This window comes from Miscanthus floridulus, chromosome 14 (assembly GCF_019320115.1).
Source record: "Miscanthus floridulus cultivar M001 chromosome 14, ASM1932011v1, whole genome shotgun sequence".
Classification (NCBI taxonomy): Eukaryota; Viridiplantae; Streptophyta; class Magnoliopsida; order Poales; family Poaceae; genus Miscanthus; species Miscanthus floridulus.
This window is the reverse complement of record NC_089593.1, coordinates 24,029,875-24,171,081: the sequence shown is the minus strand read 5'-3', so window position 1 is coordinate 24,171,081 and position 141,207 is coordinate 24,029,875. Positions and strand designations below refer to the sequence as shown.

General features: G+C 45.4%; 6 protein-coding genes, 3 long non-coding RNA genes and 3 pseudogenes across 14 annotated transcripts; 3 read left to right on the top strand and 9 right to left on the bottom strand.

Annotated features, from left to right (window-relative positions):
* Nucleotides 1-2,028: 2,028 nt before the first annotated feature.
* On the top strand, nucleotides 2,029-4,240 carry LOC136504501 (GATA-type transcription factor sreA-like). Of its 3 annotated transcripts, XR_010770895.1 has the most exons (3): nucleotides 2,030-2,277; nucleotides 2,394-3,854; nucleotides 3,930-4,230. XR_010770895.1 is itself a non-coding variant. In XM_066499441.1 (2 exons), exon 2 carries the CDS (start codon nucleotides 2,457-2,459, stop codon nucleotides 3,768-3,770), a length of 1,314 nt encoding a protein of 437 aa, XP_066355538.1. In that variant the 5' UTR covers nucleotides 2,029-2,277; nucleotides 2,386-2,456; the 3' UTR covers nucleotides 3,771-4,240. The 3 variants fall into 3 exon arrangements, 2 of the variants coding, with proteins under 2 accessions (XP_066355538.1, XP_066355536.1); XM_066499441.1 differs by having other exon boundaries at nucleotides 2,029-2,277; nucleotides 2,386-4,240; XM_066499439.1 differs by having other exon boundaries at nucleotides 2,394-4,232.
* A 22,634-nt stretch (nucleotides 4,241-26,874) lies between these two features.
* LOC136504362 (V-type proton ATPase 16 kDa proteolipid subunit-like) lies at nucleotides 26,875-29,292 on the bottom strand. Its single transcript, XM_066499271.1, has 3 exons — nucleotides 29,020-29,292; nucleotides 28,437-28,722; nucleotides 26,875-27,251 (listed from the first exon to the last, which is right to left on the bottom strand). Exons 1-3 carry the CDS (start codon nucleotides 29,096-29,098, stop codon nucleotides 27,119-27,121), a joined length of 498 nt encoding a protein of 165 aa, XP_066355368.1. The 5' UTR covers nucleotides 29,099-29,292; the 3' UTR covers nucleotides 26,875-27,118.
* A 3,131-nt stretch (nucleotides 29,293-32,423) lies between these two features.
* Nucleotides 32,424-40,596, bottom strand: LOC136502752 (fatty acid amide hydrolase-like). 2 transcript variants are annotated; one of them, XM_066498002.1, is made up of 16 exons: nucleotides 40,113-40,582; nucleotides 39,829-39,938; nucleotides 39,441-39,501; nucleotides 39,122-39,321; nucleotides 38,854-38,983; nucleotides 36,649-36,874; nucleotides 36,453-36,565; nucleotides 36,209-36,356; nucleotides 36,006-36,048; nucleotides 35,854-35,925; nucleotides 35,681-35,761; nucleotides 35,460-35,563; nucleotides 35,252-35,344; nucleotides 33,383-33,451; nucleotides 33,219-33,283; nucleotides 32,424-33,079 (listed from the first exon to the last, which is right to left on the bottom strand). In XM_066498002.1, the coding sequence occupies exons 1-16, from the start codon at nucleotides 40,210-40,212 to the stop codon at nucleotides 32,853-32,855; spliced, it is 1,842 nt and encodes a 613-aa protein (XP_066354099.1). In that variant the 5' UTR covers nucleotides 40,213-40,582; the 3' UTR covers nucleotides 32,424-32,852. The 2 variants fall into 2 exon arrangements, with proteins under 2 accessions (XP_066354099.1, XP_066354100.1); XM_066498003.1 differs by lacking the exons at nucleotides 32,424-33,079; nucleotides 33,219-33,283; nucleotides 33,383-33,451 and adding an exon at nucleotides 33,458-34,955 and having other exon boundaries at nucleotides 40,113-40,596.
* Nucleotides 40,597-55,887: 15,291 nt separating this feature from the next.
* LOC136505928 (uncharacterized) lies at nucleotides 55,888-58,152 on the bottom strand. Of its 3 annotated transcripts, none has more exons than XR_010771349.1 (3): nucleotides 57,809-58,152; nucleotides 56,689-57,119; nucleotides 55,888-56,591 (listed from the first exon to the last, which is right to left on the bottom strand). It is a non-coding gene; the product is annotated as an uncharacterized lncRNA (long non-coding RNA). The 3 variants fall into 3 exon arrangements; XR_010771350.1 differs by having other exon boundaries at nucleotides 55,888-56,483; XR_010771351.1 differs by having other exon boundaries at nucleotides 55,888-57,119; nucleotides 57,809-57,908; nucleotides 58,054-58,146.
* A 1,919-nt stretch (nucleotides 58,153-60,071) lies between these two features.
* On the bottom strand, nucleotides 60,072-60,710 carry LOC136503199 (uncharacterized mitochondrial protein AtMg00860-like). Its single transcript, XM_066498350.1, has 2 exons — nucleotides 60,334-60,710; nucleotides 60,072-60,240 (listed from the first exon to the last, which is right to left on the bottom strand). Exons 1-2 carry the CDS (start codon nucleotides 60,708-60,710, stop codon nucleotides 60,072-60,074), a joined length of 546 nt encoding a protein of 181 aa, XP_066354447.1.
* A 2,737-nt stretch (nucleotides 60,711-63,447) lies between these two features.
* LOC136506046 (uncharacterized) lies at nucleotides 63,448-65,568 on the bottom strand. The gene is made up of 7 exons (XR_010771391.1): nucleotides 65,517-65,568; nucleotides 65,026-65,169; nucleotides 64,805-64,872; nucleotides 64,614-64,706; nucleotides 64,422-64,505; nucleotides 63,963-64,327; nucleotides 63,448-63,626 (listed from the first exon to the last, which is right to left on the bottom strand). It is a non-coding gene; the product is annotated as an uncharacterized lncRNA (long non-coding RNA).
* A 94-nt stretch (nucleotides 65,569-65,662) lies between these two features.
* On the bottom strand, nucleotides 65,663-67,253 carry LOC136506047 (uncharacterized). The gene is made up of 4 exons (XR_010771392.1): nucleotides 67,158-67,253; nucleotides 66,496-66,668; nucleotides 65,845-65,929; nucleotides 65,663-65,710 (listed from the first exon to the last, which is right to left on the bottom strand). It is a non-coding gene; the product is annotated as an uncharacterized lncRNA (long non-coding RNA).
* A 20,176-nt stretch (nucleotides 67,254-87,429) lies between these two features.
* LOC136503198 (serine/threonine-protein phosphatase 7 long form homolog) lies at nucleotides 87,430-89,349 on the top strand (annotated as a pseudogene).
* A 1,089-nt stretch (nucleotides 89,350-90,438) lies between these two features.
* Nucleotides 90,439-91,757, bottom strand: LOC136502792 (uncharacterized). The gene is made up of 3 exons (XM_066498036.1): nucleotides 91,568-91,757; nucleotides 91,078-91,392; nucleotides 90,439-90,988 (listed from the first exon to the last, which is right to left on the bottom strand). The coding sequence occupies exons 2-3, from the start codon at nucleotides 91,250-91,252 to the stop codon at nucleotides 90,576-90,578; spliced, it is 588 nt and encodes a 195-aa protein (XP_066354133.1). The 5' UTR covers nucleotides 91,253-91,392; nucleotides 91,568-91,757; the 3' UTR covers nucleotides 90,439-90,575.
* A 395-nt stretch (nucleotides 91,758-92,152) lies between these two features.
* Nucleotides 92,153-92,820, top strand: LOC136503196 (uncharacterized). The gene is made up of 2 exons (XM_066498348.1): nucleotides 92,153-92,211; nucleotides 92,502-92,820. The coding sequence occupies exons 1-2, from the start codon at nucleotides 92,153-92,155 to the stop codon at nucleotides 92,818-92,820; spliced, it is 378 nt and encodes a 125-aa protein (XP_066354445.1).
* Nucleotides 92,821-93,104: 284 nt separating this feature from the next.
* Nucleotides 93,105-112,256, bottom strand: LOC136506143 (beta-galactosidase 15-like; annotated as a pseudogene).
* A 16,653-nt stretch (nucleotides 112,257-128,909) lies between these two features.
* LOC136503195 (ankyrin repeat-containing protein ITN1-like) lies at nucleotides 128,910-136,423 on the bottom strand (annotated as a pseudogene).
* Nucleotides 136,424-141,207: the final 4,784 nt, after the last annotated feature.

The window sequence follows — 141,207 nt, the reverse complement described above, 5'->3', positions numbered from 1 at the left end:
GTGCGGCGCAGGTGAGTTTGCCTGGCCGTGAGGCGACATGGTATGGGTGGCTAGCCAAGTCTGGCTTCCTAGAAACGACCCCCCTCCCACTCGTTTTTAGCTAGCCATTTCCCTGGAGCTGGCTTAGCACTTAGGTAGTGTCAAAACACGAAGAGGCTGCATTGTGGTAGCCTTGTCCTAAGCCACTTATCCAAATAACCCATATATCTCTTTGTTTTGCACACGGTCTGTTTTTATACAATAATTTTCTTTTGCTTCTTGTTAATACACCGTTCTACTCCAACTTTGTTAACTTCTGCCGCTAGATCCACATTGGTCAGGACACCATTCCTAATAATTGGTTAGGACACGCCTCTCTGTCAAGAAGTCCCAAATTCCTCAAAATTTCCCAATCCATTCCCGTCTTGTTACACTAAGGGCCTGTTCAGTTCCTGGGGATCTATCCCTGAAACAATTCCTATTTGAATTGTTAGCCTAATTTACATAACCTTTTGATCAGCTGGTGCAATCCAGGAGAACCAAACGGCCTCTAACTATAAATCTCGTTGGAGTCCAGGAAGTTTTTGTTGCTTGTTGGCTAAGATTGAGCTGAAGGAGTTTGGCACAATCTCAGATGCTTTGTGGGGGTGAGTAATTCGAATTATGTCCTCTCACCACACACACAAAAAAATCTACCATCGGATATCTAGCAAAATTTATAAAAGATATTCTTAAGCATATATATAATAATTACTTCTTTGTGTTTGAAAGCTAAAATATCGTGTGAAACCTACTAAGGGCATCACCAATGGAGGCTAACACTACTAATGGTTCTAGTATAAATAAAGTGATACACATAGACTAGAAAATATTGATATTACTATTCACATAATGCAAACTATCACTACTTCTGGTTTGCAAAGAAACTTTTTTCTTTCATTGTGCTTCACCTTTATTTCCTCTCCCTCTCCTTTTTTAGCATGGACCACATTTTCTCTCTCCCAAGCATATGTAGCTTCTGCATGACACAACGACAAGTGTAAGTCACCTATTTTTTATCCAATCCTATATGGCACTTGGGGCTACTAGTAAAAAAGCAGCATTGGGGAAACCCTAATAATAAAAGTATTGAAAGCCCAATTGATTCCTTGTTTAAATGTTTGCTACCAATTCCATGATGGTTATATGCTTGTATCATCAGATGTATTTCTTTAGTTGAATCGTGTCTTTAATGTGTACTAGCAAATGTACCCACAGGTTGTAACGGGGCGTATATCTTATTGCATAGTCACCTGAATGACTAACATGTCGGAGATTTATATAATTGTCTCATTATCTATGTTAATATGTATTGAAATCAAACTTCTTAGTGTCACTAGATGCATAAGCACAACCACACGTGATTCTGATTGTGAGCACTGGTCATGAGTCGGGTCCCAAACGAGATAAGGAAAGACGCAAGAACATTACACGAAGTAAAAAAAGACATACTATTAAATGTAGTTGTGCACTGCAACGAAACCTAAATACGTTTTGTAATTGAACTCTGTATTATTTGCACGAACCATGAGTTTGAGTCATATACGAGACACAGAGAGTGAGGATACACTTTAGGAAGTAAGAAAGACGGTTGGGATAATCCCTTTCGCTTTTTAATATTAGATATAGATATAGATTTATATATAGATACGAATATACTCCCTCTGTTCTAAAAAGATGAAATTCTCGCTTCTCATGGAGTCAACAATTCCAAACTCAATTAAATAAATATATAAAAAACCATTAATACTTATGATGCATTAAATTAATTATAAAATATTTTCTAATAAATCTACTTATTCAAAAGTATAATTGGTGATAATATTTTCTATAAAATTAGCTAAATTTAAGATTATTGAACTCATCGAAAGTGGTATTAATTTTCTTGGAACGCATGAAAATTTAATCCATATTCATCGTATGTGTGTTATTACCATTTAAATTTTGTATCTTTAGGGAAGAAAATACAAGTCAGGGCACGCAAAGGATCGCGTTCTCACCTCCGACAAAGCTCGCCGGAATTCGTGAAAAGATTTGCCGGTTTTCGTGACCCTCTATGCGACCCAAAACAACACGGAGAAAAAAAAAAACCCGAGAGAGAGGGCATCCGGGCATGAGCATGACTCGTCATCCTTCCCAACTCTCTTTCTTGCCCCCCTTGCTCTGCTGACGCGCCGGTCCGTCGGTCGCCGCCTATCTGCTCGCTCTCCCCGGCGGCCGCCGTCCATGGCGATGGCGGATGAAGGCGACAAAGGAGAGGTGCGGATCCATTAGTCTCTCTCTTTACTTTGGGTGGTTGGGAAGATAAAGCTCGCATCCTGTGTAATACGGCTCGGGAGCTTGCTAAAGATAGCATTTTTTGTCAAGCTGCGCAGGGCCAGCCGCCTGGATTAGACCCAAGAATCCGGCGATCTGCGGCGACCAGGGCGACCGGCGACATGGCCGGCGGTGGCGGGGAGGAGGACTCGGAGGGGGGCCCCGGCTACGTGCTCTCGCTCCCGGCGGCGTGGCTCCCCCTGCCCGTCGCCGTCTCCTGCCTGGACGCCACCGTCCGGCGCAAGGGGCGCAGCCGTCTCCGCCTCCGTGCCCCGCCGTCGGGCTGGTGGGCCTTCAAGCTCCCCGTCGTCCCCGAGCCGGAGGAGGCAAAGAGGCCGGTTCCCCCAGCGGCGGCGGTTAATAATCGGCCCGAGGAGGCCCGTCCCCTTCCCCGTCCCCAGCGCCTGCTCGTGCGCCAGGCCCCGCTCCCCGACCCACACCACACCGCCTTGGCAGCGGAGGAGAGGCCGCCGAAGAGGGCTAGGATGTGCCTGCAGTGCGGCGCGGCGGTGACGCCGCAGTGGAGGTCGGGGCCGATGGGGCAGGGCACGCTCTGCAACGCCTGCGGGGTCCGGCTCAAGGCGGCCGGGGCGCTGCGGGGGCAGGTGCAGCGCCACCCCACGCCGGCGACCGCGAGGACGTCCGCCCGGCCGCCCCCGCCGGACAGCCCGGTCTCGGAGTCGTCGCCCGACAGCCCGATCTGGGAGCCCGGGTCAGTTCCCGATGTTTACCTGGTGAGGAAGAAGCCTCTGAAGCGGGGGAGACCTCCGCCACGTCCGAGGACGGAACCCGCGCTGGCGCCCGCGCCAGCGGTGTACCTTGTCAAGAAGAAGAAGAAAAAGGCGGCGGCTTCGGCGAGGAAGCCGTGGCGGCCCACGAAGTCGGCGAAGCAGTGCCTGCACTGCGGGTCGTCGTCGACGCCGCAGTGGCGGGAGGGGCCGCTGGGCCGCAGCACGCTGTGCAACGCGTGCGGCGTGCGGTACAGGCAGGGGCGGCTGCTGCCGGAGTACCGGCCGATAGCGAGCCCCACCTTCGAGCCGTCGGAGCACGCCAACAGGCACAGCCAGGTGCTGCAGCTCCATCGGGAGCGGAAGAGGCAGAGGCAGAGCCACCACCACCAGCACCCTCTGCCCGCGGAGCAGCACCCTCCGCGAGCCATGGACGTGCTCCAGTTTTCCCCCCAGCGGTGGCACGTGAAGGAGGAGTACCCGCCGACGCCGCTCCACCAGCCTCTGCACCACCCGGTGGTGGACGGCAGCCTTGCCGGCGGCGTTGGGGGCGGCATGGTCGACGCGGCCGCAGATGCAGATGCAGGACACTGCGGCGGCGGCAAGGGAAGTGACCTGAACAACGCGCCGAGCTCGCTGGACTCACTGCTGCTCGAGGGCCCGTCGGCGCCGCTGCTTGTCGACGGCGACGAGCCCCTGATCGACTAGCTAGCCAGAGCCTACTAGGGGCAATCCAGCTGATTTGAGAGAATAGTAATCTTCTTGGACCTTCTCCTTTCCTGAGATCACTCGGTAACTTTATCGACTTTGGTTGTGTATTTGTTCGTCTTTCGGCAAATTTTCGTGTAACTTTATCATGAATGACAGGATTTGTAGCAATTGCTCCGGCCAAATCTTAGGTGTTGTTGCAACAGAGATGATGATGACAATGGCATGATCGACCTGCAACTGTGGTTTCATGACTTCAATCACCAACCGTACTACGGTCTAGTCTGGTCCATGTAAAGTGAAGCTGTGTTGCCCTTCGCTCGAGTGATAAGCCATGGCTGGGAGTACTATAGGTTGATTTGTTGTGAGAGAAAAATATTGTTTATTCGCTGGAAAAGTATGGTTTATAAGCAAGCCAACGTGACAGAGAGCCAAATTGGGCAAGATGAACTGCAGGTGTTGTACTCGTTCCTCAGCCCCAACTAACTAGTAGGTACCTAGAGATGCTGATGAGATCACCATGGTGATCTGATGTTTCTCCTGCCTTTTCACACAAAAGCAAGAGAGAAGAAGAATGTCAGTTGTCAGCTGCTGCCTTGCCTAGAATGACCTATTCCTCAATCTTTGCCTTGTTTCATTGAATTGGGAAACTGCCTCCCTCTTTTGAGCTCCAGCAGCTAGTGTTGTCCACCTCCTGCCAATCTGCCATACTTGGCCAGCACAATCCTTGGCCCCTCACGTCATTGTCACTTTGATCTTGTTTTTTTTACTATGTTGTTTGTGCTGTTCTGCATTTGGGGCAAACTTGGTAGAGTTCGTCATTACTGCAATCTTTGCAGGATAAAAAAAGCGGTTGTGCTTCATAAGGACGTCTCCAACAGTGTGTAGCCAGTTAGCTATGCTCTGGTTTGGCATAGTCGAAACTTGTGCAGAAGCAAAGCGTCTTGTTGTCTGCACCTGATAGCTGAGTGTTTGTTGTTTGTTTATTTTATATTTTATGTATTATACAAAAGACTCGCTGGGGCATCTTATACTTGATTGATATTAAGGACAATAATAACCGGTACATAAAAGGCCATGCCAAGAAAGAAAATCACATCAAATTTGACGAACTCTTCTCTGTGGAAACAATTATGGCAGCACTGTGTTTTCTCCAATCACCATTGTGCCACCGGATGCAAACGGGGATAAACAGAGAGCCAAGCAAGATCTGGAGGAACTTCAATCCCATGTAGGCCTTTGAAGGCCGCAATAGGGACGCTCCAAGCAAGATCTGGAGGAACATCAATCCCACCTAGGCTTTTGAAGACCGCAATATGCATCTGTCCCGAAGAACATATCCATAGAAAGACCGCAATAGGTGTCCGTCCCGAAGAACACATCCATAGAACCGCTGAAAGAACATCAACAAGGTCGCACCTCGAAACTAATCTAGATCTCTCATGCACCACCATCCCTTGACACATTCACAAACCTCATAAAAAGCTTTCACTAGTGCTGGATGGATCAACAGCGAGGCGGATAGCAAACCGAAAGACCAATATTCCAAAGAATGTCGCCATCAGCTCCACCTAGATAGGAATGCTATGGACAGTCCATAACTAATCGTACCTTCATGGAAAAAAAACATTGAAACAAGATGCATAAGGGACCAACACAATAAAATCCACCACCACCACCACCCTTTGTTGATGAAGGCGAGAAGAGACTCCTAGATCTTACTAGAGAGATGGATACCTGCTGCCCTCTCTATCGGCAACTCACTAGAGAGGAGGGAGGGGATGACAGCTGGTGGTGATTGTACACCAACTATAACAATAACATATCGGGTTTTTGTATAATACAAAAATACATACTTTTAAAAAATTTCCTTGAATGCTTCCATATAAATCGAGACCAAACTAAGTCAAATACCCCTTCTCCTCTAGTTCCAAAATCCTGACCAAGTTCTGTTTCCTAAAGAATTTCGAAAGTGTGTTGGCAAAACCAAAACTTGGAAGGCTGTGTTTAAACAAGTTTCAACCTATGTTTCATATGAAATAAATTAGTATCTATCCCTCTATCGCTAATAATAAAGAGGTAAAATTTCTAGCTATTTTTTTCGTCCATTCATTTTTTTCGTCCACCTCTCTCTAACTACCGAACAATGGAGAGTTTCTTCCGTCCGCATTTATATATATAACTCATGTTCATACGAGTTAGAATAGCTCTTGTTTAGCGTGATATGGAATCCGATTTCAAAACGTATTGGGTTCTACTACTTTTTTGGGATCCAGATACATGGATAATTACTGTTAGCGAGTTCAAATAGGAGTGTGCATGCGGTGCTATTTGTTTTCCTATTCCTTCTTTACCTGCGAGTATAAATATATATCCTACTCGTCCAATTGAGCCCTCTTGCCCATTTGTTCAGCTGAGAAACACCTTTGGAGTGCAAGAGAGAGCAAGAGTCTAGTGGGGTAATTAAGATTTGATAATCCAAGATGAAAGGATTAAGATGCCCAAGAGGGGGGTGAATTGAGCTAATTACAAATTTCTTTGCAATAAACAAATCATATGGTTAGCCCAATTAACCCCTTGTGCCTAGAAAGTGTTTCTATTGATCTAACGCACAAAAGTTTAGCACCCTAAGTTCCAATCCTACTCTAGCATGATAATTCTAGGAATGTAAATGGCAAGTAATGAATTGCTCAAAGTAAATGCTTAAAGTAAAGAGAAGAGAAGGAACGCGGTGATGTTTTGCCGAGGTATCGGAGAGTCGCCACTCCCCACTAGTCCTCGTTGAAGCACCCACGCAAGGGTGTAGCTCCCCCTTGATCCATGCAAGGATCAAGTGCTCTCTACGGGTTGATTCTTTGACACTCCGTCGCGATGAATCACCCACAACCGCTCACAACTTGAGTTGGATCACCCACAAGCACCGCCGGATAATCACCAAACTCCCAATCACCACCAAGCCGTTTAGGTGATGGCGATCACCAAGAGTAACAAGCACGGACTCTCACTTGACCACGACAAGCCTAATGAGAAGGATGGATGCAGACTTTGCTACTCTTGCTTCACTAATGAGGGCTCTCTTTGGGATTCTCAAATCTCAATCACCTCACTAGGACCTTGCTCTTCTTGGCACTCTCAAACGTGTTTCTCAGCTGTTGGAATGAGCAAAAGTACCCCCACACATGAGTGGAGGTGATATTTATAACATGGGCTGAAAATGAACCGTTATGTGCCTCTGCGGGGTGACCGAACGCTCCGGTCATATTGACCGGACGCTCCGGTCAGTACACCCCGAACTCCAGTGGTTAAGTGTTGACCGGACACGTCCGGTCACGTTTTCCCCTCACTAGAACCTTACTGATGTCGACCGGACGCTGGACCCCCAGCGTCCGGTCACTTGCTGAGCAGCGTCCGGTCAGTAGCTGGAACCTGATCAACGTCCGGTCAGCATTGACCGGACGCGTCCGATCAGGATTCTCCCTCTCTAGGACCTTACTGGTGTCGACTGAACGCTGGCCCTCAGCGTCTGGTCACTTGACCTCTCAGCGTCCGGTCACTTCCAGACGCTTTCACCTTGGTCAAATGAACTGACCGGACCGTGAGCCAGCATCCAGTCACATCGAAGCCAGCGTCCGATCAGTATTTGACCCTCCATTCACTTCCAACTCTCGATCATATGTGAATAAAGTTTGCTCCATTAGATCAAAGGGCTGTTAAGGAGTTACCTAGTGCTAGATTTAGCAAGTGTGCATCACACCTAACTCACTAGACTCGCCTAGGTCAAGCTACCCATTCATACCCCCCTTAATAGTATGGGCAAAGGAAAAACAAAGTCCTAAACTACTCTAAGTGTCTCTCCAACTCCAATCGACACTTAGAACTAGTCCATCCTTAACCTTATCGTCCAACCTTTGAAAACCGAAACGATTTCCATCGTAGGGGCATGACAACCATAATTGCCCAATCGATCTCTATTACCGTGACCTAACTTAATTGCCTCTGCAAAACACACGTTAGTCACAGTAATCGTGTATTATCATTAATCACCGAAACCCAACTAGGGGCCTAGATGCTTTCAATCTCCCCCTTTTTGGTGATTGATGACAATACTACCTCGAGTATGTGAAAGAGATGAGGTTTTTAACATACTTGGTTCATATAAGCTTTTGGCAATAAGAACAAAAGTGTTAGGCAAGCTTATATGACCCAAGCCAACATGATATACTCAAAAGATATGAAATAATCATGAGTACAAGTAATGAAGCTCATTTGCATCAGAGTAAAACACAGAAGCAAAAGCAAATGAGCATAGCACAAGTGATATGACATATAAATGATTCAAAGTAGAGAGCACACATGTCACATATCACAATCACATAGATATCACTATCACATAGATATAGTAGTAAACATGAATGCATAAAGTATCACACATAAAACTCCAAATGTAATAGATAAGCATATAATAACTAAGCTCCCCCTAGATATGCCGCTCCCCCTAAGTCTAACATACTCGATCCCTCTCCCCCTTTGGCGTCAAACACCAAAACCTAAGGGTCAGTCGGTAGGGCTATAGCGGATGAGCCGGGCGCTGAGGTATTAGGAGCGAGGTGGAACTGGGTGCCATCATCATCTGATCCTGAGCTCTGAACTGTCTGACCCTCTGTAGCCGGAAGCGATGCTAAAGCAGTCTAGGTCGGATCAGAAACTAAAGCTACTGTAGGTTGTGCTGGTATGACTGAAGTAGCTGGCTCAGATGATGCCACTGAGGAAGAGAGCGTCTCTGTAGTCCCGGCGATAGGTGCAACTATAGAAGGACCTGGGACATGTAAGTATGGAGTAGTAGGCTACCCTGTCAACTCACTAAAGGAAGCACCAAGACTCCTGGACATTGTAGTCTCTGGCACTAGTAGCGAGGACGTCATTACCGATGTGAAACCCGTCTGAAAAGGTATGAACTGCGAGGCTATCACTGGCAAAGCAAAATACTGGGACACCTGCTCTATAGGTGAAGCATACTGTGCTGGTGGCTATCCCTGACTTTGAAGCCCACTAGGCTGTAATGTTGGAGTCATCAAAGTGGTGGCAGGCTAACCAAGCTAGGGCGAAGGCTGTGGCGGTGGGGCCCCAATCGCTGTCACTATATGCTGCATGAATCTGAGAAGCTATTGCTGCATGAGAAGCTGCTGCTGATGCATGGCCTGCTGCTACTACTGTATGGCCTGCTGCTGCTGGATGGCCTGCTGCTGTCTCTGGAACTCGTCCTACTGAGTCTGAAACTATATGAACGTAGCAGCGGTCTCATGAGCCTGACGATCCTGGTCCTACCTCATCCGCTCAAGTATAACAAGAAGAGCGGAGTCTATCTACGGTGTAGGTGGAGCTGAACTAGAGCTACCGGCCTCATGATCATGTCGATGTGCAGGCATCTGAGAAATGTCTTGGTAGTCCTCGTCTGAGCTATCACTGGGGTTGCTCTCGACCATCCCCTCCTGCTGAGCAAGCCGCTCCTCCTCAGTAGCTGCAATACCCTTGATAATAGCATCCTGCTGGCCTGCAGTCTCTGGTACATCTGGACGATGGCGCGGCTAACTAGGTGCCTGTGGTGTACTATGGCGGATCATCTGAGTCAGGTTGTATGTAGGAAACTCTGTAGTAGCACCACTATACCCAGCTAACATCTTAGGCGACCTCACTATAACTGCCCTATGAATAAGAAATGTGATCCAATGGGCATAGGGCAACTGTCGATGACCTCTGAACCCCTCAGCAATAGTATCCTCCATCTCTGAAAGAAGGAGATCCCAAATGTCAAATAAAGTATGCTGCATTAGGGACTTGAGAAGCCATAGCTGCAAGCGAGTCAAGCCCTCGTGATACCCCATCCTCAGAATCAAGGTCCTCCTCATAATGGCATCCATCACTCTAGCTGTACGAGTGAGATCATTGGGAGTCCTGCTTGACCCCTCGCCAAAAGGCTCCTTGAAGCAGTGATGAACCAAATCTGTGGGAGGCACCATACCGCCATGAGGGTGTCTAGGAGGCGTTGTCTGTCCATAGCAAACATCATGTAACCTGATAGGCTGCTCCTGAAGCCTGAGTATCTCCTTGACTCTAGTGCTCGTCAGCCTGTAATCCCTACCTCTAAATGTAAAGTGAATGTATCTGTGCTGTGGGTCAATCCATAGAGTAGCATAGAATTGACGAACCCAAGATGGAACTTGATGGATCTGAAATGTCCATCATCGTCAATGCTTACAGACTTCGTAGTGCCATCTAGATTGTACCAGTCACAGCGCAAAAGAACCACCGTCCTATGGTTTTGTATGCTGGAGTTATACATCAACTAAATAACTTCTCTAAGGACACCATAAAATTCTACTGATTGGCCTTCGTATGTGACAGCGGTCATGACACCACTGTTCTATGTACGCAGAGATTTCTCGTGGTCAACAGTGCTATACCTAACTCCATTAATACTACAAGCTACATAGACCCAGGCTCAGGTATCAAGACCACATAACAGTGCATACAAACCTTGACTGACCTCTATTGGTTTCTCTCTACATAGCTCCTCGATCTGCACACAAACATGAAACCACCATCACCACTAGTTGTCGTATAATTCTACCAATGATCAGCCTAACAGAACTAAAATATGCTAATCACATACATGAGACTTAAACCATGCTGGAAACTCTACTGCTAGCCAACTATCAACATCATCACTTTCCTCTTGTTCCTCTAAAATTTGTCTATATATTCTATAGCACATATAAGCATTATTATTGCTAACATTTCGTACGTAATATAGGAAACAACCTTGGTATTGGGTACATCCATCCGTACTATATGGACCCTCTAAGAAGTGCATTGTTAGGTAGATGGACAACCAAGTGCACCATAACATCGAAAAAGGCCAATGGAACTTCTCAAGCTTGCATAAGATGAGTGGGATGTCCCGTTTTAGCTATTCCACGACTTCTTTCCTCAGAGTTCTACTGCACAGTTGCGTAAAGAAGCTCCCAAGTTCTGAAACAGCTCCGTATACATCTTTGGGAACAAAACCTCTTAAGCCTGCAGGCATGATCCTCTGGAGAAGGACATGGAAAGTATGCATTTTTTGCTTGCCAACTACCTTGGTACCATCTGCACTTATGGATTTTGCTAGGTTGGCTGCATAACCATCTATAAACTTGACACCTTTAAAGAACTTGCAAAATTATACTCTGTATTTTTCCATCATGACATAGTGAGCTTTTAGGAATTTAAGCGAGGTGCCTTACTACACGCCGTAATATTGAGGTCTTATGTTCATATCATGCAAATCTAGCCTAGCATTCATTGTGACCTTTGTCTTGCCCTCCATTACTAGCAATGTCCAAATAATGTTTTTATATATGTTCTTCTCAATGTGCAAGACATCAACATTGTGTGGCAACAACAGGTTGAAAGGTCCTAATATAGCTAGAGGGGGGTGAATAGCCTATTTAAAAATCTATAAATTAACTAGAGCAATTTGATTAGTATGACAAATAGCGTAATGCAAACTTGCTCTAGCTCTACAAGGGTTGCAAGCCACCTATCCAACAATTCTAGTTGCAATGATTACTTAGGCACACAAACTTGCTATGAAATTACTCACTAAGAGCTCTCAACCTTGCTACTCTAAAGAGCTCAACTAGATGAATGTAAATAACAAAGCAAGCTCTCAATTCTAATTACACTAAAGAGATTGTATCAACTAGTTTGCAAGAATGTAAATAAGTGAGTAGGGTGATTATACCGACGTGTAGAGGATGAACCAATCACAAGATGAATATATAGTCAATCACCGAGAGAATGCCAAAGACACGAGACAATCGATTTTCTCCCGAGGTTCACGTGCTTGCCAACACGCTACGTCCCCGTTGTGTCGACCAACACTTGGTGGTTCGGCGGCTAAGAGGTGTTTCACAAACCTCGTTCACATGATAGGACACCGCAAGAACCGACCCACAAGTGAGGTAACTCAATGACATGAGTAATTTACTAGAGTTACCTTTCGGCGCTCCACCGGGGAAGGTACAACTCCCCTCACAATCACCGGAGATGGCCATGAACAATCACCAACTCATGCCAATCCTCCATCGCTGCTCCAACCATCTAGGTGGTGGCAACCACCAAGAGTAACAAGCGAAATCCGCAGCGCAACATGAATACCAAGTGCCTCTAGATGCAATCACTCAAGCAATGCACTTGGATTCTCTCCCAATCTCACAAAGATGATGAATCAATGATGGAGATAGGTGGGAAGACTTTGGCTAAGCTCACAAGGTTGCTATGTCAATGAAAATATGCAAGGGTTGTGGCTTGAGCCAGCCAAGGGGCTATATATAGAGCCCCCATCAAATAGAGCCGTTATACCCTTCACTGGGCAAAACGCGCTCTGACCGGACGCTCCGGTCATATTGACCGGACCCTAGACTCAGCGTCCGGTCCACTGATTCATGCCATGTGTCACTAGCTTCAAATGCTATTTGTCAGATTTCAATGGCTACATAGTTGACCGGACGCTCCGGCTAAACTGACCGGACGCAGAAGCCTCAGCGTCCGGTCGTTTCCAGTAAGCTCCCCGAGGCATATTTCTTCGACCGGACGCGTCTGGTCCACCTTGACTAGACCCAGACCAGCGTCCGATGTAGTACCCTAGGTACTGTGCTGACCGACCAGCTCGACCGGATGCATGCTACTAGCGTCCGGTGCTTTCAGACCCAGCGCCCGGTCAGTTGACCGATGCCAGTGTCTTCATGACCAACTCATTTTCACTTCTAACTTCTTCACCCTTGTTCCAATGTGCCAACCACCAAGTGTATCACCATGTGCACATGTGTTAGCATATTTTCACAAACATTTTCAAGGGTGTTAGCAGTTCACTAGATCCTAAATGCATATGCAATTAATTAGAGCATCTAGTGGCACTTTGATAACTGTATTTCGATACGAGTTTCACCCCTCTTAATAGTACAGCTATCAATCCTAAATGTGATCATACTCACTAAGTGTTTTGATCACTAAAACAAAATGGCTCCTATATTTTATACCTTTGCCTTGAGCCTTTTGTTTTCCTCTTTCTTCTTTTCCAAGTTTAAGCATTTGACCATCACCATGCCATCACCATTGTCATGATCTTCACCATTGCTTCATCACTTGGAGTAGTGCTACCTATCTCATAATTATCTTGATAAACTAGGTTATCACTTAGGGTTTCATCAATTAACCAAAACCAAACTAGAGCTTTCAATCTCTCCCTTTTTGGTAATTGATGACAACCCTTATACAAAGATATGAATTAAAGTTCATTTGAATCCATGTTGCTTGCCCAAGCATATTTACCATGTGTAAAGGATATGGACAAGTTTTATGAACTCCAAATGATAGCAATTGCTCCCCCTACATATGTGCTAAGAGTTTGGATTGTAGCTTGCACATATGCTTAGATAGGAAATATAGGAGACAATTTCTACCAAATGATGCTAAGGTGTAAGAGATGGACCTTTGAAGTGTGATACCAATCGGAGTGCACCAATATATCATCCTTAGCACCATTAATAACTAGACATATATTAGAACTAGAATACCCCATGAGATCAATCATTACATGCAAGGGTCTAGTTTCCATAGAATGAACATAAGTCTAGTTACTTAGCCTATGCATGCTAGTTTTTCATTTCAACATTCAAACCTACAATTAGCATACACCACACAAGCATGGATATTTAACATTAAACTTATGCCATGCAAGCAAACATATGTAATGCTCATTCAAATGCACCATACAAGTTTATGAGCTTGCTCCCCCTATTTGTATGCTCAAAATTTTAATTGATCCCCTTCTTTTGTCATATATTATCTCTCCCCCTTTGTTTCACTATCTTTGTACACTATTTCTCCCCCTTTGTCATCAATGACCACAAAGGCTTAAAGTATAGATAGTGGTGACCTCAAATTATAGATATGTTGGGGTGAAACCATGTGAAATGAGGATCATTTTCTCAATTTGTTCAATCTAGAGTACTTGCAAAAGTTATTTAACTCGGTTTGATCCAAGGACAAGCTTCTTCACACCTCCAAATAAGGGTTATCTTATACCATGTTGAGTTAAAAACTTATAGCTCATTTTCTAAATCAAACACTAGGTTTACAAGCCCACAAACATGTCATATGCTACCACTAGATCATTTCAAACATACAAGCAATAGTAGTACTATACAAGCATAAAGTTCATTTAATCTTCATGAATGAGCCTATTCAAATGTGAAATATGCCTAGATGCACTACTCATGTCCTTAGCAAGGATGTATGTCATACCAATCATCTTTTACCTTGGATTGCTCAAAGGAGAGGCATGTCAAATAATGGGGGTGCATCAACACATATTGGAGAAGTCAAGTATATTCAATTCATTCCTTAGCTTGCAAAACCTCTTCTCATCAAGTGGCTTGGTGAATATGTCGGCAAGTTGATCTTCGGTGCCCACACTCTCTATGCAAATGTCCCCCTTTTGTTGATGATCTCTTATGAAATGATGACGGACATCTATATGCTTTGTTCTTGAGTGTTGAACCGGGTTGTTAGTGAGCTTTACAGCACTTTCATTGTCACATAGCAATGGCACTTGCTTGAACTTGATTCCAAAATCACTCAAAGTGGCCTTCATCCAAAGTAATTGTGCACAACAACTACCGGCCGAAATGTATTCCGCTTCAGCGGTTGAAAGTGCTATACTATTTTACTTCTTTGATGACCAAGATACAAGTGATCTTCCCAATAGTTGACATGTGCCCGATGTGCTCTTTCTCTCAACCTTGCATCCCGCATAATTGGAGTCCGAATATCCAATCAACTCAAATCTTGCTCCTTTGGGATACCATAATCTCACATGTTGTGTATGCTTCAAATACCTCAATATTCTCTTAGTTGCCTTCAAATAACTTTCTCTTGGTGAGGCTTGAAATCTAGCACACATGCATACACTAAACATCACATCTGGCCTTGATACGGTCACATAGAGTAGGCTTCCAATCATAGACCGATATATCTTTTGATCCACCATGTTGCCACTAGCATTACTATCCAAGCTTCCACTTGTCCCCATTGGTGTACTAATAGCTTTACTCTCATCCATTTCAAACTTCTTGAGCATGTCCTTAATATACTTGCCTTGACTTACAAATGTGACATTCTTCATTTGCTTGATTTGAAGACCAAGGAAGTAACTAAGTTCTCCAATCATAGACATCTCAAACTCACTTGCCATCATCTTGCCAAACTCCTCACAAAATTCTTGATTTGTTGACCCAAAGATGATATCATCAACATAGATTTGCATTATAAACAAGTTATTCCCAAGCTTCTTGGTGAAGAGAGTGGTGTCAACCTTTCCCATCTTAAATCCCTTAGAGAGTAGAAAATCCCTCAATCTCTCATACCATGCTCTAGGTGCTTGTTTCAATCCATACAAAGCTTTTCTCAACTTGTAGACATGGTTGGGTTTCATCTCATCTTCAAATCCGGGAGATTGCTCAACATACACAAGCTCATTGATATACCCATTTAGAAATGCACTTTTCACATCCATTTGGTATAACTTGATGTTGTAGGCACAAGCATAAGCTAGCAAGATCCTAATTGCTTCCAATCTTGCAACCGGGGCATATGTTTCTCCAAAGTCAAGACCTTCAACTTGAGTGTAACCTTGAGCCACCAATCTTGCTTTGTTCCTTATTACTATCCCATCTTGATCTTACTTGTTCCGAAAGACCCACTTAGTTCCAATCACATTATGATCCTTAGGCCTCTCAGCTAAATCCCATACTTAGTTTCTTGTGAAGTTGTTTATCTCTTCATGCATAGCATTGATTCAATCAACATCCCTCAAAGCTTCATCTATCTTCTTAGGTTCAATGGATGACACAAATGAGAAATGCTCATAAAATGAAGCCAATCTTGATCTTGTTTGCACATCTCTTGAAATATCACCAATGATAGTGTCCAATAGATGATCTCTTACAACATTGGTTGGTTGAAGCACTTGCACTTGATTGCTAGCATTTGATTGATCACTTAGTTGAGATGATGAACTAGCCATTTGTTGATCTTGCACATTGCCATTACTAGTGCTTGTTTGGATTTGATCATGAGAACCGCTAGCTTGCACATTTGAGTTAGAGAGCACTTGATTCTTGTCATCTTCAACATCAATCACCTCTCTAGGCCTTAACTCATCAATGTCCATGTTCTTTATTGCATTGACCAATTGAATGCCTTTTACATCATCTAGGTTCTCATCTTCCTCTTGGGAACCATTTGTTTCATCAAATTCTACATCATGAACCTCCTCAAGAGTACCACTAGCCAAATTCCAAACTCTATAAGCCTTGCTAGTAGTGGAGTAACTAAGCAAGAAACCTTCATCACATTTCTTTTCAAACTTGCTTAATCTAGTGCCTTAATTCAATATATAGCATTTATAACCAAAAACCTGGAAGTATGCTATGTTGGGCTTTTTTCCATTCAATAGCTCATAAGGTGTCTTTTCCATCATGGGGTGACAATAGAGTCGGTTGCTATAGTAGCAAGCCATGTTGATTGCTTTGGCCCAAAATGAATGACTCACATTGTACTCACTCAACATTGATCTTGCCATGTCAATCAAAGTTCTATTCTTCCTTTTAACTATGCTATTTGATTGAGGAGTGTACTTGGCCGAGAATTGATGTCTAATTCCAAATTCATTACACAACTCATTAATTCTAGTGTTCTTGAATTCACTACCATTGTCACTTCTAACTTTCTTGATGGTTGTTTCAAACTCATTGTGAATGCCCTTGACAAATGATTTGAATATTGCAAACACATCACTCTTGTCACCAAGAAAGAACACCCATGTGTATCTAGTGAAATCATCCACAATCACAAATCTATATTTGTTTCCACCAATGCTAGTGTATGTGGTTGGTCCAAATAAGTCCATGTGCATCAACTCAAATGCCTTAGATGTGCTCATTATGCTCTTCTTAGGATGTGTATTACCAACTTGCTTTCTGGCTTGACATGCACTACATAGCTTATCCTTCTCAAATGTGACATCTTTCAAGCCTCTAACTAGGTCATGCCTAATCAATTTGTTCAATTGTTTTATTCCAACATGACCAAGCCTTCTATGACATAACCAACCCATGCTAGACTTAGTGATCAAACATGTTGACAATTGAGCTTCTCTAGCATTGAAATCAACTAAGTATAGATTCTCATATCTAAATCCTTTGAATATCAAGTTAGAGCCATCTACACTTATGATCTCTACATCATCCACACCAAATATGCACTTAAAACCAAGATCACACAATTGAGCTACCGATAATAGGTTGAAGTTCAAGCTCTCTACAAGTAACACATTAGAAATGCTCAAATCATTGGATATTGCAATCTTACCATGCCCTTTGACCTTGCCTTTGCCATTGTCACCAAATGTGATGCTATCAATCCCATTGCTCTTGCTTTCATTGATTGAATTGAACATTCTTGGATCACTGGTCATGTGTTGTGTGCACCCACTATCAAGCACCCAATGCCTTTCTCTGGCTTTATAATTTACCTACAAAAGAAGATCAATTCCTTTTAGATACCCAAACTTGCCTGGGTCCTTATAGGTTAGTCACCAAGGTCTTTGGTACCCAAATGGCCTTCTTCTTTGGGCCCACAATTGGTATACCAATAAACTTAGCCTTCACACTATTGGTACCCTTATAAAGCATATAACAAGAATCAAATTTAATTGAGGATACATTAGGTAGCTTGTTCTTGTTAGTTTTGTAATTTTGCTCTATATGCCCAACTTGCTTGCATCTATTGTAAAACCGACCATTGCCCTTTATAAAGCTAGCTTTGGGAGTGACAAAGGCCGCCTTGCCTTTCTTGGGGGTATAGCCTAATCCCTCTTTGTTGAGAAAAAACCTTTGGCTACTCAAGCACTTTAGCAAGTGGGCTTCTCCACCATAGGTATTGCCTAAGGCACGAGTAAGCTCATTCACCTCCTTCTTGAGGTTCTCATTTTCCATCATAAGTGATGCATCATTTATAGATGGAGTGGAAGTGGTAGTGCTACAAGAGGTGTTAGTAGGAGCAACAATAATGGGTTCATGAAAAGATTCATCAATAAGATCACATGTTAGTCTCACATCACATGTTATGATCACTTGCTCCTTCTTGGCTTCCTCCACTTTGACTTGCTCAATGAGAGAGGAGTGAGCCTTTTCAAGCTTAGAGTGAGCTTTGCCAAGCTTCTCATGGGCTTCCATTAGCCTCTCATGAGTGGCATTGAGCTCATCAAGGGATTGCTCAAGAAATTTGACTTTCTTGTTCAATTCCTTGCACTCCTTTCTCTTCATCTCAAAGCAAGTATGCACTTGCTCACACATGTTCATGAGCTCCTCCTTGGAGTACTCCTCATTATCATCATCACTCCTACAAGCATCACTTTCACATTCATCATCATCACTCACATCATATTTTACCTTGGTAGGTTTTGCCATGAGGCACGTCGATGGAGTGTCGAAGATGGAGGGCTTGTTGTTGATGGTGATTCTTGCTAGTGCTCTCTTGATAGATTTCTTGTCATCATCACTAGAGCTATCACTATCCGAAGAGCCATCACTATCCCATGTGACTACATAGCCTCCACCCTTCTTCTTTTGGAAGGTCATTATCTTCTCCTTCTTTTCTTTCTTATCCTCCTTGTGCTTCTTCTTCTCATCCTCATCATTATCACTATTATATGGACAATTTGCTACTACATGATCGGGGCTTTTGCAATTGTAGCATCTTCTCATATACTCTTTCTTCTTGGTGTGATCTCTTCTCTTTCTTGCACCATAGCCTTTCTTCTTTATGAATTTTCCCATCTTGTGCACAAAGAGAGCCATAGCTTCATCATCAATATCACTAAGATCATCATCATCACTTGATTCTTTCTTGGACTTGCCCTTGTTCTTTGATGATGATGAGCTAGCCTTGAATGCTATGCTTTTCTTCTTCTTGTCTTCTTCTTCCTTCTTGTCATCCTTGTCATCCCCCTCCCTATCCACACGGTATGTCTCTTGTGTCATGACATCACCTAGTACTTGGTTGGGGATAATATCCTTTAATCCTCCTCTTATGATGAGCAATCTCAACATCTCAAATCTTAGAGGTAGGCACATTAAGAACCGATGAGAGACATCATCATCCTTGAACTTTTCTCCCAAAGCCTTCAAGTCATTGACAATTACTTGTAATCGATGGAACATCTCCAGAATGCTCTCATCTTCCTTCATCTTGAAGCTTGTCAACTTGTCCTTGAGGATGTACAACTTGGCACTCTTCACCGCCGGTGTGCCCTCATATGTTTCCTCCAATCTCTTCCACACCTCATTTGCTCTTTCACAATCCTTGATTTGCTCAAACACCTTGGAATCAATGTCATTGTATATGGTGTTGAGAGCCATTGTATTGCATTGCTTGTTGATCCTATCTTGGTTAGTTAGATCATCGGGATCAATGATAGCATAGTCATTCTCGGTCACTTCCCATACTTGATCATTGATTGAACCAAGATACATCCTTATCTTTCTCTTCCAATAATCATAGCATGTGCCATCAAAGAATGGTGGTTTGCCTCCCACATGGTTGAACATAACTTGAGCCATAATTTGACACCGAGGTTGTTAAGCCTTCAATCAAACGGTGACCACGGCTCCGATACCACTTGAAAGGTCCTAATATGGCTAGAGGGGAGGGTGAATAGCCTATTTAAAAATCTACAAATTAACTAGAGCAATTTGATTAGTATGACAAATAGCGTAATGCAAACTTGCTCTAGCTCTACAAGGGTTGCAAGCCACCTATCCAACAATTCTAGTTGCAATGATTACTTAGGCACACAAACTTGCTATGAAATTACTCACTAAGAGCTCTCAACCTTGCTACTCTAAAGAGCTCAACTAGATGAATGTAAATAACAAAGCAAGCTCTCAATTCTAATTACACTAAAGAGCTTGTATCAACTAGTTTGCAAGAATGTAAATAAGTGAGTAGGGTGATTATACCAACGTGTAGAGGATGAACCAATCACAAGATGAATATATAGCCAATCACCGAGAGAATGCCAAAGACACGAGACAATCGATTTTCTCCTGAGGTTCACGTGCTTGCCAACACGCTACGTCCCTATTGTGTCAACCAACACTTGGTGGTTCGGTGGCTAAGAGGTGTTTCACAAACCTCATCCACACGATAGGACACCGCAAGAACCGACCCACAAGTGAGGTAACTCAATGACACAAGCAATTTACTAGAGTTACCTTTTGGCGCTCCATCGGGGAAGGTACAACTCCCCTCACAATCACCGGAGATGGCCACGAACAATCACCAACTCGTGCCAATCCTCCACCGCTGCTTCAACCATCTAAGTGGTGGCAACCACCAAGAGTAACAAGCGAAATCTGTAGCGCAACACGAATACCAAGTGCTTCTAGATGCAATCACTCAAGCAATGCACTTGGATTCCCTCCCAATCTCACAAAGATGATGAATCAATGATGGAGATGAGTGGGAGGACTTTGGCTAAGCTCACAAGGTTTCTATGTCAATGAAAATGTGCAAGGGTTGTGGCTTGAGCCGGCCATGGGGCTATATATAGAGCCCCCATCAAATAGAGCCGTTATACCCTTCACTGGGCAAAACGCGCTCTGATCGGACGCTCCGGTCATATTGACCGGACCCTGGACTTAGCATCCAGTCCACTAATTCATGCCATGTGTCACTGGCTTTAAACGCTATTCGTCAGATTTCAACAGCTACATAGTTGACCAGACGCTCCGGCTAAACTGACCGGACGCAGAAGCCTCAGCGTCCGGTCATTTCCAGTAAGCTCCCCGAGGCATATTTCTTTGACCAGACACGTCCGGTCCACCTTGATGGAACCCAGACCAGCGTCCGGTGCAGTACCCTAGGTACTATGCTGACCGACCAGCTCGACCGGATGCATGCTACCAGCGTCTGGTGCTTTTAGACCCAGCGTCCGGTCAGTTGACCGACGCCAGCGTCTTCGCGACCAACTCGTTTTCACTTCTAACTTCTTTACCCTTGTTCCAATGTGCCAACCACCAAGTGTATCACCATGTGCACATGTGTTAGCATATTTTCACAAACATTTTCAAGGGTGTTAGCACTTCACTAGATCCTAAATGCATATGCAATAAATTAGAGCATCTAGTGGCACTTTGATAACCGTATATCGATACGAGTTTCACCCCTCTTAATAGTACGGCTATCAATCCTAAATGTGATCACACTCGCTAAGTGTTTTGATCACCAAAACAAAATGGCTCCTACATTTTATACCTTTGCCTTGAGCCTTTTGTTTTTCTCTTTCTTCTTTTCCAAGTTTAAGCATTTGACCATCACCATGCCATCACCATTGTCATGATCTTCACCATTGCTTCATCACTTGGAGTAGTGCTACCTATCTCATACTCATCTTGATAAACTAGGTTAGCACTTAGGGTTTCATCAATTAACCAAAACCAAACTAGAGCTTTCACAGGTCCTTCCAATACGGTAGCCCCCACCAAGCAGATTTTCGGTTATAAATCACTGGCTCTTCTCCACGATTTTATTTCCTTTTTCCACTGTGCTTACCTAGGCAGACATCTTTCACCTTCTCGAGTTTCTCAAGGACCTCCTGTAAGGTGAACTTTTCCGACGCATCTCGGTCCTTAGTTTCTCCATCAAAATCCAAGCTCTTCCTCCAAGGGTGATCCCTAGGAAGGTAACGATGGTGTCCAAGGTAGCCTAGCTTCTTTCTTAGGCTCCTTGACAATGGATTTTTGTCACAATAAATACAAGCATACTAACCTTTTGTAGTTTGGCCTGACAAGGTGCTTAATACTAGAAAATCGTGTATGCACCAAAGCAGGACAGCGTGCAGAGTGAAGCCTTTCTTATTATTACGATGTAGTACATGAAAAGTGTCGACACCCTTCCATAGTTCTTTTAGTTCTTCTATAAGCGGCTCCAAGAATACATCAAAATACTTTCCTAGAGAGGTTGGGCCCATGATCAGTAGAGACATAAAGCAATTCGATGGGTTCACACATTCCCATGGTGGCAGGTTTAGACACGTTACAAGAATAGGCCACATACTATATGTCGAGCTAAAGTTGCCAAATGGATTGAAACCATCTATGGCCACGGCAAGCCTCAAGTTCCTTGTATCATTTGCAAAAGTTGGGTGTTTTCTATCAAAGTCCTGGCATGCCTCCTCGTCTGCTGGATGGCTCATTTCATCGGTATTCTTCTCTCGCTTAGTCTCATGCCATTCGGCGTTCGCTGTTGTTCCTCGAGCAGCAAAGATCCTTTGCAACCTTGGTATTAGAGGAAAATGCCTCGAAACCTTATGAGGAACCCACCTACTACCATCTGCATCCTCCCATCTAGACTCTTTGCATTTTGGGCACGCTTGCAATTCTTCACGATCACCCCAAAACAACACACAGTTGTTCTTGCACATATGGATACTTTCATAACCTTGTCCCAATTCTCAAATATATTTGTGTGCCTCCTCACATGATTTGGTACATTGCTACTAGGGAATCCATCTGACAGCAACGCCATTAGCGCATCAAAATAGCTCTTGCTAACTCGAGAGTGGGACTTGATATAGAGCAACCTAACAAAGAAGGAGAATCTTGAGAAGGTAGATCTAGAAGAAACTGATTGCTTCAACTCACCCAACACTCTTTCAAACCTTGGGACTCTTCCAACCCGCTCTTCAGATATCAATAGGTTTTTAACTAAATCATCAAAATCTAGTAATATGTTATCGATGCAGCCCTCCTGCTCCTCCTCCACAATCCACAATCCAACCATCATGATGAGATCCATGCAAATCTGATGGCTCTATAATGTCAATACCTCCTCCCTCTTCCCCATGATGAATCCATGTGGTGTATGTGGGTGACATTCTATGTATAAGTAAGTCATCCTTCACCTCCTGCTAAGTTTTAACCATCTGGTTAAGACAATGTGTACACGGGTAAGGGATCTTTTGCTCTAGGTATTTTTGTTTAACCATATCTATGAATTCTTCAACTACTACGATGAACGTCGGTGAGAATGGTCTCCCATTAGGAATCTAGGATTTGTCCATCTGTTGCAGCAAAAGTATGCAAAGTCTATTAGAGTTTCGACCATTGGGTGGAAAATAGCAAAACTAGCATTAGAACAAAGCATACAGTGTTTGAGAGCACTAATCTATGCATGTTTTTCATATCATACTATGGGACAGATTGGTTTTTCTATTTTTTGTGTGAAAAAACATTGATTTCAATTGAAATCCATACAGAATAGCCATTCTTTATGTGTTCTTTACTTTATTGTGTATAGGAAATGGAGTTCTATAATCACAGAAGAAGGTACTCATACCTTTGTTCTATGAACTAGAATAGCTCGGCTGCAAGCCACCTTTGCCACGGCACACACCTGATCATGTGGACGCTAATGCCGCCACGCTCCATCAGGAGAGCCCCACCACGCCACCAAAAGGATGCCTAAGCCACCACAGCAGACCGGGGATCCTCCGCCTCCGTCGTCGCCGTCGCAAGTCCAGCGGGCACAAATTTGTTTCCACTTGTAGGGGATATATCCAATTTAGGTCAACCTGTAGAGCCAATAGGATACTATAGCGACTCCAAAGAGATGTCAGCACAGCCAGGCGTTTAGCACAATGGTAAAGACACTCCAATCCTTGGTATCAGACCTTTTCTTGAGAAATTAAACCTCAACGGCACACATGGTACAAGTGACATGTAAGCCGTCGAGTCCCATAGGTTGGATGTAGAAGGACCGAGCGAAGATTTTATGATGAATTGCAAGCGTCAAGTGACACACAAGCCATCAGGTCCCACAGGTCGGATGGAGATGGGCCATCAGGTCCCATAGGTCGGATAGAGATGGAGAATGGTCCTATAGGTACACGTGACATGTAAGCCATTGGGTCCCATAGGTTGGATGCTAAAGGGTCTCGTAGGTACACGTCGGATGGAGAAAGGACTGAGTGGAGACTTTTATGATGAATTGCAAGCATCATGGATGAGTAACTACAGGTCCCACAGGTACATGTCAGATAGAGAAGGGTCCCATAGGTATACGTCGCATGGAGAAAGGATCGAGTGGAGACTTTTATGATGAATTGCAAGCGTCACGGATGAGTAACTACAAGTCCCACAGGTACACGTCGGATGGAGAAAGTACCGTGTGGATCTATAATGAAGCACCATTCGTTACAGATCGAATATTGTTTGTCACATATGTGTAATTAGTTCAATGACGAAGCCCTGTTCGTCATAGTATTAAAGGAGATCATCACAGATGAGTCGTGCGAGTGATCTATTACGAAACCATGTGCTCTTCTATGACGTTTTTTTGTGACGACGCCTAATTTCATCATAGATAGGGAGGGTTGAAGGATCGTCACCACTGATCTATGACAAAACAAAAAAATGGTCATAAAAAGCGATCTTCTATGACGGTTTCAAAATCGTCATTAAGATTTTCGTCATAAAAGTGGATATTTCTAGTAGTGAACCCTTATGTGCTCCTCATCCCCTACCGCAGCTCACCAACCCCCGACATCCTCCCCCACCGGGAGCCCCAACGCTCGTAGATCTGGCGGCCCTTTCCTCCACCCCGGAGAGATCCATGGAGCACGAGCAAAATCCACTCACCTCCGATGAGATCCATGGAGGTGGCACGGCGGTGTTGCAGGAGAGTGGGCGGCTCACCTCTACCTCGGCGTGGTGCCCTCCCCACCCCCGGTGGCGCCCTCTCTCATCCAGTGACCAAGCTCCCCCCACCCCGGCGGCCATGGCGCTCCTCGCCCCCCATCCCCCACCATCACCGCTGAGCTAAGCCCGGTACTGGGGGAGCTGGTGGCAGTGGTGCTCGTGCGCTGCTGCTCGCAGTTGGCTCCCGACCCCAACGGCTAGAATCGACCGGCCCAGGCTTCTCTTTCCCTATGTTGTAAATGTATGTTTTCAGGTGTTTAAGTCGTTTCAAAGGTACATTGCAGTTGTTTCTTATGGATGTTGCAAAAGTAGATCGGGGTATGTTGCATATGTTGCAAGTGTTTCAGAAGCATGTTGTAAGCATTTGTTCAAAATATTTCATCTGTTTTCAGACGTATGTTGCAATCGTTTTTTATCTAGATGTTGCATATGTTTTCACACATATGTTGTAACAGGATGTTCTAAATGTTTCAGTTGTTTCAGTTTGCAGTAAGTGTTTTTTCATGTTGCAATTGTTTTATCTGGATAGTTGCATATGTTTTACACACATGTTGCAAGCGTATGTCCCAAATGTTTCACTGTTTCAAATGTATGTTGTATTCGAGTGTTTTATGTTGCAAGTGCAGACCACCGGCATTGGTGTCCATGAGGGCGGGTGGGCCCAAGCCGCGGCCACCGACGCGTGGAGGAGGCACAGGTCGCCGCCGACGGTGTGGGGAGTAGTCACAGACCGTGCGATGTTGTTGTGGAAGAGGCGGGGGGCAAGTCTTCCGGGCGGCCTGAAAGGGATGTGCACCACGCCGATGTAGAAGAGGCGGGGGCGAGTCATCCAAGCAGTGTGGGCAGCGAATATGAAGCGGGCGGTTCGGATGTGAGTGCGGAAAACGGAGCTGGCATTGGCGGCGCGCTAATCAAAGCAGACGGGGCGGAGTAGCCGCGGACGTGGGGATGTCCAGGCGCTAGTCAATCTCTAATTTATTTAGAATTATTCAGAATTTCTATCGGCGAAGCCATATATTCGGACAGACACCTACCATACGGACCTACACAGCATAGGGAGGTCGGTGAGGCGGAGTCATGATCTCACTGAGATGGAGAAGAAAACTCAATGAACATGAATAGTCGTGCGACCGGAAACAGCTTCTGCTTTTGGGCTGGCAATGGCATTGTGTTGCTAAAGTACAAATTATGCCAAGAAATAGAGACCACACCTATTTGTTATTGGGCTGTAGCGCTGGAGAATGAGGGGCCTTGGAAATTGGGGCCCTGTGCCATAACCCACCGGGACAGGCCTGTTTCTGCAACAACATTCTCTAGTAATTGTGGATGCTCTTACGGATTATCCGGATTAATAGTGCTGATGTGGATGCTGCGAACTGAGATGGAGGCTTGGACTGCTCATTTCCCCAGCCGTTGACATGCCCTAAGGAAGATGCCTAATATACTACTACGACAATATAATCCCTTTGCTTATGCAGGAGAAATAGTTGTAGACATGAAATTCAGAATTTGGTTCTGAAATAGTGAAATTCAGAATTTGTTTCTGAACCCGGATGGTGCTCAGCCTGTGATCTGTAGACTCTAGTCCAGCATCTGACATGGTTCTAGCCTAACATAATCGGCATAGACAGCGTTATCGGGTACTCATATCTGCTAAAGATATCCCTCCACCCCAACCTCCACTCTTAAACTATACTGTAAGAGTAATAAAGTCAGGCTATTATTACCACCGAAGACCTGCCATTCTCTAGTAATGCTAATGTCTCGTCTTATGAGCCATACTATTTCAGTGAACAAACAGTGTTTTTCTCTCACAGCAAATCAACGAACAGTACTTTCAACCATAGCTTTTCAAACCATAGCTTTTCAGCAAAGCGAACAGGACCAAAGCCCATCTCTTGATTAGGTAGTTTGGCTCCAGCTCCAGGTCACCTACGGACATGGTTGTTTCTCCAGACAACAGTGGAGTTCCCATTCAGCTTTGAAGTTTTGAACCATGAAATTTCGTCACAAACACTATGACCACTACAAAAACTCGTACCAGCAGCGAGAGGCAAGCACTAGTTCATGAGCCAAGCATATATTTCCCACACAAAAATATCCATAGAACACAGAACAAACCAACGACGAAACAAGAGCATTTTTTTAACAAAAGAGTCTTGAGCTCCCATTGCATTGTATGCACTCGCTTATTCACCAGATTACAGCCCCAGACCCCCAAGCAAAAAACTGTGCAGAAATAAGCATCAACCACAGCCCACCACCACAGACGGGGAAAAGAATGGCACCACAAGGGAGAAGTTCTCCCTTGGCTACACAGGTTCTCTTGTTTTCTCGACTCAACAGAAGAATGAAAACTAGACAGCATAAAAATAAGCCTCTAAAAGTGCGCTCCAGCTTGTTGTCTCATGGATATAGAACATGACCCAGCTACGACCAGGTAATGGTAACGGTCGGCACGGCGTTGACAAATGAAATGTGTGCCTAATCTGCACGGGATTGGCCGGCACGGGATGAAAGGATGATGCCGACGATGAGACCGTAGAGGGCAAGCGCTTCGGCGAAAATAAGGATGAGGATCATGCCCACAAACAACTTTGGCTGCTGAGCGTTCGCCCTGCACAAAAGAACAAGTATTAGGAAGGGGAGATGTTGTGGTTGAAGCAGGTTCCAGTTGATAATCCAATTTTCGAAGTAGGACAACTGTTAGAATGGCATATGTGCAACACTGAAATAACTTCGACATTTCAAGCCACACAAGAAAAGGTAAGAAGCAATACTCTGTTGATGTACACGAGACAATTTGACCTGAAGTAACATTGCCAGCACTCAATCCCACAAACAACCTATTCCAATACAATCCTTGAAAACAATCTACTGCATGCAGGTATAAAATTAGTTCCAAATTCCTTTCAAACACCACCAGATCAACTGAGTGAATTATGTCATCAACTATAAGCATTGAAAGCAACTAGGTACCAAGTACCAACCTTCCCTTGGGTTCAAACATGCTATACAGGGAATTAGCATAGAGTTAACACAAGTGGTCTCAGATATGAATGAATGTGCAGACAGGAAATCCTACCGAATATGAAACATGAGGTCCAAGACAAACAAAGTTGAAAGTACAGGATAGATCAACAAATGTGTCCCTTTCCCTCTTTTTTCCCCTCTCTCTATTTTTTCCACTAAGATGTGTTTTGTAAGTTAAAATAGATATCAACATAAAGCCATATATAATTATGCCTCACTATAAACTGAATTTCTAGAGAAAACAATGGTTACCAAGAAGAAACAGGATAGCTTCCTGATTCGGATGCTATGATAGTCATGACATTAATAGTGAACCCTTATGAATAGCAGAGACAAGCTAGAATAGGTTCAACTTCAGCTTATCAATGAACTAGCTATAAATACCTCAAATAAGCTTTGTTTGTCAACGGTGTGACAGTCATTTACTACTCGATGAAATATGGTGTTTGCCTTTAAAAGCCAAGTCTAATTTTAACATTATCAAAGTTATTAACTAGAAAGTCGTCAAGTTACAAATATGCAAAAGGTCAAGTGAGATTTGAGGCATATCAAATAATTCGTATTTAGTCCAGACAACATTTCAGATGTAAATGTAGTATTCACTTCAGCTTTTTCAAACTAAGTATTTCAATAGTAGAGAAACTCATCTACAAACAGGTATTGACAACATGGAGTTTTAGAAGTGCCTGCCATTACTACTGCATTGACCAACATATTATCAGCCAAACCATCAAAGCACAGCACAATATGATAGAGCAAGCATCTTTACCTGACACCAGCATCACCAACGATGCCAATGGCCATGCCTGCAGCAAGCCCAGCAAGACCACAGGCAAGGCCAGACGACAGGTGGGCGTAGCCGTCAAAGAGGTAGTACGGCTTGGCCTTGGGGTTGATCCCAGTGCTGATGATGACGGCGATGATGAGGCCGTAGATACCGAGCACACCAGCCATGACCACGGGCACGATGGACTTCATGACGAGCTCGGGGCGCATGACACCCATGGACGCCACGCCGACGCCACTCTTGGCCGTCCCGTACGCCGCCCCCATGCCTGCGTGCCACACACACAGAGAGATCCTGTCATTCACCACCAGAAAATTCGCCCCGTCCCAACCACATGGATGCACCCCAAATTCTCTCTATTGATCTTCCACTTATTGCTCGAATCATATCAAATAAATAAAGCAATCGACTGGCGCGCTTTAAGTATCATACAACCAATCTCTGAATCGCGGCAGATCGGAGCAAAGGAACGGATCGGCTCCAACTTTTTCCCCACTCAAATTGCGAAACAAACAATGCAACAGAAAGTATAGCAGGGAAGGACGAGGAGGTGTGGGGCACGTACATGAGAAGACGAGCGCGGCGGCGGCGCCAAGGAAGCCGAAGAAGGGGGCGGTCTCATCGCCGCTGAACGCCGACGACATCTTCTCCTTACTGCTGCCGCTACCGGTGCTGCTACTGCTGCGACGAGAGCGGGAACCTGGGGCGCTCTCGTGCCGCGGCCTCCTCTTCGTTGCGTGGTCGCCGGCGCGAGCGCTCGAGATTTCGCTCCTCCGCTCGGGATTGGCCTTGCCGATCTGATCTGAGGAGCGCGTGGGTGTTTGGGTTGGGGTGGGGAAGAAGACGAGAGGGCCACGGCGCTGCGAGGTGGGGTGGAGGACATGGACAGTTTTACCCCTGTGACCGGGGAGGGGCAGGACACGTACTCCCTCCGTACATCGTATTCCAAAGAGCCAATTAATTTCAAGAATGACTGATTTTTTTTCTATTAAAATAATATTTATTTTTATCTTTAAATCATTTTATTATATTACCATTATAAATATATTGAGTGATTAGTCTAAGCTTGTTTAGCATCATAATAAATAAAAATTACATATCTGGTTAAATTTGAAATTGGTTGACCCTCGAAATGCAAGATGCACACCTATATTAGAAGGAAGTATACGACGAGAATGTATGAAAATTGAAAAACAGAGGTAATTTAGTTAAAAATGTTCTGGGACCTCCTAGATTTCAGCCAAATTACAGAACCGCTTTTTGTTGTTAGATTGGGGTAGGTGTTCGATATTGGTTGTGTCCATTCGTGCAATCCATCACCATAGTTTGCATCACACCGATCGGGTGATTATACGGTGAGAAGTTAGGGCCTTAGTAAGAACATGTCATGTCTAACAGTACCTCCTTCTAAATGATAAATTAACTCAGTACCAACAAGCTATGGTGATGGCCTGATGGGTATTCTTCTAGTTTTAAAGACATCAATAAATCTCCCTCTACGGATATGTAGATGTTATTCTACTCTACATGAAGTAATTGGTCAATCGAGTACAACTAATTTTGACCACAACGTTCTCTCCTTTTTGAAGATATGATTGAAATGAAATACAGGCATGATCCAAAAGTGGAAGCGTGAAATGCACTATGCTCCTCTTAGTCCTACCACGGGACATTCACGACTCACCCCGTTCGGCTGACCCAGAAATCGGCTTGTTCGGCTTATTTTTTCAGCCAGAAACAATATTTTTCTCTCACAACAATTCAGTCAGAATAGTGTTTTCAGCCAGTTTCAGCCAAAATTCAGCAAACCAAACGGGGCCATGGCATCAATGCTCATATCCACTAGAGGGATTAAACGTTAAGATAAAAATGATTAGAACATGGACCTTTCAAGTTGTAGGCATGAACACCACACATTCACCCTCCAATTCTATTGCTCGTCCTCTGCATCGTTGCAAATAGTAGCATTGCATCTTTTTTTAAGATTCATTCAGGAGAGGGTGATCCCCTACTACTTTAAAACAAGGAGAGCTTTACAGAGAAAACAAGAAAATAAAGAAGAATACAATTAGAGGGAAGTATTTACTTTTCGCTCTATGGATAACCCTTGCTTTATAAGCAAGGGTTTCTAATATCTCTCCATCAAAAGAAGCCTTTTCCAATATGGATGGGCAATTTTTCCATTGGAATAATGTTTCTCCAACACCATTGAAATACAGGGGATGCCTTCCTTGTTGTAGAGCTTATGGAGATTTCTCATAAACAAAGCCTCATCTTGGATTCTCAAATTTAAGCGTCCTGTTCGCTTAGGCTTGTTTGGCCTATAAACCGTACTTTTTCAGTCAACAAATAATATTTTTCTCTCACATCAAATCAGTAACGCTACTTTCAGCCATGCACCTTCCGCTTTTGTGCAGGCCCGGCCCTGGGGCAGGGCGAGAGGGACAACCGTCCCAGGCCTAGGGAGCCGCATGGGTCCCACCCCAGGTACGCAGACACTAGTAGTATTCGGCGTATGTGAGCCTAGTAACAAATATACGTACGCAGAGTCGCAGACGTAGGCATGCCGCAGCAGCGACTCCTCGGTCCTCATGACGACGCGAGACGCTTTGAGCCTTCGACAGCGAGTCGCGGAGTCGGTGACTGTTCATTCTATTTCCTCTACATACGACCGCGACTCTGCCGCTCTGCGAGTCGCCAGCGGACGGCGGGTAGCCAAGTAGGCTGCAGGCAGGCATGGCCGCACGTGAACGAGTGAGACTGAACGTGAATACATGATCCGCATAGGTACGAATATCTGATTCTCTGTCCTATCTCCTATACGATCCCTAATTCCTGCTCCCTCCGTCCCTAAATATCTGTCGTTCTCGCTTTGCGAAAAATAACTATGATTAAATTTATATAAAAAATATTAATATTTATGATACATAATTGATATCATTAGATAGATCTTTTAATCTAGTTTTTAATAAATTTATTTGGAGATACAAATGTTGCACGTATTTTCTATAAATCTAGTCAAACTTGTGGCACGAAAACCGAAAATGATAGATAATAAGGGACAGAGGGAGTATTCCCTAACCATGTACTGCCGACCGCTAAGGTAAAGGTTAATCATTGATTCAGATTTCACAGACCCGGACGGACATCATTTGGAATTTCATATTTGCAAATTGTTTAATCTTTGACTAATTGTTTCTCTAAATGTTAACGGTACCATGTCATCAAGAAAGTATGCTTCTGACAATGACAAAAGAAAGAAGAAAACATGAATAGATGTTTTGATACAGTAACAGAGAGGGGCTCTTCATAAATTTCTTAACAGATGATTTGAGATATGGAGGAACCAGCTAACGCTAATCCAGAAGATCCAAAGGTTAAATGGATTGGAAACATTAATCATTGAGAAGCGATTGTTGGAGATTGATATTTACATCATCATCGAGGTTTTCGCATCGAGGAATGTTAGAAGAAAATTTTGAGGTAATTCAATATGTATATAAATTATTTCACATGAATATTGCTTTTGCATTCAGTTAACTGCTTATTAGTAATATTTTGTATATTTGTGTATATATACTGGCCATGAATGGTACTAGTATTATCGTGTTTATATAAAAAGGCCCAAAATTTTAGTTTCGTTCTAGGTAAAAAAAAAAAAATCTCAGGACCGGCCCTGCTTTTGTGGTATGCAAGCAAAGCCAAGCTGCTCAACGGCGCAGGCCGGTATGCCATGTCATCACACGCGCGGATCGGAGGGTAGTACCGTCCAGGTTCTAGGAGCAAAAACTGGAGGTGCTGGTCGCCACGTCTGTGGCTCGCCGCCTGCGCCCACGTGTACCGCGCGCCCAAGCCGCTGACAACAGCACGATTGGTCGCGACCGGCGACCCCCCGCCCCGCGGGACCCGCACGTCGGAATAGGCGGCCCCATATGCACCTCTATTGTTCTTCTTTTGGACAGAGAAAAATTTCAGGGAACACTGGAAAAGCTTTTCTCCTCTCCATGGAAAATTACATAATAATACTACTGCGTTACTGTTACAGAGTTTGTTCCCTGGGCAACTAATGTTACAGTCTTACAGCCTTATATATAATATAACAGCAATATATATCCGGACTGAATTTTGTGCCGCCGCGTCTGATTTAATTACCGCTACTACTGACTGAACTTCAACTCTCTCTCTCTCTCTCTTCCTTCTCAGATCCTGTATGCTATAGATATATATTTATATATATGTATGTAATAAAAATAACAAGTTTCCTGCTACGTACGGTTCTTCTTCTCCGATGGATCCATCATCCGGCCGGCCGGCAACCAAACGTCCTACACCGGCCCTGATCAAAATAAACACGACGACGTCCTCGCTCGCCGCCGCCCGGCGGTGGCTGTACGTGTCTCAGTCCTGTTGTTTGTTGAGGAGGTCGTAGAAGACCGCCGGCTTCTTGTACCCGTTGGCGCACGCCTGCTGCGTGGCGAAGGCCACGTGGAGCAGGGTGGCCTCGGACCATGGCCTGCCGATGAACTGGAGCCCGATCGGGAGGCCGCCCCTGTCGTACCCGACATTGACGGTGATGGCCGGCAGGCCCAGGAAGTTCCCGGCTATGGAGTACCGGACCAGCGCCGCTGGATGTTGCATTGGTGGATCGTCAACGGCGGCGACGACGACGGCATGAGCAGAGAGTCAGGACGGACAGGACAGGATGCAGTACATGGGTGCAAGATCGATGTGGAAGAATTAATTCACTGAAAATGCATATTATACCTCCGTTTATGTAGTCCAGCTCCCCGGTGTTGAGTGCGTCGTCTTGCAGCGTGTAGGCAGTCACACTTCAGAGAACCAAATTAAAGGAGTTTATATGTGAATTGTGGAGTGAGCAAGTGAAATAAGCAGGAGACGTTCGACAGCTGAAGAGGTAGTGTAGGTACCCAGTCATCGGCGAGACGATGACGTCTGCGGTCTTGAAGATCTGCTTGTGGAAGAACATCTGACGGTTCCTGAATAATGCACAGCACATTTTGTGTTTTTGTTCAGTTGCAAGAAGAAACAGTGAGTGCTCCGGGAGGCCTAGAAAAAATATCTCACACCCCCGAGGCGACTCGGGGGCGACACGCCGCCCACCGTGAGAACCCCCCTCCCGGCATCCCCTCCGGCCGCGCTGCTGCTGCTCGCCGACGAGCGGTGGCCGCGCTGGGCCTGTTCGGCTGGTATTAAAGCCGGTTAATAAGCCGGTCTTGGCAGATTTGTTGTGAGAGAAAAATACTGTAGATTCTAGCTGATAAGCCGGCTGATAAGTTCAAGCGAACAGGCCAGACGGCAGCCTGCTGCAACTTCCTCTCCCATCCACTGTCCCTCCTCCCCGCTCCTCTCCCCCCCCATCCCCGACACCTTGCTCCTCTGGTGAACTGCTCGGCCGGCGGGGCGGATCCGGGCCTCGCATGGCCTGACCTGCCGTCCTCCGCCCCCGGATCTACGGCCTTGCGGCTGGTGGCGCGACGCTTCTCCTCCATCTCCGGCGCCTACCTCCTCCGTCGAACCGGTCGGCCGCCGGGGCAGATCCGGGCCACCCATGGCCGGATCTCCCCTCTCCGCCCCGGATCTACCGTTTTGCAGTGGCTAGGGGCACGACGTCTACTCCAACTCCGGTGTATGGCGCGTCGTGCAGGCGGGGGAGCCTGGCGTGGGGGGTTGCGTGAGCGGAAGTGGTGCCTAGCGCACGGAGGTGGTGTCTAGCCGTTGGTGTCGCGGCCGGCCCCTTCCTGCAACTGTCCACCCTCCTCAGGTCTGCGCCGTGGCACCCATCGGTTCTTGCGCCTCGTGGGGGTGGTGCCTCCGGATGCATGGAGCTCCGGGCGAAAGCTCAGTCCGGTGGTGGCGGGGCGGACGACGGTGACACCTTTGGCGCCACATACCTCCCTGGAGGCGTCGTTTACCGAGCCCCATGCTCCTATGCCACCGGTTTCTAGGCGAAAGCCCTGCCTTAGACGTCTCTAAGGCCAGCGGCGACAGCGTCCATGCCACTGCCATGGGCTTCCTCCCCTTCCTGAAGGTGTCACTAAAGAATCGGTCTAGTTCCTGCCGCTGGTTCCTTGAGGAGTCCCTCACTGTGCCTCTTGCGCTTCATTTCCACTTGCTTTGGTCTATCCTGCAACTATTGACCTTGCCTAGTTTGTTGTCGTGAATATCGTAGCGGATGCTTTCCAGCTACTGCTTATCCCCCGGCGGATGCTTGGCCTTTGGTTGGTTCGTTGGCGGATGCTTTGTCGTCATTTGGTTTGTTGACGGATGCTTTGACGCCGTTGTCGTTGGCCTCCTCTCTGGGAGATGCTTTGTTGCTGAGAGTGACCTGGCCCTTCCACCGCTATGGATGCTTTTGTCGTAGTGGGTGTCTTCGTTTCTTCCCAGACGGATGCTTGGCCACTGGTTGGTTCGTTGGCGGATGCTTTGCCACCGTTGGGTTTGTTGGCTGATGCTTTGCCGCCGTTGCTGTTGGACGGTCTCCTGTGTAGGCGATCATTGCGATGTTATATCATTTTTTCTTACAAGCTCAGTTTGTAGGATTTAGGTGTCATGGGTTGTCGCCATCTTTGGTATCTTTTTTCTTTTTCTTAGTTTCTACTCCAGGTCACTCACCACTAGCTTGGTGGTTTGTAATCTGTGCTATGAGAGTTCTCTCGTAGCTGTGTCGTGTAATTCTCTATGCTTAATAAAAAAAACGGGATATATTCCGAAAAAAAAGAAGAAACGGTCGATGATCACTGAGTGCAATTGCAGAATCAGTGTCCTAGCTAGCTCACCGGAGTCGCTGCGAGTTGAGGTACGCCCTGCTGCTGAAGGAGCCGTAGACGCTCAGCGCCACCCTGGCGTCCCAGCCGATCTCAGACCTCTTCCTGCCGCCACAGATCACACACACGACACCGTCAGCACAGCTCATCGGAGGTCAGCGCTGGTCAGTTCGCATAGTAAGATCGACCGGTTGTGAAGAGCATGAGCTCCGATCCTTACAGGTTGTCGAGGTATTTGGCGAGCGACGTGGTGCACTCGGAGCCGATGGTGACGTAGTGCGCCAGCCGCATCTCCTCGATCTCCGGGATGGTCACGTCCACCGTCTATACATACATGTGCAGTGCAGGCACCAAATTCCATGCATGAGATCTCCATCGTGAGAGTTTCAGGCGATCAATGAATCCATCACAGGCAAGCAAAACCCCCGTCACTGGGCGTACCTGCCAGCCGTAGTGCGCGTGCAGCGCCTGCAGAGCCTTGTCGCAGCAGCTCCTGATTTCCTCAGCGCTGTCATTGAACCACTGCATTTTTTTGGTTTTTTTGCCGCAGCATGCAGCGTCAGAACAATTTGTTCATGGTAGACGATCACATCCTTGGTCTCATAGTAGCTAACCTTTCCGTATTTGGCGAGCTTGATGTTGCCAATGGAGGGTGTGGAGCTGAGCTGAGGAAGATTCAGTTCCGGCTGCAGGTAGCACTCTCCGGTCAGTCGGATGATGCAAACAGTGAGATCAGGTTCAGAGAAAGAACAGAATTGGGATTTACCCGCAAGTAGGACGGCTGGGACTGGTCGACAATTGCGGAGTAGCTGAAATGAAACAAGACAAGGATGCATCACAAGGTTATGTTTTTTTCCCCTCTTCGGACTTCAGATGGTGAGCAGTGGATGAATGCGAATAATGATGAGATTCAGTAATAACAATTGAAGAAACAAAGAAACAAGCTAGGCGTGGTGAATGATGACTGACGCGATAAAGGCGTCCTCGACTGTCCCCGCCAGGATCCCCGGCATCCCGACGGTCCAGTTGAGCGGGAGGACACCAGCGTTGGAGAGGCGCCCGGCGGTGGGCTTGAACCCGACCACGCCGCACAGCGCCGCCGGCATCCGGACGGAGCCTGGAACGAATTGACGTACGGCATGCATGGTTAGCTTCGATGTTCAGTGTCAGTTAGTTGTTGCAGCAGCAGAGGAGATGGTCTGACGACACGCACCGCCTCCGTCGACGCCGAGCGCGACGGGGCAGAGGCCGGCGCAGACGACGGCGGCGGAGCCGCTGGAAGAGCCCCCCGCGACCTTGCTGGCGTTGTACGGGTTCCTCGTCGACCTGCACAAAATGAAAAAGGTTGTCGTGCCCCTGGCCCGGAACGTCTGATTGTTACAGTAGTGCAGCACAGCACGAGCACGTACCCGTGGTGCGGGTTGATGCCGCTGGTGCCGGCGCCGAGCTCGTGCATGTTGGCCTTGCCGGCGAGGATGGCGCCGCAGGCCCGCAGCTGCGCCACGCACGCCGCGTCGGCCTCGCAGCGCCGCGCCGCGCCCAGCCACCGGGTGCCGCCGGTGGTCGGGTACGGCAGGCAGTCGATCTCGTCCTTCACGCCCACCAGCACGCCATCCAGCGCTGACAGAGGCGCCCCTGCCAAAATTTTTAAAAAAATGATAAATAACGCCTCGTACTAAAAAATATATATTCTAATTTACAATAGTAAAAAAATTAAATTTAACAAAATATATTTAAAATATTATGGTACCTAATAAATACCATTAAATTAAGCGTAAAATATACCCATAGTCCCTAAACTTACAAGCCATAAAGTTTCAAAAAATTTTTAAAAAAAAATTCTAGATCCCTAAACTTGCCTGCCATTGGTCCAAATGGGTTTCAACTACATGGCATGGTAACTCAACATTGTTCTAATTAAACTTACACGACCGTGGAGTCTCAAGCTTCCAACATTGCATGTCTAGGTCAAATATTTGCTAAACGAGCCAAGGAGGTACCTAAAACTTGTACCTTGTATGACCGTTTAATAAGATTGGGGATCCAAATCTCCAGTTCTGAAAGTTAGGGACCAGATGGTAGTAACATACAAGTTTAGGTATGTTGTATGGCCTGTTTAGCAAGTTTGGGACCTAGATATGCAATGTTGAAAGTTTAGGATCTATATGGAACCACGGTACAAGTTTTACCTAATGAACCCAACATCTTAGATTCATATCAGCACTGTGTTACTATGCCATTGGTGTATATGAAACGGTCGAAATTTTTTTTAAAAAAAATTGAGAGATAGATAACACGACCTTCTAAGTTTAGAGACCGCCAATATGCAGTTAACTCTTAAATTAATATGAAATATTGAAATATGTTTTCATAATAAATTTACGGGACATAGATGTTGATAGTAATATTTGCATAAAATTGGTCAATTGTCTCGAAATCTAAAGTTTTTTTTTCTTCAAAGACGGAAGGAGTACATACGTGTCCATGGCAGCTGAACGAACGATTTCAACGCCACAACCACAACCACAGCGAATTTTAATCAATCAATTATTATCACAGCCTGGGGCTGGCCGACCCTGACTGACCTACAACTGCAATCGACTTCGATAGACGTTGCTGTACCAGTACTAGCAATCTGCTCCGACTTGAGGCTACTAGCGTCCGTCCAGTAACCGGCCGGCAGGTGGTGGCGGCGGCGCAGTGAATGCGCGAGACTTGAGAGCCGTGGATACGGATGGAGCAGGCGAGCTCGGATTCAGTACTGCTTACGCCTGGCAGCGTCAGGAATTCAGGATCAGGCACCAGCAAACTGCAAACGTCAAGGCAACCAACCGTCTACAACTCTCCCTCTCTCTCTCTCTCTCTCTCTCGTGTCTCTTGCATTGTCAGCGTCCCGTTTCCTTCTCTCCTGGTATCCTACACCTATCATCATCGCCCTGTTCGTCCGGGCTGGTTTGGCTTATAAGTCATGGCTGAAAGTACCGTTGACTAGTTTGGTGTGAGAGAAAAATACTGTTCGTTGGCTGATAAGCCATGGCTTATAAGCCAAATACGACCCAGCGAACATGCTGCATCCCGTTTCTTCTCGTGGAATCAATCAAGTGCCTCTTTCAAAAGCCAATTCAGAGAATTCAGCGACTCCGTTCCTTGTACTACACCCCTCATTATGGCTGCTAGTTACTGCTTGCTACCGGCAATGGAGGCTGGCGCCGGTTGCAAGCCAAGAACTACAGACAAACTAGTGTACTACAGTACATCAGTACCTATGTATACGTACAGAGTTTGGTGGGTACGGCTAGCTAGGTAGGTGTCAAAATTGAAAACTCAATCCATCCATCTTCATAGCAGAGCCAGCCACCAAGAAAAAGCTAGCTGACCGACGAACCGCCCTGTTACTTTGAACTTATTAGCCTCGCTTTATCAGTGATGTGTAATATTTTTCTCTCATAACAAAACAGCATTAGCCTTATCAACCGTAGAAACCATCCGCCAAATAACTTTTTGTTTTGTTTTGTTGTCGACAGACGACAGCAACAGAAATGCTATACTTTTTTGTAGTACTATTCTTTTTCACCCATAAGGAGAAAATAAATATAGCTGTGAGTATACGTTACCTCTCTGGTACCTGAGGGTGGACTCCTTGGCCTGCCTCATCACGTCCTCGGGGTCGCAGCTGAGGAAGAAGGCCATGTTCAGCTCAGGGCCCGAGCTCTGCCTCACTGCCTCAAGGAACCTCGTCGCCACCTGCAAAGATCATAGCCATCGCTGCATCAGGACAGGGACCGAGGAAGGAAGGAAGGAATCGATCACCTGGCTGCACGTACAGCTCGTCGCTGTGGACGAAGAATGAACAAGAACGCATGACATGCGCGTGATGATCACCTGGACGGGCGTCGTCTCGCCGGACCTGTACGCGTCGGAGAAGTCCCGGACGGTCCAGCGCCTGAGTCCCGGCCCCGCGTCGGCGGCCAGCGTGGCTTCCAGCCGCGCCGGGAGCTGCGGGAGGCAGCCGACGGCCTCCTGCACCCGCTCCGCGGCCGACAGGTCCGGCTTCGTCAGCCGCACGTTCTGCTCCGGGATGTCTGAAACAACCACAGTGCGTTTGGTCGGTCAGTCAGACGCTCAGACAGGGGCGGCAGACACACAGAATGGCAACAGAAGCAAGCGCGGCTGACAGACAAGGTCAGAGGCAGAGCAGAACCTTCCCAGCTGTGCGTCGCCGTGAACAGCGGCGGCTCCGGGATGTCGGCGTCAGAGACCAGCTGCCAACAGTGGATACATTCGGTCAGAGAAAGACGGTGAACTCTGCAAAACTCTCTTCTTGCTCTGACAGACTCTACAAAAACAGTGCAAGGGAGGGGAATTCGAAACGGAACCACGGTGCCGTTTCTTGTTATGACGATGGCTGCTGTCTGCTGCTGCGTTCACACTTCACAGGCAGGCAGAGGCAGGTTGCATCTTGGTCAGACTTCGGCCAAACTTTGAGTTCGTTTGACGGAAGCGTTGGCAGAAAAGATGTTTGATCGATGCTTGAATTCAGGGGAGCAACGAAAAAAAAATCAAGGAGGGAGAGAGAGATGAATTCGCACCTTGTTGATGAGGTTGTCTTTCTTCAGGATGTAGAGCACGATCGGCCCGACGATGGGCATCTCCAGGATCCACACGAAGATCTTCACCAGGAGCCCGGCGACCCGAGGAGCTGAAAGATCGAGGACGAGGGGAAAAAAAAAACTCTGAATTCTCTTCTACTCCAAGAACTGAACTGAATTCAGATCAGCAGAATTATGAACTTTCTTCTACTAGTAGAATAGAACGACTGAATTCAGAACACCAAAGTTCTTCGGAGCAGGAAGGCAGGAGCGAGCAGACAGACCTTTGACATTGGGGCTGATGTAAAACTCGTCGCTGCCGGGGCCGAGGTCCACGTCGGCGGCCCGCTTGTACACCTTGGGCGGCGAGCTGAACAGGCCCATCGGCGGCGACAAGAGCGGCAGGCAGACAGGCAGACGAACTCGCAGGGGGTGGACAGACAGGGACTACTGCTGCTTGCTTTGTCCGTCGCCGGGCTGTTCGTTGTGTGATCAGGCTGGCCGAGGATTGGTGCTTTTATACGCCGGTAATGGCGAGGAACAACGACGACAGGAACGAGGACGATCGATTTCTTTTTCTTGGTGAGGAGGAGTTAATCCGGAGGGGGCAGAGGACGAAAAGGATACAAGACGACGACGGGGAATTGCCGGGGTAGGAGACAAGATTGTATATGGCTTGTACTCATCTCATCCAGTCTCTACTGGCATTTCTTGTTGCGATTCTGGAGGAGGGCACCATCAGGGAGACGGTTGCTGTGTTTCCAACGGTATCTTCCGCCACAGGGTTTTGTTCTGTCACCGGCCATAACGATGCAATAATCTAGCTAGCCCACGTCATTTCATCTGTTCTTGCTTACCAAGGCCTCATCACCATCATTAGTTAAATATAACACCATGCTGCGTGCACAAGTTCGGTTTTGCAGGACAGGCCGCTGGAGATCACTAATTAAAGTTAAAGACGAACTTGCGTGTAATAACACCGTGTGTTTGCGCGCGATTGTGTAATAAGTTTTTTTAAAAAAGTTACAAGGTGTCGGTATCAATCAATACTTCTAACGAAGTTATCAACCAAGTGTGTGGAAGAAATATATACTATGTAATCAAGGGATTTGGATGCGTCAATAATGTCAATTTGAAAACGAAACCTAGTTTTTTTCCATTCTTCTTTTGGATTGGCATGTTTGGATCAAATAAAAAAAACCGTACTACATTAGCCTCAAGGATGGCCGCAATTGGGTCAAATTTTAAAAAACCGTACTACATTAGCCTCAACTCTCAAGGATGCATGGAGTCGGCACTGTTAAGGGAATTGATCTATAAATTTTGGTTACATATATAAAAAAAATTTGACTTAAGATAATTTTAGAAACCGATTTATTCAAGGACGAAGGGGATAACGCTGAAGTTATCTCTCATCAGTTATAGCAGACACTTGGGTAAGTAGACAATGAAATCCCTTCATTTCTTGTCTCTATTGGTCCATTGAGACTAATTTCAAGGTAAGAAGCATGCACGTTTTCATCAACAAATAAGAAGAGTATAGAGTCAATGTAGAATTTAATCGGCCAGATTAGATAACCATCTGGGTAGGCCCAAGTCGTTGCCGAATTCAATCGATTGGTCACTCTCTCATGCACCAATTTTACATCCTAAAGTTGGTACTACCTTGGTCCTAAAAAACTTTGGCCTAGGAGAAAACTAAAATGTCAAGTATCATAAGTTTTGGTCAAACTATCATAATTTTTCTCCTATGTCAAGTAAAATAATTTTCTCCTATGATGTCAAGCCTGGTTTATCATAAATTTATCATAAGTTTTGGTCAAACTATCATAAATTTTGATCACTCTCTCATGCACCAAGTTCGGTCCTAAAAAACTTTGGCCTAGGAGAAAACTAAAAAACTTGGTCAAATTTATGATAGTTTGACCTAGGAGAAAACTAAAATGTCAAGTCTTTTGGGACTAATTTTGAGGTAACAAGCAAGCACGTTTTCATCAATAAGAAGAGTATATATAGTAGTATATTATAAAAAGAGACAGCAATAGAGCATTAGTACTTTATTGTGGAGGTGCTGAAGTATTAACAAACTGCACTTTTTTCCTAAACAACTTGATATTTTGAGTGCACTAATCAACGATAGACCTCAATAACAATATATAAAACAGGTAGCTAAATATTTGAGTCCCAAGGAAATAAATATAGATCTGCACTAGATAATTTGAGTAGGAAATTTGAGATTTATACAGGAAAAAAACATTATATAAGCCCTGCAGGCCTTATTCTGTTATCCAACCCACAACATGTGCATGGTGCAATATACATAACCACATCTCACCCACCAGACTCATTCCAACTGGTCACTTCACCAAAAGTGTGCACATTCAAGTATTCAACCCATCACCTCTCACGTCACACTCTAGACGAATCAACAATCGTCAATAAATAAATGTCGCCGGATTTTCTATCTCAAAGGTCACAAGCATGCCAAAAAAAAAGGGTATTCTAGAAGCTAAATAAACCATGAGAAAAAAAAGGCAGAGCAAAAATTGAAGAAAAGGATGCATGGGAAGATGATTCAGCTAGCAACCAACCAACTAAATGTTCCAGCCATTGATTGGGCTTGCTTGTATGCCCATTTAATTCACATCCTCCGCAAATCCATCACTTGCAAGATGGTTAACCCAAAACCACACAGTGCACCTATCCCTAGTCCTTGAGCATTAACTTGCCTCCCATGATTAAACCCTGTACTGTGCTCACCCAAAATGGAGGCTAATTATATGCTTGTGGTGCTGGACTTCTTTTTTTTTTTCCTATGTCTGCTATTGATCTGGTTATGCAGCTATTGATCGATCATTGATTGCAAGCAGATCCAGGGCTAGCACGGGAGATTTTTTTTATTTTTAATATTTTTTGTAAACTAATTTTAAATCTAACACTGTTTATTTTTTTTTTTCAAAACTAACACTTTTGGCCGCGCTTATTTCCCTAGCGCGGCGAAACGCCTGTGCCGCGCCATGCATGGTGGCGCAGCGAGAGGGATGACGTGGCGACGACCGGTGACGTGGCAGGGTCTGCCGCGCCACTGATCTTGGCGCGGCTCTGCCGCGCCATGATCGGTGGCGCGGCAGAGCCAGGTAAATACCGCCACGCCCGCCCGCGCCTGTCGGCTGCCACGCCTGGCCGCCTGCCTACCGCGCCTAGCCGCCTGCCTACTGCGCCTGCCCGCCGCGCCCAAGTGCTGTCGACGCCCGGCGCCGGCCCTCTGTTGCCGCCTCCCTCCCTTCCTCCCCTTCCATTCCCTGGTCGCCTCCCTCCCTCCTCGGCCTCGTTCAAGGTAATGACGCACTTTTTATTTTCGTTTGAACGATGGATTGAAATATTATGAATGGGAGTTAAGGTTATGAGGAAAAATATGTTTGGGAACTATGAGCTATGGTTTGGAGGAAGATATTAGTTTGATTTTGTCAATGTTAAGGTTAATTATTTAGTTAGAAGTATGTTTACCATGTATATTTTTATTGCTATAAGTGTTGGTTATATTATTTGAGTTGCAATGCAAATGATTATATTTTACATTAATTTGCGTTGTTTTGATTGATGTTTAATTTGAATCATTTTATTAGATGAAAGACATATTTCGGGAGCGGTTGTGGCTAAAACGGGGTCGTCCTAGAGAATTGTACCCCGACGAGTCTAGCAAAGATGCTCCCGTACCTCCTGACCTCCATGTCCCTAATTATGACTGTGGTCGTCCGACCGACGTGTTTCAATCGAGACATTCAGACACAGCGGCTCGTTGCTTCTACATATACAGTCGTTTTAATCAGTGGCGGATCCATGAAATATTTTAGGGGGGACTGAACAACACTGCTGCTCGATCTTAAGTCTCAGCCCCCCTACACTATAGATATTTGCCTAAAAATTCATAGGGACTCTACAGTAATTTGCACTGCTTCGGTTTAGGTAGGGGGGCTTGAGCCCCCTCCCACTACTGGATCCGCCTCTGGTTTTAATGTAAGTAATTGTTTCCGTATATTTTTTTTCTTCATTTGTATTACTAGGTTACTAATATTTTGTTGGAATTTTGTTGTGTAAGGCCATGAGAGGTGCCTTTTCTTTTAGTGGATCGACGGTGCAGACAAGTTTAACTCCAGGTACCTCCTTTTCGACGATTGGTGGAGAGGGCGACATCCACGAGAGCACTTTGAGCGGTGGGTTCCACCTCCCCCTAACCCCCTCCAATGACGGCTAAGGAGAAGCACTTAGCCGCAGTTAGACGACTCGAGGAACCTTCTTTGTGCGATTGCGGAGATCGAGCTATGATAAATCATGATAATACGTTGGAGTTTGTGTGTCCAAACAAGCATGAAGTAAGTACAAAGTATATGTGTTGAAATGTTGAGCTATATGTGTTCATGTACTAATGTCACCTTATTTAGGTGTTTTCAATGACGCAATGTCGTTTCAAGGAGTGGTTGTATGGTCCTAAGAACCAATGGCCGAAAGAACCGCCAAAGGTTAAGGAAAAGAAGAAAGAAAGGATAATTTACAAAGCATCTCCTATCATGTGCGAATGTGGTGTTAAATCTAATTATGGCCTAGTCCCTTCGGAGCTTGGAATAGGCCATTATTGCGGCCATATGGTTGACTATGATGAGGTTGATTATTTTTGTGGTAAACATGAAATCGTATTTTGTTTCTTTTGCTAAGACATACATGATATAATTTTTTGTTTGAACAGAGCACTAGGAAATGCAGGTGGGAATGTTATGATGGTCAAGCTAAGTTCTTGGACAAACTAAAGGGGAGGCAAGTAATTGCACGGAAGACAGGATATGGACCTGACTACGTCAACCTATTCGTTAAACATCACAAAGACAAGATGCGTGAGTTTGCTAGACAGCGCGGTATTCATAACCCGATCGATGTTGGGCTTGATAGATGGGGATTGGAGAGATGGAGGGTGTTAGAGGAGGAGAGGACAAGCAAGGTGGCAAGGGAGGAGACAAGAGTACAGATACAGGTCTTGAACGAGCATGTTGTTGCATTATGTGCCAGTGAGTGCTTGAAAGCCTTTTTTCGTTGCCTGATTTTAAATGTGATATAATCGTGTTGCTAACTGATTGCATTTTATATAGGGGAAATTGGCTGGCGGCCACCCACAGTGGTGGTCGTTTGCTGACGGACATCCAAAGTGGAACTGTATGCTAGAAGACACTCTAGTTTGTTGTAATTATGCCAGAGGACACCGTGGGCTGGTTTCCACCGGTTGAGGAGAGAGAAAATTTTAGTTTGGACATCCTGTGCCCCTGAGCCACGTTTGGGTCTGGTTGGACCAGCTAATAACCGACCTGAGCCATAGGCTGGTGGGTTCGGCCTGCTGCACTATTCCATGAACTAGCTATTGCACTATGCTATGGACTACGTGCTCCCACTATTGGTTCATGTGAACTGCGTCCACAGATGGAAGAGGTGGAGGCACTTCCGTGTGGGTCCCGTGAGATGAAGTGTCACCGGCTCATTGGCCTAGGTGACGTGGATGGGTGCTCGGCTTTGGATGCCGTCGCATGGGTGCCACCCTAGTCCACCCATTCCTTTCCGTGCGGTCGCAAACAAGCGAGCAGAGTAGGGCGGCGGTGGTGGGCAGAGGCAAGCGCGGCTCTGGCAGCTTCTTCGACGGGCGGTGAGGAGTTTGGCTCCCGTTGTGTTCGACTCTGGCATGGGGAGCTCCGTGGACCGACGCGGTGCGGGCCGAGGATGAGCATGCCAGGATGGAGAGAGCGGGAGAGCAAAGTACGGTGGGTAGGGAGAGCAAGGATGAGGAGGAGGCTTGGCTGGGCGACGGAGCAAGGCAGGCGCAGGGCGGTGGTACTGGTGGCATTCAGCTCCGGTAGCTGGGCGAGAGGAGGCACGGCTCCGATGGCTGTGGCTCGCAGCGAGGGCCGAGGCAACATCGCGGGTCAGTGCGACGCAGCTCCGGCGGCGGCAGCTTCGGCGCTGCGGCGGCCCAAACAGATGCGGCGGCCAGCCGAACGGCGACCTCGTCAGTCAGCTTGCCTGTGCGGGTGCTTGTGCTTTGGAAGCTAGGCATCCAGGGAGCTTGAGCTTGGTGAGCGGGCACCAATGGTGGAGTTCGCCGACTTTTATAGCCCGCGAGGGAGCACAGTAAGTCGGTGGCGGTGCTTGGATTTTTCCGACCAAGAAGATTTTTGCCGGTATCCACGGCAGTACCGTAGGGTCTTCGTGGCGCACGCACCGTGCTTGAGCTAGTGACTGGTGAGCTCGATGGGACATGGCAGCGGGTACAACAACGAGAGATGAAGCAGTGGTCTTGCTTCACGTGCGCAAGGAGGAAGACGACGTAGACGCGGCGATCCGCTCCGAGAGCCTCCAGATGGCGCCTCATGTCTAGCCCGAACAGGCCTAGCCAGACATGGCTGCACCTCATGTCCTCACACCCCGCACCCGGATGCACGCCTCGTCGCCCGATGTGCGCCCTGCTCCCCTCTCCTCGACGTGCACCTCACCGTCGCCATCTTCGCGCTCAGGGACCTTGCCCTCGCCCTCGCGCTCCTCTCTTGGTAGGGCCGCACATCCAACGCCACCAGCTGCGCATGCACATCCAGCGGGGGAAACACCGCCGCCGTTTGGCTCGCACCCGCCATGAACAATGGGCTCGAAGCCGAGATCCGTCGTCCCCATTCCCATCTCTAGAGGCTGTCTCCACCTGAGCCCTATTCACAGACGGCTTCGCCTCGGCTTCCTCCATCCCTTGCGCACGCTTGCCGGGACCTTCGAAGCCGGGAGCTCCATCAAGCGACGCCGCCGAATTGCCTCTGCTCCGACGCAGGGAACCAGCCTGTGGCTCAGGTCGGTTATTAGCTAGTCCAACCAGACCAAACATGGCTCAAGGGCACCGGATGTCCAAACTGAATTTTTCTCTCTCCTCAACCGATGAAAATCGGCCCACGGTGTCCTCTGACATAATTACAACAAACCAGAGTGTCTTCTAGCATACAGCTCCACTTTGGATGTCCGCCAGCAAACGACCACCACTGTGGGTGTCCGCCAGCTAATTTCCCCTTTTATATATGAAGGGATTGGATGCAGCGAGGACCATGACGGAGAGGTGGTTCGTGCAAGGTATGAGGAAAAGAAGTTAGATGAGCACAGAACGCGAGCTGGTCGCATCGTTCAATCACCGATTGTGTTGTCTGATGAGGGAGACGAGGATGAGGACGACACTGCCAGACTGAGCGAGCTCATCACTCTAGCAAAGGCGAGCTTATAGGTGGAGGAGGCTAAGGATGACACTGGTAGACTAAGCAAGCTCATCGCTCTAGTAGAGACAGGCTTGTAGGCGGAGGAGGCTAAGGACAACACTGACAGATTGAGCGAGCTCATCGCTCTAGTAGAGGGGGGCTTGTAGGTGGAGGAGGATGACGACGCGTTCTTCACTGATGCCGCAGAGGTTGTAGATGAAGCGGAGGCCGCTTACTATAGGCGATATGTAGGTCAGAGCAATGCAGGTGAGCCTAGCCACATGAACGAGGAGGAAGAGAACACATTCTTGTCTTAGGTCACAGATGAAGCGAAGGCCTCTTACTATAGGCGAAAGGCAGATCAAGACAATGCAGGTGACCCTAGCAATAGCTATAGGGTTGTGGTAGAGGATTGGTACTCAGACGACGAGTTGCTTACTCAGTATGTTTCTGACTGAGGGTTTTTTATTACACCGTCTATTAGTTTCATGCTTTATTAATGATCAATGTAGCTATGTACTAGAACTTTCATTGTATTGTCTTGTTTTCCATTTGAACTGTTGATGTATTGTACCCATGTATCATGTACTCAGATTACCCATGGTCGATCTTAAGTGATCCCATCCGTTTGTCACCCTCCGACCCATCCGTTTGTCGCTCTCCGATGCATCCAAGTTTTTTTAATAATAGCGAATGTTTAGAGAATTTCTAAAATGAACAAAATCGAGTGAAATTATTTCGAATACTGTTGGCTAGCATATATATCTTGCATGTTTCCCATGTATTTTAAAATAGTAGCATGTAATTTATGTTATTAGCATCAGATCAATGTAAAATAACAATAATGTTATCACTTTACTACATCATTCTTTTTCCATGAGTCACATTTGGCACGCAACCCTAAGCCCAGATTCTGCCACGCCATAGCCCACGGCGCGGCACAAACGCGCCAAGGACCACGACGTGGCAGGACCTGAACGTAGCCTCAATTGCAATTGAACGGGAGCTGTTGTCGGTGCTATAAACAACTACACGTGCTATCGCGACGCATTAAAACAAATATGAAGCAAATAAATAGAGTCCGTGCGCAAGTTGACAAGTTGCCATATAACATTTTCATTGGTTCATGAGTCTGCAAGTTTCGGACGATAATATTTGTTCGACATAAGTTCAACATAACCAACTAAGTCCTAGGAGTGTAAGGATCCCTCGGACGCCTCTATCTCTTCGGATTTGTACGCAACACAGTGGGAGTGTAGCCAACGTCAGTGTCAGTCAAGAAGTGTGCTCGGTGCGGGTGGTCGTACTCCACCTTAAGAAGAGGGTACAACTGGTGCTACGTGGGAGGGACCATCCTGTTACAAATTGATAAACAAAGGGTTAGATTATTCAATAATGTTATCACTTCACTAGGAAAATAAGCAACTTCTATGTATGGACCTACTGCCCTCGTCTTCTATGCCTGCTAGCCTTGTGACCAGGGTCTTTGCAAATGGAACAAAGATTCCTACCACGGGTCCCGTTGAAGTCTCCCCCTCCGTACATGTCTTCGTCGTACCCTCTCATAGCGTCCATGTCCCCCTTGAGTCGCTTCTTCTTCCTCCTACCCTTCCCTACCATCATTAGATTCGGATGCGGCACGTAGTAATAACCATTATAAGGTGGTCACTATGTTGGGTCAAGGTATGGCTCGAAGCTCATGTCCCAACTACTAACGGTGTTCGAACAGAGATACAAGGGTGACATATATGGTAGATCCTCATAGTTGTACTCGCAAACCCTGCAGGCCATGATCATATGAGAGCAAGGGGCATGCATGATCCGAGGAACGTTGCAACTGCACTCTACCTTTTCAAGATCAACTCAGTAGTTCCGTCCACCATAACGTTCGCCGCCCAAGGTTGTGCCACCCTTGCCCCGTACACTAAAGATATGGCGGCAGGGTCCATACGGCTCGGCGGTGTGCTGCTTCGTCAATTCCTCGACCTCCTTCAAATGTTCTGCTCTGGCCTTTCCAAAACGCCCCTGCTCAGCTATATTCCTCTACGTAAGTTTCCACCTCTTGACAAAATATTCGTTGCACTTATGAAAGGAGAACTCAATAATTTTAGACACAGGCAACGATCAAACTCTAGTGAATACATGGTTGAAGGACTCCGAGGAGTTAGTGGTCATGATGCCATACCTAAAACCCCCCTCGTCATATGCTAATGCCCACTGAGCCTTCTATTCTATCTACGCCTCTAACCAGGCCTTTTCCACTTTTATTTACCATCTTGTCTAGTTCTCTCTTTGTCTCCTTGAACTGGTGCTCTGTACGTACACAACATAGAGCCTTTACCTTGTCACATACCTCCTGCTTCCACTGATGCCGCCAGAAATTAGCGACAAAGTGTCTTATGCACCATCTATGCACTAGAGGCAGGAACCCATCTATATGCTCAGCTGCAGCATTAAGAAGCCTTAGGTGACGGTCCGAGATCAAATATATAGTGCGAGATGGGCCAAGCACTTGTACACGTAGAAGCCGCATAAACCATGACCACGATTCATTGTTATCTCCCTCTGCCAAAGCAAATGCCATGGGTACTATCTGGTCCTCAGGATCAATAGCAGCAGCCATCATCAAGGTGCCCCTATACTTTCCTATCAGGAAAGTGCCATCAACAAGTACGACTAGCTGACAAAACTAGAATGCATGTTCCGTTTGTATGAATGACTAGAACACACGATAGAGGACATGCCTCAATGGGTCCCGAAAACACATCCCTCCGGTGTCCACAAACCATTTCAAGCCAGGGTTATAGTAATGCATTGCACATAAGATGCGGGGCACCCTATGCTTCCTCCCAACTACCCCATCGAATCACCAGGACAATTTGCTTAGCATGCCAAGCCTTTTCGTACTTCACATCGTACTTAACGAATCCAAATATGGACTGTTGTAAAGAAGACACCAAAATATCGTTATTGTCATCAACGAGCCCCAATATACGATGGGCAAGGTAACGTGCAGTGAGCTGCTGATGATTTTCCTTCCCCCTATTTGTTAGGCAAGTGTGGGGTTCGACAACTTTACTTATCCTCCACTTGCCATCACTCTGTCTCTTTCATGCATTTAACCTCCACATACAATTGTTTTTGCATATCACGTGGTACCTCAACTCCTGGTCCGAATGAGTGATGTTGTACGGCCTATGGTGATACACAACATAGTCCTGAAGGAAGAGCTTCATCTCTGACATTGTATTGAATATCATCCCCTTCCTAAGGGTTTCTTTCTCATGGTCATACAATGATTTCCTACACATCTAGAGACCAGTGTCACAAACTGCCATATCAATCATGCTGACATCCCTATAGTTCGGAACGCCCCTGAAAGGTACGCTCATCGACCTTAATTGCTCAAGCTCAGTCGCTGTGTAAGGTGGTGGTAGAATATACTGTTGCGCTTCGCTAATTCTGCCCCATGAATCATAGGTGGTATCATCTGCTCGCAAATCTGTGACTAGTCTACCATGAGCCTGGATAGCATGCAAAATCTCAGTTGGTGCTGGTAATGGCATACCATGAACAGGTACTGGTATGGCAATAACCGGTGTGGGCATAGCATGTCTATCTCCCTAGTCACCATCTGAATCGTCCAAATCACTGCTAACTACATCACCAATTCTGTCCTCCTCCTCCTCCTCTTCTAGTTTGAACTCATTCACATCGAAATAATTGCTTATACAGCCTACTTGACTTGAATGAAACTGCTCCTGCGTCAACTGACCGTCCAAATCTATGTTACCCTGAGTTGCTTTCCCTTCGACCCCCAATTCTTGCTCATTGTCTTCAACACCGTCAATGGACGGCCCGTCCAAGACACCCTGCATTCTATACCCATTCTCCACCACCACCTCAGCTATGGGCACATTGAAACCTTGGAGCACCCTAGTGTAGTGGGACCAGTGAGCAGGGTCGTGCAAGGGTATGAGGACATAGTGTGCCCTAGTCTTCCCAGTATCAAACCTCCCCTTCAGTGTAAAATCACCGCCAAACTTTGCATTCAAACGGACACAAAGGTCGTTGAAGCTAGGAGGTTCATCAAACCATTCCAATTCTTCTTCCATATCCTCAAACATACCATCTTCTCTCCTAACACTTCCTCCATAAAAAACTCTAATACAACAATCCATCTACAAAAGCAATTCAAGAAACTTCATCAAGTCATCGAAATCGTCGTACGTAGTGTTCATAGTAATATTAATACCTATTCTAACTATGACTATACTAACTAATCTAATATTAACATCTATACAAGGCTAACTACAACAACTAATTATACTAAATACAATGTATAACTAGACTCACTAACTGTACTAACTAAACTAACTAACTTTACTATCTATACTAACTTACTATATTGCCTATACTAACTAAACTAACTAACTATACTAACTATACTTTACTAATTATACTAACTTTATTTATTTTACTAACTTACTATACTAACAATGTCGATTCAATCAACAAAGACACTAGGGGAGTACTTCGCGACAGCAGCGCTCGTCCTCACGGCGGCGGCGCGCTAGACCAGGCCAGGAGGCGCAGGCGCAACAGTGAGGGCGGTGGCGGGCGTTCGTGGCACGACGGGCAGCCGCCGTCCGTGGCCCGAGGGCGTGGCAGGCGGCCGGAGGCGGTGGCGCGTGCGGGCGCCGGAGTGCGTGGCGAGGCTGGCGTGGCGGGCACGAAGGCGCGACGGGCAGGCGGCCAGGCGCGGCAGGCGCGGGCGGGCGCGGCGGTATTTACCTGGCTCTGCCGCGCCACCGATCAGCCCCCCGGTCTTCGCCACGTCAACCCTCTCGCCGCGACACCATGCATGGTGCGGCACAGGCGTTTTGCCGCGCCAGAAAAATAGGCGCGACCAAAAGTGTTAGTTTTGAAAAAAAAAAAACAGTATTGGATTTAAAATTAGTTTACAAAAAGTGTTAAAAATAAAAAAAAAACGCACGGGAGTGGTCGTTCTTCCATGATGTGTGTGCCCTATCCAATCCATGTTGTATTATGGAGTGGCACTGTGTGTATGGGCTTCATCAGGGGCATTTGCATCGTATGGTGTATAAAGGCACCGGTACTCTAGCTCTCCGGTTGTGAATGCTTGTAATGCTGAAGATATGCAAAAGGATCGGACATCATGTCAATGTAGTAGTTGTATTTATGGATGAAACAACGATAGAAATTAATTTGTACAATCGTCAAAGTACCATAGGCCTATATTGTTTTAAGATAATTGATGAAATTCTAGCTTCATTAATCTTCTTCCGAGGATGCATCAAGCCAAAGTTGTTATAAGAATGTAGCTATAGCTACAAATACTAGTACATGTAGCCTAAAACATTAGAATGTCCAAACACCATTGATGTATATAAGAAAACTAGAATAAAGCCAAAGTTGTTTTGGTGCCAAATACATAATTCTCTCTTAAGAGAAGGGTTCTGAGGTCCTCTTTGTCTCTTTGGCATGGCTTTTTCACTGGTTTCTCCACCGATTTAACTAAAAGTCCTATCAAATAAGGACACACAAGAACGACTTTTGAAGCCGAAATCAAGCTAAAAAGGACGAAGTCAAAGCCGTTTTAGGCCCTGTTCGGCTTACCCCATATTCGGCTTGTTCGGCTTCTTTTTTTTTTTTGCCGGAACAGTGTTTTTCTCTCACAACAATTCAGCCGGAACAGTGTTTTTTCAGTCAGTTTCAGCCAAGTTTCAGACCAGCGAACGGGGCCTATTAGGGGCAGAAGCTGAAGCCATTAAAATATGGGTTTTTTATCATCTTCTCTGTTTCTGGAGAAGGCCAAACCCTACCAAAGAGGGGCTGAGTTTGTGGACCCTGCCACTACACGATCTGCCTTGCTAGCCATCAGAGCTGGATCATGGATACAATAGTGCAAGAACACTTTTGCGGCTCGTCTTCCTACAAGCCAGTCAAAAGGGGATGTGCAGAACCTGCATATGCAGTAGCCACGACATGAAGTAGCCACAAAAGGAGGCTGGTAGACGATCAGGGCTCACTGAGCATAGACAATAAACGGTGAGCCTTGTTTATTGTTATACCCTTAGCTTTTGAGCTAATAAGGAGCCAGAACCTTCCTAGGTAAGGTAATGTAAGGCCAGTGCATATAGTTTTTGTTTAATATTATTTCCAAAACACAGTATCAACATAGACATTACCCTATGTACGAATGCATCTAATAGTCTGGATTAATAAATCTTAAAATTAATAAGGCCATCACAATCGCCTAGCCTTCAATGAGCATGTCGACTATACCGCTGGACGAAAATGAGAGCACCCACGTCTCACTTATCAACTGTACTTATATAATATGTCTGTGTTATTCTATCAACTTTAGGGCTTGTTTAGATCCATGTTACCAATAGTTAGCTGCTAAGAGCATCTCCAAGAGTACTCAATTCTTTCTTCTCCAAAATATGGTGTTTTCCAACTCCCAAAAATATATTGGGAGCAATAAATAAGGCCATCTCCAAAAATTTCCAATAATAATTCAATCCAAAAATAGAAAAAATTCGGTCCCACACACGGTTTTGTTCGCGGCAGTTTTTTTTTTCCCGCGCCAGATCATTCCCTCCGTCGCATCTACATAGCCGCCGCCGACCTGCACGCTCCAGTAGTACGCGTGGTCGGCGATCGCGGCGGCGCCACCGCGGAGAACGGGCATGCGGAGCAGGGCGTCGGGGTTGTTCGGCGAGGTGACGAGAACTCGATGAAGCTGCCGTCGCTGGAGTTTCGTGACGCGTTGTCCCATGCAGCCGCGTGGTTCCTTCCCATCTGTACTCACGGTCATCGAATTGAACATCGTCGTCTGTGTTCTATACGGCTGAACCATGCATCGATCAACAACAAGAAGGCGATCAGTGATACACAGTATGTGCTTTCGATTCTCTGAGCGTTTGGCGGACCATCGATGCGCTTGCATGCACATCGTCCTAAATTTATGTCTGATCAGGTAGACGGCCGGCGCGGTGGCGACCACGCGGGCCGGTGCATCTGGAAGGATTGCCTTATACGCCCGACCGAAGCTCAGCGTAAAGTTACGCGCGACGGGAGTGCGTTCCCAGGTGCCAAAAGTTTGGAAGGATGGATTGAGAGTTATTGGAGATGAGTTTTTTTTCAATCTTGCAAAAAAAACAAGGATTAGAAAGGCATATAAGGTACTTTTGGAGATGCTCTAACAATTAGCTGAGTACAACCAAACATGTCTAAGCTAATAGACTAGGTAATTGATAGAGCATTTTCACTACGTTTCCTATCTAGTCTACTATATCTTAAAACTAGCAATCTCATCTCTATACCTATAGCATTTTAGCGATCTCCTAAAACTAGCTTTCTTTACCCTAGAGAAAGGAGAGAGAACTCTCTCTAGCTTCCTTGTCTCTAAACAAATATAGGAGACAAATTTTAGGTAATCCGACTTATACGCAATAGTGCTCTCCTATATCTTGAACTGGTTTTAAGGTTCTCCTGTAACAACTTATAGAAGATGTAATTGTAACATTCTAGATTTTTGTACAATAATTGTAATGCCAAAAATCTCAACTTTTTATTTTTTGTTGATGGTGTGTTGCAAGTAACAATTAGGCCACAATTGCACCAAACCTCTCTCTTCTTACCACTTTCAAATTCTGGCATGAAAATCTCGTTAAAAATTATTTCTGAAAACATGTTCTCACGATCCAAGGCCTTTGGTTTTCGAGTTATTATGTTTTCCAGACCTTGGTAAATTGTTATGTTTTTTAAACAAAAGGCCATTTAACTGTTTTCTTGTAGAGCTATGAGTATTTACCTACTTAAGTGACTATTTATGTTACTATACAATGTTCCAAACTAGTTTTTTTTTTTTATGAAATAGCCATTTTCGTCCGTAAACTATCGCTCGAGGCTCAATTTAGCCCTGAACTATCAAATTGTCCACTTTCGTCCTTAAAACAATTGATTTTGAACTCAATCTTGTCCATTCCCCGTGATGGCTCGCCACGTGGCCAGCTGGACATACGAAATGTCACTCCTACCCCTCGCTCACTCCTTTACCCGTTGGCTGGCTCACGGCGTTTCCCTCTCCCCGATTTATTGACACATCCACTCCCATGAACAGAGAGAGCGAACGAGGACGAGAGGGAAGAAACGGGGGAGAGGGAAACGCCATGAGCCGACCAACGGGTGAAGGAGGGAGCGAGGGGCGGGAGCGACATTTCGCATGTCTAGCTGGCCACGTAGCGAGCAGTTATGGGGAATGGACGAGATTGAGTTTGAAATCAATTGTTTAAGGACGAAAGTGGACAATTTGATAGTTTAGGGGCTAAACTGAACCTCGAACGATAGCTTCGGGACGAAAATGGCTATTTCGCCTTTTTTTCTTCAAACAAAAGACCGACTTGCAGGAGGTGAAGACTCTGTTGTAACCGAATAGGAAACATAAATATAAGCCGATCATGATACGGCTCTCTACCCTACCTAGGACTATATGAGTTGGTGGTAGGAAGGCCTTGATTAGCACCCCCATCAAAGTGAGTTCCACAACTACGGTCTTTGTGGGACAGAGGGAGTAGACTAGAATAAATGGGAAATGTTTCAGGTAACAGGCATGAGATTACCCTATCCCGAAATAGCTGTAATGGTAGTTCTGGTGTCTTTAGGAAATCGGAAATAAATGTAGTGAGAGCACTGATATTTTTGGGGGGAAAATGGAATAATGCAATGACAGATCATAAGTGATTTCATAAACGATTTAGTAAGATGTAGAGCTTACATAGGTTTGCTAATTAATCTATAGCCGTCTATCGATCAGTACATTAGGACCATACAGAGTCATACATCTAGTCCGTTATGGTCACAGCCATGCATTCATGGATGATAGCTTGTCTAAACAGCATAGGATTTTCAAAGCCTTTATACAAACTAGTGGACATGCACGTGATAAAACTCATTGATAAAGGATGACTTACAGTTAGCACTAAATTATGTTTTTTTCGCTGTTCTAGAGGAATTACAGTTGATCAGATGCTTGCTCAATGGCCGCTGTTCCAGGAAATCCGCCGCACCTGTGAAGTGCTAGGGCCAGCGTAGCGGCAAAAAGGCACCCCACAGGGGAAAGAGTGGTGAAGCCGACCAGGTGGCGTATGCCGTGGTGTTCTGCTACGACTGCCGCTTCAAGCGGCGTTGCCTGGCGTCATCATCCGCTCGTTGTTCGTCTCGGGTTGGGACGTTAACCTCGGGCGGCGGTGCCATGGGGAATGGCGGGCAGTGGAATCTCGCCGCAGTCGACCTCTCCCGCTGGCTTGCCGCTGCCACGCACACACGGGATGAGGCGCTAGAGGACCCTCTGTTGGTGACCTACGTTTTTTTAGCTTGGCAGATGTTATGCTCATCATCAACAGAATCATCAGTAATAAGATTTATTTGTGGAAGTGTGTCATGAACACTTGATAGTAATGCCATTGCCTTACATGAAGAAACGACCCGTATGAATAATAAAACAGGAGAAATCCAGATTATAAAATAAGAAAAATCCCAACTAAGGTTGTTCAAAATGCCATACCTCACTCAAAGGATGCATAATATTTGTGCCACCATCAGCAACAGAGTTTGCATTCATCCAATCAGTTGCACTTGCTATTGCTTTGTCATTTTCTTGCTCTAAACAGGAAGAGATATTTCTATCATTATAGTCATGTAATGTTGCGGGTTGCACAAGAACACCACCGGACAAAACACCCGAGTGAACCTACACATATCAACAAAAAAAAATCAAATTAGGCAAAGGACAGAATATTCAGCAAGATCATAAACTTTTATCTGCTGAATATCATGATGAGCTAGATTCGCAAGATAGTTTGGCATCGGCCTGGCCATCTCATCTGCTTTCTGCAGCGCATTGATAAAGTACTGTGAGTGCTGGTAGTAGCTGATCAGCCTCCTCATTGTCTCTGAAATTGCAATCTTCTTGAGTGGATCATCAGATCTTTCAAACTACATATGTGGAAGGAGTGAAAAAATTCAGTGAAGACATGTACACCAACATGCTAGCTAGGGAGAATACAAAATTTGGAAACTCATTTGTGTTCACCATGTTAAAATCCGGATTTATGCACCTGAGAAAATGATCTTATGGGTTACACATCTATGGGCATGGGAACTCCACATGCCTCGAGCTCCCTGACGAGATGTCAAGGGAGGAGAAGCAGACCTTGGTCAAGGTCATCATAATCAAGATGGGGCTACAGGACTGTGCCAACACATTCATCAGTAACTGGCACCTGAGAGGCAGCACAGTGGCACCGAACAGAAGAGGGTCAACATTGCCCTGGAGATATCGATGAGGCCTAGGTTGCTCTTCCTAGATGAGCCACCAGCAGTGAGGTTTTCAGACACTTTTACTGTCTATATCTTTTATCCAGGGGAACACTGTCTACTTTGGAAAGGCCTCTGAGGCTTGTGAGGTAACGATCTAAGATTGGGCATCTTGTTTGTATGTACTCCTTCCATCTTGAAATACAAGATATCGAAGGTTTAAAATTTGGCGCAACACAAAATGACACATATAATTGGTAGCCGACAGTAAAAAAAGAATAAAAGGCAAAAAGAAAAATAGAAACAAGAACCAACAAAATGCCACCCACAAAAATTAGAACAAAATAATTATTGTACCATACATTCACCTATTTTAGAAAATCCAACACTATGTGATACTCCTTCCATCAGTGGTGACGGTAGACACTATTCGAAGAAGTAACATGCTTCTCCAATTTCAGAACAACCCTGTAAGCAATGTCATGCTCTCTAATTCTCATGTAAAGTGAAAAATGAGCTAGATGTATAAAGAAACATGTCAAACATTTCAAATAGATAATATTGCAGATAAGCCCAAGCACAACTGAGTTCAAATGTGTCAAGGGCGTCAAACCCTCGGATAGCTGGCCCTCGGCTACGCAACTCGTAGCCTCGGTCCGTCGTCTTCTCCGGTGAGGTTGCCCCTGCCGCAGGCTTAGTTGAGAGAAGGAGATAGGAGATTAGATGGTAATATTTTTCTTAATCCCAATTGTTTGCGGAAGTACCGATAAATAGGCCAGCCTACCTAACCAACTTGGCAACAAACTATTTCTGGAAATAACCTCTCCTAGACTTAAGGGAATAAAAAGGAAACTAATCTCTCTTTCCTCTCAGCCACTCGCGCTGGCCTCCTCCCGGGCGGCTGCTGCGCTGATCGCGCGCTCTGTGGCGCGCCGCACGTCACGCGCCCGTCGACGCCTGGTATACGTGCGTCCCCACATGACATCTCTCCCCCCCCTCGAGAGCCAGCTCGTCCTCGAGCTGGAACGCCGGATAGCGCTCCCGGAAGGTGTCGAGGTCCTCCCACGTCGCTGAAGCCGCTGTTTCACCCTTCCAGTGGACGAGTACCTGCTGAACACCGCGGGCAAGGCGCGAGCGCACGATGTGCTCCGGCTCGGGCTCGACAGCGCCATGGTGGATGGCCGACAAGGCAGGTGGAGCAGCCGGAACTGGCCCAACGAACTTCTTGAGGAGTCCCACATGAAACACATCATGCAGCTTGGCACGCGGAGGCAGCTCGAGGCGAACGGCGACGGGGTTGATGAGCTCGACTATGCGGTATGGCCCGTAGTATCGGGGCTTTAGCTTGCCCTTGGTGACTTGGGGCAAGGAGGCCAGAGGGCGATGCCGAAGGCACAGGAGCACCCAATCACCCACTGTATAGGAAACGGGGCGGTGCAACTTGTCGTAGTGCTTCTTGTGGATGGCCTGCGCCTGCTCCAGGCGATAGCGGACGTCCGCCAGGAACTCCTCCCGGTCCGCCATGCTCTGCGCGACGACAGCCACGCGAGTCTCACCCGGTTCATAAGACCGGATGGTGGGGGGATTGCGGCCGTAGACCACCCTGAAGGGCATGTCCCGCAATGACGACTGGTAGGCGGTGTTGTAGACATACTCCGCCCACGGGAGCCAGCGCACCCAGTGTCGTGGCCGATCGCCGGTGAAGCAACACAGGTACATGACGATGACGCGGTTCGCCACCTCGGTCTGGCCATCAGACTGGGGGTGGAAGGCGGTCATCATATGTAGCTTGGTGCCCATGAGCCGCATGAGCTCTCGCCAAAACATGGAGGTGAACACGGGGTCCCGGTCCGACACCATGGACTGAGGAACACCATGAAGGCGAACGATGTCCGCGAAAAAAGCCTGTGCCACGGACTCTGCAGTATATGGGTGAGCCAAGGGAATGAAATGGCAATACTTGCTGAAACGGTCCACCACCGTCAAGATCACTAACTTCCCGCCTACACGGGGAAGGGCCTCCATGAAGTCCAGGCCAATGCCCGCCCACACCGTCGTCGGGACCGGCAGGGGTAGAAGGAGGCCGGCAGGGTGGAGGTGCTCGGACTTGTACCGCTGGCATGTGTCACACGCGTGTACGAAGTCCCGGACCATGCGGCGCATGTCGGGGAAGTGGAAGTCGCGGCGGAGCCGGTGCAAGGTACGCTGCACCCCCTCGTGGCCGTCCTCATGTACGGCAGCCAGCACCTCCTGGAGCAGTGGGGACGATGGTGGGATGTAGAGGCGGAAGTCGAAGGTGACCATGCCGTCGCACAGACCCCACGGCGCCCCCTGGGAACCAGCCAGGATCGCGTCACGAGTGGCGACGAGAGCGGGATCCGTGGACTGAGCTTGACGAAGACGCTCAATGTAGTCGAAGCGGGGCACCGAGACAGCAAGCACCGCCCCCTCCTCCGTGTCGCGGCGGGACAGGGCGTCCGCCACGGTGTTGGAGGCGCCCGGCTTGTATTCCACCGTGAAGTCGAAGCCCACCCAGTGATGCTGTGGGATGGTCGCTAGGCGCTGGTTGAGGAGGTACTTGAGGCTGAAATGGTCGGTGCGCACCATGAACCGACGCCCCCAGAGGTATGGTCACCAATGACGAATGACGAGGACGAGGACGATCAACTCCTGCTCGTAAGTGGTGAGGGCGCGGTGACGAGGTGCCACGGGCCAGCTGAAGAGGGCCAGCGGGTGCTTGTCCTGGAGGAGCACCGCGCCGAACCCGTACGTGGAGGCGTCGCACTCGACGACGAACGGCCTATTGAAGTCTGGTAGGGCGAGTACCGGGGCGAAGGTGACGGCGCGCTTGAGCGCCAGGAAGGCAGCTGCAGCCTCCTCGGTCTAGCTGAACCCGTCCTTCTTGGTGAGCGCCGTGAGTGGCGCGGCGATGATGCCGTAGTCATGGATGAACTTGCGGTAGTAGCCCGATAAGCCGAGGAACCCACGGACCCCGCGCGCCGAACGTAGCTGGGGCCAGTCCATGAGCGCCTGCACCTTGGCCGGGTCCATGGCGACGCCCGAAGCGCTGATGATGTGGCCGAGGTAGGAGATGGAGTCAACGCCGAAAGCGCACTTAGAGCGCTTGACGAAGAGCCAGTGTTGCCGCAGGACGAGGAAAACGGCGCAGAGGTGGCGCAGGTGATCCGCCCAGGTGGAGCTGTAGATGAGTATGTCATCGAAAAACACAAGGACGAACTGGCGGAGGAAGGCGCGCAAGATGTCGTTCATCAGAGCCTAGAACGTGGCGGTGGCGTTGCACAGCCCAAACGACATCACTAGGAACTCGTAAAGGCCATCATGAGTGCGGAACGTCGTCTTTGAGATGTCTGCGGGGCGCATGCGGACCTGGTGGTAGCCCGAGCAGAGGTCCAGCTTGGTGAAGAACTTGGCGCCGTGCAGCTCATCCAGCAGTTCATCGACCACTGGAATCGGGTACGCGTCCTTGACGGTGATGGCGTTGAGGGCTCTGTAGTCGACGCAGAACCGCCACGATCCGTCGACTTTCTTGACGAGGACAGGGACAAGAACGCCGACGTGTTGCGACGGATGAGTCCTTACTCCATCATGGCTACACATTGCCGCTCCAACTCATCCTTGTGCGCAACCGGGTACGGTATGGGCGAACAGCAACCGACGGGGCGCCCGGCAGGAGGTGGATGGCGTGGTCGCGGCCACGCTGGGGCGGCAGTCCGCGGGGTTCCGCGAACACGTCGTCGAAGGCGGCCAGGACCACGTCCAGCAACGGGCACTCCACGGTCGGGGCACTGGAGGCCGGCGCGCCCGTGGTGGTGGCGACGAGGGCAGGCGCGTCCGGTCCATCGACGCCCCGCCAGCAGACCACCGTGCCCTGGCGCTTGAAGGACAGCATACCGGCGGTGAAGTCCCAGGTGAGGGGCCCCAGGCCGGTCATCCACTGGGTCCCGAGGACCACATCGTAGCCCGCCAGCGGCATGACGAAGAGGTCCGCAGCGAACGAAGCCCCCTCGATGGTGAACGCGGCGCAACGCAGCACGTCGGTGCAGGAGACGCGCTCGCCGTTGGCCACCGTCGCAGTGAGGCGCGGGCGGCTCTAGATGGGCAGCCCGGTCTGCTGCACTGCTCCCTCCGAGATGAAATTGTGCGTTGAGCCGGTGTCGAGGAGGGCGATCAGTGGCACACCGGCCACCAGAACGCGGAACTGGAGGGAGTCATGGGCACGGACGCCCGCCACGGCGTGGAGGGAGTAGGCCGGGGCCTCCTCGACAGCCTCGTCCTCGGCGGCCGCGTCGTCGTCGGCATCGTCGACCTCCACGGCACCATCCAGGAGGAAAAGATGCTTGCACACCCTGTTGTGGCCGCGTGTGTACTTTTCGTCGTAGTTGTAGCACAAGCCGAGGCGACGGCGCTCCTCTTGTTCCGCCTGGGAGAGGCGCTTGACCGGGCGTCCATTGATGGTGACTGTCGGTGGGGCGGCCTTGGGCGCTGCTGGAGCCGGCAGGGCGTGACGCGGTGGAGGGACTGGCCGAAGTCCCCGGGCTGCGGTCTTGGGCTGGGCGACGGTATACTGCGCCATCAAGTCCATCTGCCGGGCCAAGCTCATGGCCGCCGCAAGAGACTGCGGGTTTTGAATCTGCACGGCGAGGCTCAGCGGGGGCAGGAGACCTCCCGTGAAGAGCTGGACGCGTTGTGCCTCGTCGAGTCGCCCCGCGCGCGGCAGGAGGCCCTGGAAGCGGTCCTGGTATTCCGCCACCGTGCCCGTGCACCGGCAATCTGCCAACTCGAACAGCGGGGCGGAGCGAAGCGGCGGCCCATAACGCAGGTTCAACAGCTCGGTGAAATGCCGCCAAGACGGCGTGCCCTCATCTTGTTGTACCTGCATGAGGTTGTACAACGCCATCCAGACCCTCTCCTCTTTCATGATGCGCTGCTGGTGGAAGTAGGATTCGCAGCGGTTAAGGAAGATGAGGGGATCGGTTTTGCCATCGTACCGGGGAAAATCCATCTTCTGGAATTTTGGCGGCCGGTCGTTATGGTGCTCGCCGGACACCAGCGCCTTGCTGCCCGAGGAGGACGAGCGGTCGGCGGCGAGGGAGGCGATGGCCTTGGCGTTGGCTTCGACAGTGGCCTGCAGCAACTTGACGACTTCAGCGAGCGACTCCACCATGGCCTTGAGGTCACTTTGGTCACCCATGGCTGCCGAACACGATGCTGCAGAAGACGACGTCGGGGATGGCGGCGCGGTGGCTGGTGGTGGTGGGGTGGCGGCGGCTGATGGTGAGGTGGATCGGGAAGTCGAGGATCGCCGGGATCGTGATACCAGGTTGTCAAGGGCGTCAAACCCTCGGATAGCTGGCCCTCTGCTACGCAACTTGTAGCCTCGGTCCATCGTCTTCTCCGGCGAGGTTGCCCCTGCCGCAGGCTTAGTTGAGAGAAGGAGATAGGAGATTAGATGGTAATATTTTTCTTAATCCCAATTGTTTGCGGAAGTACCGATAAATAGGCCAGCCTGCCTAACCAACTTGGCAACAAACTATTCCTGGAAATAACCTCTCCTAGACTTAAGGGAATAAAAAGGAAACTAATCTCTCTTTCCTCTCAGCCACTCGCGCTGGCCTCCTCCCGCACGGCTGCTGCGCTGATCGCACGCTCTGTGGCGCGCCGCACATCACGCGCCCGTCGGCGCCTGGTATACGTGCGTCCCCACATGACAAAATGGATTTTTTTTCTTGGAACTATATGGTGGTGCTTACAACTAACATTAAGTTGAATGGACCATTTCAAATAGGTAATACTGTAGATAAGCACAAGCGAAATTGAGTTCAAATGAAATTTTTCTTGAAACTATATGGTGACACGGTGCTTATAGGTAACGTAAGTTGAATGGATCATTACAACATCATTTAGAATAAAAGAACTTGTAAATAACAAATTTGTAAGTTATCCTAGCATAACGTTAACATAGTTAAGCTCCTTGACATACTCTATTGGAGACAGACATATTAGTCATCTACATAAGTAAGTTGCACTGTGCAACAATACACGAAGGCTCAATAAACAAGAACTCAGAAATCCTACGTGCCCTGGACATCCTCCACTCATGTTTATCTTTCTCATAGCACGAGAGATGCCTGCATTCGTGCCGGTCACCTTTGAAGCTTTTATTGCCTGTTTGTATGGAAAGGTAAGGCAAGTGTATAATAGATTATGCATTTTCTTGACTAATTACAGTTTAAATATTAAAAAAAAATCACTATCATTCTATCACAATAAAAAGCAAAAAATCCGAGTGTCAGATCAAATAATAAAGCAATGCGCCAATAAACAGATCACAGATGGATTCTCTCTTGTGATCCACACAAACTGAGTCCTGCTCTTTCGGTTAATCAAGTATTATATATGCCAGTGTACTATTTATAGCACTTGAAAATTAACAAATTTGACATGAACAATAGAGAGTATGCAGCACAACAATAGAGAGTATGCAGCAGGAGTAGTACTTACCTGTTGGAGGCTATGACTCCCTTGGTGACTTTGCACTGGTGGATCATAGATAATGCTGAGGAACATATTCAGATTTACATATACCATAAAAATATTTCCTACAGGTCATCCAATTGAACATTGATCTTGTGAGATTGCGATAAAAATAGGATTTTCAAAGCCTTTATACAAATATAGCGCACTGGTGAAGTAAGGATTTTTGTGGTGCTGATGCCAAATGGAAAAGACAACCATACATATAAGAATCCTAGCTAGTTTATACAGGAGTTTTTTAAGCTTTTGTACAAACAGACGGGTTGAGCAAGGAGTTTCATACTGTCCATGCCACATACGCAAAAGCAATTGCATATTCAGGCTATACGAATCTGAAACATACAGAAAATGTTTTGCAGGTTAACTACCATGGTGGGAGTTAACATCGGTGCACATAGAAATAGAAAGTAATACATCTAGACGAACCTTGTTCATTTGTGCTGGTGACTGAAAGAGGTTCTGTGTCCCCTGTTTTTTCCTTGTGCTTTGGGATCTTCAATTTTGGATCTGCTGGTTATTTGCAGTGTATTAAAACCTTTGATGCAGTGTGCCTTCTGTAGAACGGTAGTAGCATCGTAGCAGAAAAGGAGCAGTGTATACAAAGTGTAAATGGCTTACTTTTTTGGAGAAGAGTCTGAAGCTCCATGAGGATGATTTTTTTGTGTGTTTCCTGTGTGAATGAGATCGCTGTGCTTCTGTTCCTTCTGTTCCCTATAGCTCCATGAGGAATAAAATATGTTTTATAGTTTTGTTTCATTGTAAGCATAAAGCTGTTAGAATTTTTGGGAGAGGAAGCATAAGCTGGTAACCTGTTCATTATCACTATTGTGACCAAAGTCTTTTTTGCATGCGGCATTTTTCAGTGTCTGTCGGTGATCTGTTTTTTTATAGGGATGTAATATTAGTAGTAAGAACAATAGGGAAAATTGCACGTAACAAATACTATATGTCTGAATTACAAATCCTGTCACTAATAGAAGCAAACTCGAACTCCATAAATCATGAGGGATGGCGTAGAAACTTTAGTTACCTTTCTTTTCTTCCAGAACTTGGCGAGAACTCACTCTAAAAATGCTTTTTTTCTACTATATCATGGGAATATATATCTGCAGCTCAGAACCAACTCCACTCTTAACCTTGCTGTCTGAGAATGGTTTTCCCCTGGCAATATAAACTGCACAGAAGGAAATGGTTGGAAAAGTAAAGCACAGGGGAAGGCAAGTTGAGAAAATACTGAAGGAAGCATATTCAGGCCTAAAAGTTTTCAAAGCATTGGAGAATCCGTATTGACATATAGACTTGTCAGGAAACGTAATATTTCATAGTAAATAAATTACCATTATGGCTTATTAGTGGGCTCTAATAAATTTTCAGAAATGATGTTTTCTCTATCTCTAAATAATAAATTGCACACTTTGACAATTTTGCACTTTTTTAGGCATATTTTGCAACTTTGCTGCAAAACCCAGTCTAAATCATAAACCTTTGCTTATAGTAAAAGAAGTGGCACAAAAGACTAACAGGATCAAACCCGATGGAGTGGTACTACAATAAATGGAGAGGTACCTAACCTGCCAAGATCACGAACACATGGTATGTTACACAGTATAAAGAAAATGAACAAGAAATGGTGGGTGCTGAAACAAACCTATGAGCAAATGGGGACCATAGTGTTCAGGCCACACAAATAGATCAATACAGACAAACGGCAAAATCTGTTAATACAGACAAACAGCAAATGGGAAGACTAATGTGGTGGGGCACTGAACTGGAACAAGGCTAAAAAAAACATGGAAGAAAAAAAAATCTTAGAACCCAGGTGGGACCAAAACATAGAAAGAGAACGTACCAAAATGCAAAATTCGCAATTAGGATGATCTTTGGAGCAGAAATAATTGGTCAGAAGAGCTTAACCTAAACCTGTAAACAGTTCGCTATCATGAGTAATTAGGCAGTATAAATAAGAAGTAACAGGTAGGCAGCACATATTGGATTGAATGATTAGTCATAACTAAGAACTCAGCTAATTTGACAACCCATGTTTTAAATATGACCAAAGAAATTACATGGCTGTATCCGTTCTACCTACTTGAGCCAAGAACAGACAGTATGGTATGAGAGAGAAACTGGAGTAAATAATCTGTAAATTAGAACTTATTTTTTGGGAAAGACTGTAAGCACAGGTTGGATGACAAAATAATAGGAAAACTACCAAAATGTGTCCGTATAAAATATTTATGGCAGAGCTTATTGGGGTCACTGCACTAAAACAAATGTAACAAACAACATGACAGATTTCATATACAACCATTCTATTGCAGGCTCGAATGGGCGCATCAAACGCGTTTTTCCAGAAATGAAAAAAAAAACAGCTTTAGCTGATATCAACCAACAAATTGTATTAATCAACTCTAATGGTTCTCACAAAAACACCTTGTAAGCTGCAAGGCAGAAAGGACATGTGCCGATATACCATATAAACTGGTCCAGGCAGACTAACCTCGAGACGGGGTTTAGATCCAAGCAAACAAGCAACGACATCCTCGAAAACCTCCATATTGGTTGTTGTTATGACATGGCAGTTTGCTGTAGCAGATTGATGATTAAGAACAAGCTCAATCAAAGGCTCAGCAGCCTAATCAACAAGCACCTTGAACCACCAGAACAAACCAACTGCACAAATGAAAACAAGGTCAATCAAAGGCTCAGCAACCTAATCAACAAGCACCTTAACCACCAGAACAAACCAACTGCACAAAGGAATAATGGGAAAAAGTAAAAGAACGATGTCACAGTACCGTCAGTACAAGATTGCTGTTATAGCACCAGGGACAGAGAGAGAAGAAAAAATGAGCAGTATGACATTTTGAGGCTGCGTTTAGTTTAAAAAAAAGTTTCCCAAAAAATGCTACAGTAGCCATCACATCGAATCTTACGATACGTGTATGAAGCATTAAATATAGACAAAAAAAAAACTAATTGCACAGTTTGGTTCGAAATCGCGAGATGAACGTTTTGAGCCTAATTAGTCCATGATTAAACACTAATTGCCAAATAAAAACAAAAGTGTTACCGTAGCTAAATTCCTAAATTTCCGAACTAAACACAGCCTGAGAAGTAAAACGAATACAGTTCCCACCAAATCAAATTGCAGGAAAGAACCTATTTGATTTGAATACAGTGCCCAGCGTCGACACCCGCCACGCCGGCGCGCGCCAGCCGCGGGGGGAGAGGGGTTGGGGGGCACCGCCGCGGGCGCTCCGTCCTCGTCCCGCCCGCGCGGTGCGCCGAGGCCGGGTGCGCCCACCGCCGGCGCGGCAGTGGGCGGGTGCGAGGTCGGGATGGACAAGCGGCGCGTGCGGCCGGGGGTAGGGGAGCCGATTGATTTAGCTGGTTTGATGTGAGAGAAAAATACTATTCCAATTTATAATTCACAATCATATACGATCGTTTATGGCTTGCCGAACAGGTTGTAGAAATCCAACCAGAACATCTAGATACAATTTTTTTTTATTTTTTTTATTCATTCCCATAGATACGTAGACATGTTTGAGAAGGACTAATCCTATTAGAAATCCAACTATAACATACCGATACAAAATTCAGCCACGGAACAAAATTTGAATTTCGTGCGCACCAGACGGGCACGTTTGCTAGTTCACCAAGAAGAGTCTAGCAAGAGGGTTAAAAAATCCTATGGGTATTGGTTGACCAAAATCAACATGGTATGGGTATTGGTTGATCAAAATAAACATGGGATCATGGCCACCAGCTGCTCCATGGACAGACCCTGAAAAAAGCACAAGGCACAAGAGTACGTACTCGTCCCGGTAAGACGTTCGTTGTATTAGAAGTAGAAATTAGAAATATAAGAAATCGTGGATGCGGAGATGTCTCTGGAGTACAAGTTTGCACGTGTCCATCGAGATGGCAGTCACCCCGAGAATGTTACCTCTAGAAACCATGGCGAAGGCACCCTCGGTGCTGATCACGGGGCCACCCGACATGCCTTCCATGCCACGGCAGGACACGTGGAAACAGTCTTTGGCCACTCTTCCATCGAAACCTCGTCTCATTGTAAACCTTCAAAACAAATGGAAAAGCAACTGTCACGCAGATGTTATGCTAAATGTTTCTGAACTGAAATGATAAAAAGTACACTCACTGCCCTTGGCCTGGACACAGGGCGGGGATCGCTGTAGATCCTAGCGGGATAGAAAGGGGGATCAGCCGGGTCACAGTACCCTACGGTAATGGCGATTTTTTAACACATTTTTTTAACTAATTTTCAAACTAACACTGTTTATTTATTTTTTTCAAATCTAACATTTTTGACCTCGCCTGTTCGCACGGCGCGGCAAATTAAAGCTGCCGCGACATGCAAGGGGGCGCGGCGAGGCTGTCTACGTGGCAGCGGCCAGGGCCCTGACCGGCGACATGGTCAGCTCTGCCACACCACCGATCAGGACGCAGCAGTGACGCGCCAAGCATCAAGGCGCGACAGTGGCGCGCCACTCGCCAGGACGCGGCAGAGCCTAATATAGGTCCGCGGCCCAGTCCCGCCCCTCCCTCCCTGTTTCACTCCGCGCCGTACAGCAGCCGCCTCCGTGCCGCCCTGCCCCCGCCACCGCGCCTCCTAGCCCGCACCGCCGCGCCATTGCCTCCCGGCTCCCCCACTACCGACCAACGAATTTCCCTCCCTCGCTGTTCCCCTCCCTACCTTCTCCGCAGCTCCTCCTCGGCCTTGTCAAGGTAATGAAGCTCCTTCTCGGCCTCCACGGTGGATCGAATGATTTGAATGAGTAGTTAGGGTACGGAGAAAAATATGAGTTCGTTAGAACGTTGGATTGAAGGATTATGATTAGGATTGCCAATATTAAGGTTAATTGGTTAGTTAGAATTATGATTACCATATATTTTGCTTGTCTGAGTTTGCATCTCAACTTTTATATGTGAATAAATATATGGACACACTGGTGATGTACCAAATTTTATTTTTTACTGACCAAAGTATAGTTTTTATATAGTTTTCATGTTTGCATCTAAGATAGAGTTTGCACCAAAGTGTAGGTCATATTTTATTTGTTGCAATATAAATGGTTCTCATTGATATTAATTTGTGATGTTTTGATTTTTGTTTGTTAAATTACAACTGTTTTGTTAGATACAAGAAATGTATCGGGAGGAGTTTTGACGAAAACGGGGTCATCCTCGAGAATTATACACCGATGCTGAAAACTCTAGTTTGGTTTTGGTGAATTGATAAAACCCTAAGCGATAACCTAGTTTATCAAGTGATCATGAGATAGGTAGCACATTCTAAGTGGTGAAGCAAATGAAGATCATGACATGATGATGGTGATGTCATGGTGATGATCAAGTGCTTGGACTTGAAAAGAAGAAAGAGAAAAATAAAAGACTCAAGGCAAAGGTATAAGTGGTAGGAGCCAATTTATTTTTGGTGATCGAGACACTTAGTGAGTATGATTACATTTAGGATCGATAGTCGTACTATTAAGAGGGGTGAAACTCGTATCGAAATACGGTTATCAAAGTGCTACTAGATGCTCTAACTCATTGCATATGCATTTAGGATCTAGTGAAGTGCTAACACCCTTGAAAATATTTATGAAAATATGCTAACACATGTGCACAAGGTGATACACTTGGTGCTTGGCATATTTGAGCAAGGGTAAGAAACTTCATCGGCGGAGTGTCCCGTAGAGTGTGGACAGTCTGACGGTGTCACCGGCGCCCTATACAGAAAAAAGGATTTCACAGAGTACAACGGACGCTGGCCTCAACTGGACCGGTGCATCTGGTCAGTGGAAGCAGTGAAGATGCTAGCGTCGGTCTTCGATCGGATGCTGGCGAGGTGCGCCCAGTCCTACTGACGTGGCAGCACACAGTGGAAACGATGTGTGACCGGACGCTGGGCGAGTCCGGTCGGGCATGACCGGACGCGTCTGGTCATGAGTGGAAGCTTACTAGAAATGACCGGACGCTAGGGTCCTGCGTCCGGTCATGATCAAACTGATGTATCCGGTCACAGCTGGAACCTTACTGGAAGTGACCAGACGCTAGGGTCCTGCGTCCGGTCGTGGCACTGTGCTGCGTCCGATCATCACTTGACCGTTGAGATCGGGCGCTCAGTATTTGAAGAGAGGGATGACGTGGCAGCCATCCATTGACCGGACGCTAGGGTCCTGCGTTCGGTCGATCTGACTAGAGCATCTGGTCACCCCGTGCTGTGCCCAGTGAAGGGGGTACAACAACTCTATTTCGTGGAGACTTCTATTTAAACTCCATGACCGGCTCAAGCTCACTCTTTTGGCCATTTGCATTGACATAGCAACCTTGTGAGCTTAGCCAAAGCCCTCCCACTCATCTTCATCATAGATTCAACATCTTTGTGAGATTGGGAGAGAATCCAAGTGCATTGCTTGAGTGTTTGCATCTGGAGGCACTTGGTGTTCGTGTTTTGCTGTGGGATTCGCTTGTGTCGACACGGAAATTTCGTCTCATGCCGAGGGCACACGAGCAAGCCAGAAGGGTTCACTCGATAGAGCTGGAGATCCGCCTAACTTTAGCGCAGAGATGGTCGATCCTGTGCACTCCTTCTAAGATGTGCCAGTCAATTTGACCCTACAATTGACAAGGAGAGAAAGTTTATCAGTAATTTAGGGCGGAACGTGCCGGTGTTGCCAGACAGTCCCGAATATGCGGTAATGAGAGCCGATATGAAAGGAGATCGACTAAATAGTCGATTCTAGCATATTCATAAGAATAAATCAGTTAAAGCTCGTGGGGTGGTGTAAGAAGAATGGGTTATCATTCGGGATGAATATCATTATTTAGCCAAATATCGGTCAATGGCAAAAGGATGTCAACAATGATTAATTTATGCTAAGCCAATGACTGCAAGTAACTGAACCCCTTTTATATAAAAGAAACAGCTCATCACCATTCAACCATTTAATAAAGATAAATCTAATGAACGTATTAGATCTCATCTATCGCTATGACCAGTGGAGCATGAGGCAGAATCATGTAGGCCGTAGAAATAATAATAGACTTGACTACCCTAACTTATCACTAATATTAGTGGGGCATGAGGCAAAATCATGTAGGCCGTAATACAATAATAAGATCATAGGACTAACACATCTTTCAAACTATCTCTACTTCAACGATCTCGTGATGTGAACTGTTCGTGAAAGCACTCGATATTGGCTAAAACAGTCGATTCAGGCATAACGCACAGTTAAGGTCATGCCCTCTCAGGAACGGATCTACCAAATAACGATCCCCACTCCATGGTGCTAACAGTGGGGTGTGAGGCAAAATCACACAGGCCATGATAATGGGTCATGGAACAGTTTTCACTAGCAAATAAATCTACTCAAGATCAGACATGCCTTAACCGCACGCTATGCACGATCAAGATTGATATAAAACAACCGATAAACATAACTCATCGTTTAAAGTATAGATTAGATTAGTTTAGATTAACAAACGATGGGTTAAACAAGATATAAGGCCGATCTAGATCAATCCCAATCAGGCGAAGTGATATTGCTGTAATTAAATAAACAATGGAAGTAATAAGCAATATCGGTAACTTAATGAATCTATCCGAAGGAACACCACCCTTAGATAGAGCCGATAACTTGACCTTAATCTAGTTCGACCAGTGGAGGTCGATCGGATCGATGCAGCCGTACTTGAACTAAACAAGAGTCGATGACTAGCTTATACCAGAGTCGTAGTGGAGGTCGACTAGATCGATGCAGCCGTATGAACAGAAGTATAAGCCATGACGGTACTTACAGACAAGCAGTGGAGGTCGACCGGATCGATGCAGCCATACTTGCTGAAGAACTCGCTGAGATCTACTCTACTCCTACTCCTAAGGGGTGGTCGGAGCTGAAAAAAGTAAGTAACTTGTATTTGATTGATTGTGTCTTTACAATAGCCGGGGTTTGATATTTATACCCGGGACCTACGCATGACTCCTATCTAAGCACGACTCATCATAATCTTTAGCCCTAGAGAAAATATTCCTAATTTAAGATAACTTGAACTCTAATCTTTCCCTTTTTATAGAGTCCAACATGCTTTGTCCCGGCGCCGATCGTAGCCTTTGTCGTTATCTGCTGGCGCTACCTGAAGAAAGCCGATTCCAGTGTTGCATTCGAATCAGCTGGTTCCGATCTACACAAAATTGATTCTTTGATAACATGATCTTGGGAGCTTTCGAGTCCCTGCGACTCTTCTTCTAAATTTTGGTGTAAACACATGTCCCCCAATTTTGGGATAAAAGTAATTTTATTCCAAAATTATCACGTCTACATCCCCGATAGGTCCGCACTCACGGGTAGAGAATCTTGATCTGGGGTCTACTGTTTGTCATCATCTATGTCAGCTCATGAGCCCATGCTTCAAAACTTTTACGAGAGTATCTTTGCTTCACGGGCACTTGGATTCATCTTTCTAGGCTGGCTATAAAATGTCTATCCGACCCTAGTGAGAGCAACTCAACAATTCAGCCATGTTTCTCTTCTATCTGCCCTCTCGAGTGCTTCCGACTCCGTCGGACCCTCCATGGTCTATCCTTTTGCTATGGAGATCTTGAGCAGTTAGAAGAATTCTTGTGCATAGGGTGATTGTGTCGCTCATTCTAGCGCCTTGTCGAGCAAGAGGACCAGCTATTGCGGTTAGAAGAATTCTTGTGATATCACCTGAGTCTTCTCTCCATGCTCGCAGAGCTGTTCTAGTGTTTGCAAGGGCTAAAATGTGTGGACACCTTCCCCTTGTTTGTTCCTCCAAACACCCATCGGAAAAGCCACAAGCTTCTTTCCCATAGTTTCTCAATTTACTGAGAAATCGGCTAGGCATCTATTAGGCAGGTGGCCTTTCCCCTTCTCTAGCACAATTTTATCAACGGGCCGATGTGACTTGGTTCACGATGACCATCGGCCTTGTGGGGACCCAGACTCCCTTCAATCCAAAGAAGCCCTGGTGGGTTGATCTCTGGTCAATGTAAATTCTTCGTATCCATCCCATGATATTTTGCAATTTGGGGAAGCAATAAGTTTGAATATGTTATCTCTTCGTTATCCGTCCCCTGAATTTCTAGAGTGTCGATCCATTTCTGTTTCTGATTTCAATTTCACACCCCCAGCGAAATCTATCTCATCACCTTCCCGGGCTATATATACGGGCCACGGCTAGGGATCAAAAAACAACTCACTTCGTCTCAACCCTTCTGCGTCCTTATTATAGTTCCTGCTTTTCTATAGGTTTGAGATCATAGAGAATAGCAAGAGGTCTGTTGAGGAGGACCTCAATGGATCTGCATCATCATGTCAGTGCCTTCATCGTCAGGAGGGTACAACTCGTGATGCTCCCACTGCCTCGGGGGATAGGGCCGACTCCGTTTGGCCTTTAGGGTTCTCTTCGTTAATAGCTCATCACCAACTCCCTCATTGACAATGACGATCTGCTTGCCTCCATTGATCGGCATGGCCAGGGTCTCACTGAATGTCTCTCCCTCACAGAATCGGCTCTGGCCATGGTTCAATGCCGATCGCCTCCCGAGGCCGATTTGGTGGAGGATAGGTTGGCCAAGGCCGAGGCCAGAATCATGGGTGAGATATCTATCATAGCCTTTGCTTCCTTTCAATTTCATCTTCAAGATCCTGATCATCTTCCTTTTGAATCTTTTTAGATTTGTCTGCTCAACTAGAAAGCCTCCGATTGGCTGCGGAGTACGTGGTGGGATTCATCAATGCTAGGGGCGCCGTCCCGGTGGTTCGCCTGCACAATGTCCCAAAACCATGTTAGGGAGGTCACTTTGCATGGCGTTCACCATGGTGCCGCCATGGCATTGGCTTCTGCGCAAGCCCATTCTGGCCACGAACTTCGGTTCCTTCCCCATGGTTTTCCAGCCGTGGTGCACCCTGGGGATTATGAGCACCTGGTTGAGGATTTCTTCAGCGTTGCTAACTTCGTAGCCTTTGTTTCCTAGGCCGATGATATAGTAGCCAAAGTGTTTTCTGGCCCATAGTTTGTGATTGGTGATATTAGCAAACAATTTCTCCGTCTTGAGTGATTTTTGTTTCGTACTTCATACTATATGCATCACTTTGTCCGTGTTTGCTTTGCTCCTATAGGCGATACACATCATACCAGCTTTTACCCCTTTGGGTTTATTTTTGCACTAGAGGCGATACCCTTCTTCTATCGGCTATTAGAGCCGACGACCGAGCAAATTGGTTGTCAAGTATTAATCGAAACGCTAGAGTAATATTTCTTTAAATATTTCCCATTTGATTGCTCTGCCGAATTCTTCTTCTCCTCACAGTGTTTCCAAAACATAAGCATTACCAGGCACACAATGTTTGATTTGATAAGGTCCTTCCCAATTAGGTGACCATTTGTTGAACTTGCTGTCCTTTGACCCGATCGGCAAGTTTACTTTCTAGACCAAATCTCCTTTAGAAAATTGCTTATTCTTGACTCTTTTATTGTAATATTTTGCAACCCTTAGTTTATTGGCTTCAATATTTTCAAGAGCACATAGCCGAAGGCAACTCAAATCCTCTAAGTCATCTATCGTAAGATCCTTGTAGACTTCGGCTGACAAATCATTCTGCAACATAACACGCCTCGATCCAGTTTGAACTTCCCAAGGAGGGACTGCATTATGGCTATACACAAGTTCATAAGGCAGCCATATCAGCTCTTTTGCTCTTGGCCATCAAGGGTAATCCATCCTCAGCCCTCTCCAGAGTCTTGTCTTCCTTTTCCATTTTTCAAGATCAGGTCCCGAAGGTGAAACAGGCTCAGAGGAGTCTCTTTGATCGTGAAACTCTTTTGGCCAATGGGAACTCGAATAGGCAAGAGGCTAAAGAACTATCACCGTCGATTGATCACCTTTGTTCTGGCTAAACAACCAATTTTGAAAATAGCTGATTACAGACTCCCGGTCTTAATCCTATTTAGGTCTAAAAACACGACCTTTATTAAGAGAGCCCTTCGATCTTCTATCCTTAGTCATCCGGCGTTGTACTCTCTTCGGTATTAGTGAGGTGACACTTCGTTTCCTATTAATTGTGGTTACCTTTTGCACGACCCAAGGCGTCCACCCCTTCGTCCCGTGGCTTCAAATACCAGCCAAGGGCTTTGGCCTTGAACACATCCGCACTTGCAACCATTCATGTTTCTTTGCTTTTCTTCACCCTTGCAGAACTCTGTAGCGGCCTTTCTCTCTTCATGGCTAGTGAGGAGAACCGTGGCAAGTGCGCGGTGGAGGAGGCCCCGGAGGAGAACATGCCGATGAACCAGCGCCTCCGACGCATGTGGTAAGATTGACATCCTCTATTCATGATGATGATCTTTTCTAACTCGTCTATAGGTTCATCATGAATGACAGCCTTCGTTCCCTCCCCAGGACCGTCAAGCCCTCTGATGCTACATCTTCTGCGCCGACTTCGTCGTCAGATTCCTCCAACTCATACAACGACGACGATGCCCGGCGCTTCTTCCGAGAATGGAGGGCGGCCGAGGACCACTATTCTGAGGCGATTCGGAAAAACGGCCAGCTTGAGATCCATCTAGGGGTCTTCCAAGCGGCCTTTAATGCGGCTAAGGAGGAGGCCAGTGCTGTTCGAGCACGGCTGGCTGAATCTGACGCCACGGTGGCAGGTAAGACGAGTTCCATGCATGTTTCTATTCTGATTTCCATCGTCTTTATCTTGATAGTCTTCTGTTATCGCCAGCCCTAACGGTGCAGTCGGAGTCTCTCCAACTAGCAGCGAATGTGGCCACGGATGTCATCAATGCTTGGGGTTCTCTCATCAATGCTCGCCTCCAAGACATCCTAGCCCATGCTCAGGAGATCGCCCTCCACGGCATTCATCATGGTGCGTCGGTGGTGCTAACCGCGGCGCAAGTCTAGATCAGGTATGACCTCCACGCTATGGAAGCTGGCTTCCCGATGGGCGATGGCCCTGAGGGACATGAGGACCTACTCGAAGAATTCATCATTGCTGTGGAGGCCATTATGGACATTACATCCGCTCAGGATGTAGTGAACAAGGTCTTCGATTAGTTTGTACTTAGGGTAAACCGATGAACAAAGACTCATGTTCTTTCATGAATGTGTCTTAGTGCAATGCCCTTGTGTATGACTATTTTTGTTTTTATTTCTTGCTCTGGAGGCGATACGTATCATATCAGCTTTTATGTCTTTGAAGATCTTTGTTTTTTGAACTAGAGGCGATACCTTTCTAGTACTGGCTATTAGAGCCGATGACTAAACGAATCAACTATCAAGTGTTGATCAAATGCTAAGATAACACCCCTTTAAATATTTTGCCACAGAACTTTTCATACCAAAAGTTAAATGATTTGATCAACCCAGGTTAAGCATCCCATCAAGCAAAATAGAACTTCTTTAAGAAATCTATCAACTCTAAATTGCACTTATGATTCGACTTAACATTCACATACGTCGGCCTAAACCCATCTCCAGGACTAATGCTTATATTTTTTTCTCAATCAAATGGCCGACGTGAATCCATGATTATTTATTAAAATAAACTCTTAGAGCTGATTGCTTGCATCGGCTGTTGGCTTTCATTGCTGATTTTAATGAAGCCTCCTTCCCATAACTTGCTAGAAAAGCATTCGAAGTCTCCTAGTTCCTAGAAGACTGGATCGGCTGTTGCGATGCTCATAGACTCATCAGCATGAACCAGTTCGACATCATCTCCATGCCATTGAATCAAACACTGATGCATGGTTGATGGTACACAATAGTTCGCATGAATCCAATCACGACCAAGGAGCAAACTATATGACCCCTTTCCATCGATGACAAAGAATGTGGTGAGCAGAGTCTTACTCCCAATTGTTAGTTCGACGTTTATTGCCCTCGGGTCTTAGATGCATTACCTCCAAAATCCTTAAGCATCATGTTAGTCTCCATCAGATCTCCTGGTCCTTTGCCAAGTTTATGAAAAGTGGTGTAAGGCATAAGACTAACAGAAGCACCTCCGTCCACTAACATCTTATTCATCGGCTTCCCATCAACAAAACCTTTCATATATAAAGCCTTTAAGTGCCGATGCTTGACTGATTTATCAAATATTGCTTGTTGTACAACCATCAACTTGGTAACTATCTCCTCATACTCTAATTCATCGAAATCCAAATAAACTTCTTGATCTGCCGGAGTTCTAAATTCTGATGGCAACAAAAAAGCAATTTGGATATTAGCCGATGATTGCTTTCTATCGACTGTTTGCTTGGTACGCCATACTTGAGGTTTATTGGATGCCTGAGCCTGTTCCAACTCCTTATTCCTCAAGCGTTGCACCCTTCTCTTCTGGCTCCTTGTCAAACCTCCTAGACACCATTGGCCTTCCTGCCAAACATATTCTCTCTCATTGCCTTCTTCATAATCAGCCCAGTCTTGGTCAACAACTTGTTTTCCAAGCCAATCATGAACACTTTTATTCTTTAAACGCCGATCCATGTTATTATGATGATATGCATCTTGAGCATGGATAGACTGGCGGTTGGTTTGAGATTGCCTAAACTTCTAATATTGATCGCTGCATTCTGGACAGTCATGTCTGGTAGGCAACTTCAAACCTTAATTCTAGCAATGTCTAAAGAAAGGAGAATTCCAATGTGATTCGGCTTGTGTCCTTTCATACCTCTCTTTTTCTAGTTGACACTGGTATTCTAGATCCTTTAACCAACGCTGATAATCCTTTCTCTTCTGCTGCTGCCACTTATTCAATAGGATCTAAGAAGTAACTCACAGCTTTGTCGCCCCATCTTTTGACGTTTCCCCCTGCTCATATCGGCTATTTTGCTTGTCATGATGTCTTCTAATTTCTCTATACTCATCAGCCGATATTTATATCTTGGGATCAACTGTTCCAGCTTCCCTTGATTTGGTTGATATTAGGACCTTAGTCTTTCCTTTGAGCAGCTTAGCATCAACCATGTTTTGATCTCCTGGGAAAGGATTATCATCAACTTTCATTTTCCAAGGCGTATAAAATTTGAGCCTTCCTTGCTGAATAGCCCTCTATATATGCTGCTAGAAAATCTGCATTCATTAGTGGAATGAGAAGTAGCATTATGGAACTTACAGAACTTCTTATTCTTCAACTGATCAGGGTGCAATATAACATGATTATCAGGCAACTTGATTTGTCCCTTCTCAAGCAAGAAATCAAAGAGCTTATCTGATTTTGTGACATCAAAGTCATAGCTCTCCTCGACCCCTCTTCCCCAAGGATTTAGCACCATTACTGTCTTCTTGCCCTAATTCCATTTAGCCGTAGCAACTTCTTCTTCCTCATCTTCATAGCGTCATCGACTGAGTATGGATTATAAGCTTCGGCTACTATGGTACTCTTCTGAAATTGGGTATCTCTGCGCATACTCTGGAATTGGCTATTAAGTGCTTGCACTCATTGAGCCAATTAACCCAAGTTATCAAATTCTTGTCACAACAGCTTTCTCTTTCCACATTGGCAGCATCCCCTGAACGGCTAAAGCTACTAGCTGATCATCAACCAAGTTTAATGAGAAGCATAAGTTCCTCGTCTCTCGGAACCTCTGAAGAAACTCAGTGCCCGATTCATTAGTCTTATGTCTTATAGTTGTCAAATCGGTTCTCTTTTTTTCTCTGGTCCTAGTGTAAAAATATGTATGAAACTTCTTCTCTAGGTCAGTCCAATTGGCAATGGAATTGACTGACAGTGATGAAAACCAAGTGAAGGCTAGCCCTGACAGGGACAAGGAGAAGAAACAAACTCGATGGGTCTCCTCAACTGATGCCTCACCCAATTGTATAAGATACCGACTGACATGTTCTATTGTGCTGGTACTATCTTGGCTAGTGAACTTAGCAAACTCTAGGAGCCTGTAATTTGTGGGAAGAGCGACCAAATTATACCATTCTAGATATGGGCATTTATACAAGAAGGTCAGCCCTTTTGGCTTCAGACCAAACTAATTCTTCATCATCTCGGTCACCTTTAGCAACAACTCGTCAGCATATGAATTTGGATTTCCCTGCACCTGCTGACCCATCTATGGATTTAAATCTCGTGTGCCTTGATACCCTGGATTCAGAATCATATGAAGGGTGTTATAATCTGTGCCATAATGACACCCTTGTGGAATCTCTATCTGCTAGGTCCTTTGCTAGCTTGCTGCTTGAAGTCTCTGATTGTAGACATGAGGATCTATATCTCTACGAATCCTTTGAATTGATGGTGCTATTTTTTGAGCTAGCGATGGTATGTGGCCTGATGTGCCAAAATTGATCACCTGGTTCTGATCTTGCCCCACTAGCTGTTGCACATGCTGTACCGACGGTCTAGGATTATACTGTATCTGATTCGTAGTAGTTCCTTGAGCTTGTTCAGATGAACCCTGAACTGCCTGGACATCATTATTACCAGCTGGTGCTGCTTCTTGATGGCTGGTACCGACTTGATTAGTCCCTTGGGTCGCCAAATCTGGAATGTTGTAATAAACCAGCCCACCTTGTCCAACTGGAAACCCATGAATCGCTTCTTTCATGGCGTTGTGGAATGTGTCTAAGAAAGCTTCATTATGGCTTGACATGGCATCACAAATAGATTTGTCTATAACTTCCGTAAAGAAACGTCTATCTTCAGCTTCAACTGTATCTATCTGCCCATGTAATAGAACTCTTGGTAGTGGAAATTTCTGAACAATTATATTGTCACATGTTTTGGTGTAGGACAACAAACATTTGTTCTAAAAATTTTCTATAGCTTTGCTGATGACACTTTTATCTCCATCAGGTAGGTCTTCGTAATGTACCATAAGGATGTCGTTGTTGTTGTGAACCTTCATGACGATTGTGGGGTCCCACCAGGCATGCCAGAAACGTGTGTCGACACAGAAATTTCGTCCTATGCCGAGGGCACACAAGCAAGCCGAAAGGGTTCGCTCGATGGAGCTAGAGGTCCGCCTAACTTCAGCATAGGGATGGTAGATCCTACGCACTCCTCCCAAGACATGCTAGTCAATTTGACCCTGCAATTGACAAGAAGAGAAAGTTTATCAGTAATTTAAGGCGGAACGTGCCGGTGTTGCCAGATAGTCCCGAATGTGCGGCTCTGAGAGCCGATAGGAAAGGAGATCGACTAAATAGTCAATTCCAGCATATTCATAAGAATAAATCAGTTAAAGCTCATGGGGTGGTGTAAGAAGAATCGATTATCATTCAAGATGAATATCATTATTTAGCCAAATATCGGTCAATGGCAAAAGGATGTCAACAATGATTAATTTATGCTAAGCCAATAACTGCAAGTAACCGAACCCCTTTTATATAAAAGAAATAACTCATCACCATTCAACCATTTAATAAAGATAAATCTAATGAACGTATTAGATCTCATCTATCGCTATGACTAGTGGGGCATGAGACAAAATCATGCAGGCTGTAGAAATAACAATAGACTCGACGACCCTAACTTATCACTAATATTAGTAGGGCATGAGGCAGAATCATGCAGGCCATAATACAATAATAAGATTATGGGGCTAACACATCTTTCAACCTATCCCTACTTCAATGATCTCGTGATGTGAACTGTTCATGAAAGTGCTCGATATCGGCTAAAACAGCTGATTCAGGCATAGCGCACAGTTAAGGTCATGCCCTCACAGGAATGGATCTACCAAATAATGATCCTCACTCCACGGTGCTAACAGTGGGGTGTGAGGCAGAATCACACAGGTCATGATAACGGGCCACGGAATAGTTTTTGCTAGCCAATAGATCTACTCAAGATCAGACATGCCTTAACTGTACGCTATGCACGATCAAGATTGATATAAAACAGCCGATAAAACATAACTCATCAATTAAAGTGTAGATTATATCAGTTTAGATTAACAAATGATGGGTTAAACAAGATATAAGGCCGATCTAGATCAATTCCAATCGGGCGAAGTGATATTGCTGTAATTAAATAAACAATGAAAGTAATAAGCAATATCGGTAACTTAATAAATCTATCCGAAAGAACGCCACCCTTAGATAGAACCGATAATTTGACCTTAATCTAGTTCGAGCAGTGGAGGTCTATCAGATCGATGCAGCCGTACTTGAACTAAACAAGAGTCGATAACTAGCTTATACCAGAGTCGCAGTGGAGGTCGACTGGATCGATGTAGCCGTATGAACAGAAGTATAAGCTATGATGGTACTTATAGACAAGCAGTGGAGGTCGACCGGATTAATGCAGTCATACTTGCCGAAGAACTCACTGAGATCTACTCCACTCCTACTCCTAAGGGGTGGCCGGAGCCAAAAAAAGTAACTTGTATTTGATTGATTGTGTCTTTACAATAGCTGGGGTTTGATATTTATACCCGGGACCTACACATGACTCCTATCTAAGCATGACTCATCACAATCTTTGGCCCTAGAGAAAACATTCCTAATTTAAGATAACTTGGACTCTAATCTTTCCCTTTTTGTAGAGTCCAACATGCTTTGTCCCCGCGCCATCATAACCTTTGTCGTTATCTGCTGGCGCTACCTGAAGAAAGGCGATTCTAGTGTTGCATTCAAATCAGCTAGTTCCAATCTGCATGCAATTGATTCCTTGATGACATGATCTTAGGAGCTTTTGAGTCCCTATGACTCTTCTTCCAAATTTTGGTGTAAACACATGCCCCCCCAATTTTGGGATAAAAGTAATTTTATTCCAAAATTATCATGTTTGCATCCCCGATAGGTCTGCAGTCACGGGTAGAGAATCTTGATCTGGGGTCTATTATTTGTTGTCATCTATGTCAGCTCATGAGCCCATGCTTCAAAACTTTTACGAGAGCATCATTGCTTCACGGGCACTTGGATTCATCTTTCTAGGCTGGCTATAAAATGTCTATCTGACCCTAGTGAGAGCAACTCAACAATTCAGCCATGTTTCTCTTCTATCTGCCCTCTCGAGTGCTCCTGACTCCACCGAACCCTCCATGGTCTATCCTTTTGCTATGAAGATCTTGAGCGGTTAGAAGAATTCTTGTGCGTAGGGTGATTGTGTCGCTCATTCTAGCGCGTTGGCGAGCAAGAGGACCAGCTATTGCGGTTAGAAGAATTCTTGTGATATCACCTGAGTCTTCTCTCCATGCTCGCAGAGCTGTTCTAGTGTTTGCAAGGGCTAAAATGTGTGGACACCTTCCCCTTGTTTGTTCCTCCAAACGCCCACCAGGAAAGCCACATGTTCTTTCCCATAGTTTCACAATTTACTGAGAAATTGGTTGGGCATCTGTTAGGCGGGCGGCCTTTCTCCTTTTGCACATAATTGATTCCTTGATGACATGATCTTGGGAGCTTTCGAGTCCCTGTGACTCTTCTTCCAAATTTTGGTGTAAACAGCTTGTTACTCTTGGTGGTTGTCGCCACCTAGATGGCTTGGAGCAGCGAGGATCGTCGAGTGGAGGTTGGTGATTGTCTCTGGCTCCGATCGTGGTGATTGTGAGGGGTTCTTGACCTTTCCCCGATGGAGAGTCAAAAGGTACTCTAGTGAATTGCTCGTGGCTTGTGTGATCCTCCTCTTGTGTTGGTTGTGCGGCACCCTATTGAGGGTTTGGCGTGTGATGTCAATTAGCGCGTGAACTCCAAGTAAGTGAATCGCCATAATGAGGACTAGCTTACTGGCAAGCAAGTGAACCTCGGTAAAAAATCATTGTGTCATCATTTGATTCTGAGGTGATTGATCTTCATTGGTATTCATTCTTGTGATTGATTGGTTCATTCCTTGACATGGCGGTATAACCATCTTGCTCACTCTCTTTATATTACCACAAACTAGTTATCAAGCTCTTTAGTGTAGCTAGTTGTGAGGGCTTGTTAGTTTGGTTAGTGTGGCTCTTTAGTTAGCCTTTGAGAACACATTAACTTAGTATAGTGACATAGCCATTGTGTGGTTAGAAACTATAAAAACTAGAATTGTGGTAGGTGGCTTGCTTTTTCAGTAGGCTAGCGCAACACTTGCTTCGCCTTATAATTGTCTAACTGGTTTGCTAAGTATTGTTGTAGAAATTTTTAATAGGCTATTCACCCCCCTCTAGCCATTAGGACCTTTCAGACGCGTCTAGCAAAGATGCCCCCATCCCTCCTGACCTCCCTATCCCTAACTGTGACTGTGGTTTCCCGGCCAACGTGTTTCAATCGAGACATCCAGACACAGTGGTGCGTTGCTTCTACACATGCAGTCATTTTAATGTAAGTAACTGTTTCCACTATCTTTTTTTATTCATTTGTGTAAGTATGCTACTAATATTTTGTTGGAATCTTGTTATGTAGGACCATGAGAGGTGCTTTTTCTTTTAGTGGATCGATGGTGCAGATAAGTTTGACCCTAGGTACCACCTTTTCGATGATTGGTGTAGAGGGAGACATCCACATGAGCACTTCAAGCAGTGGGTTCCACCCCCTCTAACCCCCCACCAATGATGGCTAAGGAGAAGCACCTAGCCATAGTTAGATGACCCAAGGAACCTCCTCTGTGCGAATGCGGAGATCGAGCTATGATAAACCCTGAGAATACGTTGGAGTTTGTGTGTCCGAACAAACGCAAAGTAAGTGGAAAGTGTATCTGTTTAAATGTTTAGCTCTATATGTGTGCGTGTACTAATGTATTATCTTATAGCATTATGGATTTGTGAAGTGTTGTTTCAATGAGTGGCTCTACGGTCCAAAGAATCAATGGCCGGAGCCACCAAAGGCAAAGGAAAAGAAGAAAGAAAGGTTAATTTATAAAGCACCTCTAGTCAAGTGCGAATGTGGTGTTAAATCCAACTATGGTCTAGTCCTTTTGGAGCTTGGAATAGGCCATTATTGCGGCCATGTGGTTGACTATGATGAGGTTGGTTATTTTTGTGGTAAACATGAAATCGTATTTTGTTTATTTTGCTAAGACATATATGATATAATTTTTTGTTTGAACAGAGCACTAGGAAATGCAGGTGGGAATGTTATGATGGTCAAGCTAAGTTCTTGGATGAACTAAAGGGGAGGCAAGTAATTGCACGGAAGAGAGGATATGGACCTGACTACGTCAACCTATTTGTTAAACATCACAAAAACAAGATGTGTGAGTTTGCTATACAGCGCGGTATTCGTAACCCGATCGATGTTGGGCTTGACAAATGAGGATTGGAGAGATGGAGGGTGTTAGAGGAGGAGAGGGCAAGGAAGGAGGCAAGGGAGGAGCAAAGAGTACAGATGCAGGTCTTTAACGACCATGTTGTTGCATTGTGTGCCAGTGAGTCATTGGAAGCCTTATTATTTTCATTGCCTAATTTTAAATGTAATATAATCGCGTTGCTAACTTGTTGCATTCCATACATGAAGGGATTGGATGTAGTGAGGACCATGCCGCAGAGGTGGCCTGTGCAAGATTTGAGGAAAAGAAGTTACATGAGCACAGAACACGAGTTGGTCGCACCGTTCAATCTCTGATTGTGTTGTCTGATGAGGGAGACGAGGATGAGGACGACACTGCCAGGTTGAGTGATCTTATCGCTCTTGCTAAGGTGGACTTGCAGGTGGAGGATGCTGAGGATGACACTGGTAGACTGAGCGAACTCATCGCTCTAGCAGAGGTGGGCGTGCAGGTGGAGAAGGCTGAGGACGACACTAGCAGACTAAGCGAACTCATCGCTCTAGCAGAGGTGGGCTTGTAGGTAGAAGAGGATGACAACACGTTCTTCACTCAGGCCACAGATGAAGCTGAGGCCGCTTGCTATAGGCAACAGATGGATCAAGGCAATGCAGGTGAGCACACATGAGCCACACGAAGGAGGACGTGTTCTTGACTCAGGCCGCAGAGGCCACAGGTGAAGCAGAGGCAGCTTACTATAGGCGACAGGTAGATCAAGGCAATGCCGGTGAGCCTAGCTATAGCAACGAGGTTGTGTTAGAGGACTAGTACTTGGATGATGAGTTGCTTACTCAGTATATTTTAGACTGAGGATTGGTACAGGTGTGCTAGTTCAATGTTTTAGATTTGGTATTTGTATCGTAGTAGAACTTTCTCGGTGCTGCATTGTGTTTCATTTGAACTATTTATGTATTGTACCCATGTAACAAACACTATTTAATTTTTGTAACGGACATTGTGTTATCTCATTAAACTTTTGCCATGAAAAATGGTATTACAATGCTGCTGCTGAGCATGGCGCGCCTAGCATGGCGCGGCGGTCATAGCGGCAGCAAAAGGAACAAGGCACTTCTGTTATGTCGTCATGTCGATTTAACGAATAGGTCAACAGGAAGGATAAATGCATGAGACAATCAATACACAAGTTTAGCAATACAAACTTATACGCGTCCCAAGTTCATTGCAAGGTCGATAATACCACAGTTCGACATAAGTTCAGTAAGTCATAACTACGAAACAAGTTCATTAATACATAAGTTCCACATTACTCGACATACTACATGTTCTATCAGTATATGGGTCTCCGAGTACAAGTGCATCCTAAAGAATTCCTACAACCCAAGAGTATATGGTGGCCGTGGATGTCGCTGCCTCTTCAGACCTAAAGGCAGCACGTTAGGGGTGAACCCAACGTCGGTACGGTCTTGATGGTGATACAACCGATGGTACTACTGAGTGTAACTAGGACCCTATAATTACAATATAGGCATCGTTACTTATAATGTTTAAGTAATTGTGACATACATGGCGAAGGGTTGTTTCAAGTACCTATGCGTCGAACTATATAGGAAATAGTGCATCACCAAGCTAAGACATCCCAATCTCATCGTAGTCCTCCTCCTCATCCTCGTCCTCATCCTCATCCTCATCCTCCTCATCCTCGTCCTCCTCAACGTCGTGCTCCACGGGACCCTTGACGCGATTGCCGGGAGTACAAACATAAGAGGTCCCACCAGCCATCATGTTAGAGGAACCTACTCGTGTCGGCATAGTGCTCGAGCGTAAGGCACTAGACAGGTCTAGGTCATAGGGCATCTCCCATGGAGTATCCACGTAGCTGAGCTTCTATGCCAGCTTCTTGTAGCTCCTCACTTTCTGCAAAAAAAGAAAACATGGATGAATGAGTCATGGGAACCGGTGTCTGGAATTGTTGAATTCTCCTTTCATAACTGCAACAAATATTTTGTCAAGAGGTGGGAACTTGCACAGAGGAATATAGCTGAGTAGGGGCATTTTGGAAAGGCCGAAGCAGAACATTTGAAGGAGGCAGAGAAATTGGCCAAGCAGCACACCACCAAGCCGTATGGACCCCGTCGCCATATCTTTAGTGTATGGGGCAAGGGTGGCACAAGCTTGGGCGGCGAATGTTATGGTGGACGAAACTATCGAGTGGATCTTAAAAAAGTAGAGTGTAGTTGCAACGTCCCTCAAATCATGCATGCCCCTTGCTCTCATATGATCATGGCCTGCAGGGTTCGTGGGTATAACTATTAGGATCTACCATATATGTCACCCTTGTATCTCCATTCGAACACCGTTAGTATTTAGGAGAGGAGCTTCAAGCCATACCTTGACCTGACACAGTGGCCACCTTATCATGGTTATGACTATGTACCACATCCGGATCTAATGAAGGTAGGCAAGGGTAGGAGGAAGAAGAAGCGACTCAAGGGGGACATGGATGCTATGAGAGGGTACGATGAAGACTTGTACAGAGGGGGAGACTTCAACGAGACCCGTGGCAGGAATCTTTGCTCCGTTTGCAAAGAACCTGGTCACAAGGCTAGCAGGCATAGAAGGCAAGGGCAGCAGGTGCATATAGCATACATTTTATTATATTAATGTTAATTGTTTGCTATGCTATTTAAAACTACTATGTTAGTACATTGGAACTTTGGAGCTATGTTTATTATGATATATGTTTATTCTATAATTTTGCATAATAGTTTATTTCTTTTATATTTACTTTGTTTTTATGCACTAATGTTCCATCAAATTATAGTACTCTTAATATTTGTTCTAACATATACATTTGAAATTTGAACTAGGATGGGGATCATCATCCGCAGTACCCCATTCTTGAGGTGCACTACGACAAGGACCACCGAGCCAAACGCCTGTTGGAACTTCAGGAGGACTTGGTACCTCTTAGACTACACACGCACCAGCCGCACCGCTGGGACGAGCGATACCGACCGTACATACAGCATGCCAACTTCCTTGAGATCGCTCGCGTCTTCAACACTAGGCTACCGATCCTCGACCCCGCACTTCTCACTGCTGCTGTCGATAGGTATGATTTGATACACGTTTGCGACAGTAAAAAGCATTGATTTGTCTCATTGTTTGAATTAAAAACCCACAGGTGGAGGCCAGATACCCACACCTTCCACCTTCCTTGTGACGAGATGACTATCACAATGCAAGACGTGAAGATGATTCTGTGTCTACGGTTGGGGGGTCTTCTAGTGACTGGGATCCTTGATAACGATCACTGGATGGACTTGGTGGAGTAGTTCTGTGGCAGAAGACCACCCGAGGACGAGAATGCTAAGAGAGCAAAGTAAGAATTTCTACGTTCCAAACATTTACCATTTTGACACCAGCACATGCAAGTCTTTGGTTGGTCTCTTATATCACAAATATATGTTATGGTCTAAGTCTGTCATTGGTCTACATATTCTGCAAATTATTTTGCTATTTAAATGGAGGGTTTAGTACATAACTTTTACGATGCGTATTGTCTTTGTCTAATTTAATGTTTATTTTTTATCCCTCAGCTCTCATGTAATTGTCCTAAAAACATTGCAGGAAAACATCCAGTGTCAGTTCAGTCTGGATAACAGAAAACTTCAGGGTGCCGCTGCACCCAGACGCTCCAGAGCAGGAGATCAAGAGGTATGCTAGGGTGTGGCTGTGGCACTTCTTAGGCGCCTTCCTGTTCCCTGACGCATCGGGTAACACCATCAGCTAGGCCTTCCTCAACATACTGAGCCAGCCATGGGAGAATATAGGAGCGTACAGCTAGGGCAGCGCGGTCCTAGCATGGATCTATCGTCAGCTCTGCGTTGCCTACCGACGCAGTACAAGAGGTGCCAACCTAGGAAGTTGTTCCCACCTACTACTGGTGTGGTGTTGGGAGCGATGGCCAGTCAGGAGGCCCATTGTTCACGGTTTACCTGTAAGTGCATCGATTTTTTATTTTCCTCAAACTTGATGCCGCACTTGTGACTGATTATCCTATTCAATGCAGGCATGGAATCATGTGGACATAGGACCGACTGCTCTATACATCTGGCAAGAAGCGGAGGTAGTTAGAGGGAACCCAAAGTGTCGGTACAGGCAGTACTCAGACATGCTAGACGTCCTGACACAGCACTGGGTAACGACCACTTTGATACTGCTAGTCAGTGTTGTTCCTTTTTTGTTATTCCAAAAACCTAACTGTAGTTACCTAACTTTCAGGTGAATTGGTGTCCGTGGTCTAGATTTGAGCTAGAGGGGTACCTGAGTCCTCGCACTGAGGAAGAGTCGGACAAGTGGCTTTTTAATGGGCCACTAATTTTCTTCGACGTGGTCAAGATGCACTACCCTATAAGGGTGTATAGGCAGTTCGGAAGATTGCAACCATGCACACCGCCGTTGTACATAACCAACAGAAAGTTGCATGGGTGCGACAACTAAAACATAATAATTTAGCAGTCATGTTCATACATACAACCACTAACTTACGTTAAACTTGTAGGTACGATAGAAGGAATGGGTACACGGAGAAGAATTGGGCCGTGATGCACACCCCGTTCATCCATGAATGGGACAGTCAGCAAAGGGTCCTGATCGCCGAGATACCGCCGCACGACCAACGCAACTTCAACCGCTACCTCCAATGGTTGCATAGGAGTACTCGCACACATATGCAGGCCCCTACACTAACAAGCCAATTGATGAGGGCGAAGACGAGGATGACATCACTGATGCGTACGACGATGCGACAAGGATGGAGACACAGCTTCAAAGAGCCCCGCTATAGAGATACGTGGTAAGAATTGTGAATTTCAATACAATTGCACGTCGGCGTTCCTATGAATTGTAGTGATACGAACTTAGCTCGCTTGTGTATGCAGGCATCACAGTTGACAAGTCTATCCAACGAAGCAGCCGTGTGACTTCACGAGACCAGAGGGGAGCCGCATGACATTCTACACGTCTTCGTCGATGTACATTCTATTCTCAGAGACATAACAGTGGTTAAATGGTTTCCATGACTCATTCATCCGTGTTTTCTTTTTTTGCAGAAAGTGAGGAGGAGCTACAAGAAGCTGGCATAGAAGCTCAGCTGCGTGGATACTCCATGGGAGATGCCCTATGACCCGGACTTGTCTAGTTCCTTACGCTCGAGCACTATGCCGATACGAGCAGGTTCCTCCGACACGATGGCTGATGGGACCTCTTATGTTCGTACTCCTGGCAATTGCGGCAATGGTCCTGTGGAGCATGATGTTGAGGACCAGGATGAGGAGGATGAGGAGGAGGACTACGATGAGATTGAGATGTCTCAGCATGGTGATGCACCATTTCCTACATAGTTCGACACATAGGTACTTGAAACAACTCTTCGCCATATACGTCACAATTACTTAAACATTGTAAGTAACGATGCCTATATTGTAATTGTAGGGTCCTAGTTACACTCATTAGTACCATCGGATGTACCGCCAGCGAGACCGTACCGACATTGGGTTCACCCCTAACATGCTGCCTTCACGTCCGAAGAGGCAACGACATTCGCGGTCACCATATACTCCTAGGTCGTAGGAGTTCTTTAGGATGCACTTGTACTCGGACACCCATATACTGATAGAACATATAGTATATCGAGTAATGTAGAACTTATGTATTGATGAACTTGTTTCGTAGTTATGACTTGCTGAACTTATGTCGAACAGTGGTATTGTCGAACTTGCGATGAACTTGGGACGCGTACAAGTTAGTATTGCTGAACTTGTGTATTGATTGTCTCATGCACTTATCCTTCATGTTGACCTATTCGTTAAATCAACACAATGACATAACAGAAGTGCCTTGTTCCTTTTGCTGCTGCTTTGACCGCTGCGCCATGCTGGGCGTGCCATGCTCATCAGCAGCATTGTAATACCATTTTTCATGGCGAAAGTTTAATGAGATAACACAATGTCCGTTACAAAAATTAAACAGTGTTTGCTACATGGGTACAATACATAAATAGTTCAAATGAAATACAATGCAGCACCGAGAAAGTTCTACTACAATACAAATATCAAATCTAAAATATTGAACTAGCACACATGTACCAATCCTCAGTCTGAAACATACTGAGTAAGCAACTGTCATCCGAGTACCAGTCCTCTAATACAACTTCGTTGCTGTGGCTAGGCTCACCGGCATTGCCCTGATCTGCCTGTCGCCTATAGTAAGCTGCCTCTGCTTCACCTGCGGCCTCTACGGCCTGAGTCAAGAACACGTCCTCCTCTGTCTGGCTCATGTGGCTAGGCTCACCTGCATTGCCTTGATTTGTCTATCGCCTGTAGTAAGCAGCCTCCACTTCATCTGCGGCCTCTGCGACCTGAGTGAAGAACACGTCGTCATCCTCCTCCGCCTGCAAGCCCACCTCTGCTAGAGCGATGAGCTCGCTCAGTCTGCCAGTGTCGTCCTCCGCCTCCTCCGCCTGCAAGCCCGCCTCTGCTAGAGCGATGAGCTCACTCAGTCTGCCAGTGTTGTCCTCAGTGTCCTCCGTCTGTAAGCCCACCTCAGCAAGAGTGATGAGATCGCTCAACCTAGCAGTGCCGTCCTCATCCTCGTCCCCCTCATCAGACAACACAATCGGAGATTGAACAGTACGACCAGCTCGCGTTCTGTGCTCATGTAACTTCTTTTCCTCAAATCTTGCACGGGCCACCTCTGCGGCGTGGTCCTCGCTACATCCAATCCCTTCATGTATGAAATGCAACAAGTTAGCAACGCGATTATATTACATTTAAAATCAGACAATGAAAATAACAAGGCTTCCAATGACTCACTGACACACAATGCAACAACATTGTCATTCAAGACCTGCATCTGTACTCTTTTTTCCTCCCTTGCCTCCTCCCTTGCCCTCTCCTCCTCTAACACCCTCTGTCTCTCTAATTCCCATTTGTCAAGCCCAACATCGATCGGATTACGAATACCGCGCTGTATAGTAAACTCACGCATCTTGTTTTTTTATGTTTAACGAATTGGTTGACGTAGTCAGGTCCATATCTCCTCTTCCGTGCAATTACTTGTCTCCCCTTCAGTTCATCCAAGAACTTAGCTTGACCATCATAACATTCCCACCTGCATTTCCTAGTGCTCTGTTCAAACAAAAAATTATATCATATATGTCTTAGCAAAATAAATAAAATCTAATTTTATGTTTACCACAAAAATAACCAACCTCATCATAGTCCTACACAACACGATTCCAACAAAATATTAGTAGCATACTTGCACAAATAAAGAAAAAAGATAGTAGAAACAATTACTTACATTAAAACGACTGCATGTGTAGAATCAACGCGCCGCTGTGTCTGGATGTCTCGATTGAAACACGTCGGTCGGGAAACCACAGTCACAGTTAGGGACAGGGGGTCAGGAGGGACGGGGGCATCTTTGTTAGACGCGTCGGGGTATAACTCTCGAGGATGACCCCGTTTTTGCCAAAACTCCTCTCGATACATTTCTTGCATCTAACAAAACGGTTGTAATTTAACAAACAAAAATCAAAACATCACAAATTAATGTCAATGAGAACCATTTGTATTGCAACAGATAAAATATAACCCACACTTTGGTGCAAACTCTATCTTAGATGCAAACATGAAAACTATATAAAAACTATACTTTGGTCAGTAAAAAATAAAATTTAGTACATCATCAGTGTGTCCATATATTTATTCACATATAAAAGTTGAGATGCAAACTCAAACAAGCAAAATACATGGTAATCATAATTCTAACTAACCAATTAACCTTAACATTGGCAATCCTAATCATAATCCTTCAATTCAACGTTCTAACGAACTCATATTTTTCTCCATACCCTAACTACTCATTCAAATCATTCGATCCACCATGGAGGCCGAGGAGGAGCTTCATTACCTTGACAAGGCCGAGGAGGAGCTTCGGGAAAGGTAGGGAGAAGAACGGCGATGGAGGGAAATTCGGCTGCCGGCCGTGAGGGAGTCAGGAGGCAATGGCACGGTGATGCGGGCTGGGAGGCGCAGCGGGATTTGGATTGTGATAAGCAACATATGATTTTTCTACTATTATGGTGCTGGTGGTCTGCACGCAACAAAGTGAACGCTGGGGAACGAAGGAAGAGCACCCAAGAAGTTGTTAATGATGTGTTTTATCATCTGAACGTATGGAATTTAGCGCACAACAAGAATGATCCAATACACAAACAATCTACCATTTCAAGGTGGAAGGTTCCTCCTGACGGATTTTATAAGACAAATTATGATGGGGCCTTTTTGCCAGAGACTAGCCAAGGAGGATGGGGATTCATTATTCGTGATCACTTTGGTCAGGTGATGGCTGCAGGAGCAGGTGCAACTGATTTTCTGATGAATGCCCAACATGCAGAAACAGTGGCCTGTATGAAGGCCATTGAGCAGGCAGCAGCATTAGGAATGGATCGCATTGTTGTTGAAACTGATGCTATAGATGTGGCTATTGCACTGCAGGATACAACCTTTGACAGATCAGTTCTAGGCACAATGTTTAGGGCGATTAGATAAAAAATGATCTACGCTTTTACTGAATGTTCTGTTTCCCACTGCCCAAGGGCTATTCTGTAGCTCACACACTAGCAGCCATCAGCCTGTTCAGAAGGCCGTAAATGATCGTGGATTATTTACTGCTGGCTGGTTTGGTGAGAGAAAAACACTGTTCCTGGCTAAAAATTTACGATCGTTTACGAGCAAACGAACAGGCTGCATGGGCTTAAGTGTACAAACGGTCCCTTGTTCTGGCAGGACCGTGTTCCATACGCTGTTACAGTTTTAGTGTCCAGGGATCTCTCTGGATAGAGGTTTTTAATAAATTCTGGTTTTAAAAAAAAACCTTTTTTTTAACATGTAGTAGTAGGATAGTACTGTCTTTACTACGTATAATATGGGTGCAAAGGTCAAGGAGACAATGATGCAGGACCACTGTGCACGCCTGCACAGCCCAGCTCACCCTGCAAAGCTGCGGCAACGTCCACCATGACTCTTCTAGGACTTGAGCACCACATTACAGTACCATAATCACATATCATCTCGAGGTGTTAGCTGATGGAGGGGAGCACTCGGCCACAACCGCCAAATCCTTGACGACTTTTCGGCATGGATCGCCAAATACATCGTTGGTAACACTGATCGCACATCTGTTCTTGCCCTCGCACGCCTGCGAATACAGTAAATTGAGTATTACCATTACAGGTTTGGCATGTGGTGGTTTTTTCGAATGAGTTTATTTGCGTTTCATGGACGTATATATAGGCTTAACATGCGCAAAGATAACAGAGGCCGAGTTGCTGATATATATATGTCTACAAGATGCATGTTAGTGCTTGTCAACTTACCTCTGCCACCAAGTCTAGAGTAGTCGACACATGGCAATTCCCTACAGAGAAGTTCTGGCAATCTCCTGTGGGGGTCCCATAACTCGCAAATGTAATCTTTGAGATCACATGCCCCTCATCGCACTGCAAGCGAAGCTCTGGTGCTACCGTATTTACTGAGGGACGACCATTGGCAGCACGTGACCAGGCAGAAAGGGGAGGATAGTAAGTCTCAGATATTTTTGAGCAGATTGTTTTGGTGTAATGAACCTCCAGAGATATCTGAGAAGGGTCTCCCCCTGTTTCCTCGAAGAGTACCAATAGATTGCCTGACTCTTGCAACCATTCGCGTGGTATGTGGTACCTGAAAGGAAACAAGGCACTTACGAGGTTATATTTCCACATGCGCATTGAAATATTATTTAACTTAATGACAAGGTGCGTAACATCTCAGTGATCTACAAACTGGAAGAGTGCAAACTGACTATTCTGATACAGAATGATCCTCACTCAAATCTCATAAGATATAGAAGAACACATGCTATAACCAAATTTCCTGACTTGGTCCCTCCAATTTTCTAATTCTGCAGATACCAGGATTGGCTCGCTACTCCAGTATTCTCTATGATCACATCCTTTGGTGTGGACTCTCATATAAGAACTAAAAAGATTCTAACCTGACTTGTTTACATGTAATATGTTGCCATGTAATAAGTACTAAGGACAGCAAAGCATGACATGGAAAAGCCAACTAACTAAACAGCTAAACCATAAATTATTTTTTGTTAATACCAGCTTTGTGTAGCAATTCCACAGTTCGATCGGCACTTGCTATCACCGTATGTTCCTGCATAGTTGCATGAGGATGGACACCCAGACTCTGGTGCAACTAGTGACCAATAGCGCCCAATGAGATGCCCATTCACCCAAGCCTGGCCCTTTCCCATGCTCCCAAGATCAATGGCAACAGGACCACTACCTTCTGGAGCTTCAAACATAGTCTGCAACACAAAGTAGTTGTGAAGACGTGAAAAAAAAAGAAAAGATGTAGATTGAATTTCCTTGGAGCACAGATGAAACTTCCTCCATCCTGAACCATTAGTTTGTTCAAGACAAAACTTAGAAGTTTGACCTTTTTTTACCAGAAACTGTGCGGCAAAAAAACCCCAGTAAGATCTTTTTTCTTTTTATAAGTTTGACCAAATTTATAGAAAAAGAACAATAATATTTACGATATCAAATAAGCATAATTAGATACATTATGAAATATTATTTTTCATAATTCACCTTTCTGATGTGTTAGATGACAATACTTTTCTATACAAACTTAGTCAAACTTAGGACAGACTCAAAATCCCGTATACTTCAAGATGGAGCATGGAGGTATTATAAGTGAAGGCTGATTTTCCTGATTAAGCTAGGAATAAAAAAAAAATTTAAAAAATATCATACTATAGAACATATAGTATGATATCATCAAGTTAGCAATTCATGTGGTGAAAAGATAAGTTACCTTGAACCATGTGAAGGGTGAAAGTGTGTCATCATTCTGCATGCTACTCCACTCAGCAGATCCTTGCTTCTCAGGAGAATAGATCCTTGAAAACTCACCATTCAATCCAATCTGCATTTTATCCACAACGTAACTCATAAGCACAATATTTGAGCAATCTTATCCTTCTAATGTAAACCTTTGTAGGTACATAACAGTATGAATATACATGAATAAACAGAACTGAAAACAATAGCATCAAATCACAACAAACAACATAGAAGAGGTTGAAACTAAAATTTAATTTCAATGCTAAAGCTAGTCAATACCTGATATGTCCAAAGAGAATTAGTAAGGTCGATATCCCCATTTGACAAGCCAGTGAGTTTTACTTGACCTCTAAATCCAGCACCATCCTTCTCCAAGAAAGCACCATAGTTCTTGCGAATGACCAATCATTATGAAACAAGAAACAACATTTTTCATCTCACGCTTGATGATGTGGACAGAAGAAAATGAAAAAGATATATCATATTAAATATGGGTAATATATCCGTACATTATTCAAATGAGATAGTTGAAGTAAGATTGATCAGTGTTGACACCAAACAAGTAGCTAACAACAATTACTGTGTAGGGTTCACCAAAAGAACTACAATATTTTAAGTATAATAAGAGAAGATAAACAGTGTGCAATCAGGGGTGTGATCAAGTTGAAGAAACAATCTATCACATCCATATGACATGCGTTTGTCAGGCAGGCGTGGATTCCGCAGGAGCAAAAGGGCTTGGCGGAGTTGGCGTCATATTGGACCGGGCACTTGGAATTCTGCTCTCTGCCACCCTTTCGTTTTTCCTTTTTTCTCTTTTTTCTCTTTTTATTTTTCAGTCATTCAGTGTTTAAGTTCCTTCTTGTACTTTCCGCTGTACCTTGCCTCTAGGGATACCGTTCAGGTGACTTCATTCTTCTATCTATAAACAGAAAGAAACACAGCTCTCCCATATTTTCGAGAAAAAGGAACATGGTGGAACTTGGCCATGCTGAGTAGGTATCTCCATCTCCCGTATTAGATACATATCCAATAAGGATATGGCCCCAATACGTATCCTTGGAGTTTCGAGAATAAAAATAAATATAGGAATATTGGATACTTGGGATAATATATATCAGCCAATCTATTTCTGTTGGACACAGCCCAGCCCAGTTATCAGATTGGTACTCGAGGCATTGCTACTCGCTGAAGTCATTACCTGCCTAGCCACCACAGCAGCACACACAGGTGTACAGCCACCTCCAGCAAAGGTGGTCCCTGGTGAACCTTTTTTTTTTGTGAAAACGCAGGAGAGCTGCGTTTCATGTATTAGAGAGAAGCGGTGGTCCTCAGCAGGCTCCTCACTCATACGGGGACCAAAATGAGTGAGGCAATTACACAGACTCAAAACTCTTGCACATAGCTAACAGTCAATTGTGAGAGTCAGGTGAGTTCATTTCCTCCCTATTTCCTCCATGTTCCATTATCTCCCGTTCATACTTGTTTCACAGTTGCAGCTCCACCTCAATGACCTCAGGAACAGCTGGCAGCAAGCCAACGACGCACGCCACCCACAACCCTATCCGCGTGCAACCACAGTGTGCGCACCCATGGCGACACATCTGATCTGCAGCGAGCCAGCAGCGACTAGACAGTTAGTTTCTTCTCTCTCCACCCTTGACCTTCCCTGAATCAAGTAGTTGCAAGCAAGTTAATATGATCAATTAGTGCTACTGACAAGTGATCTTGTGTTCTTATACCTTGATTTTCCTGGTCATGACTAGATGGCAGCAACCATTGGGGATAAAGCACTTAAGCACAAGCACATGAGGGTGAAGAAGAAACCTGAGTTGCAAGGTTGCAGTTCCTAGCCTAGCTGGCTAAGTATCAACTACTCCCTCCATTCCAAATTATAGTTCACTTTAGTTTTGTCATAAGTCAAACTTGTCACTTTGACCGAGTTTATAGAAAATGCAGTAACATCTACAATGTCAAATTAGTTTCATTATTAAATTCTCCATGAAATATGTTTTCATAGTGCATTCATTTGAACTTGTATATGTTAATATATTTTGGACAAAGCCAAAATGAACATATTTAGAACGGAGGGAGTGTCATGTAATGAACTAGATCAATGGATCACATCTGAGCCACAAAGGTGTACTTCCTCCCCCAAAGTTACAACACAAATCACTTGTAACTTTGTATCTTATATAATATATAAGATGTATACATTCTTATTTGGCTTTTACAAGTAATTGGAAAATTGGAGAATGGAGTTATGGATATGCTTGGATTTGCTGTTAAATTTTACTGTCCCATAATATATATATATATATACCTGCAAGCCACATATTGAGTTTTCCTTTTGGGAAAATGGCATATCCACGTATCTGTATTGGTCTGACACCGATAGGCTCATAGGCATATCCGTATGTGTGCTACATAGGGGTCCCTGCATAATTTTTTCTCGAACACACAATCCACTGCATAATTTATCCTAAGTACTAATTTGAATAATAACTAAAAACCTGTTTATACTAGTGTATATGCATAAACAAGACTTTCATATCTAGCATACCTGCAAGCCAACAATCTCTGATAACAATGTCAACTCATTAAGTCCTTGAACCAATTGAAGTGGTTGATTCAGTGAAACCCAGTGACCAACTTTACTACCTTCACATTGAAAGATAAATTATCAAATAACTGAATCATTTACAAATGGGACATGAGTAAACATAACACAAGACTCTATTTCAAGAAATTATATAGGTAAGTAATTGCATGCTGATACAAGTTCTCATCTAGACATTAGCTATAGACGAAAAACATATTACTGACATTAAGAGACTGACTCAGGAACTCAAACGATTGAAAAATTGGATTAGTGTCGACATCGGCGGATCCAGGATAAAAATTCACGTATGGCGAACTTTCTACTAGTTTGCATGACCAAGCAACTACTATCCAAGATGCTAAGGGCTGTTTGGTTCACGCCTCCGCCCGCCTCGCCGCAACGCGGGCAACGCCAAAACATTGGTGCTCGATTTGCTCGTCCAACATTTGGCAGAATGTGGCGCTGAAATGAACTATGGGGTTGTGGTCGCGCCGCGGCATGCCGCAAGTGCGGCAGCTAATCAAACGGGCGCCAAAGTTGTGGCGCAGTGCGGCGCCGTGCGGACGCGAACCAAGTAGAGCCTAACTTGTGCAAACATTGGTTTTTTGGCTCATGCATTCATATCGATTAGTAAAGGCCAAGAACAAATGAAGGTCAATTAGCGATAGCATCCATTGATTGAGAGAAAAGTGCACAGCGGTGCGTATCCTATACTTGCAAGTTGCCAGGCACCACACGCGCTCACGACTTTCCTGTTGCAGCCGCTCAGCATGAATATACGACGTGCGCGTACCACTCGTACTTGTGTTCTGTCAGCTGGCCACAAACATGCATGGAAGCGTGTGCACCTCCGTAAGGGTAGGTCTGGGTCTGGCCGGCAGTGAGGTCTGGCGGCTGCCAGACCTTGCCAGATTGCTGGATCCGCCCGAGTGTCGAACTCTACTATATCATATGAAATCCCTACAATAGTTTACTTACAATAAATGGCCCGTAATATCAGAACAGATTAAGATATGGAGGAATTTAAAGCTTGCTGTGCAGGTAGTATGTTTTCTCACGAACATTATTAACATAATTCACAGGACTGTGAATGCAAATAAATACCTGCAAGCTTCCCATTTACAAATATGCGCGCTACATCGCGAATTTGATCTATGGTTAGCGATGGAAGTAAACCTTTTGAATTCCAATATAAAACATCCTCATCAGAAATGTTCACCCTGTTGAATCAATGTGTATAGTAATTACATTTCGAAATAAGTGGACTGTCAACACAACAGAAAGTGAAATACACAAACTGCAGAACAGTAGAGCCAACAATGCAAGAGAAAACAAATGAACACTAGTTAGTCGCAAACCAATAGCTTGTGAGACAAAAGACTTTGGTCATGTATCAAATCAACATGAATCTTCTTTTCAAAAGAATTTAGTGAGTTTTTTCTCAATTTAGCCTGCTTCTATGAATAATCAATTCAAAAATCCAATGAACCATAGAAGAAACAAAAAATAGGAGGAATAAACCAACAGTAAAAATAAAATTGGCAGTGATCGAAATTACTTAGCAAACTTCTAAAATTTTACTCTTAGTTTAACTTTGAATTTCATAGAGAGGAGAAATACTTCCACAAGCAACAACTAAATAGTCCAGTAATTTTTAAAGATCACTTGGTGTGCACAAAAAATAAATGGTTCTAAATGTTGGATCCAAATGTAAGTTTACTGTGATGCCAACAACCCACGAACAATTGAAGGCAGCATTTAAACATGAAAAAATAAAAATCCTCCAACAAAGCTAGTTCAATTGTGTCATTTTATTTCAGCAATCTAGCAACCTAAAGACCTGCTCTGTACTTTAGAAAGCCAAGCTACAAATCTAGGGGTTTCTCTTTCTTGGATGCAAATTTCATTTCTATTTTAGATGAAGTGAACGGGACATATGCAGTAACACATTTTTACCACATGGTAGCAAATGTGCACATTTTCATTCTTTAAAATTGTAGAAGGGGGTTCGAGTCGCGGTCTCCTCGCATTGCACAGGCGAGGGTAAGGCTTGCCACTAACACCCTTCCCTAGACCCCGCACAGAGCGGGAGCTCTCTGCACTGGGTACGCCCCTTTTTTTTAAATTGTAGAAGGGGGGCATTATGTGAAGCCTGGTCATTGTTTTTTCTTCCTCAAACGACGCAGGAGAGGTGCATGTCATTTCATTAGGAGAGAAAAAGGTACAGAGGGCGAAGAAAAAAAAAGCAGCTGTGTCCAAGCACACACAACACACCCAACTAGAAACAGAAATAACAAGGCTTGCATAGCAATACAAACAGCCATGACCAAAAGAAAGACCAGCCAGCCTCCCAACGAATAGAAGTCTGGGGAAGGCAACCTAAGGAAGTGGAGATTAGAAGCCCTCGCCATGCTACACAAACCCCACCCATCCACCAACGTTTGAAGGAGAACTTGAGTGTTTGGCAACGCTCCCTCTAAAACACAAGCATTCCAATGCTTCCAAACTTCCCAAGCCACAAGGATGATTAGAGAATTGGGCCCTTTCCGTATCTCCTTGGGGACATTCCTGATGGTGCTAACCCACCAGCTAGAGAAATGGGTTGCCGTGATCAAAGGAGCAACAGCAGACAGGTTTAGCTTCTGAAAAATCAGCGTCCATACTTGCCAGGCAACACAAGAGATAAGGACGCGCTGAATTGTTTCCACAGCCTGATCACAAAAAGGGCAAGCAGACAGATGATGCAACCCTCGCTTGGCAAGACAGTTGGCTGACTAGCACCGATTGTTGATGGCTAACCAATTGAAAATTTGCAGCACAAGGGAGCCCAGCTCTTCCAAATTCTTGTCCAAGGAGCAAACCTGATGGTCCCCAAAAAGAAGCAGCATATGCTGACTTACTGCTGTATGAACCAGGTTGTGTAAACTTCCATCAGTACTGATCAGGAACACCCTGATGCAAAACAAGGCCATCCACAAGATCCCAAAGCTGAAGGTACTCAGCTAAGACTTGTACTGTTAGAGCTTGGTCACTACTCACTATTACATGGAGGCGCAAAAGACCAAGAGTGTTTGGGTTCATATAGAATTTAAGTATTATCGTTTTCGGCTACAAATTAATGTATCACCATAACATCTTTGACATGTGTACGATATTATTATCATTCCCCTGGTATGTTGGTTGGACATGTGGGCATATTATGATACCTCTTGCATGTTCTGTACTCATACAAATAGAATTATTATCAGAATTCAAGAAAGCATAAAGTTTAAATGGATCTATAATGGCAACATGCAGCGAAGTGTGGAATTTCAAATCAACTAATCATCATCTAGTTAGTGGAGACATGCAAACATGGTTCTCAATCAGGTCTGAGGTAACAAACTTTCTTGAACAGCTTGTAGGTTAATATTCACCTGATAGTATATGAAAGGTAGTCAGAGATGTCTTTTGTCACGTTTAAGTGCTCTAATATCCCCTGAGCAGTAAAGATGCCTTCACCCCATATGCCAACAGGTTCTTTAGAAGTCCACCAAGTAGTTGAGAGATAGGAGCCACCAAGGGATAGAATTCTAGGCTCATGTCTACTTGAATAACTGGGGGACCCAGATTCGACAATAAAAAACGACGTTTGTGTACCAACCTGAAAAGATATGAGCTAGCAATTAAAAAATGATCACCTATTACATGTTCAGTTTCCTGTTAAGTGTATACCCATGTTTATCATCTTCAAGTGGAACATTTAGATAAAAATGTCAACACAGTCATTTTTGTTTCTTTATTAATACAACTCGTGATCAACTTGAAAAGGCATGAAAATAAGAAGCTGGCAGTTCCGGAGAACGTTCAAGGCTTCAATGTCAGAAACTCAGAATAGGTTCCAATCTACTGTAACAATTCCAGCACATAAAATTTGTAAGCTAATGGTTGACACATTAGGTTGCTTATATGGAATCAAGCAAATGAAATATTCCACAATAGAACTAGACTGACTCAATACAATACTATCAAAACACACATTTGACCATTTCATAAAAATTAAGTATATTAGTGATGGAAGTTAGAAAGTTCAATTGTAAGAACGCTGAAAAGACAGAGACTATAGAACAGAGGAAATATCAGATTGGCAGAAACAGGAATAAAAAAAAATCAATCTGGGGGTTAAGACAGCCCCCGGGCATTGCATTAAGAAGACCTTCTCACGCAGGTCAAGAAAACCACCCAAAGTCCTACCCCACCCATACATAGCGGAACCGTAGCCCATGTAAGAACGACCACGACTGAGGCTGGGCCTTAGACCTGTGCTTTGGCGTGAGTTGGTTAGATGGCTTGAGTAATGAGTAGCACTCCTCAGGTTCTAGTTTCAACTCCTCGTGGGAGCGAATTTCAGGTTGGGGTTAAAAATTCCCCTCGTCAGAAACAGGAATTATGCAGCAGTTCCCAAATGTAAACATAACTACTGAGTTATGTTTTTGCTTTATGATTTGATATTTTCAATTTCAATTCAGAATTAAAGGGTATATTCACCTGAAGGATAAGTGGATCACAGGAGAAACAAACTTCAAAATTTTTCGAGAACAAAATTTATCAACAATTATGATAAAATACAGAAAATTCCATGTACACAGAAATCAAATTCATCAAATTCTGTTTCTGAGTTTGCACAAAACTATGGGAATACTTTCCAGTTTCCACTCCTACAATGCAATCGTCCATTGTATTCGTACCAGTATGTAAAGAAGTTCGGTTGTTCACAGGCTGTAGCCTCATAAGAAATATGATGTGCAGTTAGAGACCACTCACCCTGGCTGTATTAAAAGCCACAGTTTCACAGTCTGGTAGTATGCTCACAGACCATGGTGGTAGACTATAAGATTTTCCAAAAATCCAAACTGAAGCATACTTATGTTCATCAATGTTGGCAAGAAAAGCTGAGCAAAACTGAGCATTTCCTGAAATGCTTCCATTTGTGTGGACATTTTCACTGGAATATACATGTGCCTGGATCAAACAAGAGTAAGCAATGCATCAGTATTTTCATGGTGCATGGATGGAATACATCTGAACGTTGGAAGGTGATCTCGAGCTAATCCCGTGATCTATTTGGGACACAAGTAATGGTCCCCCTTGTCAGATCCTAATCCAACAAATAAGATTGCCATGATCAACTGGTTTTTATATGAGCACCATTAGGACCGGTTGATTACTGACCATCCATCCGAGATCAACAGCTGAAAACAGCCAGGCATTTGGGTTGGCAGACTGGACTACTTAAGTGGATTGAATTGGGTGTATGCTCGGCTGCACTGGGCCTTTAAGCAGACCAAAAACACATAGTACAATGGTGGGCTGCTGGTGGGCCTCAATGAATTACAGGCCAAATTGTTGCAGCATTCCCTTATCTAGGTGTTGCCGGAAATTTTACCAGAAGTTCAATTTAAGACATTTGCCATGTTGGATACCCCTTATCTCCAGCCTCTTTGACCTATATTATCTGTTGAAATTGTATTCAGTGTGATCTCTTTATCAGGTGTTCTGCATTACATTATTTAGTTCAAATTTTATGTGTATATATCAATGAACGGGCCAATACCTAGTTAAAAAATTAAAAAAGAAAACATGAACAGAAATGAAAACCATTATTGTATATGCAAAACTGAAGTAGATGGACAAAAACTGTAGATTGTTTGCATTATAAATCAGTACATACCTCTTGCATGGGCCCTAATTTTACATAATGAGGTGAGCCATCTACTGCAGTAAGAGCTGGTTCACAAAGTTTAATAGCTGCATGTAGGTCTTTAAAATGCCCCCACTTAGGTTGCCTTAAGATACCTGAACATAGCAGGCATCTCTTATATATCTGATACATCCAAACCACAGAGATTTTCCAGATTTCTACATACCGTATTCATCAATTGGTGCATCATAATCATAGCTAGTTATCTGAAGTGGACCACCAGCAGTCCGCTCAAAATTTGTTCCACCAAAATACTGCAAATAAATGAAGTACACTCAGATCTAAACATTAAAAAAACATCAAAATCAGGCTTCAGAATAAATAATATCAAAATTTTAAATAAAATAATGAGATTAACTTAAATATAGATACTAAAAGCAGGAAGATTACATAGTATGACCATTTTGAGCAATGCTAAGTGGTTGGATACATGTGCAAGTAACAGTTAGTTCTGAACTTCAGTTTACATATGGTCATCTCATCTGTGGCTTTATTGAATCAGCAGATTTTTTTCCTTTTACTGCGATGGTAGTAGCTGAATATAACTAGCCATTCTACGCAGAATACAGAGGAACAGTGAGTAACAGTTAGTTTTGATCCTCAGTTTACATATGTCGTCTGTGACTGAATTGGTTCAGCATATTTTTTTTCCCAACCAGTTCATGCTGCATATAAAGCTTTTCTATGAGCCCTAATTGAGTTAATGACTGAATAATCTTGCATATAAACCAGTGCATGTCTCAAGTCTGAATACTGGGAAAAGAATTAAGGTATTTGTAATTGGATTGACAAGTTAGGGAGATCTCTCTAACTTTAAGTCTTGAGATATCTTAGCTCTTACCATGTAATAATTTTGGAAGCTTCCACCACGTTGATAAAACCGAGCAACAGCAAAAGCACTGTCTTGAGCAGGCCTATGTGGCAACGCTTCACCCCAGTCGGCATACCTATACAAGTGAAATGCTGTAAGGTCGTAGTTCACAGGTAATAGCTATACTAAATATGATGGTGAAAGAAGGCATTTGTTCAGATCAGCTTCAGAAAAGACAACCCTGTTTTCAAAGAATGATCGTTTGCAACCCAACCACGTCTAGGAGCAAGCCCATTTGACCTAGGTAACTAAATCCATGACTACTACACTCACTCCTAGGTGCTGCAACTTCACAATGTTGTGCTGTGTCCCCCTTTGGCCACTCTACTCTCTCATGCACGGATACTCCAAGGGGGTCTGTCTGTATTGGATACAGATATTCCCGGATACTCCTGGATACATATCCAGGCCGTACTCATGATTTTGGATACATATTTACATGTACCAGACATATACCGAGGACACACACACCCGTGCAGTATGTCATGACTCATGACCTAGCCGCACAGCAGCCAGCACTCCCGCACTCGCTTCCCCCGACGCCCGACTTCCGCAAGCTGCGGACCCAAGGAGGATCTGCCGGCGACACAAAATGGCTCACCGGTGAGTGGCGCCACTTCCTGGCTCCGGTCCCCTGCTTTGCGCATCCCTCAGCGCCGAATCAGCCGGCGGCTCCATCCCTAGGACCCCAACAGGCTTCATCACAAAGTAAGCTCCTCGTCTCCTCCCTGCTAGGCTGCTACCGTGAACTCTCAGCCTCTCACGTGCACCGTGCATCCACTACAGTGGTACTCCCCGTGTGTGCTCCGATTTGATATTTAGTTTTGTTCTTTTGTGTTCTTTGTTAGTACAGTAGATGGTCCCGGGTGATGAACGTGCTCCAATTAAGCTGCTATGGTTGTGGTTGTGGTCGTGGTCTATTAAGTTGCTGAACATCACTTATTTACCAGTAGTCTGGTACCTATGCAGCATGGATACAGATACGTGTATCGGTATCGGACGGATACGGATACACCATTTTTTGAAAACAAAAAAAAACAATATGTGGATACGTTTTATTATTTTTTACAAAAATAAATAATAAGGTACATTAAAATTAGTGGCATCCAATCAGTATGTATGGATGCTCTCTGGAGACTACTCCAATTACTTCACAGCTTCTAGTTGCTACTTCACTAGTAGCATAACAAACATTGGGCATTGAGCTATCCCTGACACAGCTCTCTGACGTCCACCACTTATCCTACTGAAACCCTAAAGTCAGAGTCAGCTCTCCACAGCTCGTTCCCCCAGTTCTCAACCCTTTCCAGTTTCCATACGGGAAGACAAAAGGCAAGAAACAAACTGGAGGTCACCATTGAGGAAGAACTAGTGACTAGATCAGGAGGGGAAGAACAAAATCAAGAAGGGGAAATCACCAAAGGTTGCTGTTGAATCACAACCAGGACTTGCTGCAGGTCGTCGCAGCCTCCGGGGCAGGTGGGCAGCCAGGCGGGAGGCGTCGTGTGGGCTGCATCGTCGGCGCTCACGAGTGCAGGCAGGCACTGGCGAGTCGGGCGGTGGTGCTCATGCTGCCATGTGTCCGGACAGGAGGCATTGTGCCTCGTGCGGGACTGCAGGCAGCGTTGGCGCCTCGGCGCGCTCACGCATAAGGGTGTGCAACAGCGCGTCTAGGCCGGCGGCCGGCTGTGATGATGTGCGTCCAGGTGGGGGCATATCCGCCTATGGTAACGGAGGTCACAAGTCACATGGTGTGTGGGCTAGGACGTATCGCTAAACAGCTTGGATACGTATCAGTCCACATATCGGAATTTTGTTATATATTTTTTTTACTGATACTTCGCGGATATGTAGCGGTAGCCGATACGGGATACATGGACAACCTCACGTATCCATGCAATGTAGTCTGGTACTATATCATTTCATATTAAATCATGTGTAATTATTATCATTAAAAAAATATCCTAGGCATATCCCCGTGTCACTCTGTTTTTGAAAATAGCGCACCCAATACCCGTATCTGGGCAACATAGACTCTACCCATTTGCAGCACTTCTGTCCTTAGTTCTGTTTCTAGGATGGCAATGCAGCAGCTCTTATTTTATAATTTCTTTGCCCATGGACAAGGATGGATTTTGCTTTGTGCAGCAAAGTTCTGGATTTCTTTTGTCATATATATTCATTGATCTCTAAGAGCACGATCAATTCAAAGCATAGATCTACGCTTTGACCCAGTACTCTATTCAACCCCAAAAAAAAAAAGGAAAAAAATTCGGTGCGGATGGTCCTGACCTGGTACCGTGCGGACATCCAACCAAATCACGACTCGTGTGGACTACTTAATCGACTCTACTACTTATAGGCTAATTGGCTCGGCTAGCTCGCGATTGAGGCCATACTAGCTCGCGATTGAGGCCATACGCTCCAATCTGGCTAATTGGCTTGGCCGGCTAATCCGCCCCAAGCGCTCACAACTCATCTGCAATTGGTGCCGCTGCCTGATTCGATCGTCCGCCCATGTCTGGTTTTTCCTCTGCCTGCGTCACCACCGCCAGCAATCTCCTCTGCGCCCAGCTCCTTTGCCTCGAATCCAGATGCACCACCACCACCGGCGACCTCTGTGCCACCTGGACACCTGGTTACCGCGTGATGGCAGCGGCCATCTCTCGTCACTGCAATTGTGGCGCTTTTCCCATCTATAATCAAAGGCGCCACGAGTTACGAGCCTGTGAGTGCGAGCCACCGCCAGAGCCTGTGAGTGCGAGTCGAGGACTCCTATTGTGAGAGCACTGGGAGGCCAAGCCGGTCGATTAAGAAATCCATGTGTCGTGATTTGATTGAATGTCCGCATGGTGCTAGGTGAGGACCATCCTCACCCAATTTTTTTCCAAAAAAAAGGAGTGAAATCCATCGGTGGTCCCCTAGACTTGTTTCATATTCTCATCTAGGGTCATGAACTCTCAAAATTGCAGACTCAGACCTTTAAACTTACCATCATTAGCTCTTAAACATTCTATTGAGTTGCAAGCAACGACCAATTCAACCCAAAAGCTTAAGTTGATAGGGATGGCATGCAATTCACTTTATATTTCTAAACTCTCCCTCACGTAGAGGCTCCTCCAAGCGGTCAGGCCTCAGACATGGAATAGGAACAAGTAACAATCATTTTATTTAATTGCGCTAGCAAGGATTCGAATTCGAGACCTCTAGCCCTGATACCATATTGAGTTGCATGCACCGATTAACTCAACCCAAAAAAAGCTTAAACCAATGGGGAAGGCGAGCAAATCTACTTTATATTTCAACACTACCCCTCACATGGAGGCTCCCTCAGGCCTCGGATGGGTAACAGGAGTGAGCAAAATCATTTTATTGAATTGCACTAGCTAGGATTTGAACTCAAGACCTCTGATCCTAATACCATATTAAATTTCATTCACTAACCAGTTCAACCCAAAAGCTTAATCTAATGGGAAGGTGGACAATTCACTTTAATATTTCAACACATATGCATCCAGGGGTGTTTTGAAGGGTACCGACCAGCAATGGACAATTCACTTTAAGGGACTGAATTTGCAATTCAAGAGTTCATGGACCTAGATAAGAATCTGGGGCATGCTTAGGGGCCCCTAATGGATTTCACTCAACTGCTATAATGATGTACTATGTATTGTTCTTGTATTTGTGGTCAGACTGCGGTATAGTTATATAAAGCTCAACATTCACCTTAGTTAAGCAAGAAAGAAATAAGAAGGATCTTAACTCCGCTCTTTCATTTGGGCACCATAATCAGCCAGGATGCCATCAAAATGCTGGCCTTTAGGGTCACTAGCTTTGTGCCCCCTGTTCCTCACAACTATAACCAATACCTTTATAAGGCTTAGAACAAATATATTGCAAAAGTTCATTTGCACTCATTCTTTTTGGGGAAATAGCAATCCATTTTTGCACATAGCATCACCACAGAGAACAAATTTGAATCTACATTAGGTTCCCATACCATTTCTAAAAGTCAAACACATGCACACGATCATTGGGTATTAAACATCTGGGTGAAATGAGTAACCTTAACCAGTTGTAAGGAAAGACAACTAATTAAAATTATATACATCTAAGGCAAATTAAACTAATTATAGGCCCTACGTGAGTCAGTACAACAGTAAAGAGTAAATATAAAATGGAGATACTATCCTCGCTTAAAATTTTCCAGATAATTGAATCCATTGCTGCAAAGTCTTTAGCAAGAGCTAAATGAATCAAGGAACCACATACCATCCATCCCAATCCTCAGTCCATATTGTTGGCTTGTTGTAGGAATTTGGTTTGAACCCATCGCAGTAAAAGGCATTGCACGTATCAAGCTGCCAGAAAGGACAAAACAGTAATCTATTACTTTATAATTAGCACATTTGACATAATCTCTAATGTAATACAAAGTCAATCTCAATAGAGTTTTAAGGCAACCTACAATTTGTTCTGGAGCATCTGTTTGCCTACACATTACCCAAGGAACACCGGTATCAAGTGCAAGTGCCATCTGAGCTGCCCATTGCATGTATCTCTTCCCTGCTTGACCATACCGGCCTTGAATGTTACCGTATTCATTTTCAATCTGTCAAACATTTTCCAGAGAAAAAGATTATACACATTTTTAGTGTATATATAATTCAACTGACACATTAAGCATGAATATAAGCCTCTTAGGAAACTGAGCCCTGCTCATTTGGTTGATCACTCATGTCCAAGTCCTTTCCAACTCAAATTTTGGTGCCTATTTCTTCTTACTAAAAGATGCCTAGTTCCTCCCAGATTTTCTCGAACTAAGTTCCTCCTAGTTTTGGTCGAGTTTTTATTAATATGAACCTCTTACATCCACCAACCTTCAGGTGTTTGTGCTGCATTAACTAGAGCACAGAGGAAACACCAAAAGTCCTGCTACTTCAGCAGGTAAAACAGCCAATATCTAGCTTTTTGGCTACATAACATACTTAAGCATTGTATCCTTTACCACATTATGGTTCAACATTTAACTCTATCATGAGCACCATCCATATATAGAACGTCATCTAACTTTTTTTTATTAAACAGAGGAATAACCACTGCTGGGTTTAACAATGTCAATGTATTAAATGAGACATCAAAGATACTAAGCAATGTTGTCACCAAACGACACCAACTAAAAATTATTTAAGCCACAAATAACATAATACCCACCTGCCATCGATATTTTTCAAATGTCCGTGTGTACTGACTAATGGATAATAGCTTAAGCTATCTTTTTTTTTAAATGAGACTAATATCCGAAACGCAGTAACGATCCAGGTCTGCAGCATCTTGATGAACTCGAGGACCAGTTCCAAATCTGAGAGGTAAAGCGGCTTTCCAAACAAACCATTACTATCGTTTTCTAAATACCATCATCGACATTAATAATATTATCAGATAGTTCTTTTTCTTAGAAAGTCAAGGCACTAGCAAGAATGAACTGCCGTAGTTTTAAGGCACTGACAAGATGCCATTTCATGGAGACGATGTTAGCTCCTCTTGCACATTTTAAGTAATTGGTAATACTTTGTAAGATTCGTTATAGAAATGAAAAGAATGTAATGTAGCATTGTGTAGAATTACGTAAGCTTCGACAACTTGAGCTAGGTCTTGTTGAGGGGTTAGTTTAACCAGCCTTGGTTGGGTCGGGGGGGGGGGGGGGGGGGGGGGGGGGGGTCCCCTCTTTTCAGGTGGTTTCTGTATTTCTCAAAACCTGAACCTATCTGGTCTCCCTGACAAGATACAGTGGTTTATTTAAGGGGCCATTTATTCTTCTCTCTCTTTAATACAAAGGCAACACATTCTCCTACGTGTTCAAGAAAAAAAAAGCACCAATAAGTGAATTTTGAGAATCATTTTCAGACCTGCTGTAGTATAATGGGACCACCTTGCCAAGAATAAAGTTTCTCCTCTTTCATGATATCTACGATTTTTGTCACAAAAATCTGCATTTCAGCCTGCAAGAACATTCTAAGGATTAGTGGATCAAAATAAAGGAATGAAGAATGCTCATCATACTCTCAGACGAAACTTAGTAGCTCCTCTACCTTGTAGGGTTCATTGTCAGTGCGGAATTCTATCCCAGGGATGTCACGCAGCCAAACTGGGAAACCACTGCAGAAATGTATGATAAAACAACATAAAATAAATAAACAAAGAAAACAATTCTACTCACGTCTTTCAAAATTGAAGGCATGGATAAAACCATGTAGGCTTAAAGGGAGACAGAAATGTTCAGTTTGGTGGGGTTAGATACAGAGAACATGAAAAGAGAATATAAGGGATTATTTTCTTAGTACACGCAGGAGAGCTTGTAACATTGCATCTGGAGAAAAGTATAAGAATACATAATTGCATGAAAAAACAAAATTAAAATAAACAGGATGAACAATTGTAATCGAATGTTTCCTAATAGGATTGAAATTTTATCATACAATAAAAACTTGTAAGCATATAAGAAGCTGTCACGTCTGTAGGGAAGAACATCTGAGAAAAAGATGTAAGAAAAACGCCACCTCAGATAAAAAGCGTTAGTGTATATGTTTCAAATGGTGTGGCAAGGCACCCGAAGGGCGCCTAATGTTCTAGTGTGTGTACATGCACACCCACTATTGAGTCAAAACAGGCCAATTTTCACATATGACAGAAATAAATAATATTGTGAGTATATTCAAGTAGTTGAATGCCAAGATATAGACAGACCCGAAATTCCATTCAGCGCAAGCATATGGGCCGATACGCAGAAAAAGAAATAGACCTTCAGCAGCAACCAGCTTAGCAAACCTGACAATATCAAATCTTCCTTCGAAGTAATACTTGGGCAAGGCACATTAGAAGAAGAAAAAGTTAACACTCGAGGACATCATATCTGTCATTTGAAGTGAACAAATGAGTCAACGAGGTACCTGGCCTTTGGCCGGCTCATGCCCATTCCAAAAGACATATGTCTCAATTACATCCACCCCACCCTCCTTGGCCTTTGCAATCAAACTTGGCCACATCTGGAGCCCAAATTGTGTCAGTTCATCGGAAGCTACAAATAACATGAATGTAGATGCCACAAACACAAACTTGCCAACGAACTCCATGGAGAACAAAAACAGCATTATTATGAGGAGCCTGAAAAATATGTAATTAGGAACTACCCCTATTACAGAATCTTTAGGCCCCTCATCTAACTACAGAATTTTTAGGCTCCTCATAAGTGGAAACGCCTGGCCAACCGCAGCAACATTATGACTTATGAGTAGAACGGAACATATTCGCTAGTAATTGGAAACGCCCGACCAACCGCAGCAACAGCTGAACCCAGCCGGTCCCCGCGAATCAACAACTGAGACCACAGAAATCCAGCTATTAAAGCGGCGGCCACAGCCAGAGCCAACTCCCCCTCCGGAGCTCCCGAGCCCCGTCCCGCCGCGTCGGCGCCGGCGCCAGAGCCCGCGAACGAAGCACCACAGAACGTCACTGCTCACCTCGGGCGTGGCGCGCGGGTAGTGGAGCCCCGCAGAGACGAGCATCCTGCGCTTCCCGCCAAGAATGAGCGCGCGGTGGTCGTAGGTCACGTTGAACGGCTCGAAGAAGGTCCCGCCGTCGTCGTCCCCACCAACCACTTGCCTCAGAACCCCCGCCGCCTCCGCGCCCGCCTCCACTAGTGAAATCGACGGGGAGAGGCAGACAAGGAGGAGGAGGAGGAGACCCAGGAGTCCCATGAGAGGCGGTGGCCGCAGCCACGGCGTCGTCGGGTAGGGCGAGGCGGCCATGGCGGAGTCGGAGAGAACAGAGAAGGGAGCACAGTGGAAACTGGGAAGCGCACGGGGAAGAGAAATATCAGGAGCGGTGGAGTTAGTCAGTTAGCGAGCGAGATGGAAGTGGGACCGCCGACCGGCCGCTTTTTCTTTTGTTTTTTTTTTTGTTGTTGTTTCTTTCTTTGTTGGGTTTGTTTGCTAGGATGATACTCCACGCAACGCCCAATCATTTTGCTCAAAAAAAAAACGCAACGCACAATCATTGCGGATTATCCACAGAGAGCAGCAAAGGTCCACGTCATGGATACAGACCAGGGGCTTGATCTGTCAGTTTGCCATGGACGTCATGCACGAGATAGAGAGCTCCTACCCAAAATAAAAGACATATTACATATTTGGGTATCGATCAATACTCATTTTTGTCTTCTCCAATAGCAAAACTAAAAAGAGAATTTTCTGTAAATGAGTCTCCAGAAGAGAGGATATTTAGATTTGGGTTATACCTCTCTTGACACCCAAAATAGGTCTTCCATATAGGTACTCTGTTGGAGGCTATAAGTATTCTGTTGGAGACTCGTTTTAGGTTTGGGTCTCTGGTTAGAGGCAGCCTCATCGGTGCTAGCGTATTCACTGGTATGTATTGGTGGTAGTTAGAGGTTGGAACATTTCACGATTGATAAAAACAATTCTCTTTTTCTAAACCTGACATATAGAGGGGAATGTGATAAAAAATATGCCGGAGATCCTCTTTCTCATCCTCCTTCCCTATTTTTTTCTATATCCCTTAACGGATACTCGCACGTCCGTAAACGTTGGGACACGCGATTCTTTATCTCCCTCCATAACTCCGCCTACTCGTCTTCCTTCGCATCGAGTCGTCACTCCATCCCACGCCCTAGCCTCCGCCACCGCCCTTGTCTCCGACCAACGACTCCCCCACCGTTGGCCCCGCCGCCCACCTCTGCCTTCCCCTCCCCTCTTCACTAATCCGAATTGGAGGACTCGTCGACTTCTACTCCACCTCTACGCCATCCACCGCTCGCCTCGCCCACCAACGATGCCCCGCTACCAGCCACATCACCCACCAACCACCCTCGCCAGCCGCCCTCCGCTAATCTCAATCAAGGGAGGATGAAGTGGGCCTCTCGTCCCCACCGCGGACCGCGCCCACCGAATGTCCCTCGCCGCTCCCTCGACGATGCCCTACCACCGCGCTCACCGCCTACCGAATGTCGCTCAACATAGGACGGAGGCGGCAGCTGCGACGACGGCGCGGGTGGGGTCACAGGGCCCCTACGCGCTAGGCGGGGCATAGGGGCTGCTCGCGTCAGACTGGGGCGCCGGGAGGAGCGACGGGCTGGGTGGCGGCGCGCGTGAGGGCGAGTGTAGGATCGAGATGGCGGACTAGAGGGGTGAATAGTCCTTTCTAAAATTAATCGCGTAGGCTAACCGAAACAAATGCGGAGCTAAAACTATCGGTCTAGACAAGACTATACACATCTATCTAAGTTCTCAAGCACCTTATAAAGATTCTAATTAGACAACAAAGGTGCCGAGCTAGCTAGAGCTCACCTAACTAATTCTAGGAGCAAGGTCACACAAATCTATGCCGCTAGTACTTCAAGCACCGGGGAGCTCCTACACATGCTAGTAGCAAAAGCACAAAGCTTCTAAACTCACTAGCAATGCTCAATAATAAGGCAACTAATGCCAAATTAGATAGTGCAAATTACTTAGCTACACAAACTAAGCAATGTGACTAACAAGGTTACTCAAACCGAATTAGTCACGCAAGAGAGCTACTTCTATGCTACACAAGCAAAAAGGTAACTAGCAAGCTACACAAGCCAACTAATTATAAGAGCAACTATACGAGTACAATGTATGTGAAAGTAAATACAAGCTTGTGTAACGAGGATGCAAACCAACGGAAAGATAAGGTTGACACGATAATTTTCTCCCGAGGTTCACTTGGTTGCCACCAAGCTACGTCCCCTTGTGTCGACTGCTCATGTGGTGGTTCGGCAGCTAAGAGGTGTTGCACGAACCTCGTCCACACGTTGGACACTATAAGAACCTCACAAGCCAAGTGAGGGTAGCTCAATGACACGCTCGACTAGAGATGCTCTTCGCGATCCCCGCGGGGTGAGCACAATTCCCTTCACAAACCCTCCTCCGGAGCACCGCACAATCTTCTCGCGTGCTTCAACGGAGTCATAAGCCACCAAGCCGTCTAGGAGGTGGCAACCTCTAAGAGTAACAAGCACCACTGGCTTGCAACTCAATCACTTAGTGCCACTCGATGCAACCTCACGATGCAATGCACTAGAATCACACTCACTCGCAATTGGATCACACTCTTGCAAGCACAAGTGAGTTAGAGGGCTCCCATGCACACCTACACAAGCCACCAAGGCTTAAGGGTGCTCAACAACTAGTCCAAGCCTGAGCTCCACCTCTATTTATAGCCCCAAGCCAAATAGAGCCGTTGGAGCAAAGCTGTTGGTTTCTACGAGGGCACCGGACATGGCGGTGCCTGGCACCGGACACACCGGTGCCTCTCCCAACGGTCAAATTCCAAATTAGCCATTGGTCACCGCACACCTAGGGGTGGTGCACTGCCATAGGGGTGGTGGTGACCCCCTGGCCAACTGCGCGAAATCCTTGCCCTTGGGAAAAATAGGGTGGTGCACCGCCCTAGGCACGGCGGTGCCCAGGTGGTGACCAAGCCCTGCTCCCTCGCTCTCGGTCGAAAAGTGGCGGTGCACCGGACAACCCCTAGCGGTGCCACCGCTCTCCACATAGCGGTGCACGCTGGACACGGCGATGACCAAGTCACCCACTACTGCTCTCGGCCTCGGTTTGGTGGGCACGGCACTAGAGGTGGCGGTGCCACCGAACAGGCAGTGGCGGTGCCCCCTAGGGCACCAGCCAACTCCTCCCTCTCGGCCTCCAAGTGGGCACCGCCCTAGGGCTGGCAGTGCCACCGGACCAGGGGTGACGGTGCCACCTAGGCAGCACTTTGAGCCCGGTTTTGCCTCCTCTTCTTCGCTTTTTCTAACACCTTTGCAAATGTGCTAACACCACCAACTGAACACCACCTTGTGCATGTATGTTAGCTTTTTATAAACTTTTTTCCAAAGGATTAGCACTCTTTTCATAATGCCACACGATCCTAAGACATATGCAAAGTTAGATCACTCAAGTGGCACTAGATGACCGATATGCAAACAAGTTTGCTCCTCTTAATAGTACGGTCATCAATCCTAAACCCGGTTATGTACTTCTCAACACAACCTTTGACTGGTGAAATGAAATGTTGTGGCAGAACCGTCCAAAATAACACACCTTCGGAGGCACTCATCTTCCACCAGACACTAAGCACCCCGAGAGCGAGCTACATCGGGCGGATTCCGTCGAGCACACCCTAAGGGAGAGCCCGAATAATCCACATTTTTCCCTCAGGATCCAATAATGAGAACGAGTTTACATTACTTAGTCTATTTTATACAATCAGAGTTCTTAGAAATATATTATTACAGTACCAAGTTCAGAGTGCGGAAATTAACAGCGGAATGAAAAGAAACATCTAGCGATAATATACAAGGATCCATCTATACCCACCAGAAGAATCCTTCACATAACGGCTACTCCTCAGGCAGTACCTACAACAGGGGTAAATAAACCCTGAGTACACAATATACTCGCAAGACTTATCCGACTAGTGGAAATAATTTTCTGACTCCAAGGAATATGATAAGTTTTATAGTTTGTTGGGTTCCTTTTTGCAGAAAGTAATACTAATAGTGAATTCTTATGTATGTTAATTATTAACATTCATGATTAGTTCATTATCTAACCATTCTAGGTAAGCACATGTTCTACTTTCAAGCACGAGTTTAGCAAAAAGTTTCATTTCATCACCTTTCCTCTTTCAATTCTTACTATGGTGCTAGATTGTAGACAAGCCGTATCAGATCGCCGATGATTCGTGAACCAATCTGTCCAGCTGGGTACCTCAAAACACACACCCCGCTTGTACCCCAGGCATAAGCAGGCCCAACCCACCACTCTCCTGTCGCGGGGTCCAGGTCCCCGTCCAAACTTGGACTCCAAGCCCCGCTCCTGAGTTCCGGACTCAGTGCGGTGCTTAGACCTCCACCATCCCCACCTCCAATCAGTCGGTCCGGAAAGAGCCGGAACCCATGATAAGAGAGCAACAAGCCTTTCCTGAGCCCATACATAAGTTTGTGCTCAGGATAATAAGTTTGTGACTTGCCTAGAATCCAATGCCACGGCCGGTCCTTAACCGACACAGACAGGAAAACAGTGTAACCAAGCTATGCCCCGTTGACCGCAGGACACAACCTCTTACACCCACCAATACCCAAACCATATCCCTGCTCGGTCTCCATTTTTTCTTTCACCATTTTTACCACGAGTGATAATAATAATTTCCTATTGTGAGTAACGGTAGGTTACTCATGCTACCAAAATTCTGAGCATAGCAGCTACCCGACCTATACTAGTAGGACTCATAGGTAAGTATATCTATACATGTAGTTTCCATAAAATGCCTGTAATGTAAATGTACATCATATATATACTTAGTGATCATTCAAAATAAGGGTTATGCACTGGGGCTTGCCTTGGGCAGGCGGGTTGTCAACAAAGTCAGCAACTGATGGCTCCGAGGCTCCCTCCTGTATGAGAATCTCCTCCTTATACTCCTCGATGATTTCCTCGTACTCTTGCTCACTCGCAAGCATGAACTCTACCAACTCGTTATCTACATGCATGAAATGATGATGCAACACTTAGTAATACGGCAACAACAACTCTTAAAATAAGAATACATCTATCAAGCTACTAAGCTAGTTCTATCGACTGAGATGCTAAGTTACCTATCATTTCTACTAAGCAGGTACAAAATATTTTATGTATTAACTTAGCAACTAAAGGCATTCTCACTCTTAGTACCGATTTACTATATATATAATAAAATAATGAGTACTAGCTACCATATTTATCAACCTATTCTAAGGCTACAAAAATTACAGTGAGTGCCTAATAATATTATGAGTCTACTATAAAATTTTTAGAGCTAACACTTCTACTATTTCATCACAAAAATTCATTCTCTAAATAATCCTAATAACAACAAGCATATTACAACAAATAAAGTAACCCTAAAGATACCATAGAACTGTATGAACTAAATACACTAAAAGCTAGATCATGAATTTAGGAAACTAATAAAATTTACTTCACGATTTTTGGACACTTACATAATTTTATACTAATTATCAAAGATTAGTTCACAATTTAATTTAGAAAAACATTAACTAATTCATTAGAAAAGAAAAGGGCGAAATTGCCCAGCGCGGCTCGGCCCACGCACGCACAGCGCGCGCACGCGTGACCCACGGCGTGGCCCACGCGGGGCGCGGCCCAATCACGCGGCAACGGCCCGTGACGGGAAGGTCCGTGCGCGCCGGCACAATTGCGAAAAAGTGCTTGCGCTAATATCGAATCAATCAGCAGTCCACAACACTATTCCTACCGTCTGGACCTAAGCAATCTAGCCCTTGGAACATCCTATCTTTACCACGGCCAGGTCCTCGGGCATCGGCGCGCGCACCGGCGCGGCGGTGACGACACTGGGCAGTCCCGCCGGCCAGTCTAGCCCTTCCTCGCCCCCAATAGTGGGCCGATGCTCACCTAGATGCAAACGCGAAGCGGGGGGCGGTGAAATGGTGAACGGAGACGTAGTCCAGAGCTCTCTCCACGATGGCGGACTCCCCCTACGGCGGCGGCCATGTACTTGTGAGCCAAGGCACAAACGGCATGAACAAACCAAAGAATGGGCATCAGCAACTCACCCAAAACCTACCCGGTGTGGTGGCTTGACCGGGGACGGACCAGGTGCGTCCGGCCACGTGCACACGGCAAGCATAGCGACGGCTGCGGTGGCGCGACCGCGTCAGCGGTGCTGGGCAGGTAGTAGTCATGCAAATGGGGTGCGCATAGGGTGAAGGACTACGAGGCAAAGTTGGGGGTGCAACCAATTGGGCTTGGGAGGACCAGGCGGGTAATGCCCACGGCAGCGGCATCTAAGCCTTTAATGGCACGATGGCGGACGCCAGCTCCAAATTGGACCTTGCCAAGGCACGATTTGACACGGTACGGGGTCGGTTGGCTATCAGGCTAGAAGACGGAGTTGGGAGCACACTGAATTGACTGGACACGACCTATCCATGCCAAACTGGTGGCGCGGCCTGGCTAGACCGGTAGCAAAGGAGGGAGGGGAAAAGAAAGGAATAGGGACGGCTGCTTGTCCAAGCTCTAGCGGGACATGGCTGACGCACATGGGCAAGCACTGCGAGCCAACGCAGCTTGGAGAGGGGGCATGCCCGCGTGTAGGTGGTGGCAGCGCAGTAGCGCGGTCGTGGCGCCATTAATGACGAACGACAAGTGGGTGGCCTCGGCAAGGCCATGTGCACGAATTCGACAACAATGACGTAGAGACGCAGGCGGATGCGACGCAACGCTGTGGCGTGGCGATGATAGCGCGGCGCAACATGGTGAAGGGACGGCGGTGGCACAGCGGCTCAGGATGATGCGACGCAACGCAAAGCAACAGCAGTGACCCGGTGAGGGCAGGCAGCCAGGGCATCGGGCCCACCGAGCGCGGCGGTGCGTGGCGCGGGAGTGTGCGTGCTCTACTCATGCAACACGTGCCTGTGCACAGCAGCAGTGATGCCACTACACCCGAGCAGAACAGCGATGGCGCCTGATGGAGCAGAGCCGGCAACGGAGCGACGCGAGCAGTCCCAAGGCACCAATAGCGACATCAGCGGCAGCGCACCTCACAGCAGTGGGGAGGAGTAGCTGCACGCCCTGGCAGCTGGCCACCGTGACCAGCCGGGCATGGCTAGACACGCGCGCGCGCGTGGCCGGCACGCCGACAATGGCACAGGAGCACAATGACCACGTCAACGCGAGGAACCCGATCCAAAACGTGCCATGCATGCTTTTTAAAGCATCCCAAAAACCCAATTCGATGATTCAATTGTCAAACCACCTATGCTATACTTAAGAGGGCATGCTAGGCTACTAAAACAAGCCTTAATCCCCCTTCACCCCTTAACCCAATTCTTCTACAAAAATCACCAAACCTAACTTTGTCAAACCACTTTTCAGACTTACAAAATCGACTAAGTCTCGATCGGATTCGTGTCAAATTCGATTTCCAAGCTATTCGGTATGCTAGCTAGTGAATTCATTTTTTAACCATAGGTATTTCATCGTCATCTACAAGGTTTGTACTTCTAACTTTATTAAAGTTCCACATACACGTGCTACAGTGTTTTCGTTCAATAAAAATTCGCGAACATTCTTACTTGATAATTTCATAAGTCGCAACACCCTTTCGTTACGCATTTTCGTTGGTCGTTTTTAAGTTATGTAAATTGATTTTCACACTATATCACATGCATTGACATATAACCATGATGCTCATGACATGTTTTAGCAAAAGTTTTTACAGTGTAACACCGAGGGTGTTACAAATGCCCTACAAATATATTTTTGCCTTGCGCATTTCATTCTATCTCCTCCAATGTTGATGCAACATATGCACCAACCAATCATAAATGATATGATCCACTTTATATCATCACATGACCGTATTGGTTCATCGATCTTGACTTCACTTGCTCTTCTCCGTTGCTTCGGTCCATCGACGCCAAGTCATCACTCAACTTGCCCTTCACACTTGCAACTGGTCCGCCGAGCCAAGTCTTGTCTTGATCTTCTCCACCTTAGTCACATGACTCAATGTCATGTCTCATATGTAATGAGCTCCTTCATCACATGTGTGAGCTTTGCAACATCTCCGAACCATTTTCATCTCCACGGTATATGTTGCTCACACACATGTACCTGTGGACTAATTACCTGTGTGTCTCACATTAAACACAATTAGTCCACCTAGGTTGTCACTCAATTACCAAAACCAAACAAGGACCTTTCAGCGAGGACGAGGTGGCGGCGCTGCGTGAGCTAGGGCGAGGGTAGGGTAGCCTCGCATGAGTTCACCCCTTCGGCGACTCGGCGTGGGGGTTCGGGTGCTTGGGGACTGGGTTGTGTGGGGTGGGGCGGCAATTACCATACTAACCTTTCCAGCCGTCGGATCGCTCCTCGTGAGACGTCTATTTTCCGGCAACCATACTAAAAATTCTCAACTTATATTAGTGACCACCGCACCATTATCGTTACATTTGTCAGGGTCAGCATTTGATTGGACCGGATCAGAGTTTTAATCTTTCTCAAAATAATGATTTTATCGCTCGTATCTGTAAACGCACTCACGTAGTTGTCTGGAACTAAATCGCCAGAGATGATCTCAGCCTTAGATCTTAAAGCATCTCGACGAGTCTTTCTTAAAATCACTTTCCAAATCCTTATTTGAGCATTTAAACAAAAAATCATTATCTATGTATTTTTATCCTTCAACAATTTCTTTATATCTTATGCACACTCTAAAGAGCTAGCTCCGTTCTTCATCTTTGACTAGTGAGAAATCAAGAATATATTATAGCAATATATAGAGATCTAATTAAAAAACTATTATAGATTATTTTTCATCAAACTTTTTATCTCTATTAAAATAAAAGGATACAAAGAGGTTGCTTTTGGTAGGGACAGCCAAGAATGGCCACCGGTTCCAGGTGCATGTACATGTATGTGAATAATATTTGCTAATTTATTTTTTATATGGGAAAAATGTACTTCCTCTGTTCTAAAATGTAAGGCATTCTGGTTTTCATAGATACATAGTTTTTATTTTATATATTTTTTCATAGACACACGCAGGTCGCTCGTGGCCATGTAAGTTTAAATTTTCATAATGTGTGCCTATCACAACTATAAACGTGTTCTTTGAGTGCCAAAGTGGCTGAGTGGTCAAGTGACTAAGAACTTAAGGCAATTATGAGGGCGAGTGGCTGAGTGATCGAATGATTAGGCGGCTGGGTGACTAAGGCCCTGTTTGGAGCTAATTCTCATGAGCGCATGGTGAAAAAAAATAGTGAACCGCCTCCAAACGGATCGATTCCCTTGCTACATTTTTTCGTGCTTCTTCTCCCTACCACGTAAAATCAGAATCGGCCAAGTCCGAGCTTTGGAGAAAGTCCCACCGATTCCCCAGCCGCCTCACCCTTCGCCTTGTCGTCGTACTCACTGGCGCCCACACCTCCCTGGTCCTTCTCCACACCGGCGCTCACGCCTCCTTGCTCGAGTGTTGTTGTCTCGCCTCGCTCGAGCGCCCGCACCTTCCTCCTCCTTCTTGCTTGCTCGAGGTTGAAGGATCTGCATATGCTTGGCCACCGGACGCCGGATCTGGACTGACCCCACCGGTACACCATCTCGGAGTAGCACGACCTTTCCCGCCGCCGCCGGAGTTGCTACGCGAGCGACACAGCTTTGACAAAGCCGGACTTGCTACCAATGACCGGCTCCTTGAGAAGAAAGGTTCACCGTTGTCTAATGCGCGGATGGCCTTGTTAGGATCAATGATTAGTACCTCTGTGTGTGTAACCTGTAGATCCGGGGAAGACCCTTCTCGCCTTTCACTATTGCGGCACAGCAGCAGCGTAGACGCTGGTGTAGGGGCAGCTCCGGCTCGGTGGCGAGACGGCGGTCCGGTGTAGACCTGCAGGGGAACGACGGCGGTGGCTGGGCACATCCCGTCGCTGGCAGCACGACCTTTGATCGGGTTAGGGTTTTCTGTAGGTGGGTGTGGCGGCTCCTTCGAACCTCGTGAGCTGGGCCTAGTTCCCCACTCCTCTATATATATGTGCTGTGCAACAGGGGTCTACCAACCAGTTAGGGTTGGACGCCCTCGATCAGGGCGTAGAGGCAAGGGCCCAATAGGCCGTTGGGCCTATCAGTGGAGATCAACTAACATTCTCCCCCTTGATCTCATTCCATCTTTCAATTTCACATCATTTACTTTTGTTCATTTCATTACAGATTAGCGCATAGAGCATGTCTCATCGTCATGGTCCATTGCCGATAGACTTAACAGCTACAACACACTACTCTGTTCTGAAATAGATACTTATCTTTGGGCCTTCTTTTATCCAGGAATTTTAGGCTTCCCCTTAAACCCATGCTAGCTATATGTTCTCTGAATACCATATTCTCTGAACATGTTGGGTGGTGAGCCTTTTGTAAGCGGATCCACGAGCATCTTTTCAATACTTATATGCTCAAGACTTATGACTTGATCCCAGACTTTATCTTTCACAACATAATACTCTATGTCAATGTGTTTGGCAGCACCACTTGACTTATGTTGTGAGTATACTGTACTGTCTGATTATTATCGTAGTATCACTTAAGTGGTCTATAGATGTCGTCAACCACCTTCAAACCGGGTATGAACTTCTTTAGTCAATTCACCTGCCCGTTGCCTCATAACACGCTATAAACTGTCATACATTGTGGACGATGTAGTGACAGTTTGCTTTGAGCTTTTCCATGAAATAGCTCCCCTTTGCGAGATGATAGAAAATCCATGTCTGGATATGCATTCACTCTCGCATAATCAGAATCTGAATATCCCACCATGTGGAGTGAATCAGATCTTCTATATGTCATCATGAGGCCTTTCGTTCCTTGCAAATAATGCAAGACTTTCTTTACTAATTTCAGTGTTCTATTCTAGAATTGCTCTGGAATCTGCCAAGTAAAACCCGGTAACAAATGCCAAGTCAGGGCGCGTATATACTTAAGCATGTTGCAAGCTTCCGACAACTGAAGCATATGGAACCACTTTCACTTTTTTGATTGAGCTCATATTGATTCCTGGGGCATTGAAAATCTCCATATCTGTCGCCCTTGACTATAGGAGCAGGTGAGGGACTACATTTGTGCATACTAAATTTCTTTAAGATCTTTTCCATGTATGCCTTTTGTGATAATCCTTATACCCTTTTTCTTCTATCTCGGTGAATCTCGATCCCTAGAACGAACGAGGCTTCGTCAAGATCTTTCATATCAAATTTCTTTGTCTCCAGTAGTAGACTGACATCACTACTAGCAAGTAAGATATCATCTACATATAGGACAAGGAAGATAAACTTCCCATTCTTAAACTTTGTATTGACACAATTGTCCTCTACATTCTCTTTAAACCCAAAATTCTTTATTATCTGATTAAACTTCAAGTACCACTGTCTTGAAGCTTGTTTTAATCCATAAATGGATTTTTTTAGGCGACATCCCATTTGTTCTTTCTTTCCATGATAAAACCTTTCGGTTGTGCCATGTAAATATTTTCCTCCAAGTCTCCGTTGAGAAATGTCGTCTTTACATCCATCTGATGTAATTCTAAATCGTAATATGCCACTAATGCCATTATGATTCTGAAGGAATCCTTACATGATACTGGAGAAAAGGTCTCATTGTAATCAATCCCTTCTCTTTGCATAAAGCCTTTTGCCACAAGTCACGCTTTATATTCCTCTATATTCCCTTAAGAGTCAAGTTTTGTTTTGTAGACCCATTTTACAGCCTACTATTTTGGCTCCTTTAGGAATTATTTCCAAGTCCCAAACTATATTGGCATTCATTGATTTCATTTCATCTTCCATGGCCTCAAGCCATTTTGATGAATGATCACTTCTTATGGCTTCTTCAAATGAGGTGGGATCATCCTCCATTTGAAATTTCTCAGTGTTGTACACTTCATAATCAGCAGGAATAGCTGATTTTCTAACTCTTTAAGACCTTCTAGGGGCCTCCACTTTTGGCACATCTTCTGTTTGAGGCTATTGTTGCTCCCCCTCATGTGTGGCAATAGGTTCTATAGAATCCTGAAGAACAGGTTCCTTATCGTCATTCATTGTTGCTACAGGTGGGATAACAACAGGTGCTGGCACCACAGTATCTAGCACTGTCGGTGCAGCTATAGCAGGTAGTGAGAAAATTGACTCACGAATCATTGGAGTGGGCGCTTACACCCGCTTCACTTCAAGGTTAATTTCTCGAGCTACCATGCTCTCCCTCATCAATTTGTCCTCTAGGAAGACAACGTGTCTCGTTTCCACAAACTTTATATGTCTATCTGGACAGTAGAAAATGAAAACCTTTTGACTTTTCTGGGTAGCCAAAAAAATGGCACCTTACTGTTTTGGGATCTAACTTCCCAATGTTTGGGTTAAATACTTTACCCTCAGCAGGGCTCCCCCACACACACGCAAGTGGTTTAGTGAGGATACACTTTCTGTCCACAACTCATACGGTGTTTTGGGCATCGACTTACTTGGTACTCTTTTGAGAATATGAATGGGGTTTTTAACGCCTCCATCCACAGGCTCAACTGTAAGGTGGAGTAACTTATCATACTGCCCACCATATCCATCAGGGTACGATTGATTCTTTTAGCTACTCTATTCTGCTGAGGTTCACCCGGTATAGAATACTGGGCTACTATGCCATTCTTTTAGGGTATGCCGACCGTAGTACTTCCTCACGGTCAGACCTGACTATCTTAATCTTTAATATCTTAAATTTATCCAATGCTTCTGTTCTTTCTTTGATTGGATAAATATAGCCATAATGGGAGTAATCATCTGTGAATGTTATGAACGGATCATAACCATCCACACTCTTTATAGGAAAGTTGACCACAGATGTCTGTGTGAATAATCTGTAAAATTTCTGTGCTTCATTTGTCATCTTTCTTAATCTTCTTTACATACTTTCCTTTTATGCATTCCCTGCATTATTCTTAATCTGAGAGCTCTAATGGAGGAAGAATATCATTCTTAACTTGTCTTTCTATTCTCCCCCTCGAAATATGGCCTAAACGACAGTGCCATAATTTCGACAACGCATCGTAAGCTCTCTTATGCCACCATTTCCAGAGTAACACTCTGTCACCAGCTGCTTTATCAGCTAGGTAGCATATGTCTTTGAAGAGCCAATGAACTGAGTCTTTATTCTATTGAGGTACTCGGTGACTGTATCACACTCTAGGATTGAGCCCACAATTGCAGGTTCAATCATGTTCTTTATCACAGCCAAAACATTTTTTGTTTGCAGTGACCCACTTCCTATGCACAAAAGTCATAGGACTATCTTTTGGGATTCAAAATCCCTCTCTTTAGTTGCCCAAGTGGCATCATTCTCTTTTGTCTCTCTCACCGGTGCCACAAACTCAGTGGAACATGATGAGGTGACTACCTAGTCCACCTTAGACAAGATGAAAACTAGGTCAAAACTTTTCTTATCATAAAAATAACACCATTTGCATGCCTTGATTCCAACGTTGGTCAAAATCAAAATATACAACTATTCTTATACACTAATTCTACATCACCGTTAGGCAGAAATAGAATTAATGCATAAATCATTAACTTTTACAACTGTTCTCATACACTAATTCTACATCACCGTTGGGCAGAAGTAGAATTAATGCATAAATCATTAAAATTATCAACTTTTCTTATACACTAATTCTACATCATCATTGGCTAGAAGTAGAATTAATGCATAAATCATTAAAATTATGATATTGTTATTAACAACGTTGGTCAGAAAATAACAACATCATAATCATGTTAAATCTCTTTTTCTCCAATTAAATATCACATTGGTTCAAAATAACTGGAGAATCAACATTTCCTTTGGCGGTGGAAAAACTCTCTTTTCCTTGAATTTTACCCACAGGGAAAATTGCTTTTTCTATTTTCTTTAATCCATTAATCAATTTCCAGGAAATAAACATTTATTGGAAAAACTTTCTTTTTCTCCAGTTAAATATCATGTCGGTTCAAAATCACTAGAGAATATACTTTTTCTTTAGCAGCGGAAAATTTTTCACTCAATTTCTTGAATTTTACCCACAGGGAAAAATTACTTTTCTATTTTTCTTTTGAGCCAATTTGCATTTTTCAATTTTCTGGAAAAAGAAAAAAATGCAAAACTGGACTCAAACTTTACTGTTTCGGCCCGAAAACCCAGAAACGGCTCTGCCCATTTCTTTTCGCGCGCGTAGGCCGCACCCAAGCCGCAACATGGGCCTAGGCCGGCAAAGTCCCGCGCGCCCGCTCGCCCGCCTGGGCCACGACTTGGCCCATTCAATCTCGGCCATCCATTCACATCTTACGGTCGAGCGCGCATCTCGCTCATATAAAAGCCGACGCCGCGCGTCCGTGAGCGAAACCCTAGCTCATTCTTTTGGTTGCTTCCTCTCTCTTCTTCGCCGCTCTCTCTCCTCTCTCTACCTCAGCGCAGCGAGCACAACAAGCGACCGAGAGCGAGCGAAGGCGACCATGGCACCGCCGCCGGCCCCCTCGCCGGCGTGCGCGCTCCCCAGCGTGTGAGCACGCCGCCGTCGAGCGGCCTGGCCGCGGTGACCCCTTGGCCGAGCCTGGCGAACAGCGAGCCCGGCTCGGTCTTCTTCTCCCGCGCCGGCGAAGGGTTTTCCCGACGCCCGGCGAGGTTTTTCCGTTCCCCTTTCCCTTTCTCCTTTCCCATCCCCTTCTTCTTTTCGATTTGGATCTCGTTTCTCTTTTCCAAACTAGTTAGGGTTTGGATCTTCCCCTTCGGATTTGAGTTGCATTTTCTTTCTTTTCTTTTCGCTTGTTCACCCGAAAAGGGGATCTAGGGTTAGGGTTTGTTTCTTTTGATTTCTTTTCCTCTTTTGGAGTTCATCCGAATGGCTTTCCCTTTTCCCTTTCTCCATGTGAGTTAGGGTTAGGGTTCGGTTGAAGCCGTATTCTTTTCCCTTCTTCCCCTTTCCCCTTCTTCTTTTGGGATTAACCCGATTTGGGATTGGGGTTAAAATTAGGGTTAGTCTTAGGGTTCGGCCAAATTGGAATCCACTCTTCTTCTTCTTCTACTGTTTCTCTTCCCGTTGAAGGCTTTTACGGGTTTAGGGTTCGGCTTGAAGTGTCGATAGCCCTTCCTTTCACCCAGTTAGGGTTAGGCTTGGGGAACCTTTATCTGTTCAGATCCGAAAGGAACTCTTTTCTTTTCTTAGATCCGAATTGGATCTATTCTGTTCTTGGGTTAGGGTTCGGCTTCGTGAGCCGAGGGTCCTATCTGTTCTCTGATCCGAATGGATCTTGTTTTCTTTTCCCCCCGCGCGGTGGCGGTGGTGACCGGTAGACAGTGACGTCCGCCACCCCGGTCTCTCTTTCTTTCTTCTTTTACCCGGTTAGGGTTAGAGTTACACAGAGGCAACCTAGCTCTGGTACCATTATTAGGATCAATGATTAGTACCTCTGTGTGTGTAACCTGTAGATCCGGGGAAGACCCTTCTCGCCTTTCACTGTTGTGGCACAGCAACAGCGTAGACGTCGGTGTAGGGGCAACTCCGGCTCGGTGGCGAGACGGCGGTCCGGTGTAGACCTGCAGGGGAACGGCGGCGGTGGCTGGGCACATCCCGTCGCTAGCAGCACGACCTTTGATCGGATTAGGGTTTTCTATAGGTGGGTGTGGTGGCTCCTTCGAACCTCGTGAGCTGAGCCCAGTTCCCCACTCCTCTATATATATGTGCTGTGCGACAGGGGTCCACCAACCAGTTAGGGTTGGACGCCCCCGATCAGGGCGCAGAGGCAAGGGCCCAATAGGCCGTTGGGCCTATCGGTGGAGATCAACTAACAGGTCTCTCTCCTCTTCCTCCTTGTTGAGCCCCACCTTGGCCTCGCCCTCATCTGGCTCTCTCGGACCAAAACGGGAAGTTTTTTCACACTACGCTTCTTCTGAAATCTGGCTTACAGAAAAATCAAGCTTAGAAGAAAAGCTCCTATAAAAAACTGTCCCAAACATGGCCCAAGTGGCGGGGTGACTGAGTGGCAGAGTAATTGAGTAGCTGATGAGTGACAGAGTGAGTGGCGGAGTGGCTCATTGCTTGAGTGCCCAAGTGATTAGATCGAGTTACCAAGTGTCTGATTGGCCGAGTGATCCAGTAGCCGAGAGACCGAGTGATCGAGGACTGAGTGGCTTGGTGGCTGAGATGATCGAGTCATCGACTGACTAAGTAAAGTGACTAATTGGCTAAGTGTCGAGTGATTGGGTGATTGAGTTATTGTGTTCGAGCTAGTGACTGGGTGGCCAAGTGACTAAGTGACCGAATGCCTGAGTGGCTCATTTTCTGAGAAAATTGGTTCCTTGGCCCAAAAAAAAAGTTAGTGAGAGTGGCAAGTGACTAAGTGACCGAGTGTCAGAGTGGTTGAGTGACCAAGTGGCTAAGTTAGTGAGTGGCAAGTGACTAATTATTAAGCGGCTGAGTGGCTTAGTGATTGAGTGATCGAGTGACCAAGTGACTAATTGGCCGTGACCCCGTGATTGAGTTACTAAGTGTACAAGTGCGTGAGTGTCTAATCGCTTGAGCGACTGAGTGATCGAGTAACCGAATGGTTGAGTTATGGAGCGACCGAGTGGTTAAGAAAACAGTCATGATATCTCATCAACAAAATAATTTAGAAATCACATCTTACTATAATAATGGACGCCGATTATCACAACAATATGCACGACTACTAGTTTTCTCAAAATGTATACGCTGCACACATTTTTTTTCTTCATAAATCACCAAAAAATCGTTATTTCCCAATTGTGTACCGATATGTACTAATATAGTGCAGTGCACACACGTATGGAACATATTTTTCCCATTTCATATCTTCACCTCCGTCCCACGTATGTTTGATGGCGATCATTTCTGGCGATGTTTAGCTGAAATCGCTGCCGAAATGAAGCTTGTTACCAAGGGCCAATAGACCATTGCTCCTCGGAGGATGATAATGCGTGCAAAGATCAGCAACGCCTGATTCCCCATTCTAGCATACAACGCTCTCGCTACTGCGCGGCCTCGCAATGGGTCCATGAATCCGCAGAGAGACACAACAGACGCCACCACACAGATCGCAGTTGCAGTCATATAAGCCACCGGAGCCAGAGTCACGTACAAGCCTAACGCAAAGGCTGTGCCCAGGCTTGTGACCGAACCAAACGCGAAGAACATGGCTATGTCGAAGTGCCAAATGCGCAACGGGACATCGACGATAGCTGTCCCAGAGTACATGAGGTTGATGGTAGCCATGCCGGCGCAAGCGAACGCCAGCGAGTTGGCGGCGATGAACGCGTCAAAGACGTATCTCCCAGACAGATTTGGCCTGCCATTGTCGCCATAGTCTCCAGGTAGAGTGAAACTTGCAGCAAATGCCACACTTGCCATGAGCACTGAGCCGAGGCCCAGAGTCCGCGTGGAACTTGTCATTTTCTTTGATTCTTCCTTTTCATCCAGTGGCTTAATGTACTGTTCTTCAAAGTGATCCATCCGACGGTTACCGTGCTTAGAATGACAAAACTTTAATGCGCTATTGATCAAGAATCTGGGATTCTGAAAAAGAAAACATATATATATATATGCTATCAGTATTATATTCAGTATGAATATGAATATACTACTTACCCAAGAACAAAAAGATCCATCACGAATATTACTATCCGACAGGTCTAGAGGAGTTTCCCCATTGTTTAGTTATATTTAAGTTCACCTGCAGGTTCTCCAAGAGTAAGCAAAATATGTCCTGAAACCCAAGTTTTACTGCCAAGTGTAGTGCAGTGTTCCCACCATTGTCCTGCATGTTCCAAATCCACGACAGCGACGGAGTTTTGCAAGCATGCGAGAGGCTACATGCCATCGCTTCTTCTCGACAGCGATGTGAAGGAAAGTTCTTCCTCTCGTGTCACGCAGCCCAGCGATGTTGGGACACTTCTGCAGAAATCTGACAACGGCCTTGTTCGATCCTATGCCCGCAGCAATGTGCACTGGGAATAGCCCCTCGTTATATGACTGAAACATTGGGGCTAGGTTGGCTTGCAGCACCTGTTCGAAAGGCATGCCTGGATGCCAAATACCACTGATCCAAGGGCGGTGGATCCAGCAGTTTACAGCTTTTGGGCGCAGCACTGATGTTGCGAAATGAAGGGGTGTGCTCCCGTTTTCATCCCCTTGTGTTGTCAGGCCAATGTTCCAACGCAGTAGCATTCTTGTCATCTCTGCAAATGACGGCACACTTGTTGTTTACTGCCTTCTTCTATTCATTTAGTAGCAGCTAGGTTTAATTTGTAACCAACCAAACAAGAACCCTACGTAAATATAAACTTAAATTGTATATGATAGTAGTCTATCAATTGGTAAGCTCTAGATTCTGAGTGCCACACTGAATATGGATATCCGTCAGCATGTTTCTAATTAAGAGAACGATTCTTTACGAGAACCTTATTGCACTATAATTACAAGAATATAAGCCTGTAGTTTTCTTGACAGCTAGGAGGTACGTTTTCCCTTCCTCGGCGCCGGCTGTTGCGCGAGGCGGTGTTGGGCGGCTTCCTATCACATTTTAAGAGGAGAAAGAAAAACGACTTCTCATCACTACGTTGCATAGAGGAACCGTAATCAAATCTGTCTCGAGCTTTACCAAATAGGGCCTGAATCTTGCTTACTCCTTTTCATCACACGTGTGTAGATTATATAACGTAAAGACATACATAAATTATTATCGTGGGTATTAATAATATAATTTAAAATGTATTTTTAGTGTCATTGGTAGGTGAATCATCTAGAGGACATTTTTCCATGATTGCTAAAATGCAAAAGCGTATATTTATCGCTCATCCATGCTCCTATATACTTGACCTCTACATGATGACATGGGATGACACATTACTTTAAGTTTTTTTTCTATACTGTAGTGATAGAAGTTGCATACAGAGGCTGCTAGGCATACTTTATGGTTACTTATTTCTTCATAACAGACTGTTCTTATAATTAGACGTGGATTCGAGGGGATATTTTAGTTTACATATAAAAGTGACAGAAGTGCGTAATTTGTATGCAAATTCAAAGGCTCACTTAAATTGTATATTATATATAGTGACGAGATGGGTAATTTAGACACCAAGAGGTTACTTAGATTATCTATTATTATGACAAGTGGGTAATTTAAATAAAAATTTAGAGGATTCACTACCGGACAGAGCATCTTTGCCGAGGGCCTGAGGATTTGCCGAGGGCAAATGCTCGGGCACTTGGCAAGACAAACACACGGCAACAATAATTCTCTGGCCCTCGGCAACACCGCCTGACACGACGTCCATCCCCTGCCGTCAATCTTTGCCGAGGGCATCACCGTTAGGCCCTCGGCAAAGACTTTTTAACCGTTTTTGAATTTTTTTTTTAAAAAAATTCTTTGCCGAGTGCCCCTGTCCCAGCACTCGGCAAAGACAGTCTTTGCCGAGTGCCAAGCTGGCACTCGGCAAATTTTTTCAATTTTTTTTTGTTTTTTTTACCCCAAATTTTTTGTTGGGCCCGCCTACATTGTTTACAACTTCATGTTCAAATTTGGTGCTTTTTCTAGTTTTTTTGTTATATTTGGTTGATTAATTTGATTATGTTGAATTTTTATATATAATTCAAATTTGAACTGCAAGTGCATGGAATATTGTAATCTAGTGCTTCAAAAAATGTTATTCATGGTATTTGGTGTATGTTGAGTCTCTATCCACGAACTCGCATCAAATTTCGCGCATCTTCTTCACGTAACATGACGAGCCACTTGCCGGAAAAGTGTTTTAAAATTATATAAAGTCCATACGAAGTCCGAAAATCACGAAACTTGTCGAGGTGTCATGTTATCGCATGTGTAGGCTGTGGTAAAAAATTGAGAATGTTTCGAGCAAGTTACGATGTCAGATGCATAAAACCCAGACTTCTTCCCCGCCACCTTCAGACGAGGTGATGGAGGAGGAGCACGTGACGACCACGCCCGAGGACGAGGTCGAGGACGAGGGCGTCCGACAGAACGAGGACGAGGCGGCCGAGGACGAGACGGCCGAGGACGAGGCTGCTGAGGGCGACAGTTCCGCTACCCCGAGTGTCTACCAGCGAGGTCCCGCGAGCCTCCCTCAGCCTCCGCTTCCTCGCAACCGGGCACTGATTCACCCTATGGCAAAGAGGTAAGTAATTATAGATGTTATCACAACTACTTCATATGATAATGTTAGAAATCAAAAGAGGAACTGATAAATTTTTTTAATCACTTGTGCAGGGCCTGGTTGGTTTTGTCGGGTACTTCTGTATGCTCCCCCGCGAGCATCCTTGGTGTTTTGTGCAGGAAATGGTACCCCGGCCTTGTGAACGTGTCCGAGGACGTGCGGGAGCCGGCCTACACGTGGGACAGGTACCAGTTGGCCCCTGACGACAGGTACTGCAACAAGCAGGAGGGGTACTGGCGGAGTTTTGGGTAAGTCTCTCTTGCACAACATTTTCATTGGGCAAGTCTTTTATTGAAATAATGAATGGATACATCGGTTTTATATGCAGAGGTATTTCAAGCCGGAAGAAGGACTTGAGGCCCGGGTGGATCAGGCGGCCACCGCCGCCTGTAGGAAGTACGTCACCGACATGCACCACGAGGCGCGCGTGCAGGCCCACAGAGACTACTACGCCGTGGTGTTGAAGCAGTCCATCAGCAAGCCTGATGCAAGACAGGTGGAGCTGTCCCGGGCCCAGTACCTTGAGGTAGACGAAAAACATTAATAATGATTCTTTTGAGATTAAGTCGGTTTAATTTTATCTTTTTCTATGTCAAATAATCGATGACTTGTAGGTGATTCCCTGGTGGTGCCGATCCCACTCCGTGTGCTGGGAGATGATCGTGGATAGGTGGTTGTCCAACGACTTTGCTCAGAACCACGTGAGGCAATGGGACCAGCGTCTGCTGAGGCGAGGTGCTACTCACCATCAAGGCAGCCGCAGCCTCCCTGCCTACAAATAAGCATATGTAAGTGATTTCTTTTATCTTATTTGACGCTGAGTTCTGCCTTATTTCTCACCATCTTGCCGTCTTACTCGCAGGAGGCTACACACCCGGACGTGGAGGTCTCGGAGTTCTCTGCGTGGGCTATGTCCCACATGGGCAGGGCGTCTTCCTCTGTCTCCTTCGACCCGTCTGCCCCGCGCAAGGTGTACTCCGACCCGACCGTGCACACTAAGGTCCAAGAGTACACCTCAAAGGTGAGGGAGGTCCATGGGGAAGATTACGATGTGCGCACTGAGCCCATTGATGCAGAGACCATCATGAGGCTAGAAGGAGGCAAGAAGCATGGATGGCTGTGGATTGCAGACGGCGCCATCGAGTCAACCACTGTTCCCTCTCTCGACGTGCTCCGAGCACGGAGCACGAGCTCCAGCTAGCCCATACGCCCACGACCTACTCCGTCACTGCAGCGGGTCGACGCTCTCGAGGTACGTCCTGTTTTACTCGTCGTACGTTTATCTTTGCACACCTAAGTTACATTTGCATTACTGAAACATTGAAGTTTGTATTGCAGGCCAAGCTGCAGGCCCAGAAGCTCGTGGTCGAGGCTCGGAGCGCGCAGCTGCAGGCCCAGAGGGAAGCGTTCGTGGCCCAGGAGAGGAGGATGCAAGAAATGGAGGCCTTCATGCAGAGTGTCCAGCAAGGGGGTGTACATTTGCCGTTGGCAGCTCCTCCACCGCCTACTCCCACAACCACTCCTGTAAGTATGAAAGTTCACTCTTACTAGATGCTTCCTTGACATACAACCATGGTTGACATACAAACTTACTAGATGCTTGACATAGAAACTTACTAGATGCTTGACATAGAAACTTACTACATGCTTGCACTAGCTATGACATACAACCATGCTTGACATTCTCAATTTACTAGATGCTTGACATAGAAACTTACTAGATGCTTGCACTAGCTATGACATACACCAATGCTTCACATAGAAACTTACTAGATGAATCTCATATATGCAACCTCTTATCCTTTTTGCAGCCTCCGTCGGCGAGTTCGAATAACCCCGCTCATGCGTCACTGAATGATGGAGCCTTTGCTTCACCATCGTGTCATAGGCCGTCTTTTTGAGGAGTTGTGCTTCGTCATGTGCTTGGACTTGAGCTTCACTTGTGGTTGTGACTTGTGCTTGGACTTGATGGACTGTGGTTGTGAATTTGTGACTTGTGGTTGTGATATTTGACTTGTGGTTGCGATATGTTGTTATTTGAGTTGTGGTTGTGATATAATGTGTGAAAATAGTTTCGTTGTGATATATATATGTAATTATTGTGATGTTTGTGATATATATGTGACATGTGATGTATATTTGAACTGTTTGTGTCAGTGGAATGCAAAAAACAAAAAAAAATTGCAATTTCGGTTGATTTACTGAGTGCAATGGTCATGGCACTCGGCAAAGCTGGGAAACTTTGCCGAGTGCCAAGACATTGCACTCGGCAAAGATTTTTTTTAAAAGCAAAAAATCTTTGCCGAGTGCCAAGCTGGGGAGGCACTCGGCAAAGAGCTTTTTAAAAAAATTAAAAAATGGCTTTGCTGAGTGCGCGCCGCCGTGGCACTCGGGAAAGAGTTTTTTAAAAAAATAAAAAATGTATTTGCCGAGTGCCTTGCCGCCGCGGCACTCGGCAAAGAGTTTTTGAAGAAAAAAAACGTCTTTGCCGAGTGCCCTAACTGTCGGCACTCGGCAAAGGCGCCGTCAACGGAGCAGCGGCGTTGACGGCTGCTTTTCTTTGCCGAGTGCCGCCGTTGGCACTCGGAAAAGGATTTGCCGAGTGCCCGACAAATGGCCCTCGGCAAAGAGCCTCTTTGCCGTTAATTTTTTTCCGAGGGCTCTTTGCCGAGGGCGGTACTCGGCAAAGCCTTTGCCGAGGGCTTTTGGGCCTTTGCCGAGTGCCCTGGGCCCTCGGCAAAGAGGGCGCCTCCAGTAGTGATTACTTTAATTTTGTTATGTTTTATAATAAGGCAGAGGTGGATATATGCTTTATATGTAAGTTTGATAAAATTTTAGAAAACAAAATCGATCAAAAAGCTATTATTATTAGTGGCTATTAGAATTTACCAAATTGATGGCTAGATCTTTCTAATTTTTATGAGTATTTTAATATTTACCATTGTTTTTCTAGTGGGCTCTTAAGGATTAAAGTGGATGCTTAGCAACCGCTAATCAGTAATAATCACTAATAGTAAAATAATTTAATATATCTTTGTATTGTAGTTGCTGATATTGAGTCACAGAAAATAACTAAGTGTGATCTTTTACTTCAAAGTTTTCATAATACTTTGCAACATATAATTATATTAAAGAATTCTCTATCGTTGTGGAGCTGGAGTATGCAAAACATCGCAGTTTTTTGCATGGAAAATTAAACCTAATACATGTTGTTTTTTATACTGAAAATGTAAGATAATATCATGTTGCCAAATATCATTTTGTTTCTGTATGAATTTTTTCAAAACTCAACAATACTTTTTAAGCAACACATGTTGACCAATTGAACAATTAAGCATACAGATAAAATCAACAAATTAAATGCATGTATATATCAGTGTTGTACCTTGGCCTCGAAGAACAGCTGCATGCAATGCATTTTGCCCATTAGGTCCAGAATAAGAAAGATTCCTACCACTCATGACATACAGCGACATGGCAATGTCGAGGCGTTCGAGCAAGACGACCAGATACAATGGCGACGTGCCTTGTTTAGGAAACAAAGCCAGTTCCGATCGAATCAGCCTCCATGAGAAGGTCGACCGTGGGCTTGCTACCATGCCGGACGGCGTCGTGCAAGGCGGTCTCCTTCCTCCCATTCTCCTTCCTCACGACTTCCTTGAACCTCTCTCCGCTGCCGCCGCCCACGTCCTCGCCGCCGCTGGCCAGAGCGATGAGACGAGCGACCATTCTGGGCCTCCCAGCTCGGGCAGCACAGTGCAGGGGTGTGTCACCCTTGCCGTTCTGTGCGGCCAGGAGGTAGCTGGCCCGGCGGTAGGCGATGTCAGCGCTCCTCAAGAAGCTGTCGCCGTCTCCACAGGTAGCCAGCACGTGTAGTGCCGTGAAGCCGTCGACGGTGACACCCTCCAGAAGCGGCGGTGCAGCAGTAGGAGGCCACGCCGCCGTCATCGTCGCCGTGTGATCGGCGCCTTCTTGGACGTCAGAAGCTTCCTGATGCGGCGCCGCCGTGCTTGAGGTGTCGTCGCCCTCCAGCAGTTCAGTGAATGCTTGGGTTGCCACGGCATCCGCTGGTGGCCCGTAATGATCTTGCCTATTGAGAAGAAAGCTCAGTGCCCTCCAGGAGCCAAAGCATGCTGATGCTAGCAGCAAGGGATTCATGGAACACATCGCGGTGGCTTCAGCTGCCTGGTTACCGAGTTTCTGCTGTTTGCTGAAACGAGCAAACTTGCTATATAAGCATTGTAGGGGTGCTAAATGCTTAGTACTCCACTTGCCTCTAGGCTCCACACAAAGCAAAACCACACATTACAAAGATATGCATTTCTAAAGTTTATGCTATGAATTAATGCCCACTCTCGAGCATATGAGAAAACAAAATCCAAAGAAAAGAATAACCACACCGTCAGGCATACTCAACATTGAAAGCATCTAGGCCCCTAGTAGGGTTTCGGTGATTAATGACAATACAATATTACTATGACTAACGTGTGTTTTACAGAGGCAATTAAGTTAGGTCATGGTAATGGAGATCGATTGGGCAATCGAGGTGGTCATGCCCCTACGATGGAAATCGTTTCGGTTTTCAAAAGGATGGACGACAAGGTTAAGAATGTACTAGTTCTAAGTGTCGATTGGAGTTGGAGAGACACTTAGAGTAGTTTAGGACTTTGTTTTTCCTTTGGCCGTACTATTAAGGGGGGGTATGGACGGGTAGTTTGACCTAGGTAAGTCTAGTGAGTTAGGTGTGGCGCACACTTGTTAAAACTAGCACTAGGTAGCTCCAAGATAGCCCTTAGATCCAATGGAGCAAACTTCATTCACATAAGATCGAGAGTTGGAAGTGAATGGAGGGTCAAATACTGACCGGACGCTGGCTCCGGTTTGACCGGACGCTGGCTCAGGGTCCGGTCAGTTCATTTGACCAAGGTGTTTGCGTCTGGTTTGACCGGACGCTGAGAGGTCAAGTGACCGGACGCTGAGAGGCAGCGTCCGGTTGACTCCAGTAAGGTTCCAGAGAGCGAAAATCATGACCGGACGCGTCCGGTCACACTGTAAATACTGGAGTTCGGGGTATACTGATCGGAGCATCCGGTCACCCTGCAGAGGCACATAACAGTTCGTTTTTCAGCCGGTGTTATAAATACCACCTCCACTCGTGTGTGGGGGCACTTTTGCTCATTCCAACAGCTGAGAAACAGCTTAGAGAGTGCCAAGAAGAGCAAGGTCCTAGTGAGGTGGTTGAGATTTGAGAATCCCAAAGAGAGCCCTCATTAGTGAAGATCAAAAGTAGCAAAGTATGCATCCACCTTCTCATTAGGCTTGTCGTGGTCAAGTGAGAGTTCGTGCTTATTACTCTTGGTGATCACCATCACCTAGACGGCTTGGTGGTGATTGGGAGTTCGGTGATCACCCGGCGGAGCTTGTAGGTGACCCAACTCAAGTTGTGAGCAGTTGTGGGTGATTCACCGCGACGGAGTGTCGAAGAATCAACCCGTAGAGAGCACTTGATCCTTGCGCGGATCAAGGGGGAGCTACACCCTTGCGCGGGTACTCCAACGAGGACTAGTGGGAAGTGGAGACTCTTTGATACCTCGGCAAAACATCACCGCGTTCCTTCCTCTCTATTTACTTTGAACATTTACTTTGAGCATTTACTTTATGCAATTCAACTCATGTCTTTACATTCTTAGAATTGCCATGCTAGAGTAGGATTGGAACTTAGGTTGTAAGTCTTTTGTACAGTAGAACAATTAGAATCACTTTCTAGGCACAAGGGGTTAATTGGGCTAACTATATGATTTAATTATTACAAAGAAATTTAGAATTAGCCCAATTCACCCCCCTCTTGGGCATCTTGATCCTTTCAATTGGTATCGGAGCCTCGTGCTCACGTATTTAGGCTTAACCGCCTAGAGCAAGATGTCTCATGGGGATGGACCTCCTCCTATCTTTGAGGGAGATGACTTTCCTTATTAAAAAATTCACATGGAGGCGTATCTTGGGGCTCTAGATGTTGGTATACTTATAGCCGCCTCACAAGGCTTCCCAAAACCTCGGGATGCTACTAACTTACAAGGCGATGAGGTAAATTACGAGAAGTGGAATGCAAAGGCTCAAAACACCATCTTTAGAGGCCTTTGCAAAGATGTGTTTAATCAGGTGAGGAACCACAAAGACGCCAATGCACTATGGTCGGACGTTTGTGCGCTCCATGAGGGAACTAAGAGTGAGCGTGAGGAACGCTATCATCTTGTCATGAAAAAGCTCAACTCTTTTGAAATGCTTCCTAAGGAAAGTGCTAATGAAATGTATTCACGTTTGAATGTTCTTGTAGAGGAAGTCAATGGGCTTGGACTCACTCAAATGCAACCATCTGATGTTGTAAGAAAGATCTTGAGTGTCCTCTCCATTGACAAATATGGGCATATTGTGACCGTACTACATCAAGGTGATCTTTCCACTGCTACACCGACATAAATCTTGGGGAAGATCAATGCTCATGAGATGTACATGCACATCACACCACAAGATGGCTCATCCTCTACCAAGAAGAAAGATAAGGACTTAGCATTCAAAGCTAGCCAAGAGAAGGGCAAGGCAAGACTTGAGTATGAGAGCTCAAGTGAAGATGAAGTTGATGATGAAAGTCTTGCTCTCATGGTGAAGAAGACCGCCAAGATGCTTAAGAAGCTAAACAAGAGTGGCATCAAGTTTGATGGTAAGAAGAAAAAGTTCTTCACTAGCTCTAGAAGGAAGCCAATCTCCGAAATGGATTGCTACAATTGTGGAGAACTTGGTCATCTAGCTCACCAATGCTCAAAGCCCAAGAAAGACAAGTTCAAGAACAAGAACAAGGGCAAGAGAGATGACTCAAGCAATGAAAATGAAGATGAGAAGAAAAAGAACAAGCCATACAAGAAGGGAGATGGCAAAAAGAAGGACTTCCACAAGAAGAAGAAGAGTGGAAAGGCTTACATCGTCGGTGATTGGCTCACGGACATTGATTCATCTAGTGGATCATCCGATGATGAAAGTGACAACGAGAAGGTGGCCACCATTGCTATTGACTCATCATCTTCACCGCCACCACTGCCATCATCCTCTACCCACCTATGCCTTATGGCCAAGGGTGAACGCAAGGTATCACATGATGATGATAGTAGTGGTGATGATCATGCTCATAATGATGATAGTGATAGTGATAGCGATGATGAATATGAGTCACCTACCTATGATGATCTTGCTAAATTACTAAAGAAATACACTAAGATCATTATAAAGACTAGAGCAAAAAATGAAAAGCTTGAGATTAAGAATGATTCTCTTTTAGCTAAATGTGAGATAGCCGAAAAGGCTAGTGTTGAGCTTAGAGAAGCAAATGATGCTATGTCATACAAACTCAAGGAGCTCAAATCTTCTAAGAAAGAGCTTAAAGATAAACATGATAAACTTGAGTGGGTGCACAAAGAGCTCATCACTAGCCATAACAAGCTAAAAGATGAATATACCACTCTTAAAGTTAATCATGATACCCTTGTTATTGCTCAAGAATTCTTATCAAATGAGCCACATGATGCTACTAACGATGTTGTTAAGATTGATATAGCTACATCATGTGATGACTTGATTATTGAGAGCATTGAGCAAAGTTCTAGTAGCAAGGGTGAAAGCATCTAGGCCCCTAGTTGGATTTCGGTGATTAATGTCAATACAAGATTACTATGACTAACGTGTGTTTTGCAGAGGCAATTAAGTTAGGTCATGGTAATGGAGATCGATTGGGCAATCGAGGTAGTCATGCCCCTACGATGGAAATCATTTCGGTTTTCAAAGGACGGACGACAAGGTTAAGGATAACTAGTTCTAAGTGTCAATTGGAGTTGGAGAGACACTTAGAGTAGTTTAGGACTTTGTTTTTCCTTTGGCCGTACTATGAAGGGGGGTATGAACGGGTAGCTTGACCTAGCTAAGTCTAGTGAGTTAGGTGTGGTGCACACTTGTCAAAACTAGCTCTAGGTAGCTCCTATGAATGCCTAAGATCCTTTGGAGCAAACTTCATTCACATATGTTCGAAAGTTGGATGTGAATAGAGGGTCAAACACTGACCGGACGCTGGCTCCGGTGCAACCGGACGCTGGCCGCAGGGTCCGGTCAGTTCATTTGACTGAGGTGAACAAGTCTGGTGTGACCGGACGCTGGAAGGTCATGTGACCGGACGCTGAGGGCCAGCGTCCGGTCGACTCCAGTAAGGGTCCAGACTTGGGAAAGAGTGACCGGACACGTCCGGTCAGTGCTGACCGGACCCTGCCAGCGTCCGGTCGACTCTTTAATACTGGTTCACGGGTTGAACTGATCGGAGCGTCCGGTCAAAATGATCAGAGCGTCCGGTCATCCCGCAGAAGCTCATAACGGTTCGTTTTTCAGGATGCCTTATAAATAGAAGGTCCACTCGTGAGTGGAGTATCTTTTGCTCATCTTCTCATTAGGCTTCGCGTGGTCAAGTGAGAGTTCGTGCTTGTTACTCTTGGTGATCGCCATCACCTAGACGGCTTGGTGGTGATTGGGAGTTTGGTGTTCACCCGGCGGAGCTTGTGGGTGACCCAACTCAAGTTGTGAGCGGCTTTGGGTGATTCGCCATGACAGAGTATCAAAGAATCAACCCGTAGAGAGCACTTGATCCTTGCGCGGATCAAGGGGGAGCTACACCCTTGCGCGGGTGCTCCAACGAGGACTAGTGGGGAGTGGCGACTCTCCGATACCTCGATAAAACATCGCCGCGTTCCTTTCTCTCTCTACTTACTTTGAGCACTTACTTCGAGTATTTACTTTGAGCAATTCAATACTTGTTTTACATCCATAGAATTGCTTGCTAGAGTAAGTTTGGAACATAGGTTGCGAGGTTGTTGTGCATTAGTTTGATATAAACACTTTTCTAGGCACAAGGGGTTAAT

Coding starts and splice junctions, on each gene's coding strand:
- LOC136503199 (XM_066498350.1), bottom strand. CDS start 60,710: ATGAACGACATCTTGCGCGCCTTCCTCCGCCAGTTCGTCCTTGTGTTT. Junction 60,241..60,333: donor GCGCTCACCAAGAAGGACGG/GTTCAGCTAGAC, acceptor AGACTTCAATAG/GCCGTTCGTCGTCGAGTGCG.
- LOC136504501 (XM_066499439.1), top strand. CDS start 2,245: ATGGCGATGGCGGATGAAGGCGACAAAGGAGAG. Junction 2,278..2,393: donor ATGAAGGCGACAAAGGAGAG/GTGCGGATCCAT, acceptor CAAGCTGCGCAG/GGCCAGCCGCCTGGATTAGA.
- LOC136502792 (XM_066498036.1), bottom strand. CDS start 91,252: ATGCGTGAGTTTACTATACAGCGCGGTATTCGTAATCCGATCGATGTT. Junction 90,989..91,077: donor TGTTGTTGCATTGTGTGTCA/GTGAGTCATTGG, acceptor TCATACATGAAG/GGATTGGATGTAGCGAGGAC.
- LOC136503196 (XM_066498348.1), top strand. CDS start 92,153: ATGGAGGCCGAGGAGGAGCTTCATTACCTTGACAAGGCCGAGGAGGAG. Junction 92,212..92,501: donor GAGGAGGAGCTTCGGGAAAG/GTAGGGAGAAGA, acceptor TACCATTTCAAG/GTGGAAGGTTCCTCCTGACG.
- LOC136504362 (XM_066499271.1), bottom strand. CDS start 29,098: ATGTCGTCGGCGTTCAGCGGCGATGAGACCGCCCCCTTCTTCGGCTTC. Junction 28,723..29,019: donor CGCCGCGCTCGTCTTCTCAT/GTACGTGCCCCA, acceptor TGTGGCACGCAG/GCATGGGGGCGGCGTACGGG. Junction 27,252..28,436: donor GTTGGTGATGCTGGTGTCAG/GTAAAGATGCTT, acceptor TCTTTTGTGCAG/GGCGAACGCTCAGCAGCCAA.
- LOC136502752 (XM_066498002.1), bottom strand. CDS start 40,212: ATGGGCCTGTTCAGCTCGCCGCCCAAGGTGTACAAGCGGGCCGCCGAC. Junction 36,049..36,208: donor GTCGAGGACGCCTTTATCGC/GTCAGTCATCAT, acceptor GTTTCATTTCAG/CTACTCCGCAATTGTCGACC. Junction 33,452..35,251: donor CTCAACTCGCAGCGACTCCG/GTGAGCTAGCTA, acceptor TGCATTATTCAG/GAACCGTCAGATGTTCTTCC.